At 40.6% G+C, this 144,179-nt stretch overlaps 1 protein-coding gene across 1 annotated transcript; it reads left to right on the forward strand.

Annotated features, from left to right (window-relative positions):
* Positions 1–15,324: 15,324 nt before the first annotated feature.
* On the forward strand, positions 15,325–115,668 carry LOC124606416 (ATP-binding cassette sub-family D member 3). Its single transcript, XM_047138401.1, has 15 exons — positions 15,325–15,570; positions 23,721–23,760; positions 35,478–35,665; positions 36,637–36,706; positions 55,994–56,020; positions 56,279–56,349; positions 59,936–60,116; positions 74,539–74,751; positions 75,021–75,090; positions 81,547–81,644; positions 85,678–85,891; positions 94,384–94,598; positions 101,207–101,482; positions 109,472–109,633; positions 113,167–115,668. The coding sequence occupies exons 1-15, from the start codon at positions 15,458–15,460 to the stop codon at positions 113,242–113,244; spliced, it is 2,016 nt and encodes a 671-aa protein (XP_046994357.1). The 5' UTR covers positions 15,325–15,457; the 3' UTR covers positions 113,245–115,668.
* Positions 115,669–144,179: the final 28,511 nt, after the last annotated feature.

The following is a 144,179-nucleotide window of genomic DNA, read 5'->3' on the forward strand; positions in this document are numbered from 1 at the left end:
ACTTTCGAATTCACTGAATGCTTCATGCATAGCCCTCCTTACGCTAACTTTGACATCGTTTACCTTCTGTTTGTCTGAGAGGTTTTGGCTGCGTTTAAACTTGCAGTGAAGCTCTCTTTGCTTTCGCAGTAGTTTCCTAACTTTGTTGTTGAACCACGGTGGGTTTCTCCCGTCCCTCACAGTTTTACTCGGCACGTACCTGTCTAAAACGCATTTTACGATTGCCTAGAACTTTTTCCATAAACACTCAACATTGTCAGTGTCGGGACAGAAATTTTCGTTTTGATCTGTTAGGTAGTCTGGAATCTGCCTTCTATTATTCTCGCTAAACAGATAAATCTTCCTCCCTTTTTTTATATTCCTATTTACTTCCATATTCAGGGATGCTGCAACGGCCTTATGATCACTGATTCCCTGTTCTGTACATACAGAGTCGAAAAGTTCGGGTCTGTGTGTTATCAGTAGGTCCAAGATGTTATCTCCACGAGTCGGTTCTCTGTTTAATTGCTCGAGGTAATTTTCGGATAGTGCACTCAGTATAATGTCACTCGATGCTCTGTCCCTACCACCCGACCTAAACATCTGAGTGTCCCAGTCTATATCTGTAAATTGAAATCTCCACCTAAGACTATAACATGCTGAGAAAATTTATGTGAAATGTATTCCAGATTTTCTCTCAGTTGTTCTGCCACTAACGCTGCTGAGTCGGGAGGTCGGTAAAAGGAGCCAATTATTAACCTAGCTCGGTTGTTGAGTATAATCTCCACCCATAATAATTCGCAGGAACTATCCACTTCTATTTCACTACAGGATAAACTACTACTAACAGCGACAAACGCACCACCACCGGCTGCATGTAATCTATCCTTTCTAAACACCGTCTGTGCCTTTGTAAAAATTTCGGCAGAATTTATCTCTGGCTTCAGTCAGCTTTCCGTACCTATAACGATTTCAGCTTCAGTGCTTTCTATCAGCGCTTGAAGTTCCGGTACTTTACCAATGCAGCTTCGACAGTTTACAATTACAACACCGATTGCTGCTTGGCCCCGCATATCCTGACTTTGCCCCGCACCCTTTGGGGCTGTTGCCCTTTCTGTACTTGCCCGAGGCCATCTAACCTAAAAAACCGCCCAGTCCACGCCACACAACCCCTCCTACCCGTGATGCCGCCTGCTGTGTGTAGTGGACTCCTGGCCTATCCAGCGGAACCCGAAACCCCACCACCCTATGGCGCAAGTCGAGGAATCTGCAGCCCACACGGTCGCAGAACCGTCTCAGCCTCTGATTCAGACCCTCCACTCGGCTCTGTACCGAAGGTCCGCAGTCAGTCCTGTCGACGATGCTGCAGATGGTGAGCTCTGCTTTCATCCCACTAGCGAGACTGCCAGTCTTCACCAAATCAGATAGCCGCCGGAGGCCAGTGAGGATTTCCTCCGATCCATAGGGACACACATCATTGGTACCGACATGAGCGACCACCTGCAGATGGGTGCACACTGTACCCTGCATGGCATACGGAAGGACCCTTTCCACATCTGGATTGACTCCCCCCGGTATGCACACGGCTTGCGTATTGGTTTTCTTCCCCTCTCTTGCTGCCATATCCCTAAGGGGCCCCATTATGCACCTGATGTTGGAGCTCCCAACTACTGGTAAGCCCACCCTCTGCGACCGCCCGGATCTTGCAGACTGAGGGGCAACCTCTGGAACAGGACAAGCAGCCATGTCCGGCCAAAGATCAGTATCAGCCGGAGACAGAGCCTGAAACCAGTTCGTCAGAGAAACTAGAGAGGCCTTCCGTTCAGCCCTCCAGAATGCCTTTCGCCCCCTGCCACACCTCGAGACGACCTCCCTCTCTACCATGGGTGAGGTGTCAGCCTCAATGTGGGCAGTATCCCGGGCAGCCACAGCCTTAGTCCGATTGGGGGATGCGTGGGACGAGCTGGCCGTCCCTGACAAACCCCCATCCGGATCCCCACAGTGATGCCCATTGGCAACAGCCTCAAGCTGTGTGAATGAAGCCAACACTGCCTGAAGCTGGGAGCCAAGGGATGCCAACTCAGCCCGCATCCGAACACAGCAGTCACAGTCCCTATCCATGCTAAAAAAAACTGTTGTGCAAAGAACGTCTGAACTAATCTACAGAGAGCACAACAATTCGATACAAAATTTAAACGGTTATTAAAATACAAGATTGCCTAGTAAATGCAGTAATGCTGCTACTTGTGCACTTCTGACACACTGCTCGGCGGCAGAAGGAGACTACGCGATTTTACACTGTTCAGGTACTAAAGCGAGATGCTACAACTCTCAAATACTATAATACGCCCGAAATTTATGAATTAAACAATGCAAGTACCAAAAACACGCAAAAGAAATTAAGAATTAAACTATGTAACAAATAAGTGAGCTAAGAGTATACGACTTGCTGCTGACAGCTGCTTATCCAACGGCGGGGAGCACACTGGCTGGCGCTGACCTTCAGTGTCAAAAGTGCGTTAGCCTGGTTATGGTATCGACTTCGCAGTTGCAACCTAATGTCCATGAGAAATATGAATGTTGTAATCGGACTGTTCCATAGAGACCTCCGCCGTCATGTTCTCGACGATTTATAAGGCGTAGCTGACCCATTTTCTTGACAATCTTCTACTTCCTTTATAAAAAAAAGTCTCCAACATGGCGATCAGTCGACAATGTAAAGGCCATTATTAGTAGGCACTAATAAGGTTTGTCACCGTTCGACTTTGTGAAAGCTTTAACTCTCCTGGGAAGACTTTCAGTGAGGTTTCTGAACGTCTGCGGAGGAATGGCACCCCATTCTTCCACAAGACAATACTTCTGGAACTCAAATGGGAATCGTGGTCTATTGAGAAGATGTAGAGAATCGGCATTTGAAGGCGACTACCGTACGATTCTACTGCCGCCGACATATACTGCGAGAACAACCATGAAGATAAAGTAGAAAAGTCCCTGATGGGATTGTTTATTTAGGTGTCATGCCATGACCCACGTCTTAGTCCCTGAGCTCTCCCGTCGGCCCCATTCTCCTGTTACCACTTCTCTGCTGACGACACAATACTCGCCGCCTCCTTTTTATGACGGCGGGTCCGTCTCTCGTGACATTTAGTGGTCAGTTGCGCATTACATTTGGTTGTCCGGCTACTTTTGACCAGATAGTATAAATACGTATGAGCTAGAAGGCACACGGAACGCCTAAGTGCTTAATGAAAGTGATTGGCCCAGCCTTAAGGGGGTAGGACGTCAAACGGGCCGACAAGGAGCAAGAGATGCACCACAGGACATTTTAATTTCCACATTCATAAAACTTTGTCAGGATGAGCAAGAAGCATTCAGGATCTATTAAAAACTGTGGTAAAAACTGAAATAATTAACTGTAAAATTTGAGATTTTGCTAAATATGAAGTTCAAAATGTAACAGCTCATTCATTTTTTCATAAACTAAATAGATTCTAGAGTTTCATACACCTGTAAGTATGGTTTGTATCCTGTACAAAATTCATAGAAGAATCTCTCTTACTTATGAAGAAAAGTGTACCTGTAGCAACAAATGCAGCCAATAGTAAGTGAAAAAATGATGAAATTTCACATGTAAAAAAAAAATATTTTGTTATGTTTATGAACTTCCACTGTTATGAATGTGAATCCTGAATCCTTCCTGGTCATACTGACAAAGTTTTATGAATTTAGTATAGACATCGGAAATTAAAATGCCCTATTGTGCCTCTCCTGCTCCAAGTCGGCCCGTTTGACGTCCTAACCCTCTTAAAACACCCCGGTCTGTAAACTGCAGGGTGCTTCAAAAAGATTCATCTGACTTCGCGAGACTCTTTTGCTCGAATGAAGACAGAAACTTGTGAACATTTTGATTTGCGCGTATGATACGAAGTTTTCGTTTTCAAAATAATTGCCCGATTTCTCAAGTATCTACCTTTCAAATACACGCACATACAGCCTGAGGGTACTTTCTACGATTACGCCTAGGATCAAAAGCTTTAATTACCTTTGCGACTATTTCTGGAGTTGCTGCATAGCATCGCAGTTCGCTCATAGTTGTTCGAAGAGAACGCAAGTAGATACAGTCTTTCACAAACCCCACGAAAGAAAAAAAAATCACGTACAATGAGGTCAGGCGACCGCAGAAGCCAATGGCGGGATGCGAGATCCGTACGCCCCCATTGAGCCCCCCACTCACAGGTCTTGAAAACGCACGTGGACGAGGAACAGGTGACGTCACAGCATGGAAATCTACTTTCCACTAAACTGTGATGCCTCAAATAAAGACTCTGGAATGTCAGATTTTCGACTCTTTTATAGGAACGTGACCAACAAAGACTAAGGCATGTCAGATTTTTACCTCTTGGGGAGGAACGTGGCCAATAAGATCGACATCGTTTTTACATTACAAGTATACTGAAGAAACGCCATATTGTGTTCAGTAAAGATTCGTATTTGGTGGGTTTTCTTTAGCTCAGAGATAAGTAGTTTGAAAGCATCAACAACATTTTACTTACGATTTTGTTTATATAATAAAATGACAGGAAACTACATATCGATAATTAAAGGCTTTCTGTATTTGCTGTTTTTAATGTGTTGTGTGCAACGAAAGTATATCGTTTTAACACACGTTGAAACGCGAGCACACAACACACACTGGAAGTTTTTACTATTATGAAACTTTGTGTAAAATACCTATCTCTTGATCTGACTGACTGCTTCAAGTGTCTTACCGGCAAATATCTTTTTCAATGACGGTCAACAGCTTCGAAATGTCTCCTCTTCCATTCAGATGAAATTACGAAATGAATCTCGATCTTGAAATCTATGTGATGCAGTACGTTATATCAGAGTGGTGGTAGTCAATGCAACATCAATAATATGGATATTACGCACTCGCAGACTGACATTAGACTCTATACTTTAACTATATTCAATTTAAAATCGAAAGTGGGATGAACATTCAATTGAGTTAATGAATAACTTCTGCTAGTATGTATCTCAGATCGTTGTTCAGCATTACGAAGTGTTCCTTTGCCAGCAATCCGCTGTTGAAGCCAACGACAAGCGCAAAATCTTCGCGATTTTCTCCGCCCTTCTTCGGTTGTCGCTGACTAAACTAACGGAGCTGTTGTGTGTGTGTGTTGGGGTTTATGGGCGCTCAACATCGAGGTCATCAGCGCCCTGACACACAGTAAAAGGAACGAATGTGGAAAGACCTAATAAAACTGAAAAACACACTCAAAGCAGGAAAAGAGGGAAAATACGACCTGAGAAGGTAAAACCTAAGGTAAGGGATAACATAGCGACAAAAATGACATAGGAAACCGTCAGTGTCTGGCCACTTACATAAAATATGGGCGAGCTTGTCACACAGGAAACAAGTTAAAATCCCCTCCCTAAAATCTTTGTAAAAACATTCGACATGGCACAGAACTTTAAAACTTTAACCACATTCGTCCGAGTGTTGCCTAAAAGAGTTGGCAGGTCCGCTGGCAAGGCAGCCGCGGCCCGCTGGTCAGAAAATAAAACGCAATCCAATAAAACGTGGCGCACAGTGACCTGGACGCCACAAGCACCACACATTGGAGGGTCCTCTCGCCGGAGCAGGAAGCCATGCGTCATAGGGCTGTGGCCTATTCGAAGCCGAGTGAGGAGAACCTCGTCCCGTCGATGGGGCTGAAAGGAAGTACACCACACACGCGTTGTGGGCTTGACTAGACGGAGCTTATTGTCAGTCACGTCCAGCCACTCGTCCTCCCACCGACACATGACTCGGGAGCTCAACAGCGAGGTGAGTGCGTGCAAGGGGATAGCACACTGAGATACGTGTGGATCAAGACACGCTTCCTTGGCTGCGAGATCTGCCCCTTCATTCCCAGCAATGCCAACATGCCCCGGAACCCAGCAGAAAGCTACAACCTTCCCCAGTCGCTGTAGTCGGAGGAGGGCATCCTGGATGGTCTGGACTACTGTAACTGCCGGATACAAATGGTGCAATGATTGAAGGGCACTGAGGGAATCGGAACAGACAAGAAATTTAGGAGAGGAAGAATGTCTCATCTCCTCCAGCGCCCGCAAGATCGCAGACAATTCTGCATCAAAGACCGTGAAAGGCGGAGGCAGTCGGACCTTAAGGACACGATCCGGAAAAACAACGGAGCAGCCAACGGAATCCCCTTGTTTCGACCCATCCGTAAAAACCGCTACATAGTCGTGGTGCTCAGATAAAACAGCAGAAAATGCTGCATGAAAAACGGTGGCAGGAGTGCAACCCCTCTTGTACTGCAATAAATCTAAAATCACTCTGGGCCTCTTCAGTAACCAGGGTGGCAGGTGGTTAAAACCCTGGATTTGGGGTTGTACAGACTCCACACCGAGCGACTCTAGAACACATTGCACACGGATCCCAAATGGCAACGTAGCCCGGGGACGGTGGGAAAAAAGGCGGTCCAGAGGTGGATGGGCAACAAGGCGGTGAGCAGGCGAGCTGGGAGCCGCAAGAAACTTACAAGCCTGGCGCACCAGAAGGAGCTGCCGCCGGATGGTAAGTGGCGGTTCGCCAGCCTCAGCACAGAGACTTGGTATGGGACTGGTCCGATAAGCACCCGTGGCCAGTCGAATCCCAGCATGGTGGACAGTGTCAAGGATCCGCAAATAAGACGGCCTCGCTGACCCATATACTGTGCACCCATAGTCCAGCCGCGAACGCACAAAAGCCCGATAAAACTGAAGGAGACGCGCCCTGTCCGCGCCCCAAGACCTGTGGCTGAGGCACTTGAGGATGTTGAGTGCCTTCAGGGATCTGGCTTTCAAGTCACGTAGGTGTGGCAGCCATGACAACCTGGAGTCAAAAATTAGTCCCAGAAACCGCACTGCGTCTCTAAAATGTAGGACAGCATCCCCCATATGCAAGGCAGGCAAAGTAAAAAGACGACGAGAACGATTAAAAGGAACACAAACACACTTATCGGCAGAAAACCGAAAACCTGTCTTTGCAGCCCACTCCTCTAACCGCCGCACTGTTAGCTGCAACTGACGGCTCACGGTTGCAACACTGGAGGAGGAACAGAAAACAGCAAAGTCGTCCACAAACAAGGAGCACTGTACTGGACTCCTCACTGTAGACGTTATACTGTTTATGGCTATGGCAAAGAGGGTAACGCTTAAAACACTGCCCTGGGGGACACCGTTCTCCTGCTGAAAGCGATCAGACAGTGTGTTACCAACGCGGGTCCGAAAAAACCGCTGAGACAGGAAAGACCGAATGAAAATGGGGAGGCGGCCACGAAAGCCCCATTGATGCAGTTGTGCAAGAATACAGTGTCTCCAAGTAGTATCATATGCCTTGCTGATATCAAAGAAAATACCGATACAGTGATGCTGACGGAGGAAAGCCTGCTGAATAGCCGCCTCGAGGAGTGTCAGGTTGTCGACTGTGGACCGAAATTTTCGGAATCCACACTGAAAGCGGCTAAGGAGCTGCCTGGTCTCTAGCAGCCAGACCAGACGACGGTTAACCATTCGTTCCAGGGTCTTTCCGACACAGCTTGTCAAGGCAATACTACGATAACTACTGGGACATGTGCGGTCCTTGCCTGGTTTGAGGAGAGGGATGAGGATTGCCTCCCTCCACGAGGTGGGGAAAACTCCCGTCCGCCATATGAGATTAAAACATTCGAGGAGGATTTCCTTTGACGCCGCTGGCAGATGGCGAAGCATGGAGTACCGGATGCGGTCGTAACCTGGTGCGGTGTCAGAAGCCGCAGTAAGTGCCGATTCAAGTTCCCACATGGAGAAAGGGGAGTTGTAGGCCTCAGAACTGTTCGACCGAAAGTCCAGCTTCGCTCGTTCGACAGTCGCACGGTAGCGACGAAATGCTGGATCCTGGGTTGCAGTGGCAGTACTTTGCGCAAAATGCTCTGCCAGCGTCTGAGCAATGGCTCTGGGTGTTGTTTGGAGGCATCCCTGGTTCAGGACTGCAGCTATTGGTAGACGGCTGCGTTTACCGGAAATCCTCCGGATGGCTTCCCATACTTTTGTGGAACAAGTGGAACGGTTGATGGAGTCCAGGAACTCCTGCCATGACCTTTTCTTGCTCTCTTTAATGACACGGCGTGCCCTGGCTCTCGCGATTCGAAAGGCGGTAAGATTGACCGCTGATGGACGGCATTTAAATCGGCGAAGAGCCGCACGCCTGTCCCGGATGGCTGAACGGCACTCATCCGTCCACCAAGGCACAAGGCGCCGCTTAGGAGGGCCAGAAGACTGTGGCATGGACAGGTCAGCAGCATGATGGATCACAAGTGTGATGTGATCCACCCATTCCTGTACGCTGTTGTGGCGTTCAAAGACAGCCAATCGAGTGAACAGAGGCCAGTTAGCCCTGCCAACCATCCACGATGGCGGCCTCTGCTCCAGCAATACACCATCCAGGAGATGAATGAGGATGGGGAAGTGATCGCTGGAATGAAGGTCGTCAATGACCTCCCAGTGAACAGAGTCGGTGAGGGTTGGAGAGCAGAAAGATAGGTCAATGGCTGAGAATGACCCTGTAGCAGTAGAGAAATGAGTCGGAGTACCTGTGTTGAGGATGCACATGGCGGCCTCTGCTCCAGCAATACACCATCCAGGAGATGAATGAGGATGGGGAAGTGATCGCTGGAATGAAGGTCGTCAATGACCTCCCAGTGAACAGAGTCGGTGAGGGTTGGAGAGCAGAAAGATAGGTCAATGGCTGAGAATGACCCTGTAGCAGTAGAGAAATGAGTCGGAGTACCTGTGTTGAGGATGCACAACACTTGAGATGTGAGGAGGCTCTCCAAAATTCGACCTCGAGCGCAAAGAGAAGTGGAGCCCCACAGGACATGATGGGCATTGAAGTCTCCCAGGAGGAGAAAGGGGCGCGGGAGTTGGTCGATAAGATCTGTGAGAGCGTCTAAGGTCATTGCATCCAGAGGGGGTAAATAAAGGGAGCAAACAGTAAGCCTTCGACGGGAATGAATTGCAACTGCAACTGCTTGCAGGTCAGTATCCAGGGGGAGAGCAGAGGAGTGGTGGTCATTAGTGACAAACACGGCGACTCCGCCTTTGGCTCTGTCTCCAGTCAGGTCATCTTTGCGATACAACGTATAGCCCCTGAGTACAGGAGCATCAGAGGGTTTTAGATGTGTTTCCTGTAAACACAAGCACAGGGGGCGTTGCCGTGCTAGGAGGTGCAGTTCCTCCACATGTGCCCGGAATCCATTCATGTTCCACTGTATAATGGGAGCCATTGATCAGGGTGGGAGGACCTTCAGTCGCACTTTCTGTCGGGGAGGAGAGGCCACAACAGGTGGAGGCTCAGTTTTGGGGCGAGATGATTGCCCCAGTCTGACATCAACCTCCATCGCCTCTGAAGAGGAGTCGAGAGAGACGTCAGAAAGAACGACATCAACATCAGCAGACTGTAGAACTTCAGTCTCCTTGAGCGGTCGAGTCTTCACCTTTGGTTTGGGCTTCGATTTTCTGGCCAGAGGTGGCAGTGGAGCCAAAACCTCAGAAGCAGTAGGGGGTGTAGCAGCGCTGGGCATTGCACAAGACTGGACCTGGGAAGGGGCAGGAGGTTCCATGACGTCAGCGACCACGGCCCGGTCAGAAGGCCGGGGAGGAGCAGCAGGCTTCACAGGAACAGCAGCAGCACACGTACATTGACAAACGCAGGTGCTAGTGCTGACAGTAGCAACCTCCGTTTGTGTAGCAGCATCAGTTTTCAAGACTGGCTGTTTCAGAACGGAAGAAAAGGAAGCAGCGAACGTGGGCGGCTGCAGGGACTTGTAAATTTTCTTTGCCTCACCGTACGGGATGCGTTTGGTGGTTTTAAGTTCCTGGATCTTCCGTTCCTCAAGGAAAACTCTACATTCCCTACTCCACACAGGGTGATCCCCAGAGCAGTTGACACACTTGGGAGGAGAGGAGCAACCAACTCCCTCATGGGTGGCTTTACCACACTTCCCGCAAGTGGCTTCCCCTTTACAGCCGAGAGTAGTGTGTCCAAAGCGTTGGCACTTAAAACACCGCATGGGGTTGGGGTAATAAGGCCGTACACTGAGACGTAGGAAACCTGCCTTCACATACTCGGGCAATTTGGTGCTGTTAAACGTAAGGATGAACGAGTCAGATTTCAGGAGAGCACCATCCACCCGTTTCATAACGTGTTGCACGTCGACAATTCCTTCCCGGGACCATTCAGCCTTCAGTTCGTCTAGGGGAATATCAACGAGATCTCGGCAAGTCACAACACCCTTGCTGTAGTTCAAGGTGTTGTGAAATTCAGTCTCAATCGCAAACTCCCCAAGAAATTGTGCCTTCTGAAGGTTCTGGACTTGCTGGAAGCTAGATGTTTCAACCAACAAGGTGCCATTTCGCAAGCGCTTTACAGATTTTAATGTACCAGCAATACCTTCTAAGCCTTTCTGGATGTAAAATGGCGAAACTTTGTCGAAACTCCCATCTTTTCTTTTAATTATAAGAAACACATTCTGCGAAGCAGCATGCGTTCTGTTACTACTACTACCTGAATCAGGAGGACTGGCTACACGAGCCCTCTTGTGAGATTGGGTGTTAGAACCTACCAGCGGCCCACCCTTTCCGCTGGGGGGAGAAGAAGAAAAGTTCGAGGGTTCCATCTCGGTCCCATGAGCAGCTAGGGAACTAGGAGTCCACCTAGACAGAGCCCCGCATGCCTAGGTAAGCCTTATACAACTGAGGTGCGGCAGACTCCCCAGAGGTCGCCCGCTAACGACTGTTCCACCTCAACAGCCATGCATCTCATCGGCGCGCAGCACACCTTGAGATTGAGGGGTTTTTTATAGAGGTGTATTCCATCCTCGCGACCCGGGCGGTCAAGCCAAGATCCCCATTCCCTGAGACACACAACATTCCACCGCCGCGCCGCACGGTGGTCGTTGAAGTGTGCTTAGAGGTTACGGTGACAGGGGACTGGCGGCGCTTACCAGTCCCCAGCTCAGGAACCCCGGGGTCGCCAAGCCCGTACCCAGCAAACGAATGCTGAGCCCCTGGGGGCGGAGCTGTTGTATGTGCGTGAATTCTCATAAAGAAACTGTATGGTTTACGCGCGAAATGCAGCCGGAAATTGCCGCTGGAGAACGCTGAGGTCGCAAATCAAGATGAGGAGCACGGAGCACGTTCCGTGAGATATAGCAGGTCACAGGGTGCAGCAACTACGATGGACACCACGTATGGCGTGCTTCGCGGTGAGAAACACGTCCCATGTGAGGACGACTTTACGTCCAATCCACCCTTGGGGCGGCTCGGTAGTTACGGGGTCAGCGTAACTGGATGCCGGGTTCGATTCCCGGCTGGGTCGGGGATTTTTGTCCGCTCGGGGACTGGGTGTTGGGTTGCCTTCATCAGCGACATGCCAGTCGCCTAAATGGCGTCAGGTAAAACACATGCACACGGCGGAGTAGCCACCACACCAGAGAGAGAAAGAGGGGAGGGGGGGGGGAAGATTGCTCAGAAACGCTCTTTTCTCTCATGCTGAGGTCAGTGTGATTGTGCTCTGTTCTTTTTATAACGAACATTTCGGTATGTTCTCGCAATTGTGAAAAAACGGAGCACAACGGGCAATAAACGAACGAGCAAGTCAGCTGCTCCAGGGAACACCCACAGTTCCTATGACCTGCCGACTTCCAACTGTCACGTGGCAAACTTTTGATTCAGATTCCTAAGTTAAAAATTACCTAAAGCTGCTATCTTCATTCATATAGAAGATATAATTTTGTGAAATCAGATTACTCTTTCTGGAACACCCTGTACTTGAAACTTTCTGGCAGATTAAAACTGTGTGCTAGACTGGCACTCGAACCTGGGACCATTGCCTTGTACTTGCCAGAAATGTTTCACATGGATGCGTGCAATAGAGTGTAAACAGCAGTGCTTTTGGTTGCGTAAATGAGGCTGATCGAAGAAGAACAGAACGGCGAAGGGTTAAATGGTTCAAATGGCTCTGAGCACTATGGGACTTAACTTTTGAAGTCATTAGTCCCCTAGAACTTAGAACTACTTAAACCTAATTAACCTAAGGACATCACACACATCCATGCCCGAGGCAGGATTCGAACCTGCGACCGTAGTGTTCGCGCGGTTCCAGACTGTAGCACCTAGAACCGCTCGGCCGCTCCGGCGGCGGCGAAGAGTTAAACCCCGAGGCTTACGAATAACGTTGACAAAATATTTTTCACCACTGCTGAATTTTGCTACAGAAATAAGCAGTTAGCTACAAACTTTAAATTGCCTGTATGTAATCAGATAAATGTAGTATATTTATTCAAGAAGCTTTCGATTTTGTTCAGTTGACACTTTACACATAATGCGATATGATGTAGAGAACACATTATAAATAAAAATATTCCTCTCGCAAATTTACTGAGGAAAAATACAAGTTAAGTATCTTCATCGGACGGACTTACCACGGTTAGCAATTGGAATTTGGTTTAGGGCATTTATTTCTTTATTTATTTAGTTAGTTAGTTATCCATTCATTTTTTGGTCGCTGTTTAGATCAATGCTGGATACATAAGTGTACATTTACAATTACAGCAACAAAAAATCTAGCACGTATATTATTTTAATGAAAACACAGGCAAAACAAAAGAGTTTACTTTTCGTTGTCATACTACGAGTATATAGGGCTCATTTCCCAGGATACTGCTTCAGTAATGCAAATTCTTTCTCTTTCTTTTGGATAAGTCTGAAAATGTTCCTTTACTCTGTACAAATTATTGTTAAGTACTTTCTTAGTTTTCTTTTGAAAAACGGTAGTGCTTTTATATTTTCTAAACCGTTTGCTTTCCCCTTTACTCATCTTGTAGATAAGAATGGCTATTGCTCGCCACACTGGATTTTTATTTTTATCTGCTCGATAGCTGCACTGGAAATACGATCGCAAATAAAACAATAAGATTACCGTACTGAAACGATTAAATGTTAGCGTACGTTTCACAGAAGAGAACATTTAATATTTATCCGTAACATCGGTCTGTGCAAAATTATTTATATATAGACTATCTTGAAATACATTTTTTTCTATAGACCGCGTTACTGTCTTTATGATTCATGATACATTATGGCAGTTTAAAACATCATGTGTTCAGCCAACTTTCCTTTTAAAAAGATGTCGCATTATTTACAGCATTTAGCGACTACATTTCTGAAAGCACGGGATGAACTAAGATACTTTTACAGCGTAAAATAAATGAGAAAGTGTAACATGTGACTATTTTCGACTATGTGATTTTGCAGGAACCTAACAGTATAGCTTAATTATTACGAGTGAAACCAACATTGATCGTTCTGATTGTCCCTGCTAGCTATAGTTGCTTCACTGTTTTCTGAAAACGTATGACGATTTCCCCGTTTGTGGTTAGGCAGCAACTTAATACGCCAACTTAAATTACTACTAATGAAACGAACAACAACCGTATTTGTCTGAATGACCACTTACAGTCGTCGATGCAACTACCTGTCACGAGTATATTGCTGAAAGCGCAGACAGAACACAGATTTGTTTATAGCGGGAATCTGGCCATCTTCATTTCCAATGATTCATTGTGACGGTTATCAACATGTACACGTTTCGCAAACAACCACCGACACTATAACTGCACTTTAACCGTGATTTTATTGTTAAAAAAAAAGGAGCGCAGAACTAAACAAAATACAATACGGCTGCGCTGACTCTGTGTCAGAGCAATGCTTTCAACGCAGAAACTCGCTGCTCTCCGAAGCAGGATAGATTTCTCTTTATATTTGGCACCACTTCATAGCGCAAAAACTTATATCGCAAAGAATCCAGATTCCGGACTGTCTCCCTCAATTTTGCAGGTACCTGAGATGCAGGAAGTTCGTCAGACCAACTACCGTTTCTCTCTCCAAACACTAACCACATAGATTTTGGAGAAGGTTATGCCTCATGCAAACATAATTTTCTTCTTTTTCATCGTTACGTGATGAGAGTATTGAAAACAAACAAGAACGAAAAGTGAGCTATAACATCAAAGTGATTTAACCGTTTATTCGAGACAACCGTGCAATTGCATTGGTCAGATGATAGTAAATTATTCACCGATGCGCCGAAAATAATTGATCGACCATATGAGGTTAGCACCTTATTTTGTCCTGATTCGTAAGTAGACAGTCATACTCCCTCTCGCAAAACATCGCAGAAGCTGTGACCATCATACAAGCTTTGAGGCCGAGCGAGGTGGCACAGTGGTTAACACACTAGACTCGCATTCGAGAGGGCGACGATTCAAATCCGCGTTCGGTCATCTTAATTTAGGTTTCCCGTGATTTCCCTAAATCACTCCAGGTAAATGCTTGGATGGTTCCTTTGAAAGGGCACGGCCGACTTTCTTCCCCATCCCTTCCTAACTCTATGGGACCGATGACCTTGCTGTTTGGTCCCTTCCCCCAAACCACCCAACCAACCAAGCTTTGAGTCAATCTGAGTGGACTGAGCATGAGACTGATCATATCTTAGGCTTTACGTGCGGTGACAGCATTCAACATCCCATCAATACTGTGCTGCAAACATTCTATGGATTCCATCGCATCAGTATCTCCAGTAAAATGCGAATTCACGCAAACGAAGTTGACACTCGGCTCGGTTGCTGATGGGAGCGACCGTAAAGGCATTTCTCATTTACAGTCGCTCCCATCAACCACCGCGCCTAGTGTCAACTTCGTATGCGCGTTTAATACGTGGTCTACCTGGCAAAGGACCAAACAAACAACTGGCACTTGTTTATTTCCGATTTCAACGCATACGATCACATCGCCGAACTTAAAGCGAGTGCATGTAGCACACGGTAAGAAAGGTAGAAAGAGACAAAATGGCAGAGCGAAAATCAAGATCGAGCTTTCACATCAACTACCATGAATTCGATCAAAAGAAAGTCGCTCTAATAGTAAAGCTAGATCAAACACAGAAAGCTATCCCGACGTCACTGTGTGTAAGAATTTAAACTGCATTTCACTACTACAGCGTCTCAGATATGATTTAATGTAACAGACTGTTTTCAAACTGAGCTGATTGGCGGGAAACACAGATATCAACTTATTTCTTCTCCTGTATCTGGCAAAGATTTCTGTAAAGTGAAAAAAATTCACTTGCATTGCCGAGAAAATATCGAAATCGTCCGCCATACTGTACTTGCGAGTAGTGTCGACTATCGATGTTACTCTGCTCGACGCCTCTATCGATTGCGTGATAAACTTCAGAACCGGAGTCCAGACATTGGCTGCGTCAGTATCAGTAGGATTCGGCAGCGGTCGGAGATGTGTGGCAGATGACAGTGTGTTTGCAAAGTTGTGTGTGTGGTATTTTGTGCAACATCGTATGATATCTTACTGACCTGTGCTGCTTCCGTTGTTCGCAATGGCTCCGACGATGAGTAAATTCGTATCGAAGAATGCCGCAGTAGGAATTGCTTCTGCCTCAGTCATCATTTGGTTAATCCGAACAAGGAATAAAAATCTAAGAGCGCAAAGGTAATATTGTTGTATCCCAGCAGCATCACATGTCATAAAATGTTATTACAATTTCTATCAGTGCAGCTGTCACTACATGCTTTACTGCTTTTGTTTCACAATAGTACATCGTCTCAGACAAGACAATGTTATACATTGCGGTGATGTCTCGGGCGAACTATTTAGAGAGCGCATTACGGCATCTCGCGATGCATCTGTAGCGCCGTGATATTTATTACGTATCGCAGTGGTCAAGCGTAGAGGACGCGAAATGCTTAGTTTTTGAAGTACGGCAGCGGCTCAGCGATGACAGCCGGGAAACACAAAAAGTAGCAGTGTACAGAGTTTTGCCAGGATGTGCCAGTTTACATTTTACACACGTCGTTCATTATTTACTGTGTAGTTCAGTTGAAATTTATTACTGTTTTGACATTTCTGCTACGTGCGCGAATACATGGGTACCACTGTTATGTGAAGACACGCCAAGTTATTGCAGTACTAGTTCCGAAGACGCCTTTCTCATTTTCCGACAGTATTTTAATTTTTTTTTATAATTGCTCATTAAATTATTCCAGATTACTATGTAAGAACGTAAATCGGTAAATTAGTAAGATCATTCAATTGAAAGATTTGTAAAGAATCTCTAAGGTGACTTATTCTTGTGCATGTAGGCCAGACTGGGGGAAACCTTTTTTCCCCTTCGCATTGTACTGACACATTCTCATCGTTCGTAGTGTCTTTTAGAGTGACTGATTTTGGTATGACACTTACGCTTCACTATTGTCAGGAAGGTTAGGTGACATGTTTTCTTTGTCCATGAAAAAAATTGCATTTATTTATCCCGCTGTTAATCAGTGATCGACCGTACACTGCAAGATAATTAATGCAATTTTCAAAAGCTCAGGTGCCTTGCTATGCATCACTTGGCTGTCACGAAATTTACATGAATAGTGTGTAATGCGTCACTTTTGTTTTGCCCTTTCATATTGCAATATCAACCATTCACCATGCAAGACTGGAAAGACTGAGAGAGGATTATTATATAAACAAGAGCAATGATACAATAAAGACGAGGATACCGTAATAGCTTCAATAAGACATGATGCTGCTATTGTGTATTGACACTGAATCATGTCTTAGGTAGATTCGAATTTTCAATCAATGACAAATATCTTCTTTTAGCCAACAGTGGTAATAGGAAGTTCCCAGGAACATAAAAAAGGCATGTTTTTTATGGAAAAACGTAAACTGTAGTTATTTTGTATACACAAGCATACATGAGACATTTTTTATGTGTCATGACTGAAGAGTTGCCGCCAATGACTTGTGGACTCCAATAAAAATCTTTCCATTCTGCTTTTTCGTTTCTTTCTGCATTTTGTATTTATTTTTTGTTTGGTCCAGTAAATAATTTTTTAGTATATTGTGTCTACATGCAATATACAACAAATTGGGGGTAACACAATTAATTTATAATTACAGGAGTCCATCGTGGTATTTTCCATTAAACTAATTTCATATTCAGACACAAAACTTCGACACGACCTCACATTAACAAATATTATTGTGTTCTTAATACTGTCATGTGGGCCTTGAATTTTGACTGTGTAGTGCTTTTATGATTGGTGTCCTACAATTGCCATCTCTTTCCCCCTTATTTTCTGCAATATCTATTTCCTAGTTTTTTTTTCTGTTGTCACCAGTTAGTCTCCCTTCACTGTGCAAGAGATACCCAAGTTCACTAGCAAAGAATGTAACTGTTCAAATCTTCATTGATCACACACACAGGTTCTAGACAAACAATGACACCATGTGCATCAGTAGTTATTTGCAGTGTATATTCCTGCCTCCCCCCTCTCTCTGTCTCTGAGACCAACTAAGGACCATCTTTTTCATTCATTCTTCTCCAAAACTCTTTATTATTTTCTCAGAATGAGATCATTTCGCCTCAATTGATCATATGACTCAGTTGTTCTCCTGTTTGTTTTATCTTCCTAAAAACTCTGAATTTCTGGACCTCTGGTCTGTTATTTCCTTTCTGCTTTCCTGGATGAGGTATTTGTGAATAATATACAAATACAAGTCTCACTCCCAAACAATGTACTGCCCACCCTATATAGCTCATAAAAATAAAAAATAAAACTGCAACAGCAAGAAGGTTCAGTATACACAACAGAGCTGAATCTTTCTATATAATCAAACAGAAATGTGGAAGAGGTTGTGTGAATTGATGGCTTCAACAGACAGTTTGAGAATTTCTTTAGCATCTTCAGTGATTACTTTGAAACTGCTTTGCTTCTCAAAGCACAACTAATAAGAAGCACAACTCCAAAATCTAACAGATACCTAACTATTATCAAAATCTCAAGTGCAAGAAAATATATTGCTCAAATACAGAGAAACAATAATATATCCTCCCCCTGAACAGTTACATTCAGATTTACGGAAGGTTGATATGCCAGACCAAAAAAGGGTTCTATGGTAATTTCATAAGAGTCGCCAAATAAAAGCCAAGCAGTATGGGAAGTAATGAAGAAGGAAGCAAATAAAGTATCCCCTATAATGGAAAATATCACACTCAATCATGAGAACAAGACTGTTATTGGGCCTCAACATAATGAAAATCTGTTCAGTTGTTACTATGCAGATATCACAAACAATGGAAAATCCAGGATGGAATGTAACAATACCAGAGAAGGAAAATTGCTACTCCCATACAGCGGAGATGCTGAGTCGCGATAGGCACAACAAAAAGATTCACACAATTGTAACTTTCGGCCATTAAGGCCTTTGTCAGCAGTAGACACACATACACACACCCACGCAAATGCAACTTGCACACATATGTCTGCAGTCCCAGAGAACTGAAACCACAAGCGTGCAAGTTGCGTTTGCGTGAGTGTTTGTGTATGTGTGTCTACTGCTGACAAAGGCCTTGATGGCAGATAGCTACAATTGTGCAAATCTTTTTGTTGTGCCTATCGCGACTCAGCATCTCTACTATATGGTGAGTAGCAACTTTCCTTCTCTAGTATTGTTACAAACAATATTCCGTGACACGAGATGATAGAAGCCAACAGAAAGACAAATGGCTCTCTTTTTTTTTCCTCTTCAATCTGTATTTGCAGAACAATTTGGGATGAAATCATCCATGTTGCATCAACATTTTAAGAAAATATCATCAGAAATTGGTGGTATTCAGATAACATCATTTACTCACCAAGTGACAGCAGGGGAAAACATGCATGCACACAAAAGGATTTAATTTTTATAGGCTTTTGGAGCCTTTGGCTCATTCTTCTGGGAGAAGAGTTGAGGGGGATGGAATAGGAGTAAATAAAAAGGACTGGAGAAATTTAGGGAAAGGGATGCAGTTCAGAAAAGTCCCCCAGAACCCCAGGTCCGGGAGACTTACCGGATGGGATGAGAAGGAAAGACTCGCGTTATGTGTGTTCCCCTTCTGCCACGTAGTGCACAAATTTTTCTGTCTATCTGATTATATCAATAATTGATGATTTGCATTGTTATAGATAACATCATTTGTAAGGCAGCGTGTTACAGACATTTCAATGCCACTTCCAGATATAGTCAATTCATCTTTTCTGACACGCTTTTCTGATCTGTCTAAAAAATCTCTAAAATGTACCCTGTTCATGAGAAAGGAGACAAATCAAAGAGAGAGAACTACATACCAGATGCTTCATTATCAGAATTTTGAAAGTCATAGAAAAAGTAATGTTTAATGGGTTAATGAAATTTTTAGACAAAACTAAATTCTCAGTGATACTTAGCATGCATTCAGGAGAGATAAGTCAACATCTAGTGCCACATATGATTTTATGCTAAATGCCCTAGAAATAGCAGACAAAACAAAGTACCACTGTCATTTTTTTAAACTCAAGTAACGCCATTGACATTCTGAAGTGCAACACAGTTGAAGCTCCAAGTATTTGCCATTACATGCAGTGCTAAAATGGTTCACATCATACTTCACAAAAAGGAAACACACAAAAACCTAAACTAAAGGAAAATACTAAGACGACGTTTCTCAGATGCAGAAATTATATATGAGAGAGAGAGAGAGAGAGAGAGAGAGAGAGAGAGAGAGAGAGAGAGAGAGAAGGGGGCTGGGGGGGGGTATGTTCAAGAGTCCATTCTGAAACCAATCCTCATATATAACCTAGGCAGACAGTAAAAGCATTCTTACTATATAAAACACCCAAGACAACTGCGAGTAGCTGTAAATAAAACTTCAACGCAACTAAATGGATGGTTGAAGGAGGATAAGCTACTAAAAGACATCAAGAAAATATCATTCCTAATTTGTGTTTAAAAGTTGATGTATGCAACACTAATGTGATATTAAATGCCAACAAAATGTCATCTCTGAAAACAAAGTTTCAGTGTGTATGGTTTCAAAATGACTTCAAATGTTATGTGCATGTAAGCAAAGAAGCTGGATAAAATATGTTGTAGTCTATATTTAATATCTGTTAAAGCAAGTTTTGCATCTGTACCAACTGTCTACTGTGCCCAATTCCGCAGCATCATACTGTACAGTATTATTTCCTGGGGTAATATTCCATGCAGTTTCCTTTCCTTAATTCAGAACAGAACTGTAAAAGCAATGCACCATGCTTGACAAACAGATTCTTGCAAACCCATTTTTCAGAAGTTCTCAATCTTCCTATTTTCCTGTATGTATAGATTAAAAGTTAGTAAATATGTTAGAAGGAATTAAAAAGACCAAAATAAAAACTTCAGTATCCATGAGGGTGATAAAAGGTACAAGGGAGAGTTTCATGTCAGTCAGTAAGGACATCAGCTTTCAAAACTTCCACTAAAATTAGTGTTATACAAATTTACAGTAGCATCCATATAAATTAAAATTCATATAATAATTCTCACTTTATTGTAAAACCTTAAGAGCATTTTTACTGGAGCATTTGTTCTGTTCAGTACAGTGTGCAATTTGCAGGGGGGGGTGGGGGGGATTTCCTCCTCCTCCCCTCCCCCCCCCCCCCCCCTGCATCAGACCATCCCCTCCTCTGGTTTTAGTTTATGCATCCCAACCTGGGATGCACTGGAGTAAAACTTTACATATAATTTAAATTTGTGGAGCCGAACACTGAAAGTTTTTAATAAGTCTTACTATTAATATGTTTCAGTTTTCTGTCATCAGAATAAGTACAACTTTCCACAAATGTGCCTCTACTTTTGAATTCCCCTCATATATCTGTACCCGTATGTAGATGATTTTGTAAATAAGCTTTACCTATAATGTACTTTTAAAGGTATAACAAGGGATGGCTTTTCTGATAGTGCATACGCGTCAGTAGTGAGTTTCGGCATTAACATCTATTTATAAATAGCTGTTTAACCATGCGTAACGCCATGGTCCAAGCTAGTAACATATGTAATTCTATTAACCCCCTAAGACATCCCCCCACTGGTAAAAGCACAAATCGCACCCTGGTTCAGTAGCAGAATTCATAGGACCTGTGACATAAAGAGTCTTGATACAAGGCATCCAGCAGCCTTTTTTAAAGCAAGTTACCTCCATTGGTCATTTAGTCTGTCTACAGATGATGTTTGTAGATCAGACTTCTCAGTTGTTTTCTTCAGAAGTTTGTCTTCTTTTTTCTTAAAAGAAGAAGAAGAAGGGGGGGGGGGGGGCGAAGAGAGAGAGAGAGAGAGAGAGAGAGAGAGAGAGAGAGAGAGAGAGAGAGAGAGAGAGATTACATTATCAGCAAAAGTCAAAGAATTAATTGCTTCTTTCAGTCTACCCAGCTTTATACAGTTATTAAAAATTTGTTTTTCTTTCTCTAGTGACCAGCTGAATGACGAAGGGGACAGACTGTCTCCTTGCCTGACTCCTAATATAATTTGGAAGGGACTAGAAGTTGTTCCAAGAAATTTAACTTTAGATATTGTGTTTGTAAAAATTTGTGTAGTTATTTCAGGAGTTTTCCTCTTTACTGCAATTTCCTTCAGTGTTGTGAAGAGGGAGTTTGTCCATTGAATCATACACCTTTCTGAAAAACAACAATTATAAGTGCAATCTTTATTAGATATTGTCATATGTGTAATTATTTGTTAAAGGTTCAGAACTTGCTCTGGACAGGATCTGTTACTCCTGAATCCATTTAGTATTTTAGTATATAGAAATCACTGTGTTGCTTAATGTGCGTGCTGTTTTAATGCTGGAGCAGTTATTTTGATGAGAACATTTCATTCATGACTAAAAAAGTTCTTGTAGAATGTAAATACTGTAGGATTAAAGGATACCACTCGCCAAAAAGCAGAAGCATTGAGTTGTGAATAGGCACACACAAAAAAAGAAAAGCTTGCTAGCTTTCAGACTCTGTGTCTGCCAGTGGCGTGTGCTTGTAATTTTCAGTGAGTGGTCTCCTTTAATCTTAAAGTATTTGCATTCATGAGTAAAGATTTTTGAGTGTTCAAGGACTTGGAGAGATATTTATCATGTGTATAGATCAGAGTGTGCTGTAAAAATGAATGAAAAGAGAACCAAACAATAAATATCATTAGAATAAAATATTCAAACAAAATATTTCACTAGCTAAATTGATTTTGACTATCAGCCGTATTCAATAGTGTACGAATGATTCTTTGCACTTAGCAGCCTTATGCCAAGAATTGTTTGTGGGCTATTGAAAATCATGTAAGTCAAAACCAGTTTAACGACTCAAATATTTTATGTTAGTCTTTGACTGCAATTAAAACTTTTAGGTAAAAGAAATACAGTTGGTGCCGTTCCCCACAAGTAACTTGACAGATACGAATAAGCACTTGGTACTTTATGTGTAAATGATGCGGGGTTGATTTTAGCCTACCATCTGTGCTAGTGTGGTTTTCAGGATTCTGGCAATTTATTTACTTATTGCTTATTTAGCCTAAAGAAAGGTATGTTATGAATTGTGCCTGAATATTTTGTAGAATATACTAATACTGCCTTATACGTATGTGAAGGAGATTGTATTTATCTTCGCTTATTTGTCATGCACGCTTTCTTGCAATCTTACACCTGTTCTGCTTTTTAAAATTAATCATGATCATGACAGGAGAATTGTAGTTTAGTTGGAATAATGTTTGTTTACTGCTGTTTGATTGTGACCACGGTTACTCTTTAATGCATCTTACACTTTACTTGCAATCCTGAATAAGTATTTGATCAGCTCTTCAGTTTTCAGAACTAGCATTATTTTCCTACAAATGCCAGATTACAAATCCAGATATTTGGGTTTCAGTATTCAGCTGGTCACAGGTTATGTCACTTGCCACCTCGGGCAATTATTATTGTACATGAAAAATGCGAAGTTGAATTTTTTGAGTCCTTAGTAAACTGCTTGGGGATAACCCCTTCAGAGGTTGATGGTAGGCAAGGGCATACCACTGTCAGTAGGACCATGCCTTGTAAAGCAATTGACATGTACAGATCAACCATTGGGTTGTGGACAGCTTCTGCTTTCCTTCAGTAACTGAAAACAAAGTTAAAGGTGTTGATCAGTAGTTTGCCATTTTTATTAGGCCACTACTCCAATAAATAGCTTACCAGACTGACTATATTCTTTTTTCAAAAGATAAAAATTTATTGACCACATGGTGTATTTGACATTAGGACTCACTTTTGAATTTACTTAATACTGTCTCTTGAAATAGTATAGGTCTACTGCAGTGTTATCTTGTCATGCTGTTTTGTGATGAACTTTCATAATTTTGTTATGTAAAACTACTCTTTGTGTTTCACAAGTTGAAGACTTCACGAACTATTTAGAAAATTTACTTCAGCAAAGTCATAGTTACGTGGTCTTGTCCCTCCTCCGCTTCAATATTCTATTTTTAATTTTCAACACGTGTGCTCAATCTTAACATTGCATTTCTCAAACCAAAACAAACTTTTTTTAAAGCAGTATTGTTCAGTTTTAGTGATGAATTAGATTATACAAATTTGAACTTGCCCTGAAAATTGGGTTCACATGTAGCATGGTGTTATGTCCCTTCAGGAAACATGGTACTGCAAAGAGCTGTAAATAGAAATAATAATAATGATGTACCCTTTAGGATTATGGAGATTCCAGATACCTCACTTTAAAGAACTGTACTGTGTTTTGTGTACCATTAAGCAAAGCCTTGCTTTCTTTTTGTTTCAGAAACACACAGCAAGCTCAAATTCAATACTTTGTCGGAGAGGTGAGTAAAAGCTTTGTGGGTTTACAAGTTTTTTGATGATAATATTATTGTCATTTTTGTGATAGTGATTTAAAGGAAGAAACTAATCTTGGTGTTGGAGATAACCAAAACAATATCCCCTCTAAGGATACAATTACTGATTATCAATAATTCTTGTTTGACAAGGCAAACCTACAATAAATGGTTGTATAATATTGTTTGTTCTCTTGTCACTTGCCCCTCTGGAACTTCTAAATTTGTTTGTTATTACTGAAAGACACTCAAGTCTGTTACATCCACCATTCAGATTAAATAAAATGGGACTACACTACACATGGCCTTCACCTGAATAGGGCGGGGAAAAATAAGTTAGCTTCTCTATTAACAGAAACTGTAAGGGGGTCCACAGTCACACACAGGGATCACCCCTGTGGTTAATGGATACAGGCAGACAGGTTTTTTAGGTTAAAGTCGAAGTCCAGATAGATGACAATCAAGATAAATAGAATAAAAGAAACTTCATGTACAGTAAATAGAGGTAAAGCTAAGGTCAGTATCAACTTACTTCATCAAAATATCAGGAGAATAAAAAATAAAGTAGATGAGCTGTTAGTGTGTTTAGATGATCTCAAAAATAAGAGTGAGATTGATATATTCTATCTGTCTGAACACCATGTAACTGCGGGCATGGATAGTGTCACTATAAGTGGGTATAATTTAGCATCTTACACTTGTAGATCTAGGATGGATAAAAGAGGAGTTTCCATTTTCATAAAACAAGGGTATAAATGCAAAACTGTAGAAGTAAGCAAATTTTGTGTTGATCAGCACTTTGAGGTTTGTGTGTGTGAACTTCAGATAGATAATGTAGTATGGATAGTAGCAACAGTGTACAGGACCCCATTAGGAAACTGGGAGCTGTTCATAAAAAAGTTTGACTCCCCATTATGCTGTCTGTCAGACAAAAAGATGAAGTTATCTGCGGTGATTTCAATGTAAACTTTATAAGTAATTCTGATAGGAAAAGTGAACTAGAAATGTTATTAAAAACATATAACTTAGAATCAGTGATCAATTTTCCTACACGTATAGCTCAAGACAGTAGCACGCTAATAGCTAATGTATTTGTACAGAAAGAGGATGTAAAACAAACACTTGCTTTCCCTGTGGTAAATGGATTGTCAGACCATGATGCACAACTGATTAACTTACAAAACCTAACCGAGTGTACAGTTCGGAAACCATTAAATAGAAGTGCGAGGTCGCTCAACTCGGTACCTATAGAGCATTTCAGAGAAAGCTTAAGAAATGTTAATTGGGGAGACGTATACAATGAGCCAAATGCTAATGGTAAATGAAACATATTACTTTATAAATTTATATCCCTTTTTGAACATTGTTTCCCAAAGAAAATTACTAAATTTAACACCACACACTTTTCAAAGAAACGTTGGATTACTACAGGTATTAAAGTGTCTTCAGAAATCAATAAATATAGTATATGCATATTGTGCCATTTAAGGAATGGGTTAAATAATAGAAATATTTATCTTTAACTCCGTATTTCTTATGCACTGGACACGTTCCACATCGTAACTGCTACTGTATCATGCGATTGATCAATGGAACACGCAACCATCTATCTATCTCTGTCTGTCACACTGATACTTTCTTCAGCCATTGCATGACCCCTCTTCTTATTAATAGTGTCAGAGACAGATGAAGTGTTTCTTGTAACAATCTTGTGATTGTCTTTCCATTAATTAGCAACTGATGTCATCATTAGGTTGAAGTATCATAGCTTGTTCTTTGTAAACTTGCAACTGTGGAGTCTGTGAGTTGACAACTGTGATACTGTAAATTCTTAATGACCAATAGGTCTAGCTATTGTGGCTAGTACTTGGTAGTCATGACTGCCATTTTGATGACACTGTGACTCACTACAAAAACTGAACCAGAAACTTTTCCATTTGAAAAGGAAAGTTGCCTTTGTTTCTTGTGCTTAGTTATCTGTGTGTTTGGTCATAGTAGTTAGTTTGCAGTATGTAGTGTGATTATTTATAAAATATATAATAAAATAAGATTTCAAACAATGGAAAATCCAGGATGGTACGTAACAATATTGTGAGAAGGAAAGTAGCTACTCACCATATAGTTGAGACGCTGAGTCGCAGATAGGCACAACGAAAGACTCATAATTAAAGCATTCAGCCATTGGCTTCCGTCAACATCTCTCTCTCTCTCTCTCTCTCTCTCTCTCTCTCTCTCTGTGTGTGTGTGTGTGTGTGTGTGTGTGTGTGTGTGTGTGTGTGTGTGTGTGTGTGTGTGTGTGTGAGGGGGGGAGAGAGAGAGAGAGAGAGAGAGAGAGAGAGAGAGATTTCTTTGAACACATCTTCATCCAAGCACCACAATACTGATTTTGCTCCCTGTGCAAGTCCCCCCTGTGGGTCCGGGGGTTAGAATAGGCCCGAGGTATTCCTGCATGTTGTGCGAGGTAACTAAAAGGAGTTTCACATGTTTTGGCCTTTATGTGATGGACCCTTGTAGGGTTTGACCTCCCTTCTTCAAAATTTTCTCTAAGAGCGAGCCAGTTGGGGAAGGGTGCCTTACAAGGTGCATCGTGTCCATCGTGCATTGAGATCTTTAGCCCACTTTCTCATCGTTACATTACAATCCTGCCCATTCTCCATCTTTTGGGCAAGGATACTTTCTTGGGTGCATTTTCCACCACGCACTACGCAGTGTCGATTTCTGTGACGACGATGACCACGGACTTCTTTGCACCTGATATCCAGCACGGTAGCCAGTCCGTTGTTGTGGGGCTGCCATGTACCCTGTTGGTTGTAGCCCCCTGACCACACAGGGATCGCTCTACTGATGCCTGCGTTGTTAACTCCCCACTTATGCCAAGGGGTAGATGCCCATCCCCTTGGGGCATCGGGACTCCCGGCAATGGTCATCCTGCCAGGTGGCCTTTGCTGCAGATGGGTGGCGCCCATGGAGAGGGCCCCTGCTCGGAGTGGGTGGCATCATGGCGGATGACACGTGATGAAGCGTAGGCCATCATCTCGTGGTGGTGGTGAAACACCAGCAGTCTCTAAGCGATCACGAGCTCAATTCAATGCACAGAAGTATGACCCCAAATCATTTCCCTCCCTGGCCACACCACAGGAGGAACGTCAGGCTAAAGATGGCAGCAGATCTTATTTTCCCTGGCACCTTGTATGTTTGAGAGCTGACGGGGAATCTTTCATGACGATGAAGCCTCAGTTTTTTGTTGAGCATTTAGAGGACAAGTTCGGGGAGGTGGAGGGCTTGTCCAAAATGAGATCTGGATCAGTCTTGATCAAAACAGCAACCTCTGGCCAGTCACGGGAGTTACTCACTTGTGACAAGCTGGGGGATGTTTCTGTAATCATCACACCCAATAAGAGCTTAAATATGGTCCAGGGTATCATATTTCACAGAGACCTTCTTTTACAGTCCTATGATGAGCTGCGCGCCAATTAGAGTGGTGAGATGTAAATTTCGTCCGGCATGTCCACCAGGGTCTGAAGGATAATCGGGTTGCCACTGGTGCCTTCACCTTTGTCTTTGAGGGTGATACATTGCCCAAGAAGGTCAAGTTGATGGTCTACCGGTGTGATGTAAAGCCCTATATCCCTGCCCCGATGCAGTGCTTTTAGTGCTGGTAGTTCGGCCAGATGTCTTCACGCTGTTCCTCCAGTGTCGCAAGCAGGGATTGCGGATGCCCATCACATCCCAATTCTCCGTGTGCCCTGCCTCCCATCTGCGTCAACTGCGGAGAGCACCATTTGCGTTGCTCGCCTGACTCTAGGATTCGCCAGAAAGAAAGGAAAATCATGGAGTACAAGACTCTGGACAGACTGACCTGCACTGAGGCTAAGAGAAAATTTGAACGCCTGCATCCTGTGCGTACGACATCGTCTTGCGCCGCCGCTATGACAGTTCTGCCACCATCAGCTCTGCCAACCCAGGTCACCTCTCAGAGCTGGAAGTCTACACCTGGCCCGTTGATGGTGGAGGGTATTTCCCTCCCTGTTGCTGCTGCACCACTTGCTTTGGGAGCAAACACTCCCCCCCCCCTCCCCCAAACATCAGGGACGTCTCTCCCCCACCTTCAAAGCTGGAGAAGTGTAAGTCTTCTTTGGCTTCTCTCACTAGGAAGGGTTCCCTTGGGTCACTCCCTTCCCAGGTTTCTTCTAGTGGGAAAGAAGACACCCGCCAGTGGCTGAAGAGCCCAAAAGCAGCTGGTTGTAGGCCCTCACACTCACCCTCAGTCCCAGAGACCGAGCCAGTGAAGTCCTCCCAGCCAGGGAAACCCAAGGAGCAGCGAGAGAAATACAAGAAGGAAACCCCTAAGACCAAGGAAATTGCAATGGCACCCACACCACCGCCACCTAAAAGCTCTGCAGCTGAGAATGGGGTGGAGATTTTGGCATCCGCTGAGGACCTAGATCTTGCCAGACCCTCAGACACAATGGATATAGACTGCTTAGGCGATAAATCAGTAGCAGCAGGTGACTCTGAGGTGTAAACTGCCTCATTGAATGAATGTTCCATGCCTTCCCAGTCTCACGATGTCATCCTCCAGTGGAATTGTGGCGTTTTCTTACCACTGCCTGGCTGAGCTACGGAAACTGTAAAGTTTTACACCTGCAATCTGCATTGCCCTCCAGGAAAACTGGTTCCCAGCAATGCAGACCCCTGCCCTCCATGCCTATAAGGGATATTACAGGAACCGTAGCGACTATAATCAAGAGTCAGGTGGAGTTTGCGTTTATGTCCTAAACTCTGCCTGTAGTAAAAATGTGCCCCTTCAAACCCCTCTTGAAGCTGTTCCTGTCAGAATAAGGACGACGCAGGAAATAACTGTCTGCAGTGTTATTATCCTGCAGATGGTGCAGTACCCGTGAATATAACCCCTTGTGGGGTAGTACCATGCTTACTGGCTGAGGCAGAGATGTCGAAACTTTACTTTCACAATTTGACCTCTGCCTCTTAAATACTGGAGCCACCATACATTTCAGTGTGGCTCATTGTAGTTACTCAGCCATTGATTTATCAATTCACAGCCCAGGACTTCTCCCATCTATCCACTGGAGACCACATGACAACCTGTGTGGTAGTGACTACTTCCCCATCTTCCTGTCACTGACCCAGCATCAGGTGCACTGACGCCTCCCCAGATGGGCTTTGAACAAGGTGGACAGGGGAACTTTCACCTCTGCTGTTAGTGCTGACTCTCCCCCACACGGTAACATTGATGTGATGGTTGAGCAGGTGACAAGCACAATTGTTTCTGCAGCAGAAAATGCGATTCCTTGCTCTTTATGGTGCCTGAGGTGTAAGGCAGTCCCTTGGTGGTTGCCGGAAGTCGCTGAAGCAATTAAGGAGTGTCAGTGAGCTCTACAGTGGCATAAGCGGCACCCTTCCCTTGAGCTGCTCATAGCCTTTAAATGGCTCCATGCCCATGTTCGCTACCTTATCAAACAACGGAAGGAGGAGTGTTGGGAGAGATACGTCTCCATCATGGCTTCCCAAGTCTGGGCAAAGATCAAATGTCTTTTCGGGTACCAGGCCCCAACAGCTGTCCCCGGTGTTACCATAAGTGACGAGTTATGTACCAACGCAAACGCGATTGCTGAGCACTTTGCTCGAGCCTCTGCATCGGAGAATTACCCCCCAGCCTTTCGCCCACTCAAATGGCAGCTGGAAGGGAATGTCCTCTCATTCACCACACGCTGCAGTGAATCCGATAACACCCCATTTGCAGAGTGGGAGCTCCCCAGTGTCCTTCCACATTGCCCCAACACAGCTCCTGGGCCTGATTGCATCCACAGCCAGATGATAAACATCTCTCATCTGACTACAAGTGACATCATCTCATTATCTTCAACTGGATCTGGCGCAATGGCATCTTTCCATCGCAGTGGTGGGAGAGCATCATCATTCCGGTGCTCAAACCCGGTAAAAACCCGCTTGACGTGGATAGCTATCGACCCATCAGCCTCACCAACGTTCTTTGTAAGCTGCTGGAACGTATGGTATGTCGGCGGTTGGGTTGGGTCCTGGAGTCACGTGGCTTGCTGGCTCCATGTCAGGGTGGCTTCCGCCAGGGTCGCACTGATAATCTTGTGTCCATCGAGCCTGACATCCGAACAACTTTTCCCAGACGCAACACCCGATTGCCCTCTTTTTTGTCCAAGTTGGTGACTCTCATAGTTCCATCCATATCCAGGAGAATGGAGTCCCGCAGGGCTCTGTATTGAGTGTGTCTCTATTTTTAGTGCCCATTAATGGTCTAGCAGCAGCTGTCGAGCCCAATGTCTCACCTTCTCTGTATGCAGACGACTTCTGCCTTTTGTACTGCTGCTCGAGTACTGTTGTTGCTGAGCGGCACCTCCAGGGAGCTGTCCACAAGGTGCAGTCATGGGCTCTAGCCCACGGCTTCCAGTTTTCAGCTGGAAAGTCGTGTGTCATGCACTTCTGTCGGCATCGTACTGTTCATCCGGAACCCGCACTTTACGTTACTGATGATCCACTCACTGCAGTGGAGACATATCAATTCCTAGGACTGATTTTCGATGCTCGATTGACTTGACTCCCTCATCTTCTTCAGCTTAAGCAGAAGTGCTGGCAGAACCTCAATGCTTTCCGTTGCCTGAGCAACACCAATTGGGGTGCAGATTGCTCTACGCTGATGTAGCTCTTCAGAGCCCTTGTTCAATCCGGAATTGACTATGGGAGTGTGGTTTATGGTTCGTCAGCACCTTCAGCATTGCTGTTACTCGACCCTGTGCACCACTGTGGGGTTAGGTTAGCGACAGGAGCTTTTAGGACGAGTCCGGTGACCATCGTACTGGTGGAGGCTGGTGTCCCTCCACTGCAGATCAGATGTGCGCAACTGCTCGCCAGTTACTCAGCACACATTCATAGTTCCCCTGAGCATCGGAATTACCGTCTCCTTTTCCCACCCGCGGCAGTCCATCTCCCGCATCGGCTGCCCAGATCGGGGCTGACAATTGCAGTTCGCATGCGGTCCCTTCTCTCCGAAGTGGAGTCCTTACCTTTACCTCCTCTACTTGCGGCCCGTTCACTTTTGCCTCCATGGTGTACGCCTTGGCCGCAGCTTCGTCTGGACCTTTTGCATGACCCTAAGGACTCCATTAACCCCGCCACTCTCCGCTGTCACTTCCCCTCGATTCTTGACGTGTTCCAGGGCTCTGAAGCGGTATACACTGACGGCTCAATGGCTGATGGTCACGTAGGCTTCGCATATGTTCATGGAGGACATATTGAACAGCACTCTTTGCCAGTTGGCTGCAGTGTTTTCACTGCAGAGCTGGCGGCCATATTTCGTGCTCTTGAGTACATCCACTTATGCCCTGGCAAGTCATTTCTCCTATGTACTGACTCATTGAGCAGCCTACAACCTATCGACCAGTGCTATCCTCGCCACCCTCTGGTAGCGTCCATTCAGGAGTCCATTTTTGCCCTGGAACAGTCCCGCCATAGGCATCTCCGAAGCTGACCTGTGTTCTGTCTTACACCGCAGGGTTTTCCGGCTTTGGGAGATGGAATGGCATAACAGCATGCACAACAAACTGTGTGTCATTAAGGAGACTATAAGTGTGTGGAAGTCTTCCATACAGGCCTCTTGCAGGGAATCGGTTGTCCTCAGCCATCTCCGCATTGGCCATACGTGGCTAACGCATGGTTACGTACTCTGTCATGAGGACCCGCTTCAGTGTCGCTGTGGCTCCCAAATGACAGTCGTCCACCTCTTGCTGGACTGTCCACTTTTAGCCGCTCTGCGGCAGGCTTTTAACTTTAACTTTAACTTTAACCTTCGGTGTTGGGTGACAATGCCTCCACAGCAGCTTTAGTTTTACGTTTTATCCGTGAGAGTGGGTTTTATACTTCTATCTAGGTTTTGGCGCATATCCTTTGTCTCTCTGTGTCTTCCACCCTAGTGCTTTTAGGGTGGAGGTTTTAATGTATTGCAGAGTGGCTGGCTTTCCCTTTTTATTCTCGTGGTTGGCCAGTCACTGTAATCTGCTTTCATGTTTTACTCTCATCTGTTTCTAGTGCCTCTGTTGTTTTCTTGTCCTCATTTGTTCTTTTTAGTGTTCGTTGCCTTCCCTTCATTCTTGTGGCTTTTCCTTTCTTTCTGTTTTGTGTTATACGTTTCGTCCGTTTTATTCTCACACTTGTGGAATTGTTTTATTAGGAACAAGGGACCGATGACCTCATAGTTTGATCCCTTCTCCCACCTTTAAACCAACCAACCAACCAACCCTGTGCAAGTTATTATGTGTGGGGTTATATTCAAGGGGAGCAGGCAGTCAAAGACTTGAAAGAATAATCCACACAGAAGTTTTTTTAATCCTTTCCTTGACATCTTGGCCAGAAGTTGGTAGATATCAGCCTCACCAACATTCTTTGTAAGCTGCTGGAACGTATGGTAGGTCGGTGGTTGGGTTGGGTCCTGGAGTCACGTGCCTTGCTGGACTGCCCACTTTTAGTCAGTAGATATTGCACTCTGTCCCATTTGGTGGATTTCTGGCTCCAGGAGTAAGGTATTCATCAAGTGGGCACAATGTGCTCTTGGATTATTATCATGAAAGACATAGCCATTGGCAAAATTGTTAACTGTAGGCCTGGACAATCACAATACTATACTGTCCTCACATGAACTTTGATAGTTGCGTGAACCTTTGTCTGTGTGCCTTAGATGAGAGTCCGTGACCTCTTTCACACCCTTGTACAATGGGTGTTGAATTTCAGATAGATCCTGCACTTGTTTGTGAAGAGAAATGGACACCATAGAATCAGGTTCTGTTCCAGCTTTTTCCTAGGCCATCTTCTTCATATATTCTGGTATGCTGAAAGGTTTGTACCATTGTTTGTAATGGACAGCTGGAATGAAATTCATTGTGTGACTGCTGTTGTGCCTAAAGTTATAGTGTCAACTGAACCTACCAATGTCAGATTTCAGCTTCTTTCTGTAATATAATGATGTTACATGTTGCACCATATGTGTTCAAACAGAAAGATAATGGCCCACTGACAATATTTCTTCTGCAGCTACATTGGTTTTCGGAATGTAGGTTGTGGTGACTAACTGATCAGTAGTGTAGCACAAGGTCTAGGGTAGACCGGAAAGTGGAAGTTCAGTTATGAGTAAGCAAAACCAATCAGTATGAATACAAAACCTTAGATAGGGTGACATATTCATTTGTAGTGTTGGCAGATGTCTATGTTAGGTGGAAAGGTTGTGAGTTTATGAAGTGGTATTGAACTTTCCAGTTAATCCATGTCTTCTACCCAACCTGATCTCAGGTCTTTTAACTTGGAATAGCACATTGCACACAATCATTGCTGCCTTGTCAATGTTGTTTTAAAGCTGATTTTGGTTGAATTTTGAGTTATAAAACTGAATAAGTTCAAAAGTTTCTTTGTTTGGGGCTTCTCTATTTTTAACGTCTCAATCGCTGCTTTCACAACCTTCTCAATACTTCAACTTAGTCCTCCACATTGTTTTAATCCTAATTATACCGGGTGATCAAAAAGTCAGTACAAATTTGAAAACTTAATCAACCACGGAATAATGTAGATAGTCTCGCGTCCGTTGGCCGTCGTAATTTAATATATTACTATTATTATGTTGATTGTTGCCAGCTTACTTGGTGGGCCTTAATAAAAATGATATTTTATTTTGATTTACAATTAAATGCTTTTGTGAAGTTCTTCCCTTTTTTTTTAACAATGTTAATCTTCAGTATAAATTATTTTTTACGTTTATGAATGTTAGACTCACTGAATCTTAAAGCATGAACATATAAGTTGAACAATGGAATAAACTTTTCATATTAATTTCCTCGGCTAGTCAGTTCACTTTAAAGCAAAAAATCTGTAGTTATTAATTACAATTGCGACCCACACAGACGCGAGAGTATTCCTTCTTACCTCTGTTAACCATTGCATTGTAGTCGGAGTCCTGGCTCTGGCTCTCAGCTGTTGTACTGAAAATAAGAATCTTAAAGCTACGTATTTTCTGCAGCGTCGGGCAGCTGTGGTGAAAAATGTATATTATGTTAATAGAGGGCGAGTTTTTCGCTTCCACTAATTTTTTTATAAGTTAATATCGCCACGTAATGCCATCGTTGGCTGCATCGGCCGCTGCGATTGTTGAACTGTAAATTACTTGAATGCAGGTTAATTCAAAGGAAGGCGGACATGAAATCGGGATCACCTCTTACAAATTAAAAGTGAACAATAATATTAAATCAATATAATATTTGCTTAATTAGTACAAATATGCTTACATTTGCCAGCACTCTCAAGATGTCTGTCTACACGCAACCAAGACAAGAGAAGAAGTGAAGACGACTAAAAAATTAACAAAAGAGTGTATCTTGTCGTCTCTTTAGATCATTTTGTTATATTTCTTTGCCCTCGAAACTTACACAGAGAAATTATTGTAATACGGGTACATGAGAAAAAGTATATTATTTAATTTTTAATTGTCTCTTCTTTATAAATACTGTTTTTTAAGTCTTTTCATATTATTTCACTGGGGACGCAATAAGAGGTAAAATTTGACACACATGCTTGGAATGACCTGGGGTTTTATTACGGGGAAAAAAAACAAAGTTAACAAAATGTCCAAAGATGGTGCTGGACAGCAAAACTGCTACTGTGACGGGTGAGAGGTACACCAATATGTTACAGAATCGCATCATCCCCAGCCTGGCTAATAAACACCTGCTGCAACGTACGATGTTTATGCAGGATGGCGCTCCACCCCATATTTCTAGACGCGTGAAAGATCTCTTGCTCGTTTCGTTTGCTGATCATCGTGTGCTCAGTCGCCACTTTTGTCATGCTTGGCCTCCCAGGTCCCCAGACCTCAGTCAGTGCGATTATTGACTTTGGGGTTACCTGAAGGCGCAAGTGTATCGTGATCGACCGACATCTCTAGGGATGCTGAAAGACAACATCTGACGCCAGTGCCTCACCATAACTCCAGACATGTTTTACAGTGCTGTTCACAACATTATTCCTCGACTACAGCTATTGTTGAGAAATGATAGTGGACATATTGAGCATTTCATGTAAAGAACATCAGATTTGCTTTGTCTTACGTTGTTATGCTAATTATTGCTATTCTGATCAAATGAAGCGCCATCTGTCGGACATTTTTGAACTTTTGTATTTTTTTGGTTCTAATAAAATCTCGTGTCATTCCAAGCATGTGTGTCAATTTGTACTTCTCTATCTACATTATTCTGTAATTTATTCTGTTTTCAAATTGATACTGACTTTTGATCACCCGGTATATGCATCAACTGAAAAGTAAATGTTGAATGGCCAAAAAAGAAGAAAAATAATCTGGAAAATGAACAAAACACTTGAATTACATATTGATAAAAGTGTGCAAAGAATTGCAATGAATTTAATGTGGAATGCTCGAAACATAGATAACATATTTACAACTTGGTGCGTGAACATTATCTGCTACAATGTAAAGAGAAGAAAAACAACATTCCAAGTATAGTGAGTCTCACATATCATCTTATTCCTATAAACAGTCCAAAATGAAATAAGACCTTCAACTATAATGCTGCTAATTAATTTGTATGATGTTTAACAAATCCTTATTTATAAATTTGATCTGAAGAACAATACTAACATAATGCTTTTATTTGCAGAAGTCAAAAAACACTGTCAAAGCCCACGTCAATGCCGCTTTTTTTCGCCAGCTTCGTGAGATTTTAGGAATAGTTGTACCAGGTGTATTTAGCACAGAATTTGGTTTCCTACTGCTTGTAGCTGCCTCATTAATTGCAAGAACTTATTGTGACTTATGGATGATACAGAATGGAACCTTCATTGAAAGGTACGTTTAACCTAACATTATGACTGTAGATTTTATTGTTAACTGTTTTATAAGAGTCACATAAAGGTTACCTGGTAACAACACATTGTTGATGGCAATGATTAAAGTAGTCACCATAAATATACAGTAAGAAATACATTGTTTTAATGTATCATTTCCCCTTCCTCTTCTGAATATGATGTTCAGAGTGCATTTGCGCTTGTGCGTTATATCATTGGGTAAGAATATAATAGAGGGAAACATTCCACGTGGGAAAAATATATATAAAAACAAAGATGATGTGACTTACCAAATGAAAGTGCTGGCAGGTCGACAGACACACAAACAAACACAAACATACACACAAAATTCAAGCTTTCACAACAAACTGTTGCCTCATCAGGAAAGAAGGAAGGAGAGGGAAAGACGAAAGGATGTGGGTTTTAAGGGAGAGGGTAAGGAGTCATTCCAATCCCGGGAGCGGAAAGACTTACCTTAGGGGGGAAAAAAGGACGGGTATACGCTCGCGCGCGCGCGCGCTTGCACACACACACACATCCATCCACACATACACAGACACAAGCAGACATATTTAAATATGTCTGCTTGTGTCTGTATATGTGCGTGTGCGTGTGCGCATGTGCGAGTGTATACCCGTCCTTTTTTCCCCCTAAGGTAAGTCTTTCCGCTCCCGGGATTGGAAGGACTCCTTACCCTCTCCCTTAAAACCCACATCCTTTCGTCTTTCCCTCTCCTTCCTTCTTTCCTGATGAGGCAACAGTTTGTTGCGAAAGCTTGAATTTTGTGTGTATGTTTGTGTGTCTGTTGACCTGCCAGCACTTTCATTTGGTAAGTCACATCATCTTTGTTTTTTATATATATATATCATTGGGTAAGTTTCACAAGAAAAACATTGCATCCATCAGTTGTTTTTTGTATTATTATCAGAAATAAGTATTTCTCATGTGGCACTTTTTTTTCTCATTTTCCAGTGCTATTATTAACATGGATAAGAAGAAATTCATTCAGAGGCTCTTAAAATATGTTGCAGCCATACCTCTGGTAAGTATCATTAGAGCTGCTGCTGTTTATTTTTGGTACAGAGTGCATGTATGGTTGTGAGAGACTGGAAGGGGGGGGGGGGGCAAGAGAGAGCGAGACAGAGAATTATTTAGAAGATCTTTAGTTTCAGTTGTCAATCTAGTGAAAATTTCAAATGAAACTGTCAGGCATTTAAGCAGAAAACTTGTCACCTAGTAAAAGCATAAAATTACAGCATGTAATTAGATGAAATGGGAAATTAGGTAAGAATTACACGCAGACCAGGAACTTGTTTTTTAACAAAATAGCAAAAATTCGCAGGACAAATAGTAGGGATGAATACTTCTCCCTGTTGCTCTTGGATGGAGAGTGCTGCTAGTCATGCAGACTTTGAGTATTTCATAATATGCCAATACAAGAAATTTCGAGAACCTTGTAGAAATGATATTTATTGAATAATAAATATTAACTGGTGACCCACGGCACATTAGACAATGACTGCTATTCCCAATTGCATTGCTCTGTCCCCTGGAAAACAGCGGCCCTCTGTTTCAGAAGTCTCATTTGACTGACTGCAGCATCATAGATCTACATTACAGGAGAAAAAAATGCAACACTAAGGAGAGGGCAGCATAAACAAAAGTTGGTAGTTGTGTTTCTATATCTGAAAGATGATATCTATTTAAATTTCATGACAGCTGCAGAAGTTTGCTGCTAGTAGAGCTCATTGGAGGGCAGGGTGGAGGTCTGTTTTGTTTTCTGGTGATAGCTGGTTCACCCTCAGTGCCGGTGATGGTCGTGTGTTGTTAGGAGGACACCAGTTGAGACCCTGCAGCCACTCTGTCTGCATACTAGACACGTTGTTGAACCTACACTTGCAATTGTGGTCTGGTATGCGATTTTGTTTGACAACAGAAGCACTCTCCTGATTATCCCAGGTCAGTCTGATGATTCAACCATTTGTGCTGCTATTCATAATCATCATTCCACGTGGTGTTTTCCAACAGGATAACACTCACCCACATACAGCTGTTGTGACCCAGCATGCTCTACAGTGTGTCGACATGTTACCTTGGCCTGCTAAGTCATGATATGTCTCCAATCTAGCACATATGGGACAAGGGAAACTACAGCCTTAACTTTTCCCGAGGGCATGCAGCTTTACTGTATGGTTAAATGATGATGGCGTCCTCTTGGGTAAAATATTCCGGAGGTAAAATAGTCCCCCATTCGGATCTCCGGGCGGGGACTACTCAGGAGGACGTTGTTATCAGGAGAAAGAAAACGCGTTCTACGGATCGGAGCTTGGAATGTCAGATCCCTTAATCGGGCTGGTAGGTTAGAAAATTTAAAAAGGGAAATGGATAGGTTAAAGTTAGATATAGTGGGAATTAGTGAAGTTCGGTGGCAGGAGGAACAAGACTTTTGGTCAGGTGAATACAAGGTTATAAATACAACTTCAATTAGGGGTAATGCAGGAGTAGGTTTAATAATGAATAAAAAAATAGGAGTATGGGTAAGCTACTACAAACAGCATAGTGAACGCATTATTGTGGCCAAGATAGACACGAAGCCCATGCCTACTACAGTAGTAAAAGTTTATATGCCAACTAGCTCTGCAGATGATGAAGAAATTGATGAAATGTATGATGAGATAAAAGAAATTATTCAGGTAGCCAAGGGAGACAAAAATTTAATAGTCATGGGTGACTGGAATTCGAGAGTAGGAAAAGGGAGAGAAGGAAACATAATGGGTGAAAATGGATTGGGGGAGAGACATGAAAGAGGAAGCCGCCTTGTAGAATTTTGCACAGAGTATAACTTAATCATAGCTAACACTAGGTTCAAGAATCATAAAAGAAGGTTGTAACCCTGGAAGAATCCTGGAGATACTAGAAGGTATCAGATAGATTATATAATGGTAAGACAGAGATTTAGGAACCAGGTTTTAAATGGTAACACATTTCCAGGGGCAGATGTGGACTCTGACCACAATCTATTGGTTATGAACTGTAGATTAAAACTGAAGAAACTGCAAAAAGGAGGGAAATTAAGGAGATGGGACCTAAATAAACTGAAAGAACCAGAGGTTGTACAGAGTTTCGTGGAGAGTGTAAGGGAACAATTGACAGGAATTGGGGAAAGAAATACAGTAGAAGAAGAATGGGTAGCTCTGAGGGGTGAAATAGTGAAGGCAGCAGAGGATCAAGTAGGTAAAAAGACAAGGGCTAGTAGAAATCCTTGGGTAACAGAAGAAATATTGAATTTAATTGATGAAAGGAGAAAATATAAAAACACAGTAAATGAAGCAGGCAAAAGGGAATACATAGGTATCAAAATTGAGATCAAGAGGAAGTGCAAAATGGCTAGAGGACAAATGTAAGGATGTAGAGGCTTATCTCACTAGGGGTAAGATAGATACAGCCTACAGGAAAATTAAAGAGACCTTTGGAGAAAAGAGATCCACTTGTATGAATATCAAGAGCTCAGATGGAAACCCAGTTCTAAGCAAAGAAGGGAAAGCAGAAAGGTGGAATGAGTATATAGAGGGTCTATACAAGTGCGATGTACTTGAGGACAATATTATGGAAATGGAAGAGGATGTAGATGAAGATGAAATGGGACATATGATGCTGTGTGAAGAGTTTGACAGAGCACTGAAATACCTGAGTCGAAACAAGGCCCCCGGAGTAGACAACATTCCATTAGAACTACTGACAGCCTTGGGAGAGGCAGTCCTGACAAAACTCTACCATCTGGTGAGCAAGATGTATGAGACAGGCGAAATACCCTCAGACTTCAAGAAGAATACAATAATTCCAATCCCAAAGAAAGCAGGTGTTGACAGATGTGAAAATTACCGAACTATCAGTTTAATAAGTCACAGCGGCAAAATACTAACGCATATTCTCTACAGACGAATGGAAAAACTTGTCGAAGCCGACCTCGGCGAAGATCAGTTCGGATTCCGTAGAAATGTTGGAACACGTGAGGCAATACTGACCTTACGACTTATCTTAGAAAATAGATTAAGGAAAGGCAAACCTACATTTCTAGCATTTGTAGACTTAGAGAAAGCTTTTGACAATGTTGACTGGAATACTCTCTTTCAAATTCTGAAGGTGGCAGCGGTAAAATATAGGGAGCGAAAGGCTATTTACAATTTGTACAGAAACCAGATAGCAGTTATAAGAGTCTAGGGGCATGAAAGGGAAGCAGCGGTTGGGAAGGGAATGAGGCAGGGTTGTAGCCTCTCCCCAATGTTATTCAATCTGTGTATTGAGCAAGCATTAAAGGAAACAAAAGAAAAATTCGGAGTAGGTATTAAAATCCAGGAAGAAGAAATAAAAACTTTGAGGTTCGCTGATGACATTGTAATTCTGTCAGAGACACCAAAGGACTTGGAAGAGCAGTTGAACGGAATGGACAGTGTCTTGAAAGGAGGGTATAAGATGAACATCAACAAAAGCAAAATGAGGATAATGGAATGTAGTTGGATTAAGTTGGGTGATGCTGAGGGAATTAGATTAGGAAATGAGACGCTTAAAGTAGTAAAGGAGTTTTGCTATTTGGGAAGCAAAATAACTGATGATGGTCGAAGTAGAGAAGATATAAAATGTAGACTTGCAATGGCAAGGAAAGCGTTTCTGAAGAAGAGAAATTTGTTAACATCGAGTATAGATTTAAGTGTCAGGAAGTCATTCCTGAAAGTATTTGTATGGCATGTAGCCATGTATGGAAGTGAAACATGGACAATAAATAGTTTGGACAAGAAGAGAATAGAAGCTTTCGAAATGTGGTGCTACAGAAGAATGCTGAAGATTAGATGGGTAGATCACATAACTAATGAGGAGGTATTGAATAGAATTGGGGAGAAGAGGAGTTTGTGGCACAACTTGACAAGAAGGGACTGGTTGGTAGGACATGTTCTGAGGCATCAAGGGATCACAAATTTAGCATTGGAGGGCAGCGTGGAGGGTAAAAATCGTAGAGGGAGACCAAGAGATGAATACACTAAGCAGATTCAGAAGGGTGTAGGTTGCAGTAAGTACTGGGAGATGAAAGAGCTTGCACAGGATAGAGTAACATGGAGAGCTGCATCAAACCAGTCTCAGGACTGAAGACAACAACAATGGCATCATCCACATCCAGCATTAACTGTTCCTGTATTGACATATCAAGTGCATCAGGCATGAAACTCCATCCCACGAACTGACATCGGGCATCTGTACAACACATAGCATGCACATCTGCATGCTCGCATTCAACATTCCGGTAGTTACACTGGGTTATTAACATACCAGCATTTCACATTTGCAATGGATTATCTTACACTTAAATTAACCTGTGTTCCTGCAGTGTTAATCATTTAAATATGTTACCTAGACAAATGTATTGCCGAAATTTCATTACTGTGCACTAATTATTTTTTGGTGTTGTTGGTGGATCCTCACATTCTGCTCATGTTGTCACGTACTATTCACCATGATGAGCATCAGGTGTAACCACTCCCATTGAAGCTTCGTGATCATCAAGCGAGCCTCCAGTTTTCTTGGATGAGAAGCCCCCATCGTCGATCTGTCTCATGACTGAAGTATGTCTTCATGTGGAGGACATGGACAACATCTCAATGCCTATAATAAGTGATAAAGGGTAAGATAGGGCCCAAAATAGTGCTTTAGTAACTTTTCCAGTTACCACACTTATTATCTCACAGTTGTAAAAGTCCATACCAAGTCTTCATTGGCCAGAGCTTAGTGTTGCAATACTCTGTACTTCTCTTGGACGCCTAAGGACTGCATGCGAGCCTGCTGTTGTCTCTCATCTTTGTTCCTTGAGATGGGCTGTTTCACGTAGTTATCCTGAGTGTCATCCAGTTGAAATGGAAATAGTGTATAAATTGTTGTTTCATCCTCACAATTTTGTAGTAGATAAAAATTGTAAAACCTGTAGTCTCTTGCTTTGTATTGCAGTTGCATTATGCAACATGAGCATATCTACAAATGTCTTATTGAAGCATCCTATGAGGCTATTTGTGTGCAGAGCTCATATGGAAGTTATCATCCTGTGGGTGACATTGCAGTGTGAATTACCTCTACTTCTAATTTTGACTGTGCTTCAAAACTGTCTTCTGCAAAGGACCTTGCAAGTTCTGGAGCTTCAGCTATCACCACAGCTTCGGTTCCAACATAGCAGGTGACGTAGTCAGTGCAGACTGTTATCCACTGATTACCATTTGTAGGCTTTGGAAATCTCCTCAAGAGCTAGACACCAGCCTGGTGCAATGGTGCTGCTCCAGGGGGAATTTGTGTTTGGTGCTTGGGAGGTAATTGGGGCACTTTCTTCAGTCAGTGAAATTCCTGACAATGGATCACACAGTGTCTATGGTCTGACAGGAAACTAGGCCACTGACACTGCTGCCAAGGCTGCAGTCCTCATACCTCAGCCTGCTAGTTTTACATTCCCTCTGATGATCTCCGTGTAGCTGTTTGTCAGCAGGTGGTGTCACTTTGGCATCACCACTAGCCCTCCCTTCATGAGAACAAACTCGAGTTATTGAGCCTCTCTGATGCTTGGATGACCTCCTCTCAGCCCTGTCGCTATGAGGAGAATATTTTAGCTAGGCTGCGTATCAGGCACTGTGTTTTTGCCATTGCCATTTGTTAAGTGCTGCTCACCCACCACTTTGTGCTCATTGTGCCCAACCTTTGACGGTCCGCCCTTTTTTTTAACCACTTGCATTCTCATTTGTGTTTGCCATCTGAGTTATCAGCCAATTTAGTGAATGACGTGCGGGCAGTTGACTGCATTTTACCTTTTATCTGTCACAGCAGTATGGCAAAGGCCATTTAATTTTTAGTTCAGGACCTCCATTTCTCTATGGCGTATTTTATAGACCTTTCTCCACGTCCCTGTTTTTAGCTGTCTCTTGATGTTCTGCTGTTCCGACATGGGCACATATGATCCTAGTTGTTTTTGTGCCCTACAACAAAACAAAACAAGACAAAAATATGTCATCTAACAGATCAGTAGAGGTTCATCTGGTGATACCTGGGTGTTGCTCTGTGTAGTGTTTGTGGATCCCAGCTGATCTGAGGTTGGATGTTCATGGAAATACTTCAGGATAGCTGCCTGTAAATGAGCTGGGATGATGAGCAACTATTTCCACTGCATTGGACCATAGTTCCTCTTATTCAGTGTTCCATTTACTAATTGGAATTCTTTTGGTTAGTTCTTCCTTCTTCAAGGATTCTATAGAGTTTTATGCAGTATTGGATTTCTCAGTCTTCAGCACGTGATGAAGCAAGCTGAGGCCTCTTTACTTCCTCTCCTGTTTTGCCATCTGCATCCTTAAATTAATTAATTTATTTTTTACTAATTACAATTAACATACATTAGTATAATCTACATTTTCATAAAAGTGAAAGGTTGGTCCTCTGTCTTAAGAAATATAGCACCAGATCTAATTTTGTGCTTAGCTTTGTGTCTGTAATTAATTTCCTGATTTATTTTGACTATTCCTAGTTAATATCTTTTGTCATATGGTGAAACCAGTAATTGTTTCATGACTTAAATTCTGTAGTTGCCTTACAAACAAATATGAATTCTGTAATAATTATAAATATTTGGAAGAAGAACTATTAGGATTCTTAAAGTATTTATTTGGCTCTATTCGAAAACATATAGCAAAGCCAGCCCTTAATTAATTCCAAAATAATTATCAGATTTCTCAAAAGCATTGTTTGCATAACTATATCTGTTAATTTCATTATTTAAACAAATAATTCAGCCTAACCTTTATGGTAGAAGATAATGTTAAAAAGAACCAATTTTTCAATGTATTCAGTTAATTGAATGAGTTATGTGTTAATTGTAATTTCTGTAACTTAAACATCAAACCAAGTATAGTTTCAGTACCTATTATTGTGAGGATATATAAAGGCCCGATTTTTGGTCCCAAGGCAGTCAGTCCACAGCTGATTTTCATATGGGAAGTCTGTATCAGTTAGAGTAATACGTCAACTGAACAGTGGAATTAGTGTAACACAAATAGGTCGTGTGTTAATACAATGACAGCGTCTGTTCAATTTTTTTGAGAAAGTGTCACACATACAGTATTATTCTGGAAGAGATGTGAACTGTGTGGTTAGGTTTTTACTGCTCGTCGATATTCAACAGCAAAGTATTGTAGCAGTATGCTGATGTTTGCCTGCAGTCTATTAATGAGACTTATCAACAAATTACCTATAGTGAACTGGTCATATAACTGTGTAATATTGGGTGGTTGTGAACAGTGAAAATAAAGAACTGAAACATAACTGAGTTACTGTTGGCTATGTCATTTACAGTACTAAGTGTGGAACTTCCACACCCCATTTTTCAGCAATTATAACAATACAGTATGTCAACACAAAGGACTATCAACAAATAAACAAATTAGGTGAATGTCACAAGGAACAGTATCATTTAATTCAGTAATGACAGAGATTTCCTCCACACTGCTGTGTTCTGCTAAAGGATTCCTTGAAAGGCAGTCAGTGCTCTTCTGTTTGTGTCTGTTTTTTATATCATTGTGATATTGTATTCCTGGAGCCTCAGTGCCCATCTCACCATTCGAACCAAAGTGTTTTTCAGGCTAGTCAGCCAGCAAAGAGAATTGTTGTATATCACAATGGAGAGTGGTTTGCCAAATAAAGAAGGCCAGAACTTGTTTATGCCTTAGGCAACTACAAGGCATTCTTTCTTGGGTGTGGAGTAGTCCATCTCTGACTTGGAGATTATTCTGGACATACAAGCTATTGCTTTCTCAGCCCTGCCTGGGATAAGTGCCCTAGAACTGCAACTGTCTTGTAACTGCTAGCATCAGTCTGCTGTCACAGCCTTTTCACAGTAGAAAGTTAGGACTGAAGATGATTAGAGTGCCTCCTTAAGAGAAGGAAGGATCTTTCTTGCATCTTGTACCAGAACATTTGGCATCTCCCTGCAATAGTTTTTGCAAGGAATCTGCTTTGGTACAGAGGCCCTTTATGACTCACCGGTAAGACGAGCACAATCTGAGAAAGCTTCTCACGTCACTAATCTGCCGGTGCATTGGAAAATTTGTAACTGTCCTTGGTTTTTCTCTGGATCATGACAGTCATCACCATTAACTAGTTGCCTCAAGATTTTTATTTCTTGGTTGACAAAAAGGCACTTTTACAGATTCAGGTGAATGCCTTTGGTCTGAATATAATTCAACATAGTTTTCAGGCAACTTAGATGTTCTACAAATTTCTTAAAAATAAAAAAATAAGTGTCATCCAGATAGCAGAGACATGTCGTCCATTTAAGGTAACAAAGCTGTTTGTCCATCATACTTTTGAAGATGGTTGGAACATCGCACAGTCAAGAGAGCAAAACTTTAATCTCATAGAGGCCAGCAGAAGTTATGCAGGCAATGTTTTTCCAGTCGACCTGGTCAGTGTTGATTTGTCAGTAACTGTCCATACTTGAGAAACACTTTGCCGACATCTTTTTTGTGATTTTGTTTAGTAATCAGTAGTCTACACAGTAACACCATCTGCCATCCTCCTGCACAAGGACCACAGGAGAGGACAGAGTTTAATGACATTCTCTTGCAAAATCTTTTCTACTTCCTCCCAAATTATTCATCATTCAGCTAGTGACACGGTGTAAGAGTCCTGGCTAAATCATGAATTATCCCCAGTGTTGATACAGTGTTTTGCACTCAGCTGCTTGTGGTCTGTCTTTCCTGTGCTTCAAGTTTGAAAGCATCCAAAAATTGGCGCAATATTTCTAACACTCACTGATGTTGCTCAGTCTGACAATATTCTATTGACAGTTCAGTAGTAGCTTCCTTCACTGTATTATCCATAATGCTAACAGAGCACAACTCTTCATCGATGGCAGTGAGCGGCCCATCTTGGATTAGCTCCGCTACTCATACACATATGTGAGGTGTGATAAAAGAAAAAAGATGGGAATTTTTTAATTTTGCAGTCTTTGTAAATTCAGTTTTCAAAATTTTCTTTATCTTGTTGATAAATTTCTTCCTGATGTATGTTTGCATCTTCAGCTGTTTGATATTTAATTTACAGTTGACAGAAAAGTTTGTATATATTTTCGAGTGCATGGCACATTTTCACTTTCAAAAAGGGTGCATAAAACATTTTGCTTCAAAAATGGAATGAAGTGCAGCACCGCATTAGATATGTTGAAAGTGGCTTTTCTTGAATCCACTAAAAGTAAAAGAGTTTACGAGTGGTACAAACATTTCAAAGAGGGTCGAGAAGACGTTTAAGGCGACCACTGCCCTGGATGCCATAGCACATTAATTACTGATGACAATGTGCAAGAAGTAAAGAAAATGGTTCTGGAATATCACCAAATCACTAAAAGAGAGGTTGTTGATGATATCAGTATATCTTTTGGCTCATACCAAGCAATATTTTTGGATGTTTTGGGCATGAAACATGTAGCAGCAAACGATGTCACATAGGCATTGCTCAGGAATTGCTGAGTAAAGTCGACAATGATCCAGAAATAAAAGGTGTTGAAACGTTGGACTACAGGTATGACATCAAAACCAAGGCCCAGCTGTCCAAATGGAAACTGCCTGAATAGCCAAAGCCAAAGAAAATTTGACAAGTTTGATCACATATGAAGATTTTTCTCACTGTTTTCTTAGATTACAATGGGATAGTGCATCATGAGTTCCTGCCTTTTGGTCGTAAGTTCAATAAAGAGTAGTACTGGGAAGTTCTGTGTTATTTGTGTGAAGCAGTTAATTGTAATTTCTGTAAAGTAAACTTAGAACAGTGCGTAGTTTCAGTACCTATTATTGTGAGGATATATAAGGGCCCAGTTTCTGGACACGAGACAGTCAGTCCACGGCAGTGTTTCAGATGAGGAACCTGTGTAGGTTATAACGACGGTAACACATCAACTTAACAGTGAAATAAGTGTGACACCAAACTGTGCATCTGTCAGCTACATCATTTAAAGTAGTCTGTGTTTGACTTCCACACCCCATTTTTCAGCCAGTACGTCGACACCGAGGACAATCGACAAAGAAATAAAAGAAGGCAAGTACGTTGACACCGAGGACAATCGACAAAGAAATAAAAGAAGGCAAATGTCGTCACACCCTTAGTACCGGTAGTCATTTCAATTGCTGTTTCACTCACAAATAGAGTGAGGGCATAGTTACTTCCTATACAACTCCAAAGAAGCTCTAATTTCTCTTATCTTGTCTATGCAGTCCACAAACAAAGTGTATGTTGGTGGTGGTAGAATCGTTTTGCAGCCATCTGCAAATACTAGTTCTGTAAATTTTCTCAGTAGAATTTCACAAAAAGAATGTTGTTTCCCTCCAGAGATTCCCATTTGTGTTCATGACACTTCTTTGGAACACTTACCTTTGATCAGATCTATCAGTAAAAAAAATTAAGCAGCACGCCTCTGAATTACTTTGATGTCTTTCACCTGCCGGGGATCCCAAGCACTCAAGCAGTGCTCAAGAATTGGCCGCACTGGCATTCTGTACACAGTCTTCTTTACAGGAAGTATTTCGCCGAAGTGTAACTCACCTTTAAACAGAAGTTCCCCAGGAAAAAGATTAGTCATCCCTGCACAGCACAGTATCGATAACTGCGTGAGGAAAGGAATTCCCTTTGGTTTTCTTACATAGGCAAGAACCATCAACGGAATGTAGTCAGACTTCAAAAGAGAGTTGATGAGTTGATTCATAAATTAAAAAAGCAATTGTGGCCTGCACAAAATCAGGTAGGTTCACAAAAGTGCTATATGAAGAATTTCCCATATGTGATATAAGGAAAATTTCTTTACATTTTACATATGTGAGGAGGACAGACTAATCAGAGACTTTAAGATAAAATATTTGTAGATGAAACAAAAGCATGCACCTTCAGGTCTAAAAATTCTCTCACCCAAATGTGTTCCACTTTGCCTTCCCTGTGATGATTATTTTTACAGGTAGTTAAAATTTTGATGAAAAAAGAAAATAAAAATTCCTAGAGACTAATAAAGAAATAGCTTTGAGGGCAGATTCCATGAAAAACATTCTTTAATTCTGATTCAATTTTTGCACCTGTTTTCACAGGAATGATCAAATACCCATGGTCTGCATCAAACTTGATCAAATAAACAGCAGTCTTTTAGGATTAAAAAAAAAACTGTTTTCCAGTACCAATTCTGAAAAACCTGTGTGTTGCAAGGCACTAGATTTCATTAAATGTGCATAATGCTCTATGAAATTGTGTTTCAGTTACTTCTACAACAAATACATCCGGAATTCTGTTCTAGCATGGCAATTGATGTTAATGATACAAAACAAGAGGTTTCTGCAATTTGAAGAAAGTGGACTGTAATGATTGATTTAATGACTATCTTTGAATGAATTTGCATGGCATACACTATTTAATGATATTCTATGTGGTAAAATTTTTAAAAAATACAAGTACACAGGCAGGATTGGAACTTGTCCTGTCGGCATACTGGTGTCAACCTTACCCACTGCACTACACTCGGTTGGTCAAGATATTATTAACATTATGGGTATATGAGACATGAATAAAACTTTCTTGGAAACAGGGTGCTACACATGAAACGCTGCTAGCCAGGCACACAGGGCAGGTCCCTCTACAACAGTGGTTCCCAACCTTTCTTAGACACTGCTGTCTGTTGGACCCTCCCCCCCCCCCCCCCTCCCCCCCCCCCCCACACACACATATATGCACATGCACACATATGCACATGCGTGCCGCGCGCACGCCCACACACACACACACACACACACACACACACACACACACACACAGAGTCACCAATCTTAGCAACTAAATAAATTACAGAATGAAAGACTTTTCTTGGAACAGTTTTATTTTTAAAGCGATAAAAGAACATGAACCGTGGACCTTGCCATTAGGGGGGAGGCTTGCATGCCTCAGCAATACAGAGAGCCGTATTTTAGGTGCAACCACAACAGAAGGGTATCTTTTGAGAGGCCAGACAAACATGTGGTTCCTGTATGATTGAATGATCTGGTCTTGCAACATCAACCAAAAAAGCCTTGCTGTGCTTTTACTGCAAATGGCCAAAAGCAAGGTGAAATTACAGCTGTAATTTTTCCCAAGGGAGTGCAGCTCTACTATATGATGATGGCATTCTCTTGGGTAAAATATTCTGGTGGTAAAATAATCCCCCATTTGGATCTCCGGGCGGGGCCTACTCAGGAGGATGTCATTATCAGGAGAGCCAAAGCTGGCATTCTACAAATCGTAGCATGGAAAGTCAGATCCCTTAATCAGGCATGTATGTTAGAAAATTTAAAAAGTTAGATGTAGTGGGAATTAGTGGAGTTCGGTGCCAGGAGGAACTGGACTTCTGGTCAAGTGAAACTGTTTTATAAACAAATAGAGGTAATGCAGGAGTAGGGTTAATAATGAATAAAACAATAGGAATGCGGATAAGCTACTATGAACAACATAGTGAATGCATTATTCTAGCCAAGGTAGACACGAGGGCCACACCCACAACAGTAGTAAAAGTTTATATGCCAATTAGCCCCCTAGCTCTGCAGATGAGGTCGATATTGGAAAAATGTATAATGAGATAAAAGAAATTATTTGGGTAGTTAAGGGAGACAAAGATTTAAGTCATGGGGACTGGAATACGATAGTAGAAAAATGTAGAGAAGGAAAAATAGTAGGTTAATATGGATTTAGGGAAAGGAATGAAAGAGGAAGCCACCTGGTAGAATTTTGCACAGAGCATAACTTAATCATAGCTAACACTTGGTTTAAGAATCACGAAAGAAGGTTGTATATGTGGAAGAGACCTGGACACAGCGGAAGGTTTCAGGTTGATTGTATAATGGTAAGACATAGATTTTGGAACCAGGTTTTGAATTGTAAGACATTTCCAGGGGCAGATGTGGACTCTGACCACAATTAATTGGTTATGAATTGCAGATTCAAACTGAATAAACTGCAAAAAGGCAGATTCTTAAGGAGAAGTGTGACCTGGACAAACTAAAAGAACCGGAGGTTGTAGAGAGTTTCAGAGGGAGCATTAGGGAACAATAGACAAAGACAGGGGAATGGAATACAGTAGAAGAAGAATGGGTAGCTTTGAGAGATGAATTAGTGAAAGCAGCAGAGGATCAAGTAGGGAAAAGATGAGGGCTAGTAGGAATCCTTGGGTAACACAACAGGTACTGAATTTAGTTGATGAAGGGAGAAAACATAAAAATGCAGTAAATGAAACAGGTGAACGGCAATACAAAAATCTAAAAAAAATGTCTAAACAGGAATGGCTAGAGGACAGATGTAAGGATGTAGAAGCGTATATCACTAGGGGGACAAGATAGATGCTACCTACAGAAAAATTAGAGAGACCTTTGGGGAAAAGAGAACCACCTGCATGAATATAAAGAGCTCAGATAGAAAACCAGTTCTAAGCAAAGAAGGGAAAGCAGAAAGGTGGAAGGAGTATATGAGGGGGGTCTATGCAAGGGCAGTGTACTTGAGGGCAGTACAGTATTATGGTAATGGAAGAGGACGTAGATGAAGATGAAATGGGAGATATGGTACTGTGTGAAGCATTTGACAGAGCACTGAAAGATCTAAGTTGAAATAAGGCCCAGGAAGTAGACAACATTCCATTGGAACTACTGATAGCCTTGGGAGAGCCATCCCTGACAAAACTCTGTCATCTGGTGAGAGAGATGTATGAGACAGGCGAAATACCCTCAGACTTCAAGAAGAATATAACAACTCCAATGCCAAAGAAAGCATGTGTCAATATGTGTGAAAATTACCGAACTAGCAGTTTAATAAGTCACGGCTGCAAAATATTGACACACATTCTTTATAGACGAATGGAAAAACTGATAGAAGCCAGCCTCGGGGAAGATCAGTTTGGATTCCGTGGAAATGTTCGAACATGTGAGGCAATACTGACCCTTCGACTTATCTTAGAAGAAAGATTAAGGAAAGGCAAACCTACTTTTCTAATATTTGTAGACTTCGAGAAAGCTTTTTACAATGTTCACTGCAATACTCTTTCAAATTCTGAAGGTGGCAGGGGCCAAATATAGGGAGCAAAAGGCTATTTACAATTTGTACAGAAACCAGATGGCAATGATGAGTTGAGAGCAGTGGTTGGGAAGGGAGTGAGACAGGGTTGTAACCTATCCCTGATGTTATTCAATCTGTATATTGAGCAAGCAGTAAAGGAAACAAAAGAAAAATTTGGAGTAGGAATTAAAGCCCAGGGAGAAGAAATAAAATCTTTGTTTGCCAATGATACTGTAATTCTGTTAGAGACAGAGCAGTTGATTGGAATGGACAGTGTCTGGAAAAGAGGACATAAGATGAACATCAAGAGCAAAATGAGGATAATGGAGTGTAGTCGATCTAAGTCAGGTGATGCTGAGGGAATTGTATTAGGAAATGAGGTACTTAAAGTAGTATAAGAGTTTTGCTATTCGGGCAGCAAAATAACTGTAGATGGTCAAAGTAGAGAGTATGTAAAATGTAGATTGGCAATGGGAAGAAAAGCATTTCTGAAGAAGAGAAATCTATTAACATCGGGTATAGATTTAAGTCTTCTGAAAGTATTTGTACGGAGTGTTGCCATACATGTAAGTGAAACATGGATAATAAACAGTTTAGACTAAAACAGACTAGAAACTTTTGAAATGTGGTGCTACAGAAGAATGCTGAAGATTAGATGGGTAGATCATGTAACTAATGATGATGATGATGATGATGATGATGATGATGATGATGATGAATGGTATTTAGAGTGTGTGTGTGTGTGTGTGTGTGTGTGTGTGTGTGTGTGTTTTCTCAGATAAGAAAGTTGACTATACACAGTGAAGATAGACATTAGCTACAAAATATACTTTCCCTGCATGACTCCTCCATTGTGGGGCACTTGCTTGACCTGCACACTTAAACCCCATTGAAACTCAAACAAGTTCAGATGTGTTCATTAGACTTACTGTTTGTAAATCACTCAATTACTGTACGCCTTACTTCTGAACTGGCAGAAATTGGATACTGTGTACAGCATTATTGTAGCCCTTATGTAGCTACTGCTATGTCGTGCTGTAAATTTTTTTTTTTTTTTTATATATAATGAAGCAATTTCTGTACTACTGAAGGTATTATCTACAACCGGGAGAAGACATTTTCTTGAGAGATTGAGCATTTGTTTCTTGTGTGTGTGTGTGTGTGTGTGTGTGTGTGTGTGTGTGTGGACTTTTATCATTAGTAATTATGGGACAAAGCACAACATGTGTGTGTTGTGGGAGGACTTCCACCGTATTAATGCTACTAATTGAAAAAAAGTAATTATTGATAACTTATATGATCAATATTAGAATCTTACAAAATTGTGATAACAGTAATGATCGTTTGAAAATATTTTAGTTTTGAGACTGAAACAGAATCAAATTGTTTAAGGTTTTACCAATCAGAAAATTTCATTTTACCCCTCGGAAGCTAATTACCCTCAGGTTAGGAACCACTGCTCTACAATATAACTCAGTCTAGGCAAGTGCCTCATGAAAAATGTTAGCTAAGTAAGGCACCAATGCCTGTGAAACCAAAGTTGGAGTCCACCCAAACCTGGTGACTTGTTTTCAACTCATTCAGTTGCTTCTGCACCACAGGGATGCCTATTACTATGTTCTACATACAGGAATCTGTGCAATAATCAAACGATTACATGTTGTACGATCCTCCTTCATCCATGATTTCCTGAACACAACATTTAACACTTCGATTTTCCTTTTGCTTCCTTCTGTTGCCACACCAGACTGACCGATGAGTGACTAGATAGAAGCCATTGATCCTCTTAATGATTTTACATAGAATGAGAATTCTCTAAGCTTCTCAGGTAGATCATTTGCTAAGGTAACAGTAACTTCAGGAACTTAGTTATGAAAGCTTCTGCAATTTGCTGTTAAAATTCTGTCAGTCAAAGTGGCTTAGCTTTGCACTAGATATAATATCACTCCCAGTGTTTTTCAACTGGTGAGCATTTATAAAAGGACCTAAAATTATCACCTGCCCTGAAAAACCTCCAGATGCACTCCAAAGGTAGTCTGCTATGAGAATAGCTGCTTGCTGTGTGTAGTGCACCTCTGACTTAAGAGGAGTCGTACAGTTCTCTCCGCACAGCATGGAGAGGGGTAGTAGAAAATCACATGAAATCAACAGAAGGAATCACTCTTGACTTCCAAAGAACCAACGGACTCTCTGCTTGAGACCCTCAACTTGATTCCAAACAAAATAACCATTATCAATTCTGGGTACAAAGCTGCAAATTGTGAGCTCTGTTCTGCCAGCAGCCTTAACAACTTCCACCAGCCACCCATATGAACTGGCAGCAACCGTGTCAACTGCTAATGTGACTGTGAAGTGGAAATACAAAGGAGCAACCACAGGTAAACCAATACCAGGTAGGCTTCATGGATAGGGTCTACACTCCGCACAGCATGGAGAGGGGTTGTAGAAAATCATATGAAATCAACAGAAGGAATCACTCTTGACTTCCAAAGTACTACCAGCAGTCCAGCTAGCACGACATCTGGGCATTGGGAGTTCAAAGAATGGGATACAATGGTCAAGCAGTTCCTTGTTTCTGTAGTTGGTGGCAAGCAACACTTGATGTGGTGCAGAGGGACCACCACTGGACAGTGGATGACTGGGAATGAGAGATTTGGAGTGATTCCCTGTATCAGTCCGATGGAAGGGTTTGGGTTTGGTGAATGCCTGGAGAGTATTACCTGCCATCGTTTGTAGTGCCACCATTGAGGTAGGGAGGATGTGGTGTTATGGTATGAGGATGCTTTTCTTGGTTAGGATGTGCTTTCCTTATTGTGCATAAGAGAAAGGTAAATGCAAAAGGATATAAACACATGTTACTACATTATGTACTGTGCACCATATTCTTGAAATTTAATGGCCTGCTTGGAGTCTCAACCTGAACTCAATGGAATACCTTTGGAATGAATTAGAATGTCAACTTCACTCCAGACCCTGGCATCTGACCTTCTCTGATTTTGACTCTTGAGAAAGAGTTTAAGCCATTGTAAATGTAAGGAATGAACACACCCCTTACTGAAGTCCACAAATAGGTTTTTGGATACTTTTGATGAGATTGTGAAATATTTATTCTATATATACACTTTCATTTAACAATCTATCAATTTTCATTTAACTATTTTTTAATGACATAGTTTCATATCAGTGTGTACTTGTCTCGAGTTCTCATGAAAAACTGCCTTTCTTTATTTTATTTATTTTTAGTTGTTTATTTCATGTTCCAATGGTCCATGCTGTAAATATCTCGCAGGATATGGAACATCTCAGTCTTAGAAGTTTGTGGAGAATACATTATATAGTGTTATGTGAGAATTACTTAACTGTTTCATATTAAGGTGTCTACAACTTCAGTTCTATTATAGAAAAATAAAATATTTACCCATGTTTACAATAATAAATAAATGTATTGTCTGTTTTCGTTTTTTTATATGCAGTAGACAGCTATGTAAAATATGAGGACTTAATCTTTCGCAGTGTAAATAATTTAGGAGTAAAGGAAACCATTCATTGAATAGCTGAAGTATTGAGAAAAGAAACTTGCTAGCTTTTGGAATCAGTCCTTTCACGAGCTAGTACACACATGCACATGTGCGTGCGCTTGCGCGTGCTCGCGCCCACGTTTATCTGTTCCTCTACATGGTGTCTTCTGGCAGTGAGTCTGTTGGTTAATGGAGACTGAGACCAGGAGGATTAAGGGAGCAAAGGATGTGTTGCAAGGATGACTCACATCTCCATAGTTCAGAAAAGCTGGTGGGGGAGGGAAGGATCCATATGGTCCAGATTGTGAAACAACCTTTGAACTCGAGGATGTTGTGATAAGCTGCATGTTGTGCTTGCCACAGTTTGACAGTCGCCATTTAGTCTGGTGGACAGTGGGTTGCTAGTCATAGGAATAGAAAAAGCTTTGCAGTGATTGCAGTGGAATTGTTATATGACATGGCTGCTTTAAGAAGTTGCCCTGTCTCTGATGGGGCAGGATAAGCCTGTGACTGGATTGGGGTAGGAAGTGCTGGGTGGTTGCATCAGGCAGGTCTTCCACAGGGATGAGGCAGTGGTTGGGAGTGGCATAGGGGTGGACTAGGATGTTGTATAGGGTGAGTGAGTACACGATGCAATAGAACTTTAGGAGAGAAATATCTTGGGCAGAATGTCCCTCATTTCAGGGCATGATGATAAATAGTCAAAGCCCTGATGAAGGATGTGGTTGACTTGTTGCAGTCCACAGGTTATTGGGTCATGAGAGGGGCACTGCTTTGAAGCTGATTCCGGGAAGTGCTGGGAGGATTAAGGGTGTTTGAGGTTTGGCATGGGAAGTCGTTCTGCAGCTAGGTTGGAAGGGGGAGGGGGGGAGAGGGAATGGGGTTAGTGCCTGTCTGTGAAGGCCCTTGTGAGACCTTTGGAATACTAGGCATTAGAGATCCTGTCTCTGCACATATGCATTCCACAGGTGGCCAGGCCATATGGGAGGATTTTTTTGTGTGGAAAAGATGACAACTGTTGAAACAGAGGTATTTTTGATGGTTATTGGGTTTCACATGGACAGAGGTGTGGATGAAGACGTCAGGGAGGTAGAGGTCAATGTCCAGGAAGGCAGCACATCGGGTTGAGGAGCACAAAGTGAAGCAGATGGGAGAGAAGGTGTTGAAGTTGTGGAGGACAGGACTGTCTCTCAGTCCCGAGCGCAGATCATGATATCATCTATGAACATGAACATGAACCAGGTAAGGGGTTAGGAGTTTTGGGTTCTACGAAGGGGCACAGGCCTGTTTTTTCTGTGTGTACTCTAGCCTGAGAAAAGATTAATTCCAGAAGATAGCAAGATTTTTTTCTCTTTTGTGTTTGCTTGTCAGCTTCTTAGCACTTCTGCTGTTTGGTGAGTGGTCTCCATTACTCCTAAATTATTTACATGCTATTATAAGTTCCCTATTAGTATTAATCTTTCAGGTGTATTTGTATTTGTTGTTCCAATTAACTTTGTGTATTCCTTCTTCAAAGTGTGTGTGTGTGTGTGTGTGTGTGTGTGTGTGTGTGTGTGTGTGTGTGTGTGTGTTCTTTAGTTCCCATCCAACTTGTATTCTTTTGTCAAGTTAAATGTTACATGTTTATATTTTCAATCACATCTTGAAGGGCCAGAACATTTAAGCAGTTCTAATAAATGTTTCTTTTTCAGATATCCGTTGTCAACAACATTCTTAAGGTATGTGTACTGGCTTCAGTGCCTATGAAATTTTTTTATATGAAATAGGATACAAAAAGTTCTGTAATAAGTTTTAATTCCTGCAATACATGCAGCCACTCATCCTCAGGTGAACTGAAACAATAACTGTTTATTAACCATTTGTGAAAAACTTGAAGATTCTTTAACAGTGAGGTTTTCATTAAATTTTTTTTAATAATGTGCTGATATACTTTGTAAATGTAAAATCTTTCTTGATTAAAATGTATTCCATTGCAGTACGGAATTGGAGAGCTGAAGCTGCGTTTAAGAACACGGCTAACACATCACCTGTATGATCAGTACCTCAGGTATGTTAATTTGTGATCTCTATACTGTTAGACAATTTCAGTGTCATATTCTATTCACTATTACATCAATATGTAATGCAGACAGAAAAGTCGCAATTTTTATGTAGAGTATTCACAACTAAGGTCATGTATTTGTAGATACCTGCCAGTGTGAATTGATTTTTTTCTGCACCACAATTTGTGAAAAGGGCACACTCGGAAAGAATGGCCTGGATTGCTTGAAACTTAGCGGCTTTGTGGATAAGCAGTAAGTGATTCAGATCATAGAGTGATGGCACGCACGTAACACTGGCAGCACTTTAACTTGTTTGACTATAAAGATCAGTGTTATGTCAAGTTAAACTAGTGAAAAGCCAAGATATCCATTAAAATGTGAGAGCAAGTGCCAGTATGCCTCTTCAGTGAGTAATGGTGCTCTGTCAGTGTATGAGTGAGTTCAAACCAAACAATGATTGGTGGGTAGGAAGTAAGTTTTCATACTATGAGATTTCTGCTCATACAGGGCATGTAAGCGCATTTGCTGCAACAGTGGATCACAAGAGAGGCGCAAAAATGATAATCAGATTCTGGACTGCACGTAATCAACAGATGACTTCTACGTCAATTTTCTGTTTTGTCTGCATTGCTTTGATCAACACTACAGACTCAACAATGTTGGCTTGATCGCTATAGGACTGCAATGGGTGTGATCCAGTCTGTTTAGCAGTATGTTGCAAGGTTTACTGACGGCCTGCATGCTGTTATGTCAGTTTTGATAGATCGAAAATCCTGAGATAAAAATGAGCATATTAATGCCGCTCAGCTCTTGGCACGCTGAATGACAGAATGGAATGTTTTTGTCTCTCTTCCATTTCAAACTGACATAGTGTGATGTCCATGTACTGCTGTCCTATTTTTAATTCTACATCAGTTGATGTATTATTCAGTTAAGGTTTTTGTGAATATGCAAGCCAAGTAATTGCTTCTTAGTGTCAGATAACTTTAATTAGTTTTTTTATGCATCTATTCCCACCATCCTATTTTCTCATTCTGACTCAACATGTATCATACATACCAGATGGAATAATTTAGTCATGGTTGGCCCTCCCAAGGGACTCAATAATTCTGAGAGAATATCTACTCCAGGGGCACTGCGTCAACTTAGATGTTTCAGAGCACTGTCAAATTCTTCTCACTGTGCAATGTCACTCAGTTCATCTTTGTTTACTTCCTCTTTATCCTACTATGATATTATGTTAAAGTTCATTTCTCTTGTATAGCCTTCCTGTATATTCCTTCCATCTTACAGACTTTGCTTAGCACTGGCTTCCTATCGGAGCATTTGATATTCATACAGTTACTTATCTTTTCTCCAGAGGTCTCTTTTAATTTTATTGTAGGCATTTATCTTTCCTCCAGTTATGCATGCTTCTACAGCCTTTCATTCATCTTTGACATTCCTGCTTGGTCATTTTGCACTTTCTGTCAATCTCATTTTTAAACACATATATTCTCTTTTCCCTGCTTCATTTGTTGAATTTTTTTATATTTTCTCTTTTCATAAACTAAATTCAGTAACTTCTGTGCCACCTAAGGATTTCTACTACACCTTGTATTTTTATCTATTTGGGCCTCTGTTGGCTTCATTATTTTATCTAACAAAGCTACCCATTCCTCTTTTATTCTATTTTATCCCCATTGCAGTTAATTAGTGCTTAATGCTACCTCTGAAACTCAGAAGAACCTCTGCATTTCTATCTCCTTATTAATTCCTGCATTACCCTTATTTTTATATTAAATCCCTGTACTCCCCTGACCTGAAGTTGTGTTCTTCCTGTAATTGCACTTCACTATTCCCCGAAATATCTCACTTCAACCTAGCCATTTACCTTTTTAAATTTTCTAACCTACCTACTCTATTAAAGGATCTAACATTCCACACTCAGATCCCTAGGATGCATGCAGTTTTCGTGGGTGACAACATCCCCCCATGTAGTCACTGTCTGGAGATCTGAAATGTGGACTATTTTATCTCAAGAATATATTACCAGAGAGGATCCTGTTATCATTAAACCGTACAGTAAAGCTACATACCCTCAGCAATATAATAGTTGTAGTCTTGCTTTGCATTGAGTCCACAGTACCAGATAACAAGGCGTTGTTGACTAATGGTGCAAGGCCAGATCAGTTGATCAGACAGTTGCCCCTGCAACTACTGAAAAGGCTACTGCCCCTTTTTAGAAACCATGGGTTAGTCTGACCTCACTGACACCTCTCTGTTATAGTTGCGCATACAGTACAACTATCTGTATTGTTGAGGCACGAAAGCCACGCCACCTCAGTGGGATCCATAGTTTGTGGGAAATGGGGGGGGGGGGGGGGGGGGGTGCCTCTACTGAAAAAACACAAGGATACAGTAATTCTTGTAAAGCAGAATTTGAATCACCAACTGCAACATTGCTTGTTTACATTTTAGCCCGTTGAGTAACCCACTGCTACATGAAGACATTATACTGATCTCACTAACATCAAGGTATTTCTTGGTAGTGTTCCATTTTTTGCAACCAATTTACCACATCAAGTAGCTTAGAACTGAGTGCCAGGAAGTGAACTTTTTTCAGTAACAAAATTTTGAGTGTTCTTTACTTTTTTAGGCAGTCTTTTGCAATCTGTAATGCAATTGGCTTCTATGTAACATTACAGGCAGCTTGAATTTCAATTTCTACCCTATTTTCAGCTATCAGGCACACCTAATTTCTGATGTTAAGTTAATTTTAGTCTGTGTTGCAGTTTTCATAAACATGGAAGTGTGATTATTGCTGAGATAGCCTACTTTTGATGTGGGTGATGGTCATAATACATTTCTTTTCTTTACCTAAAGTCCTATCTACATTGGTCTATTATAATTATTATTGCAAGCATAGCTCTGCTTAAGATCTTCAAAGTATAGCTACTGCAGTACATTTTTTTACCTCAGTTTTAATCTGTTTGCCAATTGCTCTTGTTCCACATTTTTCTTTCTTTCCCCTACTCTTCCTGCAACCCCTCCTCCTCCCCCACCCACCCAGAAAAAAATAAAAGAAATTACTCAGCATGTATATTTGATGTTGATGATGCCTCACATATATTAACAACACTGGTGAGAATTTGCTGTAAAGACCTACCTGTTTCTATTATGTTACGATCATAAGGATGAGGAACTTCATTGAAATGGAAACATTAATTGTTAACCTGTACTTTGCATGTGACTTGAAGGAAAGAGGGTAAATGTAGCTTCGGATTTGGAATTACTGGTTTGTTCCACGAATGGCAGTTGTTCTATCAGTGTAATTTGAAACATTATTTGGTAGAAAAGGAAGGAAGAAAGGAAATTACTAATGATCCAGAGTTTGTACACAATATAGGTCATCAGCCTCTTGAAGTGTACAAGATACCCAAAAGGAAAACAGATGAAAGTTCTCTACTCAACCTGACAGTGAACTAAAAAATAGAACTGAAAAACACACTTTTAGCTCTAAATTTCCTCTTATCTGCATTTATATAACATTTTGGTTACGTGTCATGTAATTATTCAAACAGTTTCTTTATTTTTGTTTTCTTCATACAGGGGCTTTACATATTACAAAATGAGTAACCTGGATAATCGTATTGCAAATGCAGATCAGCTCCTAACAACAGATGTGGACAAGTTCTGTGATACATTTACGGACTTGTATTCAAATACATGCAAACCCATGCTGGACATATTTATATATGTATATCGTCTGACAGTGTCATTGGGGCCACAGGTATGTGACATTCACATATTTGAATATCTCTCTCTCTCTCTCTCTCTCTCTCTCTCTTCCTCTCTCCTCTCTCCATCTTCCTCTCCTCTCTCCTCTCTCCCCTCCCCCCTCCCCTCCCTCCCATCGTCACACCCCCATCTGATTCCTAGATAATTATTAAGGTAGCTAAAAATGGACAACTCTTTGTCACTCAGTGCCATTCCAGGCTTCACCAGCTCTTTCATGTCCTCTTCCTTTTGTCAGTATGAGAAATATTTCGAAGATTCTCCAGTTCACAAAGCACTATTCCAGTGCTCAACCAAACTGTATAATGCCTTTTGCCCTTACTGTGTCCCTGCTCACAATTACCTGCCACTTAGTTTCTTAGTCACACGCACATACTATCTGCATATGCGCTACCTTCTACTCCTGTACTGTAACATACACCTCTTACTTCACTTATTTTTGTTCAAGGTTTTTTTATGAATAAAATTTGCTTGATTGATCTGCTTCTTTCAGAAATATTGACAGTTGAGTGTTGATAAAATTATAATTAGAGCACATACATGTATTGTTGCACAACTTGATAATTATTATTGGTGTAGAATTAGGGTTTAAAGTAGTCATAAAAAATCATTTAGATTTAAAGTTTACACGTCACCTTAATTCATCTACATCTAAATACATATTCTGCAAGCCACCATATAATCAATATCCAAATACATATTCTGCAAGCCACCATTTGTGCTTGGTAGAGGGTACACTGTACCACTACTAATCGTTTACTTTCCTGTATCACTTGCAAATACAGCAAGGCAAAAACAACTGTCTATATGCCAACATATAGGCCGTAATTTCTTTTATCTTCATGGTCCTTATGTGAAATATACATTGTCGGCAGTAGAATCTTTCTGCAATCGGCTTCAAATGCCAGTTCTCCACATTCTCTCAATAGCATTCCTTAGAAAAGACGTCACCTTACACCAAGGATTTCCATTTAAGCTCCTGAAGCATGTCTGCAATACACAAATGTTTTTCAAACCTACCGGTAACAAATTGGGCAGCCTGCCTCTGAACTGCTTTGATGTCTTCCTTTAATCAGACCTGTAGGGGTACCAGACACTCAAGCAGTACTCTAGAATGGCTCACACTAGTATATTGTATGCTGTCTCCTTTAAGGTAAAGCAGACTTTTATAAAATTCTTCCAATAAACTGAAATCGATCATTCGCCTTCCCTACTGCAACCCTTACATGCTTGTTCCATTTCATATCATTCTGAAGTGTTATGTCTACATATTTAATCTATATATAAAAATCAAAGATGCTCTGACTTACCAAACAAGAAAGCGCTGGTAGATACACAATAAAAAACACACACCCAAATTTCTAGCTTTCGCAACCAAAGGTTGCTTCATCAGGAAAGAGGGAAGGAGAGGGAAAGACGAAAGAATGTGGGTTTCAAGAGAGAGGGTAAGGAGCCATTCCAATCCCGGGAACGGAAAGACTTACCTTTGGGGGGAAAAAGGGACAGGTATACACTCGCGCGCCCAAAAAGAGGACAGGTATACATTCGCACACGTGCAAAAGCGCGCGCACACACACACACACACACACACACACACACACACACACACACACACACACATATATACAGACACAGGCAGACATAGCTTGTCTGCCTGTGTCTGTATATGTGCGGATGGATATGTGTGTGTGTGTGCGCGCGCGCAAGTGTATACCTGTCCTGTTTTCCCCCCTAAGGTAAGTCTTACCGCTCCCGAGATTGGAATGACTCCGTACTCTCTCCCTTAAAACCCACATCCTTTCTTCTTTCCCTCTCCTTCCCTTTTTCCTGATGAAGCAACCTTGGGTTACGAAAGCTAGAAATTCGTGTGTGTGTTTGTGTGTTTTTTATTGTGTCTATCTACCAGCGCTTTCTACTTCGGTAAGTCACAGCATCTTTCTTTTTATATATATGTTGTTCCCCATGTGGAATGTTTCTTTCTATTATATAGATATTTAATCTTTGTGACTGTGCCAATCACACTACCAATGCCGATTTGAACATTATAGGTTTGTTTTTCCTAATCATCTGCATCTGTCTGTGTTTAGAGCTAGCTACTATTCATCACACCAACTAGAAATTTTGTCTAAGTCATCATGTATCCTCCTTCAGTCAGTCACTGATGACACCTTCCTGTACACCATGTGACCGTACAAGCTGTGGGGTCGAGATTAGAGCGGCAGTTTCCTGCCGCAGAGTATGTGGCCGGCAGTTGCTACGGGGCCGTGGTGAGCGGCTAGCGTTTATGCGGCCTTGGAAAAACCCGAGCGCTTGTCAGAGGTGCATATGGCCAAGTCAGCGCACTTGGAGATATTTATATGCCAGAGAAAAGTTGATAAAAAAACTAAGTGACACGGAGGTGCGAGTTGGCACACGTGGACAGAAAAAAATATGTAAAGCTAAAGTATCTAGACGCGCCACAAAAATATATAATAGTTTAAAAGTTATTGTTGTCTTAAAAATTGTAAATTTATGAAAGTTCAGAAGCTAATATCTCGCAATACTTTGGCCGATAAATATACACAATTTGTCTACGGATGCGGCGAGAAGAGCTGCATCGAGCAATTGCCGATTTAGCATAATCTGTACCATTTTTGAATGAGAGGGCAGAATATGGGATCCAACTGAGAGAAACCGTGTTTTTGGTAATAAATAAATTTAAAGAGACGAAATTAGCTGCAGCATTCTAAAGTTTATAGGGGTAGGTGAGTAATTATGTATTTTTATTTATTTATGTTTAGTATAAAAAATCTGGAAAAAGCAATATCATGTCACAAGAACATTATTTGTGAAAAAAAACAGTGGCAGATACAGAAAATTGGACCTTAAATTGTTGTTGCATGGAAATTTTCCATATTTTTCAGTGTATCATGTTTGTTTTTGTGTTTAGTTTTAGAATATTCGTAATTCTTTTTGTCAAACATTGCTTTGAGTTAGACAGTCATTTTAAGTGTGAATAGAGCGGCCATCTTTGATGACAGGGGAGTTGGTTCTGAGTGACGCTAAGAGCCGGACGTGCCGCTCATCTGGGGGTAGCAGTGTGTTGGTAGCCACATTCGGGGACAAGTATTTACGTAACGATGTTCAAAAGCGATAAAGTGGAGCGCAATATAGTGGATTAGGACAGCAGACAACAATGTATTTTGTGAACTGTGAACAGACTGTCGAGTGTCGTGTTCGCGACAAATGAATTTTATAGTGAACTGTTGTAGCACCAGTTATTAACATCCACCTTTATGTAAAAGTCCCTCAGACTGCATTTTAAGTGTTTACCCAATATATTGAAGAAAAATAAAACTACCTGTTCAAATTATAAATCAACATAGGTGACTCAATATTTTAAATTTCACTGGAATACCTGCCTGCATTGTTACATTTTATTTCAGCTTTAAAATTGAGTTTACGACAGGTGTGAGCTGGCACTCTGTGACAAAAAATGTTGACAAACATTGAGACCAGCCACATTTCTGGCCACTCAATTAAGCTGAGTGTAACAAAATATATTTTTTCGTGCCATAGCATGCGGGGACTCAACCCAAACTATTCAAACTTCAATGTGTAGTGCCCAGTACAGTAATAACCACAGCATCATCAGCAAACAGCTACAGATTTTGCTCCACATTCTGCCAGATGTATTAAAAAAAATAGCAACAGTCCTATCAAACTTCCCTAGGGCACTCTTGGCAATACTCTTATTTCCAATTAACATTTGCCATTGAGGACAGTGTGCTGGGTTCCATTATTTAAGAAGTTTCTGAACCTGGGAATGTATTCCATATGCTTGTACCTTCATTAAGTTTTTAGTGGGGCACCATGTCAAATGCTTTTCAGAAATCAAGTAATATGGATTCTTCCTGTTGCCCTTTATCAATGCTTCACACGATATCGTGCAAGAAACAGGCATCAAAGTTTCGCATCAGTGATACTTTTTAGAACCGTGCTTATTTTTGGACGGGAACTTTTACATCTCAAGGAAATGTGTTAAATTCAAACTGAGAACATGTTCAAGAATTCTATAGCAAACCGATGTTATGGATTTTGGTCTGTAAGTATCTGGGTCCATTCTTTTACCCTTCTCATATATGGAAATCATGAGCACTTTTTTCTAGGCTCTTCGGACTTTGCGTCAACGCCATAGACTACTCTTTGTTAAACCCAATTGGGATTCTGTATGGGCCTGCCAACTCGATCGTTTTCCACTCTCAGTTGTTTCTCTATTCCATGGATCCATATTACAATGTCCTCCATACAGGAGTCTGTGACTGCATGTAATATGATTTTTACACATGAACAATTTCTTAAATGTGAAATTTAAACCTTTAGCTTACCTTTTTGTCTTCTCCTGCCACACCAAACTGGTCAAAGACTGACGGGATAGAAGCCTTAGACCTGCTTAGTCAATTTATGTAGGACCAGAATTTCCTCGGCTTCTCACCAAGATCTTTCATTAAAGTATGACGGTGGTAGTTGCTGTATGTTTCAGGCATTGATCTTTTTACAGACGGACGTATGTCTACTAACTTATGTTCATCGTCATTTGCATGTTCTGTTTTGACAGAGTCTTTGCCTCCTCAGCATTTTTCAGATTTCATTGTTAAGCCATGATGGATCTTTTCCATTCTTAACCCACATACCTGGCACTTAATTCTCCAGAGCACAATTTACAATCCATTTAAACTTTGACCGTAATTCCTCACTGTCCATCATACTGGAACTAAATGATGTCCATCCATTGTCTAAATGGGATTCTAGCAACTGCTTATCTGCTTTTTCTGGCAGATATAATCTCCTAGCCTTCTTGACTGATCTATTAAGTTTAGTAACAATACTCACTATGGTATCATTGTCACTAGTCCCAGTCTGTACCCTGATGCTATAGATAAGGTCAAGCCTATTTACAGCTACAGGATCTAAAATATTTCCATTGTATGTGGGATGTCAAACCAGCTCCTGAAGACAGTCTTCGGGAAATGTATTCAAAAGTACTTCACAACACTGTCTGCCTGTACCCCCTGCAATGAATCCTTAGACATCACAGTCAATACCCTGTAGGTTAAAGTTGCCTCCAAATAGTATTGTGATCTAAATATTTACACAGTACTGACTGTTGACTTTCTTTGGATGACTCTAGAACTATCAGAATGGAACAGGGTGGCCAGTAAAACATCTAACAGTTTAACTTGGTTGTACCTACAGGAGACCTTGGTAGAAGTGACCAGATAACTTCATTATCGTGCTCTAATTCGGCCTCAGTACACAATATTTTTGCCAACTGCAATGAACAGTTCCCCTCTCATGGAGTCTAATCTCTCGTATGTTCCGTTAATTGCTAAATATCTTGGAGCTTTCTACTTCGGCTTTAAGGCAACTAAAATTTTAATGGTGAATTTTGTCTGATTTCACTACCTGCATGTCATCCGGTGACTGTTCATGCTGCCTAGCCTAAAAAATGCCAATGTGCATTAAGTCCCATTAAAGAAAGTACTAGATTCTGTATTTCTGCACTAATGATACTTCAGTAATTTTCACAGTACTGTTAACACTAAAAGAAACAATACATAAGACTAAAACATTTTAGTGACATTTCACTGGCACTGATACTTCACTGTTTTTTGCCATATGAAAGATAATAAAATAAATATTGAATTAAGATGAAAATATGAAGTCCCACCTCATTTGATCTTACGACAAATATATTTGACCATTATGAATATTAATTTGCAAAGCCTTCATTTGAAGACCTATTTTTTTAGCATACTTAAAACTTCACACAGTTTAGGGTCTACTTTGGTGTAAATTGTTTTGCAAGCTTTTGCCATTGGTAAAGTCCTTTCCCAGCTCAGCACTTAAATCATTATTGTTGCATTGAAATACCATATACTATGGTATCATGACAGCACAACGTATGCATTTGTAATGAAAAAACTAGTTTTAGCCAAGTATAATGGGTTTGGGGGATTCTGGTTAAAGAGGAAACATATAATCCTGACTTCAACCCTCACTAATAACGAGTATGACTGTTGCATAGTCCACATTATTTCTTATTAGGTGATGGACTCCTGCATTATTTGCTTCTCCCATGTTTATTGCATTCCTTGGTTATTCATTTGTGCAACTCCTGCTAGTGTTGATATTATTTTTAGCAGAAGTAGCCTCAACTTTTTGTGTCCACTTATGGAGCATCAGACATCACTCCCTGCTTGGGTATTTGTTGGTCAGTTGGATACAATCCAATAACCAGAACAATTGCTTTGATTGGCACAGTTCTGTAGGATGCCATAATCATGTGCATAACTCCCTGCTGCATTTTGCACAAGTCTCGTACTGATTACAGGTTGTTCCTGCTAGAACTTAATGTTCATGTGTTGGTGCCAAAGGAAATTGTTCTCATAAGAAGGGCCCTAATGGTGTAGGCATAGTACATCATGAGAAAGACTGAAGTTAACAGTGACTATTGTGGCATTATATTTATAGTTTTATGTTACATGTACATATGTTGTTGATCCAGATTTTAGTAAGATCCACATCCCCCCCTCTCTCTGCCTATGCCTATATAATGGGTTAGCATTGGGTGGTTTTAAATGTATGTAGTGTCAAGAATTATTTACTCTGGGCACAGTATATGTTCCAGTGAATGTACGTGTTAAGCTACACCAGCCTTCTAACCAGGATCACTGGCTTTCACCAGCAATGTGCTACAAATTGAACCATCCCAGTAAGACTCGAATATCAAATCAAAATATTGACTTGTCACAGTTTATGTCAGGTTGTACACTCCTTTTCTTTCAGGCATTGAATTCATTCTCAACAATCCTGAGACTGTTGAGTCAAATTCTATTCTTTTGTGAGGCTTTTTCATATTGGATTATTTGTACAATTTAATCACTTATTCTGTCTGACAAAATCATACCCTTTATCAACCTGCATATGGTAGGAATGGAAGGTATTTTCAATTTTTAATGAAAAACTGCTCCACTTGCTGTTGAAAACAGAGTTCACTACCAGTTCAGCCCTTTAGGTCAGTTTCAAGTGGTTCTGAATACTTCTAGAAATGTGAGTGTGTGTGTGTGTGTGTGTGTGTGTGTGTGTGTGTGTGTGTGTGTGTATATATATAAAGAGGGAAACGTTTCACGTGGGAAAAATATATCTAAAAATAAAGATGCTGTTACTTACCAAACGAAAGCGTTGGTATGTTGATAGGAGACAATAAAAAACACACAAACAAACACACACACAAATTTCAAGCTTTCGCAACCCAAGGTTGCTTCGTCAGGAAAGAGGGAAGGAGAGGGAAAGACGAAAGGATGTGGGTTTCAAGAGAGAGGGTAAGGAGCCATTCCAATCCCGGGAGCGGAAAGACTTACCTTAGGGGGAAAAAAGGACTGGTATACACTCGCGCACACATACACGTATCCATCCGCACATACACAGACACAAGCAGACATTTGTAAAGGCAAAGAGTTTGGGCAGAGATGTCAGTAGAGGCAGAGATGTCAGTAGAGGCAGAAGTACAGAGGCAAAGATGTTGTTGAAAGACAGGTGAGGTATGAGCGGCGGCAAATTGAAATTAGCGGAGATTGAGGCCTGGCGGATAACGAGAAGAGAGGATATACTGAAGGGCTAGTTCCCATCTCCGGAGTTCTGACAGGTTGGTGTTAGTGGAAGTATCCAGATAACCCGGACAGTGTAACACTGTGCCAAGATGTGCTGGCTGTGCACCAAGGCATGTTTAGCCACAGGGTGATCCTCATTACCAACAAACACTGTCTGCGTGGTGTCCATTCATGCGAATGGACAGTTTGTTGCTGGTCATTCCCACATAGAAAGCTTCACAGTGTAGCCAGGTCAGTTGGTAAATCACGTGGGTGCTTTAACACATGGCTCTGCCTTTGATCATGTACACCTTCCGGGTTACAGGACTGGAGTAGGTGGTGGTGGGAGGGTGCATGGGACAGGTTTTACACCGGGGGCAATTACAAGGGTAGGAGCCAGAGGGTAGGGAAGGTGGTTTGGGGATTTCATAGGGATGAACTAAGAGGTTATGAAGGTTAGGTGGATGGCGGAAAGACACTCTTGGTGGAGCGGAGAGGATTTCATGAAGCATGGATCTCATTTCAGGGCAGGATTTGAGGAAGTCGTCTCCCTGCTGGAGAGCCACATTCAGAGTCTTATCCAGTCCCGGAAAGTATCCTGTCACAAGTGGGGCACTTTCGGGGTTCTTCTGTGCGAGGTTCTGGGTTTGAGGAGACGAGGAAGTGGCTCTGGTTATTTGCTTCTGCACCAGGTCGGGAGGGTAGTTGCGGGATGCGAAAGCTGTTTTCAGGTTGTTGGTGTAATGGCTCAGGGATTCCAGACTGGAGCAGATTCGTTTGCCATGAAGACCTAGGCTGTAGGGAAGGAACCGTTTGATGTGGCATGGGTGGCAGCTGTCATAATGGAGGTACTGTTGCTTGTTGGTGGGTTTGATGTGGACGGACGTGTGAAGCTGGCCATTGGACAGGTGGAGGTCAACATCAAGGAAACTGGCATGGGATTTGGAGTAGGACCAGGTGAATCTGATGGAACCAAAGGAGTTGAGGTTGGAGAGGAAATTCTGGAGTTTTTCTTCACTGAGAGTCCAGATCATGAAGATGTCATCAATAAATCTGTACCAAACTTTGGGTTGGCAGGCCTGGGTAACCAAGAAGGCTTCCTCTAAGCGACCCATGAATAGGTTGGCGTACGAGGGGACCATCCTGGTACCCATGGCTGTTCCCTTTAATTGTTGGTATGTCTGGCCTTCGAAAGTGAAGAAGTTGTGGGTCAGGATGAAGCTGGCTAAGGTAATGAGGAAAGAGGTTTTAGGTAGGGTGGCTGGTGATCGGCATGAAAGGAAGTGCTCCATCGCAGCGAGGCCCTGGACGTGCGGAATATTTGTGTGCAAGGAAGTGGCATCAATGGTTACAAGGATGGTTTCCGGGGGTAACAGACTGGGTAAGGATTCCATGCGTTCGAGAAAGTGGTTGGTGTCTTTGATGAAGGATGGGAGACTGCATGTAATGGGTTGAAGGTGTTGATCTACGTAGGCAGAGATACGTTCTGTGGGGGCTTGGTAACCAGCTACAGTGGGGCGGCCAGGATGATTGGGTTTGTGAATTTTAGGAAGAAAGTAGAAGGTAGGGGTGCGGGGTGTTGGTGGGGTCAGGAGGTTGATGGAGTCAGGTGAAAGGTTTTGTAGGGGCTAAGGTTCTGAGGATTCCTTGAGGCTCCACCTGGACATCAGGAATGGGATTACGTTGACAAACTTTGTATGTAGTGTTGTCTGAAAGCTGACGCAGTCCCTCAGCCACATACTCCCGACGATCAAGTACCACGGTCGTGGAACCCTTGTCCGCCGGAAGAATGACGATGGATCGGTCAGCCTTCAGATCACGGAGAGCCTGGGCTTCAGCAGTGGTGATGTTGGGAGTAGGATTAAGGTTTTTTAAGAAGGATTGAGAGGCAAGGCTGGAAGTCAGAAATTCCTGGAAGGTTTGGAGAGGGTGATTTTGAGGAAGAGGAGGTGGGTCCCGCTGTGACGGAGGACGGAACTGTTCCAGGCAGGGTTCAATTTGGATAGTGTCTTGGGGAGTTGGATCATTAGGAGTAGGATTAGCATCATTTTTCTTCGCGGCAAAGTGATATTTCCAGCAGAGAGTACGGGTGTAGGACAGTAAATCTTTGACAAGGGCTTTTTTATTGAATCTGGGAGTGGGGCTGAAGGTGAGGCCTTTGGATAGGACAGAGGCTTCGGATTGGGAGAGAGGTTTGGAGGAAAGGTTAACTACTGAATTAGGGTGTTGTGGTTCCAGATTGTGTTGTTTGGAATTTTGAGGTTTAGGGGGAGTGGAGCTGGAAGTGGGAGATTGAGTAGATGGGAGTAACTGGGTCTGTGTGCAATGAGAGGAGGTTGAGGTTTGCTGGAAAGGTTGTGAAGGGTGAGTGAGTTGCCTTTCCAGAGGTGGGAAACCAGGAGGTTGGATAGTTTTTTGAGGTGGAGGGTGGCATGCTGTTCTAATTTGTGGTTGGCTTGTAGGAGGATGCTCTGAACAGCTGGTGTGGATGTGGGAGAGGAAAGATTTAGGACATTTATTAAGGATAGGCTGAGTTGATGTGTAGGTGAAGGATTAGATGGGTGAGGGCAATGGATTGTTCAGTTTGGAACTGGTATAGGGACTGATGGAAAGAAGGGTTACAGCCAGAGATGGGAACTTTAAGTGTGAGGCCTTTGGGGGTAATGCCAAATGTCAGACAGGCCTGGGAAAATAAAATATGGGAGCGTAATCTGGCTAGGGCGAAGGCATGTTCGCAGAGGGAATGTAAATAAAACTTAATGGGGTCGTTGTGGGGATGTTGTGAGGGTGACATGGTATTAGAAGGTGGAAAGTGTAACATGAGGGTGAAATGAAAATAAAAATATATGGGGAGAGTTAAAGGCGAACTAGAAAGCAACTGGAGATCTGGTGTGAAAAAAGGCGAAAAAGTGTTGGTTAAAGCTGGGCTATGTTGATCCTGTGGTGAACTTAGGTTGGTAGACAATGATGTGCACAAAGGTTAGGTGGTTGTGTTGCCGCCAAAACACGTTAAAGGGTGGAGCAATTCGAGAAAATTTCGAAAAAACTGCATGTAAATGTATTAAAAGGAGTGGTTTTGTGGTGTCAGATTGTGAAAATGAGGCTAACAATTGTCTGACGAAAAAATAAAAAATAATGACGTTAAAACCTGTTGGGAAGCGGCTAAAAATTATCAGTGATGTGGGGAAAAACGGAAATTGAACAAAAAGCAAAAGTTATTAGAACTAGACGAAATGGCTGTTTAATAGGTGAAAGGAACTGTTTGTGAACTGGGAACGATGGATTTTATAGCAGCGGTAGTGTTGAAAGCGGAAAAAAATTTTTTGGTTATGGTTTGGAAGTGGTTTACATATTATTGAGTATATATAGGCGAGATAAAATTGTATGGTAGATTCGGTAAAAAGGAAAAGGTGAATACAAAGTGAAACTACTTGCAAAAACAGAAAGAGAAAATAAGATGACAGAAAAGATTTCAAAATGCAACAGTGACAATAACAAACGTAATTGTTGGGTTCAAATTAATGATATGAATATAATAGAGGGAAACATTCCACATGGAAAAAATATATCTAAAAACAAAGATGATGTGACTTACCAAACAAAAGTGCTGACAGGTCGATAGACACACAAACATACACACAAAATTCAAGCTTTTGCAACAAACGGTTGCTTCATCAGGAAAGAGGGAAGGAGAGGGAAAGACGAAAGGATGTGGGTTTTAAGGGAAAGGGTAAGGAGTCATTCCAATCCTGGGAGCGGAAAGACTTACCTTAGGGGGGGAAAAAGGACAGGTATACAGTCGCGCGCACACACACACACATCCATCCGCACATACACAGACACAAGCAGACATTTGTAAAGGCAAAGAGTTTGGGCAGAGATGTCAGTCGAGGTGGAAGTACAGAGGCAAAGATGTTGTTGAAAGACAGGTGAGGTATGAGCGGCGGCAAATTGAAATTAGCGGAGGTTGAGGCCTGCTGGATAACGAGAAGAGAGTATATACTGAAGGGCAAGTTCCCATTTCCGGAGTTCTGATAGGTTGGTGTTAGTGGGAAGTATCCAGATAACCCGGACGGTGTAACACTCTGCCTAGATGTGCTGGCCGTGCACCAAGGCATGTTTAGCCACAGGGTGAGCCTCATTACCAACAAACACTGTCTGCCTGTGTCCGTTCATGCAAATGGACAGTTTGTTGCTGGTCATTCCCACATAGAAAGCTTCACAGTGTCGGCAGGTCAGTTGGTAAATCATGCGGTTGCTTTCACACGTGGCTCTGCCTTTGATCGTGTACACCCTCCGGGTTACAGGACTGGTGTAGGTGGTGGTGGAAGGGTGCATGGGACAGGTTTTACACCGGGGGCGGTTACAAGGGTAGGAGCCAGAGGGTAGGGAAGGTGGTTTGAGGATTTCATAGGGGTGAACCAAGAGGTTATGAAGGTTAGGTGGACGGTGGAAAGAACCCCAAAAGTGCCCCACTTGTGACAGGATGCTTTCCAGGACTGGATCAGACTCTGAATGTGGCTCTCCAGCAGGGATAAAACTTCCTCAAATCCTGCCCTGAAATGAGATCCATCCTTCATGAAATCCTCCCCACTCCACCAAGATTGTCTTTCCACCATCCACCTAACCTTCATAACCTCTTGGTTCACCCCTATGAAATCCCCAAACCACCTTCCCTGGCTCCTACCCTTGTAACCGCCCGCGCACACTGATATCCATCCGCACATATACAGACATATCTTGTCTGCCTGTGTCTGTATATGTGCGGATGGATGTGTGTGTGTGTGTGTGTGTGTGTGTGTGTGTGGGGAGGGGGGGGGGTGTATACCTGTCCCTTTTCCCCCCTAAGGTAAGTCGTTCCGCTCTCGGGATTGGAATGACTCCTTACCCTCTCCCTTAAAACCCACATCCTTTAGTCTTTCCCTCTCCTTCCCTCTTTCCTGATGAAGCAACCGTGGGTTGCGAAAGCTTGATATTTGTGTGTATGGTTTTTATTGTGTCTATCTACCAGCGCCCTCCCGTTTGGTAAGTCACAGCATCTTTTTTTAATATATTTTTCCCATGTCCATACCTCCTTTGGTAAAAATGCAACCTTTTGTGGAAGTTAGAAACTATATTTAATTGGGGGTGGGGGGAGATGAAGTGGATACGCAGTTAAAAGGAAAAGGCTGTCAAGTTGTTACAAGAAGTAGTTGTCACTAATCAGCGGAACCTGAGAAGAGAAAGTTGACAAGAAATTGATTTGTTGAGAAGTTCAACTGAAGTACATTGGGAGTACTTTAACACCAGAACACTTGGACAGAATTGTGTACCACACTTTATGCATACTAGTTTTTGCACCTACAAATGTGAAAAAAAGCAGATACACAATACTACCAGCTGAGATACAATTATTCTTGAGTGTGTCATGGAAGGTTTGTGATGCTGCATTGTTGTGAAATGTTCAATCTCAGATCATATATATAACAACAAAAAAAGTCATTATTGATAATATAATGAAATAGACAGATAAAAAAAATCTACTCACCAAGTGGCGGCAGGGGAACACACACACACACACACACACACACACACACACACACACAAAAGGATTTAACTTTCACAAGCTTTCGGAGCCCCAGTGGCTCCTTCTTCTGGCAGAAGAGTTGAAGGAGAAGGACTGGAGAGGTTTAGGGAAAGGGGTACCGTTTAGAAAAGTCACTCAGGACTCCAGGTCAGGGGAGACATACCAGATGGGATGATAAGGAAAAACTGACTGATGGGGACTGCACCGGATGAGATTTGAAAACCTGAGAGCTTAAAGGTGGAAGACAGGGTAATATGCAAGACAGAGATTACTACTGAAGCATCATGCATGAGTTAATAAGAGTGAAACGCCAAGTGCATTGTATGTAACAGAGGTGGGAGGGGAGATAGCGAAAAATAGACAAGTCAGAAAATGAAAGGTGTAGAAAACTGAAATTGAGTGAAGAAAGGAGTAGTTACTGTTAATATATGCTGAGACAGAAGGAATTAATGTAAATTAAGGTCAGGTGGATGGTGAGAACCAAGGATATGTTGTATTGCTAGTTCCCACCTGCGGAGTTCTGAGAAACTGGTGTCTGGGGGGAAATGACACACGTCATATACCAGCTGTTACACAAACACCGTTCAGCCTTTTACATTGGCGTGACTACCACCCAGTTGTCAGTCAGGGTAAATGGGCATAGGCAGAGGGTGTATACAGGCAACACACAATATCCTGTTGTAGGTCATGCTATACAACGTGACCATCATGAACTTGGTGCTGTTTCACCACATATGCCATCTGGATTCTTTCTCCATGATAGGTTAAGTATTTCTCATTTACATGTCTAGATTATTTAGCAGTAGAAATTATATCTTTAAAAAGACATTTCATGTTGACCTCTAAAGAATGCAAAAATTACAAAGTAATAACAGTGAGGGGGATTGAAAGCATGTTTGAATGAGAAAAATGTTTGTAAATGAGCATTTGATTGGTTAACTTCAGTTACAACTTACACATCAGTCCCCTAAAATGATTCAGCAGTCTTAAGACAACAGAATTTGTGAAACATCCTTTGATGGTCGTACGTTTATTACTTAACTATTGTTTCGTGTGCAATAAATGCTCTATGTTTGCTTTTAGGAGCCTTGCAAGGGCACTTTGTCAGTGTGCTATTCAATATGTTACATAATATTGCAATTAATAGCAAGAGCATTGGAGACAATGTTTCAGAATGTCATAAGCATGTTTTTATTGTACATATGTCTCTGCTTTTCCAGACTCCAGTGATGCTAATTGCTTACCTAGTTGTATCGGGCTTCATTCTCACACACCTTAGGCGACCAATGGGCCGCATGACAGTTACTGAACAGAAGCTTGAAGGTGAATTCAGATATATCAACTCAAGACTAATTACAAATTCTGAAGAAGTAGCTTTCTATCAAGGCAATAGTCGTGAGAAGCTTACTTTATTGGCGTCATTCCAAAAATTGGTAAGTTAATGGGTCAGTAATTGACTCTTTATTTTGTCTTGTGATTCTAATTACAGTGATTGACTACATTCTTGAGTGCTGTAGCTACATTTCATGATATCAGTGGTTGTTGTTTTCTTTGACTATATGCTGCACTACTTTTTTACGTTGATTGCAAATAAAGTGAACTAATTGGAAGAAACAAACCAAGTTGGATTGATTTTTTTGTTAAAATTTGATGAAATAGTTTTTAATATACTAACAGCAAAATGGATGATTGTTCATTTCAGGTTAATCATATGAGGAAGTTCTTGGAGTTCAGAGTGCTGATGGGAACCATTGACAATCTTGTTGCAAAATGTATGTGATTCTTTTTACAGTTTGTTTTAAATCTTTGTAACATAAGCTTTCAATCATAGCTGAAACAATTTCACTTTTATGATTGGCTTAAAAAAGTACTGATACAATTTCTGAGTGAAGGTCGCTGTAGTGTAGCTAAACAAAGTTCAGTGCTAACGAAGAATGTGGCAGGAAAGTAAGAAAACAAGTGAAGGATCAGGTAACATATGAGTGGGAAGAGAGAGCCAAAAAGGTGTGTATTACAGGAATCTCAGGAAAATGAGAATAAAGTCAATATTGTGCTGCCAGTGTTTGGGTCAGTTCGAAAATAGTAAAGAGAAGTATTTAAGCTATCAATACTCAGGTGACAGTACGTTGAAAAGTAAAATCAACAGATAAAACGTTATGGAAGTAGGGCACAATTGAAGACATGAGTAAATTGTGTCTTAAGGAGTGTGATCATTAACAGAAACTGATACCCTGTTGACAGTTAGACTGTATATGTTCATTTTGGGAGCTTTGTCTATGTCACAGGCAACTGTAAAATATAATACTTGTTACGCCAGCTATGAGTACAACCATTAATGTAGTAATATCATTAATCTTTTTTTCTTAACTGTAGTATTTTGTACCCTTACAAAATAGTAGTAGTGCTAGACACCATTTAACTCAAGGTAATCTCACACTTTGAATTCTGCTTTCACTGTCACCTAGTTGGTGACATTTGGAGTGAAAAAAATATTCTTGATGTATTGGTATAATTTTTGAGAGAGAATGGGTATTTTCCTTTTAGTATCCGATATTTTAGGTTTTTCAGAAGTTCGGATTTTTCAGCAATTCAGTGTATAGCTCTAAGAGTTGAGCAGTCTTAGACACTTCTTGTCAGTCTTCTTAAATACATTGGATGTCCTCTTTCTTGAAGCTTCTCATCCAAGTACTGTGAACAAAATGCACTTCAGATATATTTCTGTGTATTATTATTGAAGAAACAATACCACGCAACTGACTTTCCATTATTTTTTCAGTCGACTCTGAGTGCACCCGCTGCTGCCATGAAAATAACGAATTTTCAATTCTTTCCAATTAAAATCAAGCAGGTAGAATATTGGATAATTCAAACAAGATTAAAAAGTGTAGACTTTGTATAGTTACAGAAGAATAAAATATCACATAACTAATGTTAGAAGCACCATGAGCCTGTACATGGATGATGCTATTGTCTAGAGGGAGGCTGCAATGCCAGAAGCCTGTAGCAAAATGCAGGAAGACTTGTAGAGGATCAGTGATTGGTGTAGTTGTTGACACTTGGCAATCAGTGTTAGAAACAAATCTCCACTTTTGTATGCTGCTTCAGTAAAGATTTATTTCACGATGAAAATATCATCTTAGGAAATATTGTTAATTTTCGTCATCTAAAGCTTTGGCTGAAGAACTGTTTATCAACAGGAAGAGACGTAACTAGCAAAAACAGTGTGCTATGGCTGCATTCATTTTTGCATTTACATGCCAAATACACAGTTTATGTGATATTCCTCTTTCGTGTAAATTATTTCTGTTGTAATTCACAGGATCTATAATCAAATATTCATATTTTTAAAACATATAGTGCATGGTTTTGCATTTTTTTATGTTTGCAGCCAGCTGTCAGCACCTTCTAAATTATTCAAACTGAATATTTACAATAATTTACAAATCTTTTGTAGATTTACACTATTGTTCTATACATCCCAATATTTATTATTTGTCCAGTTATCATAAAGTTGTAATAGGATAATGTACTTATGAAAAGAGTAATTCGGAGAACAGTATGGCTCTCATGTTTCTGAAAACTGGTAAACACTATGAAGATTTTTAATCAGTTGAATAAAAGTTAATGATGATAAGGGTGTTTCGCATGTCAGTCTTGTAACACCAGCTGCGTGACAAATGAAGTACCCTTTAAATTATTTTGTATTAAAGTCCTTCTATGGACACCTAGATGGCTCATTCAACATGGATGTAGCCAATTTTTTATCCCCACCGAGCAAGTGCTTACTCTCCCAGGAGATCGATATCAATGGAATATCTAACATTAACACTCATTCTTACATGTTCTGTTGGCTTTTATAATATTGTTTATTGATTTACGTAATGAATATACTTGACTAAAATCTTTTCGTCAGGAACGGATCGTACTGTCTTTACTGTTTTCGTTTGATACTACTTTACGATTTTTGTGTTAAAAATGGTTGTTGAGGTGGATAGCTTTTGTCTGTATCATCTTAAGCAATTTCTGCAATTGTAAAAGAAAATTTTTGTTTTTTATCAATGTTTTTGAAAATGTATTACAAATTTTTATAAACTGGTGGGCCAAAACTATATGACCAACTTAATAGCTTGTCTGTCTGTCTTTGGAACGAAATACAGCACTGATTCTACATATCAGCAATTCCAACAGTTCGTTGTTAGCTGGAAATGCATGGCATTAGATGTCTTTGCAAAGTTCTTGGTCTGCTGCAGAGCCCCGTGTCCAATGATGTATGATGAACAGTGTGCTCCAAAACACTTCTGTGTCCACCAGCATTCTGCTCTTTCGGCAGAGGTACCAAAGATCACCATCTATCCTACTTTACAGAGCAGAAGGCCTCCGTACCCAACTTTCTGTGAAGAGTCATGGAAATTAAAACATTTAGCACCTAATGGTAGTTTCACTGTCCTACCTCTTTCCATAGATGCTCACAACAGGAGCACATGAACATTCAACCAGCTTCACTGTTTTTGAGATATTTGTTCACAGGCTGTGCATAATAATAATCTGCCCTTTGTCAGTAACTTATCTCCATGGATTTCCCCATTACAGCCCTGTCTTCGCTAGGGTGATCCCTCATCCATGTCTACTCTGCTTACATACTTTCGTTACCGCGCCACATACCCGCAACACCATCAGGCAGCATCCAGTATCACGGTGGGCAGTGGTCATAATGCTTTGGCTATCAATGTACCTGTCATTGGATACAAAAATTTTACCTCATAACTCTTTAGAAAATACCTCTGTGAATACAGGGTAAAGTTTTATAAGTGTCCCATTTCAGACATACAGTAGACTTGTCACTATGTACTAGCTTTGTACCCACACAGTACGTCTTCATATGTTGCAGAGATCATCGTACCTGAAAATAATGTGATATTTCATCTGCTACTCACATTGGTGTGTTCTTGTTAAATAGCTTACTAAATTACTCATTTTTCTGATGCTTTACCTCTAATAGAAGTAAGGTAAAATCATGAAACTTACTACAGTTGGTGGAGTAGTTAGGTGCACTGAGTACTGTGGCTCTCGGAGATAGTTGTGCACCACCATAACCACGTTTTTCCTTAAAGTGCATGTCTGCAGCATAGTCTCTGAAATTACAGTAGATGTAGATCAATTCAAAAATTGATGTGGGAAATACAAGAGATCATCTTATTAAAACAAAAGATTATGATGTTAAATTAAAGTTGAGCTTAATTACATATTCCTTTGAAACAAATGAACTTGATCGACAGAGCAGGTACACTGCAAATGGGCATTAAGCAAGCTGTTGTACCGTGTAACACAGATCACTCCACAAGCCATTAATAATTCTCTAGTGATGTTAAATAGCTCTATCTTCTGTTCAGTTCTAGAGCAACTGATCTGGCACCCAAGCTACTGTTAAACGTGGATAATGCTATATGAAACTCCATCACTTCCACCAAACCAAACCACCAACTGTTCTTATCACATGACAGAACACCACCATTCTCCCACGCTAATTGCAACACTGGCAATCACTACCATATTTTACTGACTGTAAGACGCCCTTTTTTGTGTGAAAAATTGCCTCCAAGATCCAGGTGCATCTTATATTTGAAATTAATATAAAAATGTCCAGTGTTTGATTTAAAATTCCCGCTAGTCATAAAAATGCCCGTATATTTAATGCCACAGGAAATCTATCTCCATCTGGCAACATTGGATCCATCTAGCAACAGCAATGCACTGATGTGACGAACATCAGTTGTGGGGATTCACAAGCTTGCTAACACTGTCTTCCTCCTGCCCCACCATCACAAGCACAAAACACTGTCTAGCCTATGATGCTTCAGTGCAGTCTGCAGTGCCAGTGAACTTGAATTGAAAGTGACTTGTGTCAACAGTACAATATTTTTCTTAGTAGGCTACTTTAGTAATGGAAAAAATGAAAGGTATTCATATGATGTGAGCTGTAAATTGAAAGTAATAGCAAATGCATAACAACATGGAAACACAGCAGCTGAGTGGTGTTTTAGTCTTCCGACGACAGAAAAACTGGTGGACTCGTAAAGATGAACTGTAAAAAATAATGAAGACTAAATATGCAAGTAGATAACTGAATGCAAGATGACCAGAACTAGAAGATGATGTATTGAAATGGATTCAAGGTCACCATCAAAATGACATTGGAATTAATACAAAAATGATGTAATTACATGCTTGTAAGCTAGCGCTTCAATGGAACCTGACAGACTTTGAGGATGGAATTGTTTGGTGCTACAGGTTTATGAAGCATCATGGACTTAGCATGCAAACCAAAACCAAAATATCTCAGAAAACATCACAAGAGTATAAAGAAGAGATATTATCTTTCCATTGCTTTATTATTCAAAATTGAAAGAAAACCAATGTGGAACTGAGCCAAACAGCGAATATGGACAGAGCTCCTCTGACATTTGATTTGGCAAGTAACAGAACTGTTTCCATGAAAGATGCTAAAATTGTAACTATAAAAACAAGTGGGCATGGAAAAAATGCACTACACTGTTATCCTTTCATGTTGTGCTGATGGCACTAACCTTAATCCAACTATCATTTTCAATAGCAAAACAATACCAAAACTTTCTGAAGTACAGCAAAGTGTTGTTGTTCACATACGTGACGGGGTTGCCTGGTTGAGGCTGGTACGAAATTATAGATTAACAATGTGTGGGAGAGAAGAAAAGGTGCTTTATTGAAGAAGAGTTCTCTTCTTATGCTAGATCAATTTAGTGGTCATTTGAGGTTGCTAGTATTCCAGAAGGACTTATTTCACAATTACAACCTCCTGATGTCTCAATAAATAAACCACTTAAAGTGTATATGAGAGAGGAATGGAACAAATTGATGATGGGTGAAACTCGACATGAATTCACGCCAAAGGGAGCTTTAAAATGACCTATGATCAAACAAGTGTGTCAGTGGATAACACAGTCTTGGTCTAGAGTGAGAGAAGACGTTATTGTTAAATATTTCAAGAAGTGTGGCATAAGTAATGGTCTTGATGGCAGGGAAGACAGTCTTATATATGAAGAGGACAACAATCATTATTATTATTATTATTTATTATTTCATGATATGTCTGTATTAGCCATACGCTAAATAAATATTTATTATTATTATTATTATTATTATTATTATTATCAGGGATTTTAAACATCAGTTCAGTTTTATAAACTAGATTTTGTAAAATCCGGTTTTCAATCTACTAAAAATTCTTATTTTTTAAGAAAATTACCTAAAAATTAAGATTTCTTTTATGGTCGGTAAAATACAATACCTGCATACCTGGCTTCCTGTTCTTCTGCAGACTTGTTTTCCTGGCCTCTGATGCCACAAATCGACCTCAGAAAGTCTCTCACAAGTACAATGTAAATTATTGAAATTATTTAGAACTCATTACTATAATATATGCCATCACGTGTGCAAATGAAACAAGAAAAGGAAGCTAAAGTGGTAGATTCTGTGTTGATTTGTACCCAAGACATACGCTATTAAATATTGTTCTTAGACTGCGTAATTTATAGTACAATGGGATGTATGTAAATAACAAAATGCTTCAAAAATGTTGGGTTGTGGTTTGAAAGGAAATTATCTCCTCTTTCTCATTATGTATTCAGAAGTAACAAAAGCTAATCAATGACGTTGTCTGTCACAATCTGATCAATATTAATGAAGATATAAATTTTATAAGTGCCAGCACACTTCATATGGCGTATCTTCTAAAACAGTTGTTCCAAAGTACAGGTATTGTTATTAGTAATTCCTTCATTTTGTGCCCCGTGTTGGTACTTGCCTACTATTTATTTTCTATGTGTCACCTTTAATTACATAGTCCCTCAGTATGAATATTCTCCATCATAATCAGCCAGCTCAGAACAGAAGCCACTTCCCGCCTCCAGAATACTGGTCTCCAAATTTTTTTTCCCAGAGGTAAATCCTGTTGTCTGCAAGTGGTACCTGCCTTTGGCCAACAGCCGCACACTGTCTACTGGGCCCTCATGCCAGTTTCCCAGCTTACTAGAATTCATCATCTGTGTACAGAAACAGACCATGTCAAAATCTATTAGCTTATAACAAGTTTTTTTTTCTTTTTTTTTTTTCACAGTCCACATACCAAATCTGCATAACCTATGTTGATATTGTGCAGCAATCCATCGCATGTACTGTTCGTTCTGTTTCAGACTGTGCCACAGTAGTTGGCTTTTTTGCAGTGAGCCTGCCATTTTTGGACCGTAATCATCCAGAGCTCGCTATCTGTGGAGAGCAAGAAAGATTTAGAGTGAGTAATACACAATACTGTCATTGGCACATTTAATTGTGTAATTTTTACTTTTCAGGGAGATGGGTGGTTACTTCCATGCTCACTAGCCATTATGCATGCCCCTGTAGGAGGCATGCAGTATTGTAAAGTGAGCTGAGTAAGTCAGAATAAATCATTGGAAAATCCAGGCTGGAATATAATTATGAATATGATGACAGATCACTACTAGTCACATCAAAGAGGCTGTGAGCAGCAGCCAGCCATGTAGAAAATTAGCTGCAATAGGTGATAGGCATACGAAAGTAGCATGGAGGGGGGACAGGGGGTGGATACTATACTAGAAATAGAGGTAAAGTGTCCATGCTGGTGTAGTAAAATAAGAGGATGGTAGAGAGATGACTGGAATCTACACTCCAGAAAAGTAGTACATTTTTTTAGGTCGAAAGTGCTTTCTCAAAGAATTCAGTGAGCTTTTTCTGGAAGCAGTAGGCAGCCACAGTGTTATATTCTCAAGACAGTCCGAAACAACAACATAACTGAGATGCTCTGTTTCTCCTTTGTAGGTCACAACAAATTGATGAACAGTGGCTTCCTGACTTGTCCAGTGATAGCTTTGGACCTCATTCTGCATCAAAAATGAGCAGTTCTCTAAAAAATCACAGTATACAGCAAACTGTGAATCTTGCAGGCTTTCTCTAATGTGTTTCATAAATGAATTTTGTTGTTTTGCAATAAAGTCGTGATGGACCAAGATAGACAGCAAAATAAATTAATGAACTCTTTCATTGATTTTTGCAATGTTCCTCATTTACACCTGTCAACAGAAATCCACTGTTGGAAGGTGACATTGTCCATCAGCTTTTCTTCGAATACCTTCTGAAGTATGGTGTTGATTTCCTTATTCCCGGGCATGAATTACAGTCTCCCAAATGACTATCTATTGATATTGGATTGCACAGAACCTTCGCAAGACAATGTTTATATGTCTACATTTCTCCACTTGTTACAAAGTTCAGCCTAGCATTTTCAATAATAAATTTCAAATTTTGGTGAATGGCACATACACACACTGTGTGTGTACCACAGGGGCCTGCTGGAATACAATTTTTAGGCCACACCTTCATAAATTTGGAAAAAACCTTTTTAAATTACAAAGAACAAGTCTCTTTGAAGCATTAATTTTCTGACCGCCACTGTCCTTCATTGAAACACAATCCTTTATTCCAGGCATGGCCCTGCTTATGTTGTTGCTCTCATAAAATGACCGAATGGTGTGGACAGTTTATACTCGCAGACTTTTCCCTGGTCTTTGATCTGGATTTTCCAAAATGCTTCTGCTCTGTAATAGCTGCTTTGCTTGCCGAACCATGTAGTTTGGGGCTTTGAATTCCTATGTTATCTTCCCTACACTATGTGATTCAGGCAGGAATGTTAAAATCATGATTTTTGTTTCTTTCTGCTGCTTAAATTTATGAAGTTGGTCTTCAGATTGTTTAAAACTGTATTTTCTGATACTTCAGTATCACTTTCAGAAGACTCTGTGTTGACACAAAAATTCCTGTTCATAAAACAATCGATTCTTTTTCTCTTTCCTGCAGAATATTTGTGTTTACAGGAGGATCTCCTAACTCTTGAAGACAAGTGTTAAGGGACTGCCAAATCTGTGCCTGAGAAGTAAAAATCGGACTTTGATTGGAGTCTGACCCCATTTTGTTGTCAGCATCTATTTCAGCCTCCTGCTCTTTCCAAAGTATATCAAGTTTTTTCCTACAGCTGTCACAAATTTTTGTAGTTTTTGGCATTCCAGGAAAAAGTGCACATATCCATTCTGAGAGAATTCTCAGTCCTTTTGTTTGCCAACTATGGTTCGCTCTTCCTAAAGGATTGAAGCAATGTAAAATTACACGTCACTTTTCGCCAGCTTGTTATCTTAATGTCTTGAATCAGCAACACCTGGAATTTGGAGAAGAAATTAAATCACTGCAGTGGACGTTGGATTTTATGTTCCCTGATTTTACATTTTTCTGATTCTACAAGAGGACAACAGTTCAAACCCGCGTCTGGCCATCCCGATTTAGGTTTTCCGTGATTTCCCTAAATCTCTCCAGGCAAATGCCAGGATGGTTCCTTTGAAAGGGCCTTCCCCGTCCTTCCCTAATCCGATGAGACCGATGACCTCGCTGTCTGGTCTCCTCCCCCAAACAACCCAACCCCATGTTTCTATGCCATAATCCATAAGATTAATGCTAAAAATTCCCTCAATTTGTTTCTTCCTAGCAAGGCTTACCTTGATTCTACATTATTGAGATTGTTCTCGCTGTGGGTGGTGATGCAGTTAACTTAGGCTGTTGTGGAGAGGGGAGATGTTAAGAGGAAATGCCAATGTAATCCACAATCGGTGTTGCCAACACAACTTGCAACATTTATCTTCACCACACAATTATGGTACAATAAGTGCTAGGTTATTGGCTTTGGCAGAAATAAAAAAAGAGGACAGTCGACACAAAGTATTCCAAACAAAGCCAATATGTGACGAAACTGAACTAGGGGACCAGCCATGCGTTAAGTTTACTTTGTCAAGCAGGGTGATTTTGGGCACTGCAGTGATGTCATGTAGTATGATCTATTGGCTTTTTCCCGCTGCTTTGCAATGAATTGCCGCTAATTTTCACCTCCACGTCCCAATTATTTTAAGCATGAGGTTGTGTTTGCTGCATTCAGAGACTTTTATTCGGTGTTGAATGTTTACCTTGGAAAATACCCGAGGAACAGCCTCTGTGTTGAAAGTTCATGCAGTATTATCAAGTAGAAACTTTCTGTTGTTGCGACCAGTGGAAAAGTATTGTAACTGCAGTTATCAACAAGGTCAGTAGCCTATAGCAATGAGACAATCACTGTACAAGTTTGTTGAGGTTTTTGTGTAAAGTTATAAAATAACAATGGTTTTTACAAAAATGTGTACTTTGTTGGTTGATTCAGACATTGCCGAAAATGTATAAAAGAGAGAAAAGTGCTCAAGTGTGATGTAATTATGACCTAGAACTTTTAGATAGAGCTGTTTGTGAGGTTAAGAGAGAAAAGTGCTCAAGTGTGATGTAATTATGACCTAGAACTTTTAGATAGAGCTGTTTGTGAGGTTAATTGAGGCAAATTATTGTATATAGAAAAGTGAGCGATTTCTATGGTAGATCGACACATCTGTGTTTCTATCATGTTTACTTGTGCCGTTCTGCCGATCCTCTTTCTGCTGCGGATGACCTACTGTTAGATCTAGCTGAATAAAAATTTTCGGGTATTTATCATACAATATGTGTCTCTCTTTGTGTGCTATCATTTGCAAAAAAACTCGTTTCAGTGTCTTGAACTATTTATGAAATATGACGATTTTGATGATCACATGATTCCCGATCCACACCACGCATTACTGTCTGTCAAATATAAAAACCAGAACCTTGAGAATGAAGCAAGGTATCATTCTGCTCTAAATTTTAAATAAATTTTTATATCTTGTCTAGATCTTATTTGCTGCATTGTATTAGCTAAAATCTACCATACACACACTCTATGCAGGGTGGTTTTACCTCTGCAAAATAATTTTCATTTTTAAACACCATTTTGCATACCAGATGAAAGCCCGTCTAAAGAGCTTTAAAATGACTCATTTTGCAGGTCTGTATCTCATCTGGTTCTTGAGAAAATGGCAATTTACTACTCCGGGGTGTAGCAATTTTTAATGAACATTTGAAAATTCAAGTCTTAATTAATTTTTAATTAAATACCAAACAATTTAGAGTTTTCATTCACAACTATGTAGGGACACTAAGTACACCAAATTTCATGGAAATCTAAGAGGTTAAGGTAAATTTTCATTCAAAATAGTGCTGATTTGACATAGAATGATCCTGAAGTAGGTCCTGATTATCTAATTGGTTTTTCAGCTAAGGATCCAAATGTTTATTAAAGATTGTATCTGTATAATAAATATGTGTTTTAAGGAGTACAGCTTGAAAACTGTAAAGATTTATTCTGACTAGATAATTTTTCTCAACAGCTGTACTACACTTACGGGCGGATGCTTGTAAAACTTGCTGAAGCCATTGGACGTCTGGTTCTGGCTGGCAGAGAAATGACAAGGTTAGCAGGCTTCACAGCAAGAGTTACAGAAATCATGAGTGTACTTAAAGACCTGAACCAAGGACATTATGAGCGTACAATGGTCTCAGACTCTCGCAAGACTCCAGAAAGGGATGACAATGGTCTCATTAGTAAGTTCATTGACATTATGTGTGTGTGTGTGTGTGTGTGTGTGTGTGTGTGTGTGTGTGTGTGTGTGTGTGTGTGTGTAATGCTATTGACTGCAGGGACAACAGGAACTCTGCACAGGTGTGGTGCTCTCACTCACATGTCTTTCTTAACTGACAGCACACTTCCCCTATTACCTTGTATCACTTTTAGTGAATACGCCATGTTAGATGGCAGTGCAGTCGCACAAGGATAATCGAATGACTTGCATGGAGCTTGGTTTTGTGTTAGGCTATATCAGGAAATTTGAAGCTCTGTACAGCACATAATAAGAGCAGTATTTGACTGTTACTGATATGAGAGGATACACCTACAAAAATTAAGGTAGTTTTGCAGCTACGTTACACCAGCAATATTGTTACACCTCATTGTTCCCTGTAAAATTCTTACTTTATTCAAGCTTTGATATAGAAACAGAGGCAAAAACAACTGGTTTATAGCACATTGTTAGGGATGGAATAAGTGATTGTAACTACATTGTAAAGAAATAAATTTTAGTATCTGGAACTATTCTACAAACATTGCAGTGGCTACATTTCTGGATAGCATGGATGACAAACGGTACAAATTTTCATCATTATGTTGTTATTTTTGGTTCACTGAAGTTATAACAAAGTTTGTGCCAGACTGTCAGCACAAGGACAAACACACAATTCTGTAAATTTTCATCAGTTGGGTTGCCATGCAATCATGACTTACTTAGTTTCATAATTGAAAAAAGCATTTTGCACACACATATAGGGCTGTAAACATTGAAATGACTTTTGGAACCACATTATAGAGACAGGGAAACTCTTCCAGAGGGAAACCTTATAGAACTCCTACACAGGTGAAACATGTAGGAACTGGTCTTTCAAATGGGATAAGTTCCATAAGCAAATACAGAAGGGTGCTTTCAACTACAACAGCACACACATTCAAAAAGAGGTAAAAATGAATGTGAGGGTGCCAGTGTCCTAAAAACAGTTCAGAAAACTGTTCTTCTATATTTCTTCCAACACCACAATGAATTCTCCAAACTTCACACTAGAGAGCTTAGAGAAATGGTTGGTGCTGTATGTCAGAAGTTATCTTCCCCCACAGTGCATTTTCTTTTTAAGTGCTTTCACTTTTCCCATCAGAACACAAATAGTTGCTTCTCATCTTGCAGCATTGTACTAAGAGTGTGTTAAAGTGTGCAGTCATGTCCACTAAACACACATTATCTGCAATCCATTCCTAATCTGATAATATTGGTTCCTACTTTCCTTTTTCCTTCAGAAACTGAACAACAGTGGGGCTTAAATTGAAAAATCGTTCCCAACATGTCCCTCAAATTAACCAACATATTTCACAGTAAGTGATAACATCTCCATACTCTTCATTTAATTCCATTAAAAACTGTAGAAACAGAAGATGTAAGAACCCATGTGATGTGAGAAAATTTATTATTCGTACTACCAATTTCATCATGTGCTCCTGCTTGCAAATTTAGCAGAAAGTGCATTCTGTGAGTTATTTGAATGTGTGTACAAAATTCCATTTTCTCTTTGATAAGCTCACTATTGCTGAACAGTTTATTTGGTCTGGCAATTTGGAACACTATGTTGCATCTTACTTTCAAAGACAGGCCACTATAGCTGGTTGCTGGCTAAAAAGAGGAAACAGTACAATGGAGTACAGTGGATTTCTACAAGCAAATACATACACGAGTTGCAAAATAGTCACAGCAGAAAACCAGTGACCCAGGAAGGCATTTATTTATTTATTCCAGTTATTAATCAAAAAATTTTATACCAGGTTATTAATTTTGGTCAGTAATGACCACTTCAGATCTGAGTACACACAATTTTCTGATCACACTGACTGTACTACATTTAAATATGTTGGCTCAATATGATTAGAAATCTGTTGGTGCTCAGGTCTGTAGATCATCATTACTAACTGAAATTAATAACATAGTATAAAATTTTGTGGTCTGCAATTGAAGTAAATATACAAATATATACAAATGCAAACAGTGCAAATGAAATGAATTGTATAGGGTACTCATGTTGGAATCAGCTCACTGGACAGCACTGCATCTTTTTAGGTTCACCAGCTTGCCTGCTCTTCCATCAACAAATAAATGTGTAACTTCTCTGTGCATCGTGTTGTAGTGCCATTCTATAGCAAATTTACTGTGCCTGGTGATTATGTGACAGCTTAAAGGACTTGATAATTCTCTTCAAAAAAGAACTGTGATTCCCACAGTTTTTAAAAGCTTGTGATGATGGGTTAATAGATTGCCTTTTTTGAGTGTATGTTCCATAGCAACAGTCACTGTACTATTAAAATTCCTTTATGCCACAAGGAAGTAGCAAAGGTTAAACAGCTTAACTATGATGACACGAAGATGGCTGGGCTGGCTGAAAAATGCCATGCCAAACGAAACAGTGTGACATTGAACTTTTAAACAAAATATCGTTCCACGTTGAATAGTTCCAAGAAGAATGAAGTAAAGCATTGGAGGACCTAACAAAGCAGAGACAGTTAGTAGTGTCAAGACAGGCTGAGCTTCCAACAGCACGTGTGAAGTTCACATACCATGGTAAACCCTTTTTTATGGGTATCTCTTTTATCAGTTTACCACACTGGTATTCATTGATGCATTTCGATCTTTCAGAGGATCGCAGGCATTACAGTCTTTACAGAATGAAGGCTTTCACAACTGGATGATACAGCTGCGGGTAAACCTTTGGGGATGTGAGGTCATGGTCAAAGACACTCCTCCATTCCTGACGTTTCATCCAGGACTGCGCTTCACATCTTCAGAGGTGCTCCTACACTGGGTCTTGCCAGGTCAGCAAGACCCAGCGGAGGAGTGCCTCTGAAGATGTCCAGCACAGTCGTGGTTGAAACGTCAGGAACGGAAGAGTTTCTTGGACCACGACCTCACATCACGAAAGGTTTACCAGCAGCTATTAGTCATTAGTCATGAGGGAGTTAAACCAGCTGTGTAATTTATGTATAAATTTCTTCAAAACTGTTCTATGAGTGTGTCCACTTTTTTGTCTTCAGTTACTTTAACCAGCAATTCTAATTAATAGTCTTACTCTACTGGCTTAATCGATTTACTACCGGTGTTATGCTAACAGAATATTGAGATTTTGACCATCCAAATTCAGTGCATCATTGTTGAAGAGGATATAACATGATGGTGTCATTTTAGAGTATCTTATTGACACTACACACAAATTGGCAGCCACCTAAGATCATTCATGGATTTCATTGTCCTCTTCCCCCCCCCCCCCCCCCCCCAGGGAAATGATATAAAATCTAAGAATGATTACAAATAGTTGATACATCATGTAGCAACATGTGACACAGCAACCATAAATGAATATAAAAAATACAAGTACATAGGTAAGGAAACCTAATGTCAGTCGAGCATAGCATCAGCAGTAAATCAGTTGCGAAAGTACAAAAAGTGTAATGTATTAGAATCACAGATCAGAATGACTGAACATAAATGACATATACTTTGTTCAGCAAAGTGTGGGCACCTTGCAATTTTCCAGTTTACAAAAATTGATTTTTGCGGTATATACAGGGTGGTCCATCTGAAGTTGCGGATGAGATTATCTCAAAAACTATACATTGGGTAAAAATAGTGGGTAAGACAAGTTTGTAAGTTCAAAGAGGGACATCAAATGATACTACACATGACCGTAGCCCCCACCCCCATGGGTGGGGCGGGGGGCAATATCTAAATCTTAAATGGAAACCCCCATTTTTTATTTCAGATTTGGATTCTCCAGAAAAAAGTAATCAAGTTTTTTCTGAAACATTTTTTAAACCATTGACAGATAGCGCTGAAATCGAGAAGAATTAAAATTGGGGAAGTACTCCGATTTATTTAAAATGATCGGAGAAGGACGCATCAAATTGATACAAAATGTGCAGCAATTCTTTCATTATGCCCAATTAAGCTTTTTTATATTTCTTTATTACAAAATGTATCCTACCCACCACAGTTTTTGACAGAGGGAGGCGGAATGGTATTAAAATCTCGTTAGGGAACTCTTCACAATTGCATTACTCATCTGACTGTGGCGCTACCATGGCCAAACTGCGAACTATGGCTCAGTATAAAGGTCGGTGCCATGTGATCAGATGTCACTTCACTTTCAGATTGTGAACCGTAAACATCAACTGATCAAAGTAAATTATTCTTTAGTGAAACAGGGCTCACTATCCTCCTCCAGAGATTGTTGCTATGATGTTAATATTAGGTGAATGCCATATCAATTACCCTGCAACTGCGCATTTGTATGCAGATCGTTTCCCAAACAGACGACATCCAAGCGAAAACATTATTTGAAATTGCACTCGATGAGCTCGAAATGGATACATGCACCATCCACCATGTCATCGTAAATACAATGAAAATGATGCTCGTACTGTTACCATTCTCGCCTGTGTGTAGTTGTGCGATTCAGAGACAAACTGGAATACCGAAATCAGCTGTTTTGAGGATTTTGAAGACACACAAATCTCACCGTATCGTATCACACTGACACAGGCATTAATGCTGAAAGATATGCAAATACGTGTGCATTTCTGGCAATGGGCCTTGAAAATGATAAGAGGTGACTATTTTTTTTTTTAGATACATGATGAAGCCACATTCAAAAACAATTGCGAATTAAATGGCCATGATTGTCATTATTGGTCCCCTGTCAATCCACACTGGCACAGACCCATTGACAATCAACACAAATGCTCGTTAATGGTCTGGTGTGGAATATTAAACAGTTGCTTGATAGGACTGTATTTTTTGACCGAAATGTTATTGGGAATCTTATTTACAACTTCCCCGTGATTATTTGTTGAGCTAATGGAAGATGTTGATTTAGAAACTAGCCAACGAATGTGGTTCCAATAGGACAGAGCATCTCCCCATTATGCTACAAATATGCAGTGTGTTTTAAATTTACAGTACCCTGGTTGGTGGATAGGACGCGGCAGACCAATTCAGTGGTCTCCACGTTCACCAGACCTAACATCTCCTGATTGTTTTACTTGTGGGGTTATTTAACAAATATTGTTTGTGAAAGACAGCCCACAACCTGAAATGATATGGAGCAACGCATTCGAAGAGCATGCGCAGCCATACCACGGGATGTGCTGCTTGAAACTGTGGACAACTTTAGCAGATCATTAACTTTATGCATTGAAGCAAATGGGGATAATTTTGAACAATTTCTTCATGGCTAATTTCATTAATTAAGCACCCCAAAATGTGAGAGGCAAGGGGACTCTCACTAATTAAGGACCCCATGGGAACATCATTCTACTACTTCCATGTCGTTGTTCTGGGTAATGCTAAAAGTAGTATACAGTACATTTTGTACAAAAATAGCTTAATTTGGGGTAGTGAAAGAATTGGTGCACATTTTTTATTGATTTGATGAGTCTTTCTCAGATAATTCTAAATAAATCAGAGTTCTTCCCCAATTTCACTTTTTTCTTAATTTCAGTGCCATATGTCAATGGTTTAAAAATGTTTCACACAAAACTTGATTACTTTTTCTGGAGAATCCAAATCTGAAATAAAAAATGGGGGTTTCCATTTAAGATTTAGAAGTTGCCCCCGCCCCACCCGAGGTGGTGGGGGCTACGGTTCACGTGTAGTATCATTTGATGTCCTCCTTTAAGCTTACAAACTTGTCTTACCCGCTATTTTTACCCGATGTATAGTTTTCGAGATAATCTCATCCGCAACTTCAGATGGACCACCCTGTATATACTGCAAAAATCAATTTTTATAAACTGGAAAAGAGGGCGGAGGCTGGAGGTCACATGTATCATTTGATGTCCCCCTTTGAGCTTACAAACTTGTCTTACATGATGCATACAATATAAAACTGTGTCATGCACATGACCAAAGACAGCGGAAAATGTTAGTAAGTTATGAAAAGATCCCACAAAAGCATGAACAAACTGCAGTACTCTCACGTAATTGCATTGTGCATGCACCAAGCTAGCTGTGAAAATTAGATCAGTGAAACAAAACTTTGGTGAAGGGCAAATGATTTCAAACTCGCCAAGTCTTGTTGGATGCAAATACGATCCATGCTTACCACTAATGTTGTATGAGAGCACAAGACAGCTGCAGTAGCAGGTGAGAATTCTAGCTGTAGCATCTGAGTTCTGCTTTAAGTTGTAGACATCCTGCTCCGCTCCTCTAGGACCAAGCACACTGCCTCAAGATCCGCAGAGAGGTGTCTTCTACAATGTTCCTGAAGCAAGTGTGTTTTTACCCTCCTCTACATACGTTCACTGGTTTTGCCAGTGTTTGGTTCTCAATACCCAATTGCAGCAGTCCTTGCGACTTCAGACCAATGATAATTTAATAAACGTGATAAAGAATTCCCTACTCTTATTGATTTTGCTATGGTTAAAAATGATGTATGATGCAGCCTTGGTGCACGGAAGAAGGCAGAAATCTCTCCCACTACATAACGGTGTTCAGTTTACCCACCATTTTTACCCAATATATAGTTTTCGAGATAATCTCATCTGAAACTTCAGATGGATCACCCTGTATATTAACCTCAGTGTTGGTGAAAGTCTAAATTCTGTTGTAACTTTGAGACTGTTACCAGTGTTTTGCCACTCAAAAGAAGTCATTTAAATCTGAAAAACATGTTCATAATTTTATTGAAAAGCAAAAGGTCTCAAATAAGAGAATACACTCAAATAATTAAAATTTTGAAATTCCTTGATTTTAGTTGAACAGAACTCTCAACAAACTTTGTGCCTTGCCAAGAAAACTTCATTCATTTCATATGATTGTCTAACTGATGTTAATTAGCAATTAGTAAACATGACATTACATCATATACATGTGATTGCTCATAAGTGCATCTTCATAAGTGTATGATTGCTCATTGTGTGAGAGTATCATCCCATTGTTCAGAATGAAGGAGTAGGACAGAGCTTCACAGCAAGGCCTATGCCTTCCACAAGTAAGGCATAGGCCTGCAAGCAGTGAACACTGTACCCCTCTCCCAATATCACAGAGATGTGTGTAAACAAGGAAGTCAAATCTGAGTGAAATGCCTGGAGAAATCTAGAAAGTCTATATTCTGTCACACTGCTGATCAATTACTTCAAGCTGCAGGTCAATGCATATTGGGCACTGGAAGCTTTTTCATTTCCCCATTTTGTTGCACTATGGATTGTGAGTTATTTCCCAAAATGATTGGTGCTCCATCATTAAACATGTTACATGCAGCTATGTACCAGTGATATCCACACTTTCAAAGAGTGTTAATGATTATGCAACAAACTCATTACAAATATTTTGCAATGTGACTCGGAACATCATCTGCCATAACCTGTATGGGACAAAAGAGTGACATGTTTTATGATGATATAGATGTTCAGTTGCTACTACCAAGCATTCTTTTATTAAATTACCACCCATGAAAGGGTGCAAGGACTTTGCTAAAAGTAGTACAGTTTTCTTGCTCATCTGAATGGCACACTCACATCATTTTTCTCCCTCTTTTTCTTCCCCTTTAGAGAGCTTCGTTTTTAGTTTTAAAAGTTCTTGTTCATGCTCAGGGCCTTCACATTTTCCATTTTCATATTCTTCAATGCGGTAAGATATAATATAAACTGAACCTCCTGAAGGTACTCATTGCTTTATGATGAACCAAATATTTTGCAAACCCATCTTTTTGTGTAACAAGATGAGATTCCTGGCACATCAAAATTGACCCTCTCGAGTTTGAGTTGGCACTTCTCTCATGTTGTCACAACTACATGATACGCGTGAATTCCCTTCACTTCCCACCACACAACTGTTTTGCTTGTGAGCAAGAACCTAAGCATGTGCAAGTGCTCTCACTCAAAATCGGTGAGTTGTGAAGCCCTGGAGTAATGGGGTGTAATGTTTTGCGGGCACGTGACCAATACTTATCAAATTTTACTGGCGATAAAAGCATGCCCTGTCTGGTTTTTTATATTAATATTTGGGATTTTCACTCTTTTCTATCCGTTTTACAGTACAAGGAAAACCATGAAAGTGTATATAAAAGATAGGCTTTCATATACTGAGCAAGAGGAATATAATAGACTGTGGGTGACTAACTTGCAACACCAATGTAGTATTGAAGAATTAAGATTATGTATATGGCTCATATGTACTACCTATTATTTGTCAGAGTAGAGATGATTAGTTGTGAAGTCACTGTTTTCTTTTCATTTGTCTGTGTTATCTTGACATATGTCAGCTTCCATTTACATTTGTTCTATTAGATCTAAAGCTCGCATGAAGATTGCTTGCTAAGGTAGATGTTTCACACACATGAACAATTTGCTTCATAAGTCTCAAATATAAGCAGGAATTTGACGTGTTTTGTCATATGCAGTGTATTCTAAACATTTGATGTACTTGAGTAATAATAACTTTTCTATATTCCAGAGAATGTAATGAAGCCTAAGATGCCACTTATACCAGGATCAGGAAGAATAATTTTCCAGGACAATATTATAAGATTTGATCGAGTGCCTTTAGTTACACCCAATGGAGACATGCTTGTTGAAGAGTTAACCTTTGAAGTACGATCAGGCATGAATGTTTTAGTGTGTGGTCCAAATGGCTGTGGCAAGAGCTCACTATTTAGGGTACTTGGTGAGGTAAGTGCTTTTCTCATCAACATTGTTCACACATGAAGGAAACAGGGATGACAGCAGATTATTTTCATTGGACATAAAAAGAAATTGCCCTCTATGGAGACTTGGTAGAACATTACACAAGGGAAAGCTTCAGTGAAACACCAGACACAGATGATAGATTTCTGAGAATTTAAGAAGTGACAGAAAAAATGGCTTGTAAGCTAGATTTAAGAGAGAACAGATAAAGTAGAATACGTTTGCATAGAAAATGCAAGTGAGATAGGACAAACCATGAAGAAACACTACAAGAGAAGTACCAAACTATAAACGAAAGATGGAAAAGGAAAATAAAAACCTGACTGGATGTGAAGATAGTGGGAGGAAAAAACTAGTGAGTGTGGAGATTATTTAAAATGGCTCACTTAAAAAGAAAGAGAGATTATCCAAAAATGTTGTTAACCCATTAACTTCTTCTTTTTTTTTTTTAATACAAATTATGTTCTCAAAAATGTTTTATTCATTTCAATTTCCTTTAATGAAGGAAATTACATATAGACATATAAATATAGCTGTTAAAGCTCAAACAATGAGCTACAAATTTTTGAAGGTTAATAAAATTCTGAGTATGCTCGAGTGCTGGACTTCAACTAAAGTATCCTGAAACTTCGTTATTTTTAGTTTCTGTGTAGGTATTAAGTCACACCATGTATTTCACAGTTCCCTGTGAACAGAAATCGTGGAGGAGTTGGCTGGAGCACAGTGGATATATTTATCTGATACCACTTGCGAGCACTTGTCGATCATCTGACAAATTGTCATCACTTTCAGTCAATGAAGTAACAATTCTTCACTTTCTGAGCCACTAAATACAATCTCAAACTGGGAATCCATTTTTGGAACTACTGCCTAAAGAACAATACAGGCCAGAGGCAGAAAGTGTGTGTTTTGTTAAGTACTGAAAGCCCCAGAGACTAAAGGTGACATTAAATGGCAACGTCATCAACCAAAACATGACTGCCAGTCTACAAATGTAGGAGCAGATGCTCTTTAGTGGCCGATCACTTACTGCGGCACTGAAACTCACATATGCAGGGTTTCATTTTTTCCATGCTCTGTTTCTAAGTTGCCCTAATGTATTCAGGATTTTAAATTTCTGTCAAAATAATAAAAAGAGAGAACTCGGGACTTTATGTGAAGAAGTTAATTGTATCAACAGAAAAATATGCGCGGGACTATCATGATCTTATTTTTGGATGTTTTCACTCTTCCTTTTCCAGAAATTCTTCATTCTCTCAGAATATTCTGTCTTCTGTTCGTCTGTCCACTTTTTACTGGATTGTTGCGTTGTTCTTTGCTCGAACTTCACATTCATGATTTTACTCTGGCATTCATTGTGGTCTTGGAGATTTACTATGTTGAACTGTTGCATGTCCCTCTGGGCCTCCTTTAGTCACTCCGTGCTACATTTACTCTTCATTATGATGTTGAGTAGTTTCTTTTCTGTTCTGGTGTTATCTATCCTATAGATGTGTATACGTGGTGTTACAAAAAGGTACGGCCAAACTTTCAGGGAACATTCCTCACACACAAAGAAAGAAAATATGTTATGTGGACATGTGTCTGGAAACGCTTACTTTCCATGATAGAGCTCATTTTATTACTTCTCTTCAAATCACATTAATCGTGGAATGGAAACACACAGCAACAGAATGTACCAGCATGACTTCAAACACTTTGTTACAGGAAATGTTCAAAATGTCCTCCGTTAGCGAGGATACATGCATCCACCCTCCGTCACATGGAATCGCTGAAGCAGCCCTGGAGAATGGTGTATTCTATCACAGTCGTCCACAATACGAGCACGAAGAGTCTCTTCATTTGGTACCGGGATTGCGTAGACAAGAGCTTTCAAATGCCCCCATAAATGAAAGTCAAGAGGGATGAGGTCAGGAGAGCCTCTACCAATCCATCGGTCACCGAATCTGTTGTTGAGAACCGTACGAACATTTAGACTGAAATGTGCAGGAGCTCCGTCGTGCATGAACCACATGTTGTGTTGTACTTGTAATGCACATGTACTAGCAGCACAGGTAGAGTATCCCATGTGAAATCATGATAACGTGCTCCATTGAGCGTAGGTGGAAGAACATGGGGCCCAATCAAGACATCACCAACAATGCCTGCCCAAACGTTCAAAGAAAATCTGTGTTGATGACGTGATTGCACAATTGCGTGAGGATTTTCGTCAGCCCACACATGTTGATTGTGAAAATTTACAATTTGATCACATTGGACTGAAGCCTCATCCGTAAAGAGAACATTTGCACTGAAATGAGGATTGACACATTGTTGGATGAACCATTCGCATTAGTGTACCCCGTGGAGGCCAATCAGCTGTTGATAGTGCCTGCACATGCTGTACATGGTACGTAAACAACTGGTTCTCCCGTAGCACTCTCCATACAGTGACGTGGTCAACGTTACCTTGTACAGTAGCAACTTCTCTGACGCTGACATTAGGGTTATCGTCAACTGCACGAAGAATTGCCTCGTCTATTGCAGGTTTCCTCGTCGTTCTAGGTCTTCCCCAGTCGCGAGTCATAGGCTGGAATGTTCCGTGCTCCCTAAGACGCCGATCAATTGCTTCGAACGTCTTCCTGTCGGGACAGCTTCGTTCTGGAAATCGGTCTCGATACAAACGTACCGCGCCACGGCTATTGCCCCGTGCTAATCCACACATCAAATGGGCATCTGCCAACTCCGCATTTGTAAGCATTGCACTGACTGCAAAACCACGTTCGTGATGAACACTGACCTGTTGATGCTACATACTGATGTGCTTGATGCTAGTACTGTAGAGCAATGAGTCGCATGTCAACACAAGCACCGAAGTCAACATTACCTTCCTTCAATTGGGCCAACTGGTGGTGAATCAAGGAAGTACAGTACATACTGATGAAACTAAAATGGAAATCAAGCATTTCCGGACACATGTCCACATAACATCTTTTCTTTATTTGTGTGTGAGGAATGTTTCCTGAAAGTTTGGTCGTACCTTTTTGTGACACCCTGTATAGATCTTTGCTTGCCGTTTCCTGATTTCTTCAATTATTGTTGGGCTTTTGATAGTTCATTGTGAGGTATCTTCATCCAAATACCGTTTTTGTTGACTGCTTCATAAACGTTCCTAAGAATTTTTCATTCCTGTTTCTCTAATTTTGGAGTGACACCAATCACAATTGTTTCATCTGTGTATGTTGCTTTTGGAAGAATCACAGTTTTGTAGTGTGTCAGTTTTGCATCTGTTGAAATGCGTTTCTTGTTATAGTAGGGCCATGTTACTTTATATGCCTTTTACAGCTTGCTGATCCTTTGTTCATTGGTAATTCTGTTTAATCCTGGTGACTGTTTAGTTTCACCAAGATATTTAAAGTGGCTGACTTGTGTGATGTTACTTGTTTCGTGATTAACGGGGACTTATTTTTTGGCTGTCTTGCTATATACTAGGTTTTTTTTTCATATGAAATATGCAGTCCAGTTATCTGTAAAATTTCATGTATTTTTTCAACTGTGTGAATCACTTCTGTCCTGTTTGTGATAATCGCAATATCATCCGCAAAGGCAAGGCATTTTACCCTAGAATGATATTGAAAAGAATCGGGGATAGTCGGTCTCCGTGCTGTACTCCTGTTCTAATTTCAAAGGGTTCCGATATCTCGCCCCTGAATTTCACTTTGGAAGATGTTCTTGTAAGTGTGTGTTATATGACTTTCCGGGTATTTCGGTAGATCCCAAATTCTTCCATGGTTTCAAAGAGAGTTTTGTGGTCTGAGTCATAAGCTTTCCTATAATCGATGAATGTAATTACTGTATGCCTGCGTTTTCTCATTTGTAGTATTGCCTTTAGGCTCCAGATCTGTTCCGCACATGATCGCCCTATTCAGAATCCGGCCTGGTAATCACCAAGTAGTGGAATCGCCTTGGGTTCTATTGTGTTTAGAAGTGCTTCGGAGAGGAATTTGCATGCCACCGGGAGCAGGTAGATTCCTCTGTAGTCGTCGTCACCCTTTTTATGTAATGGGTGGATCAGAGCACATTTCCAGTCTACTGGTATTTCCTCCATCTCCCTTATATCTGAGATTAGGTGATGAAGTTTCTGTGTCAGTGTAGAATCATTCAGTTTGCAGAGTTCTGTGACACACACACACACACACACACACACACACACACAGGTGGGTTCCTCTCATCCTGGGGTCCAAGGGATACAACCTGCTTGCTAACTTTCTTCAGCATATCCCTCTTGCCACCCTAAGAAATAAACTAATACTTTTGAAAGCTATGATAATTTCTAGTACTTTCGTGTATCTGGTGGAGTACTAACAATTTCCCTACCTGAAGGTGGCCAGCCATTTGCTGTGTTAATTTGATAGCTGTCCGCCTCAGCCCCACCCTCCCACCGCTGCCCACTCACTGGGTACACATCCGCATGGATCCCACAAAAAGGTGACTTTCAGGATAGTACCTCCAAAAAAGACTACACTGGTTTCGTTTCCATCCTTGTCCACTCTGAGCTAGTGCTCATGACATCATCACTGGCATTGTGTTAAACAATAAACCCAAGTTTCTTCTTCCATGGCAGTGTTAATTTGGCAGTGTGCAGGATGATCCCACATTCTATCAGTTAGATTTCTTGAGTGGCCAGTCTGTATATATCTTCCTTCCTGTTCCCTTTAATCATACTGTCCAGGATTTTCAACAGACATTTTAAAATATTGTTGTTTTTACAATCCAAACTCAAGCAAAAAATTAAATTCTGCATAAAGAAGTAGAGCAAACTAACAAATACTTCATACCCAAACATGGTTTTATATCAAATATTCATTACCATTGTAACTGCACTGTGGTCTCAAACCTAATAGTTTGTGTGCTGTTACTAGCAGATTGGGGCTGCTAATATTTCAGTACATTGGACAACATAAAATGATGAAACTAAAAATTCCACTTCAGCAAACAATATGAATGAAATAAAGTAACAACTAAAATTGTCATGCTATATCACTAAAATGTGAAATGCATTATCTGTTAGTTATTCGGCTTGTGATAAACAGTAACTGTAATCTACTACAGATTCCTTGTCAAATCTACTACAGATTCCTTGTCAGAGCATACCAGGGTCAATGAGCAAGGAGATGATAGTGACAGTTAGCTAGAATGACACAGGCGTAACTGAACTGGCAGGAGAGGTTTAACTGCACTGAGCTTTCTTTGCAAGTTGAAGTTAATGTAATTGTGTCTGCTCAAAGTAGTAGAAAAGCACTATAAAATAATTCTAATGTTTTCAGACTTTGGAGTCTTTCACTAACTCTTAATGGATCACTGAAGTGTAGGGGAGACTGAAGTTCCAGAAGAAAATGTTTACCTCTCACACAAGATTCCATAGACGTTAGCTAACACTTTCCAAAACAGTTTTTAAAATACATACCCTTTGAATCATTAGTAGCAATGATAGAGTAGTTGGCACATATGTTGGTGAATTAACCTGCAGTACTAATTTTGCATGTGAAGAGCTATGTAGAAAAAAATTGTCTACGGTAAGTTTACTGGCATAGAAAAAAACTTTTAATGTCATAGTAGTAGATACAAATAAGGACAAATGACAGATTCATCAGATAGAGAGCAGTTATTCAGCTGACACACATTTTTCCCGTAATACTGTCATATCCGTTTCTATAAATAGTAGTAGAGTGTGTGTAAAATCTGCGTAGCATTGGAATATAAGTAAGGTTTCATTTGATTACACTTTGTTAGTTGTTACATGCAATTTCTGTTGGTCAGCAATCATGTATTATTAATGCAACAGAACTAGTACAGTCATAATATTTTTTTTTTTTTAAATTTGCAATGAAGCGACTGCATGTGAAACCATTTAATTACAAAATTGAGACAGAATTGCTAGCAAGTACTTATTTATCATCAGTATGTGAAGCATGTAGTATTGTCGATACACGCCCATAGAAGCACTCAGTACTATGCTAGCTTCTGCAAATATTGGTTCCTTCTTCAGTGATGAGAAAGGGATTAGTGAAAAAAGGAGGGCAGGTCACTCAGAACCTTGGATCACAGGGACTCACCTGTTGCTCTAGTATCACTTGAAGAAGTTTGGGCAACTAGTACAGATTTGTATGCTGAACCATGACATTCTCAACCTTACAAGGAACTCAGTGGGTAAACACAAGATATGTGGGATCTTTCCCTTCAGCAGTACACATGCTTGCTTACTGTTCGTCAGAGCAAATGATTTTGTGAGGAGTCTAGAATAGCCCTTCCAAAGTCACCTTAAACCACAGCTCTGGCCACACTTGATTTTCTTATCTTCCCAAACAAAAACAGAAACTATCTGTTGGCATTGTTTGAATGCGCTTGAAGGGTGCTCCAACAAGAAGAGGTGCAGCTAGTGTTTTTGGGGAATTAGGGATTTGCTTTACGCTTTCTTTCTTTCCTTCTTTCCTTCTTTTCTTCCTTTACTCTTTTTGCAAAATTTCAAAGTGACCATCATATTGTAAATTTAAATCTTATGTGTATTGTTTGTGATAATGATATTGTATTGTTTTTTCTAAAATATTTGGCAGCTTTGGCCACTGTTTGGAGGAACACTGACAAAGCCACCACGTGGAAAGCTCTTCTACATTCCTCAACGGCCGTACATGACACTGGGAACGCTAAGAGATCAAGTGATATACCCACACACACAAGAGGAGATGCGGCGGAGAGGTAAAACAGATGCTGACCTAGAACGCCATCTGGAACGTGTCCAGCTTTCATACCTGCTCACTCGTGAGGGTGGGTGGGATGCTATTGCTGACTGGATTGATGTGCTCTCGGGAGGAGAGAAGCAGAGAATTGCGGTAATTATGTTAATTTTTCTTTATTTATTACAGTAATTAAAGTTCTAGGTCTAAGGGTAAATAAAAACGATATAACTGGTGGTGCGCACGCGCGTGCTCCCCCACACACTCGCACTCACACTCACACTCTTCATAATCTCATTTCTGTATAATCCTCAAAACTGAGTAGTACAAATTGTATTCCAATTCTTAAGAACTACACTGATGGAAAAAAATTGTAACACCAAAATGTAATTAATGTAGATAAATGAAACTTTGGGAATACATTTGCCTAGGTAACGTATGTAAGTGATTAACATTGTAAGATCAAAGGTTAATGTAAGCATGGTATATGCCATTGCAAATGTAAAATGCTACTACATTAATAAACTGTGTAACTGCTAGAATGTTGAATGCAAGCATGCAAACGTGCATGCATTGTGTCTTATATGTTCTGGGGGTCAGTTTGTTGGATGGAGTTCCATGCCAGTTTCACTTGCTGGTTGTCAATGATGCTGGACTTAGCATCAGATGTGCTCAATTGGAGACAGATCTGGTGATTTGAGCAGACCAAGGCAACATGTTGACGCACTATAGAGCCTGTTTGGTTCAGTGGCAGCATGTAGGCAAGCAATTTGCTGTTGGAAAATACCCCTTGGAATGCTGTTCATGAATGGCAGCACAGTAGGTCAAATCACCAGACTGATGTACAAATTTGTAGTCTAGATTTGTGAGATAAAAATGAGAGCACCCTTGCTGCCATATAAAACGACATCTCAGATCAAAAGTCCAGATTTATGTCCAGTGCGTCTAGCATGCAGACAGTTTAGTTGCAGACCCTCAACTGGCCTCCTCCTAACCAACAAATGACCATCACTGGCATCAAGATAGAGCCAACTTTCATCAGAAAAAACAACAGACCTCCAACCTGCCCTCCAATGAGCTATTGGTTCACACTACTGAAGACATAAATGGTGATGGTTTGGAGTCATGAATGCACACTACAAGGTGTCTGACACAGAGCTGTCCTTGAAGTAACTGCTTTGTAACAGTTCGTTGTGTCACTGTAGTGCCTACTATTGCACAAATTGCTGCTGCAGATGTAGTATGATGCGCCAGAGCCCCATGTTGAACGCAGTGGTATTCCTTCTGGGTAGTGCCACATGGCCATCCAGAGCCTGTTCTTCTTGCAACCATACATTCTCGTGACCACAAATGCCAGCAGTCATGTACAGGGCTACATTCCTGCCACTTATTTCAGCAGTAGCGCAGAAGGAACATCCATCATCTCGTAGCACTATTACACGACCTCGTTCAAACTCAGCACTGTGTTGATAATGGTGTATTTGCCACCTTAAAGAAGTTCTTGACTAACACCAACTCGACGCATCCAAAAAAAGGTAACTAATGCTCATGATCGTTACAGTGCGCATGTAAAACAAATCTGATTTGCATCCTCATAGTGGTACTACTACGGCCACTCTTATGCAGCGCTGGTGTGAAATTTGAATATACATCACCTTTCAGATGTAAAAACATTCGTTTTTGTTGCACAACTCCTCCTTGGTGTTGCACAACTCCTCCTTGGTGTTGCAACCCTTCCACTTCCCCGCCCCTGCCCTCTTCCAGTTTATATTCATCAGCTGCATAAAATGTCTATGTGCATCAAGCATCAATAGTGCACATGAACTGAAGGATGGTGGTAATTGGAAAGTGATCACTTGATGCAGAATTAAACAGTGGAAACTCCTGATGGGAATCACAATGTAGGAACAGATATATTGCTGCTTACCATAAAGATGACGTATTAAGGACAGGCACAGTTAAAAGGCACTTACACGTAAGCATTTCAGCCACAGCCTTTGTCAGAAAAAGAGGAACACACACCACTCAGTCACGCGAGGAAGCACACCTTGCACAAACATGACTGCCAACTCCAGCCGCTTGGGCCAGAGCTTCCGGAGTTGGCAGTTGTGTGTGTGAGGTGTGATTCCTTGTGGAAATGAATGGTGTGTGTTTCTCTTTTTATGATGAAGGCTTTGGCTAAGTGCCTTTTAATTTTCCTGTTTGCAACTTGGTAAGTAGCAATCTGTATCTTCCTAAAATAGTGTCATGCAAAGACTTAAGTTGTAATCCACCCAATCGAAGGCTCTGCGAGGTCACAGAATATACCAACAAGATATATTTTTCTTGTTTAGCTCTGCTAGCAGTATATGGAGAGACCTTTACACAACACAAACTGAGAGCAGTTGACAAGATTTAATCAGTTAAATTAAGTCATTATTCTATTGTCAGCCATTTTCTTGAAAAGATTGGAGGCATTGCTCTTAATGTTGTGTGTCATTGGGAGACCTAGTGGCAGAAAATGATTTGTAACAAACTGCAGTCAGTCACATCAACAACATACCCAAAACAAAGTTCTCTCCAGTCAAAGAGATGTAATGAAGTAACTGTCACCCACCGTCCGAATAGGTCACTGTCTATTGACATGGGTTAAACCACCAGAGGCCTCTTCAATATGCAATGCTGACAGCTACATCTGCATATACATTACATACATACATACATACTTGACAAGTGCCATATGGTGCACGGCAGAGGGTACCTTGCACCACTACTAGTCCTTACCTTTCCTGTTCCACTTGCTAATAGAGTGAGGGAAAAACTACTACCTATAAGGGGCAGACAGGTGAACTCGAGACAGGTGGAAGACTGCTTATTATTTCAAAAATAATCACCATAACTGTTAATTCATTTATCCCACTGCAAGGCAAGATGGTCGGTACCTTCATGGAAAAATGTTTGCTGTTGCCTATAGTACCTTGATTGTACCCAGACTTGCACCTCTTCATCTGAAACAAATTGCTGGCCATCGAAGTTTTTCTTCAGGGCTCCAAAAATATGGAAATGGGGAGGAATTGGAACTGTATGGAGGATGTGTAAGGGCTTCCCAGCGAAACATCTGCAGCGTACTCTAAACAATCTTGGCAACATGTGGTTTGCAGGCAACCGCAATTTTTTCTTTACCAGGAAGGCACTGACCATCTTGTCTCCCAGTGGGGATAAATATACTAACAGTTATGGCGATTATTTTTGAAGTATTAAAAAATTACTTTTTTTTCCATCTGTCTCAATTTCATTCGACTGCCTTGTTTTATCTTCATGGTCCTTACTCGAAATGTACATTGGCGGCAGTAGACTCATTCTCCAAACAACTTCAAATTCCAGTTCTCTAAATTTTCTCAGTTTTGTTTCACAAAAAGAATTTCTTCCCTCCAGAGATTCCCATTTGAGTTCACGAAGCATCTTCCTAATACTCACATGTTGACCAGACCTACAAGTAACAAATCTAGCAGCCCACCTCTGAATGGCTTAGATGTTTTCCTTTCCTAACAGAATACCATTCCTAGTGTACCAAATTTTAGTTCACTGTACTTCGTGTGTTGACAAGAGGACATCTCTACAATTAGCTAAGGTCTTGCCCTCTATCAGGTTGAGGGCAACAGTGCTTAAAATCACAGTATGACCATCAAGATTAGGATTTTCTGTGCTTTCTCTAAATTGCTTAAAGCATGTGCCACGATGGTTACTTTGAAAGTCACAGTTGAGTTTACTTCCCCAATTTGAGCTTGTGCTGCTTCCCTGATGGCTCATTGTCCTCAGGACATTAAACACTAGCCTTCCTTCCTCCGTACATCCTTCCCTTCCTTCCTACCTTACTTCCATTGCAGATGGTGATAGGATGAGTGTTGCAAGAGTTTTTTTTAAAAAAGAGATGGTTGGCCTTTATTCATTATTTATGTCTGTGCTCAGCTAGCAATTTGGCAGTGCACTTTATGTATGAAGCAGCTGTTAGTCCAGGGTGCCTTTCAAAATCAGTATTTAATCACAGTTACATTCACTGCATCAACATAATCTGCCAATTTTGTATTATCAGCTCGTAGGTGCAGATGCCCGTGGGTGATGCTGAGCAATAGTTGTTTGCTCATTTAATGCTGTAAGGCTAGTAGCTGAATAGCTCCTATCTAACATTTTGGTGCACCTTTGTATAAGCTGAGTCATAAACAGGGAAAAACATTAAGTGTACTAAGCACAATAACTCATAAACTGTTATTTTTTCCTCATGAATTTATTGCTTACGAAATAAAGTACCAGTAAGTTAGTCAACAATGTAGTACTGAAGTCGCTGAAATTTGGATATGTACGCATCACGTTTCTTACTTTTATTAAATTTAGTTACATTTCATTTCTTGATGTATGAGCAAGCAAAAACAATTTTTTGTCTGGCTCAATGTGTGGCATTATACGTGAAATGTTTTCTGTGAATTATGACTCAATGTGTTTACGCCACCAGTTCACAATGTAAAACAGAGAGATGTTTCACACAAGGACTGTTGATAGTTTTAAAAATATCAGGAATACGATGTATCGATATGTTTGTAGATCATCGCTGCCAGTTATGTAAAGACCTCGTTGCTACTGCTGTGGAGGCCGAGTGGCCACTGTTGTTAAGGTAGGCAGAGTTTGTGAGTCTGTGAAATGGCTTCTGGTGCAGCACACCATTAAGACAATTTCTCCCTGCCACTATTACACAGCTATGCCCCAGGGTCAGGTAATAGGATAGGAGAACAAAGGTTCTACAACACTCCAGCAAATTAGTAACAGTCATACGAATTAGTTTAAAAGGTTTGCTTATTTTGTGACTAGTTGAAGGATTAAGTCTGCAGCATCGCTTGTACAATAACACAAAAGGGAAGGCCCTCAATGGCTAAGTGCAAATAATCATAGGCAGACTTCACAGTACATACCAAATACAATTTACAACTACTGTCTGTTCACTTCTAAGAGGTCACTAAATGACATTACCTGTCTAAATCAGCCCTGGACAATGGTCTATAACAACGTGGGCAAGAGCTGCTCTGCTATCTTCTGAGTAGGCTTCTGTCCATTGTCGTCCAGTCATTAGCGGATTGTACACGGCTGGCAATTGGCCGAGGCAAAGCTCGCATCTTTGTGCCTGTGATGCTTTTGCCCTGGCTGTGTCTTGTTCAGATGACACAGCAGATACATCAAGAAAAGTATCGATATTGCGGCAGAAAAAATATCTATGTACCGGCCTATAAATAGATCGGCTGCACATTGTAAATATACTGCCATTTTTAGAGCTGTATGTTTAAGTTTTGATTTATTGTTAGATATTCTGTACATCAAGCAGCTAGCAGCTTGCTTACCCCTTTAGAGCAAGAATAGAAAGGAAATCAATGCTTGTTTGCACTTGGCGATAACCACGTTCCTAACTATGCTAACTGCGTGTAAGTGGCATAATAAACAGTGTCCAATGGGTCTGTTGTTCAGTTGTCACATATTGGATTTGTCCAAAACACTTCAGCAACTTCCATGTTTTTTCATTTCTGCAAATGTCAGCGACCTAGCAGTTGTAATGTCAAAATTGTGTGGTGAAATAAAATGTTGCAGTTCCTGTTGAGGTAGCACTGATTACGTCATCACTTCCTCTCACATATCTCCACCCACCGCAGAGACTAATCTTGTCATTTAGATTTTTGTTCAATATTTTCAGCAGCTGTTTTTGAAGAATGCTGATATGAATAAACGGCAAACTGGTGTGCTATTTCTTCACATCGGAAATCTTGTTCCATTCACGCCAACCACCCCACAACCCCCGGTGCAATCAGACTTATTCTTTGTGCCACCTATACTTGGTTCACATAGTCAAAGAAAGAGATTGGACACGATGAAAGCTCAAAAAGTAGTAAGGCACCTTCTCACAGTGAAAGTAGAATTATGTTCTACTACACTTGCAAAAGAACTACTACAAATATTCACCAAAAAAAAAGTAAGATAAAAATATCAGCACTCGATATTACCATTTCAATATTGATATATCAGGGAAAAAAAACCTCAATATATATTGATATTTTGTGGAAAAAATATCGATATTTTATCAACAGGCCTATTTCACATGCAGTTTGTTTGTTTGTTTGTTTGTATTACAGTTTGGGCTCTATGAAATTTTGCAATTGTCACAGCCATGTATCATTATAGCACAACTTTAATAATGTAAATTTCTACAAGATGTAGTGAATCTGACATCATGCAGCATTGCATTTTTATAGCAGTTGGGTTTTCTTAAATTTTTCAGTGGGAGAAATTCTGCTATGCCTCCGGTTACTGCTTTAAGCCAAAAAATCACATGGTTCACAATGGCTCCAAGCTTATTTTTTGGAAGCAAGTGCATGTAATAAATTTAAGCATTTGTGGGATAAACTCCGGTGAGAAGAGCAATGTAGTATCCCTGTGCATGGAGAGAGCTGCCATTTACAAAAGACATTTTGCCAGGCTGTGTAGAAGAGTTACATTTTCATTTTATTCACATACATAACAATACAGTTCCTTGTTGTGAAAATATTATCTCTGTAGGAAGGGAGGGAGCTGTGAATAATAAGTGCATGTCCTCACCAAAGAATATTATGTAGGAGTCTTTGTCAGAAGTTTCTTGTTTTCTGTGATGAGGGATGGCTTGGAACTTTGCTTATCTAAGTGAAATGTACAAAAAAAAAAAAAAAATTGTATATGATCATTGACAATTTAGCGAATGAATAAACCGGCAAGAGTGCAAACGATCCAGAAGTTATAACAATGAAATTTTTTTACTGTGTTGGTAGGTTAGTAAGCAACGATGAGGCCAGGTTGTTTCTAGGATATGTAAATGGGGAAAACATATCTGCTATTCAAATGGAAATCCTTAAAGGCTACATAAGAGGTCATTACAGTCAGTAATTGGTGACATGCTTGCCTTATCATCTGGAATTACTGAGAGTTATTGAAAGCATTTTGCAAAGTTCTCATCACAAATAAAGAATATTGTGCTCAGATATTACAGAATTCCCTAGTAGTGCAATTAGGTAATACATTTTTCAGCAAGGCACACCATACGTCTCAATCTTCCATAGTTGTGCTCATGGTTGGTTCAAATCCAAGATCAAATTGCAACAGTCTTGCTCTATCACAAGTTGTTAAGAATTAAATGTATGAGTAAGCCAATCAGATTTGTGTTAATCCTGAAAAATGTGATGTCCAGCCGTATCAAAGATGTCAAAAGTTCATTTTTGCTGTTTGGGACAGGCAAGTGGTATGAATTTCTCCAAATAATTGTATGCTCAGTTCCCTGTCCCCTAAGCATTTATCACAAAAATGCAAATTGTTTACTTCAATATTTATTTGCCTTCATTCCCACAATTAAATTTGTATATGCAGCAACGTTTCACTTTTACGTCCTGTGAAGAAGAAGAAAATTTTTGCATTTTCCATTCACTATTGCCAGATTTTTAGATTGTGATCTGTTTGTTTATATTCTTTCCCCCTATATTTTATCAACCTTTTTGCACCATTAATTTCCTTGTGAAGGTATTTTCTTTCTTTTTATGTTCTGGATCTTAATTTTGTTTGCTTGACAATAATTTACTATTCCCCTTTGCATGCATCTTTGTCTAATCCAGACTTAAATTTCCCTGGTTGTGCACCATGCATAGATACCCTTTTTTTTCAGACTGTGTATTTTTGTTAATAAAATATATTATTTTCAAGGCATGTGATGGAATTTATTTAATATTTCACCAAATGTTTTTTTACTGTAATGTTGGAGAAATGCTGACTGATAACATAAAGCAAAACAAAACATGCATGATTCTCAAAAAACTAAAAACTCCATTACACTTTTTCTCGAACTATGATTTTCTGTGAACTTTGTGTTTACATTCTTCATTGACAGCTTTCATTGTGTCAGCATTTCCTGTAACTCTAGAAAACAAAATTGTGGTATCAAAAGCTGGAAATCTTTTGAAGTAATTTGTGTTATTTGTCCACACTCATGTTATTTGTACTAAGCACAGGTATTTCAACAGTACTTCCTTTCTTACTTGGTAAATTATGTAACTGAGTGATATATATTTTACAGATTCATGTTTCACAGTTTTTGTATTGTTATTTCAGATGGCTCGTCTTTTCTATCATGCTCCCCAATTTGCCATACTGGATGAGTGCACATCAGCAGTCAGTGTGGATGTTGAAGGATCTATGTACCGGTATTGCAGAGAAACTGGCATCACACTGTTTACTGTTAGCCACAGGAAATCGCTCTGGCAGCACCATGAGGTATATCTACTGATCATATCAGTCTATCAGAGTTCTGATGTATATAGATGACAGTGACTATTTAAAACAAAATCTCCCACGTAACTGGTAAAAGAACCATAAACACTATACATTACTGGAAAGTAAGTACCATTTCACTCTACCCCCCGCCCCCTCCACTCCAAAGCATCATTGTTGCAGCTCCATGCATTCACACTCATCTCTCTGGTTCATTGTCTTACCACTGATGCCATTACAGCTGGTTGTTGTGTTTACATTTGTTAGTGACCGTTCCAAATGTTTGAAGATAATCTCTGAGCCTGTTGACTGTGAAGTACATTCTGTAATACAGTTTTTGAATACAAAGACTGTTGAGCCACCTGAAATTCATTGTCAGCTTGTAAAGATTTTTGGTGAAAATGTGATGACTGATGGAATGGTGAGAAAGGGGGTGATACAATTCAATGATGGACAAATCAATGTTCATGATGAAGCACAGAGTGGGCTGCCTTCTGTTCCCCATGATTTTTTGGCTGAGAAACTGAATGAGAAGATTCATGAAAACAAGCAGTTGACAATAAGAATGCTTTATGGTGAGTTTTCAAAAATTTCAAAAACTGTTTTGCATGAGATTATCACAAATCACTTAAATTTTCGCATATTGTTTCCCCATTACATTTCAAAAATTCTTAAAAGTTGTCCACAAAATGAAGTGACTTCTCAGTGCTTTTACATTACTTACCCAATACAGTGATGAGAGAGATGAATCCTTAAACAGAATTTCGACCGGTCATGTCACTCCAGAATCAAAACAGTCGGTGAAGTGGAGGCACTCCCCAGAAAAAACAAAAATTCTTGACAGTGTTATCAGCAAAAAAGTTATGTGCATTGTGTTCTGTGACAGACAGGGCATTCTGCTTGTTGAATTCCTTCCCAAAGATGAAAACATCAATGTTGTATGATACTATGAAATGTTAAGAAAATTTTGGCACATGATTCAAAACAAAAGGCACAGAATACTCAATCAAGGCATTGTGTTGCTTCATGACTATGTATCCCCATTCTGCTGCTGTCACTCAAAACCTTAAACAGTTCGGTTGGGAGCAGATTCATCACCCAACATACAGTCCCAATCTTGCACCTTGTGACTTCCACTTGTTCTTGAACTTGGACTGTTATTTTGGAGGAAGGCACTTTTGAGAGTCCTGACAACACAAAAACATTGTTGAGCAGTGGCTTCACTAGCGGGCGGGCCTGGTCAGCAGCGGCGACCTAAATACATGGTGTCAAGAGGGCGTTGGGGGCCTGTTGCTTGTGGGTGTCTCTCTGGTCTCCCTCGTGATAGGCACACTTGATCCAGCACCTTCTAATCAATCTTCTGCCTTCTTGTTTGCCAACTAGTGTGTTGGCGACAGCTTACACCAGATACATTGTTGCAACACAGTGCCAAATGTTGAAATCACTTTTTCCCCTGTCAGTTCTTAAGCAGCAAGTGTAAGCATTTTCACAGATTATATCTTGTTAGTTCACAATGAAGCCAACTAAAAATTCCTTAAACTATTTCTTGTCCTGAGGAAGGCAATCGACTTCTTACACTAGCACATGTAGTGATGTTTTGAGTTTATCATCATTTTTCTATGACTTATTTGTCTTACACTGCTTTGTAATTTAAAAATACCTTAGATATGTGCATGGCTCATGCCTATAATTGAATTTAATACCAATCTGTGCATGGACCTATGTGGTGAAATTTGTAACAAGGCTCTGATTAAGATGCTTCCCCCTTTTTACAAAAATTTGTTGGCTTAAAAATCCCTATACAAGCGGGTTTTTTTTTTTCCATCATTTGTTTTAAGAGGTGGAAGCAAATTCTAGGATGATTTCTTATCTATGTCATGATTAAGTCTTTCCCTCGTTCTAGTCCATAGATAGTTGTACTGTGATTCTAATAACTTTGAGGTAGTTATTTAACTTTGATTAAAGAAAAGAGTCATATATACATTGAGTATTATTACAGCTGCACACACTGACTCATTTTTTTATGATTTATGGGTTTGTGAGACCTTCATATCTCAAAATGCCGGCTATGATTGACCAAGAGGGCATTAGGCTTATCACCCAAGTCCAGTTCCTAGCTTGTGGTAGATGCTGGTGAATGTCCATTTTCCATTCAGACATCTTCTCTTTGTGCTACATAAAGCATACAGGGCTCTGTCTGGTCTCCACCTCCAATCCAGCCACCACAAGAATGTCTGTTCTGCAACCTTCGGTGGGCAACATGGTCATTGGGATCCATGTGAGGAAGAGTCTTCAGTCATTAGAGGTGGAGGACATTACGGTCCAAAGTGAGGGGTGGAGTAGGGGATCTCCATGAGTACTAACGAGGCTGGAGTTACTTTTTGTACAAAAGAGTTGTACACCAGATTATATTTGTAAATTTAAATCTTTTGAGATTTTAAATCACCTTCTGGATTTATTAGTCTGAACAAAGATTGGTATTATGTCAGCAGCTCCATCCTGTTACCTGACTTTGCCCTTAGAGTAAGATTCCCAGAGCAGTTACCAATTATGTGGAGTTGTTTGCTATCCTGAGGGTACTGGAGCAAGATTCCAAATGTGTTGTTCTTGCTATTAGTCAGAGGCACGAAGCCAGTAGAAAAGGATAAGAAGTGCAGGGTGCTCTCCTTCACTTGCAAAGGCAGGAAAGTTTGCTGGGTTCCAGGCCACTAATGCGCTGCCAAGACGACTTGCTCCCTTCCACCTCCTGATCTTTGTTCAGTCGTCCTGCAAGGCTGTCACCACGTAATACCATGTGTTGATGGGAGGCTCAATCACTGGAAGTGAGGAGTAATGAGCTGCTATTTGTGAAACCTTCAGTGTGACCATGCATTACCTGCTTCTGATCATGACTAAGTGAAGTAGAGGTCCTTAAAAGATTGATACATTGCCCACTGACACACACCTTTCTCCTCTGTCACAAAGAGCTACCAATGTGGCAACAATGTGGAACATGGGTGTCTGCACAACGTATTTTAATTGTGTGTGTTTTATATGATGGCTTGAGAATAGACTGTGGCCTTCCATGGGACCTGCCCTGTATATTAACTTGTAGTCAGAAGAGTGTGGTTTGTGTTTTAATGTTTTGTATGTCATCAGGACTCATTCCCAAAATATGTTGCAGAGTGGCTTGGTCACCCATTAGGCCATTATTTTTAAGTAGTCGCCTAGCCACAGTAATCTGTCCCCTTTTTAACTCTGTCTGAACTGTTATTTTATCCTTGATCTTATCTAGTTACTTTGTTGTGTTTTATCAAAATTATATGGATAATCTTGAATGAATCCTTGTTTGTTGTTACAGCTGGGTTTTAAAAATGTTTTTTGTGATGGATTTTCATCACACTTGTCAATTTTTTCATTCAAGGATACTGATGTCATTTAATGCTCCAAAACAACAACAGTAATAATAATTACCAGCTTTCCTTATTCAGATTTCACTTATGTGTCTAATGTGAATGGAATAAAATTGCTGTTCATTTGCCATTTTAAATTTTCAGTATTACTTACACATGGATGGCAGAGGATCATTTGAATTTAAGCCAATTGAAGAGGATACACAAGAATTTGGATCATGAAAGGATGAACCAAACTGGTGATGAAACGTTTTGGCCTGGTTTGGCTGTGTAACTTTGTATACAGAGAGTGCCAATAGGAAACTACACAAAGGAAAAACTCTGTTACAGAAATTACTTAATTGTGTCTACTTCACTTTCATCTGTTGGAGAACTGAACCTGATAAAAATAAAAAAAAATAGCTTGGGTAAAATAACTCTCAACAGCTGTTTAACTGTTGGCTTCTATATCAGTCTTCATTCAGCAGTATGTTGGATAGTTGTTTTGCCTGGAAGAACTGGCATAATTGTGAGTCCCTTTAATGATAGAATCATTGTGCTATAAATTCATTGTTAATGAGGAAACATAATAAGTATTATGGAGTGACAGGTTTCATTCAGCTGACTAATGACACTAAAACAAAGATAGTGCAACATATTTACAATATGGAACAAATGTTTCTAAACTTTTAGAATGTACAAGAAAAAATTCTTGAGGAACAAGAAGTGAGCTCATTATGTATGTTGTTGGGACAGTATACTTTTGAACATGGGCATGCAGATGGACAGAAAGGTATCAACAGGATCAGCTCTTCTCATTTGTAACTGTAGCCATCTTTCTTGCCATAATTTTTTTTTAAAGGGGAAGAAAAAGGAAAAGGATACTTTAAGAGTGAAAATGCGTTTTCAGTGCTCAGTTCAGTTTTAATACACATTATATAACTGAAGCTCTCCTCTTTCTGATTTCCTGTTCTATTTGTAACATTGCTACAGTATTTTCCTGTTGTGCTAATTGAACTTGAAGCATATTCTCCTTGGCAGAAGGATGGTGATAGGGGAATGTCAAGTTTTAGTAAATAGACGAGAACAGCAGCTGTATGAGTTTACCTTTGAAGCACTTAATGATTGGTAAAATAAGTTGTATTAACTATCACAATTGGGAAACATTACCTACTGTGTTACATTCATTCCTCAAGGTTTATTTTGTAATATATAAATTGGGTCTTATTTTATTGTATAAAATCTTGAATCTGTTTAAAAATTAAACAGACATTGTATCTCAGTCAATTGTCTTCAAAAGATTATACATAGAATTTCAGTGGGCTATCAGCCACACTCAGTTGTTATCTAAAGAGAGAATGGAGATTTTGTTAAAGTAAGAGTATTTGCACCACTGATTCGGAGCATTTTCTTGCCACAAGGAATCAATTTATTGTTAGATATATTGCACAGGGTAAACTTTTTTATTGGTTTGCAGTTGCTACACTTTATAATAGGACTTCCTTTCTGGTTTTTTATTTATTTTTTTATTAAAAAATTGGCTAGAGATTGTATAGCTACCCAGCTCACAATGCAGGCTAGGTGTGCCAATTTGCTCATTAGTTATACTGACAGACCATCTTATTTTACTTTCATACTCATTGTGTAAAAACATTTGCTTGTTTTAAATGAACAGTGAAAGGATGCATTGTATGTTTTAGGACAAACAAAACTAGATAGTTTAGTGCTGTCTGAAGGGCATGAGCTTTTAAAACTTAAAAGTATTCTTGGCACAACTTCAGTTTTTATTCAGTTACAAAGTTGGAACTTACTTTTATTTTTACCGCAGTTGCTGCCTGGAATGAAACTATGACAAACGTCTTACCATGACTACCTGACATTGTTGATTTAAAAAATAAAACAAAAAAGAAACACCACTTACACTGACCAGTATCATTTTTAGTGAAATGGGCAGCATATATTTTATAAGGGCAAGTTTGATCATTGGCAGAAATCTTATTTTTATGTGGCTCATAATGTTGTGATGTCATCTAATTTTAATATGACGGATTTTATCCAGAATGGTACTTATTAACACAAATGTCATTGATATATTTGCTGTTAGTATGATTATGTACACTGAAATCTGGATTTTTTTTTTCATCAGAGAAATACTGCATAGTGATAACCATAATCAGATTGTGTGCCTTGTTTGATTTTTTTTTCCTGTCATTCAGATGACTGGGGTATTTCTGATATGTCTTTAGTGCTTTTTATACAGCAGAACAAAGTTTAATGTGATGTATTTGATGCTGTGATCCTTATTGTTTTAGTCAAACAGTTGTTGTGTATTTTCTCATTGATAAGTGAACTATGTAAATTATCATGATTCTGTTGACATTTATTATTTTTGTTAATTTTATGCAATATCTTTGTACAGATATATTTTATTTATAAAAATTGTTTTGTTTCCAACATTTGATTAATTTTATGGAAATCAGCGTCATGTAATATATAAATTGCAAATTGTGATACATCAAATTGATGTTGGAAATATCATTTCACTGCACTGTTGTCTCTTGAAGACAGCATAATTTTTTTCATAGTATTCCATTTTATATAAAGAGAATATTATATGTGTGGCTGTGTTTATATGTATGCTACAAATAAAAAATATTTTATTTTTTATGTAAGTGTGATTGCCAGTTTCTAAATCGATAATTTGCGTCCTGTTCTTTACATTTGACATAAATCAAAGATGCCAAAAGGACTTTAAATCTTATTATAATTTTGATACAGATTTTGCGTTGGTGGTGGTTAACAAAACTTACATAATCAACAACAATACTACTACAAGCAAGCAGAAGGTGGGTAATTCTATTCTTTTGGGATACTTTTATGTTGGAAAACTGCTGTTTGGAAGTTAGATAATACGGTCATTCAGTACCTATGTGAAGATACATCTCTACTGACGAAATATAGGAGCCATTGTACATCAGACTGGCAGCTAGGGAAAGAAAGAAAGCAAATAGAATAGACAATACAAAGTATAAACATTTTTCCACATGCCTGTCTGCTACTCAGTACCTTTGCTAATAAATGAGTAGTGATCTGCCCTACTATACATTTAAATATTAAAGTTCTGAATGTCCTATTATTGTAATGATACACTCGCTCTGTAGGCCCGAAGTCAGATTAGGATTCGAAAGGTTAGTGGGATCAGTTTACAATGATCATGGAGTATTTTTCCAGTCCTTCATGTGACTGTCATCAGCCACTTGTATCACTTGAGCCTTAAACTGGCTCTGCCTAAGAGGCCACACTGGTTGGTTTCGACTACTGTAGTTTGTGAAGAACTGGTACCAGGTCGTCATGTGAGCCTTGGCAGTTGACTTGAGCCATAACATTGAAGTGAAGTGATGAGTATGCTTATGTTCCTGATTTCATGGACACACTGGCACCTTATTGTATTACAACTAGCCTGCTAAATCAGGTTTCCTTAATCCCACAAAAATGTCTGGGAGATTTAGATTAGTGGGTGAAACATAGAATAAACAACCTCACAATTTGGAGCTGTGTGGATCTAATTAGATGAGTGACTTCGGCTGGACAAGGCATGTCTGAAGGAGCTTCTCAATTCTCTTCTTTGCCAAAAAAAAAAGGCCGTTATCGTCACTATAAACGGTGCTGTACAGCTTTAGTGGGATGCCTCCGGGAAGTGACTAATTTTTTGCCTAGTGTGATTCTTTGCTTTCTACTGAATTTATATATTTACAGTCCACATTGATGTTTGTGTTCTTTTATATCTCGGAAGTGAAATGTGGCTATTTACTGTCATTAAGTACAATTCAGTGAGTGTAAGGGAACTGATTGGGGTTCATCCCACTATCCAATCCAGAAATTAACATTGGAAAGCTGTTCTTGAACAAACAGTAACCATCTTGAGGTATAGCCTTGTGGAGAACATACAAGGATGGGTTCCTCACCAAACCACACTAGACACAGATGCATTGTGTGTCGCACACATGCTGATTGACTGGTAAATGATCATATTGTTGGCATCTGATCAGCTTGTGAACTGGTAGGTGTTGACCCCAGGATCAGAGGATTTGGAAATACTCAGGCCTAGGCTTAAACTGCTGTGAGTAAATCTGTTGTAGCTTAGCTCTGGTCACTTTTGTTTTCAAAGTTTTGGGCTCTGTCGGGTTATTGTACTATGGTTAAGATTGTCAGAGGTCTTACTACCATTTCTGAGTTATTAGAACCAGGCATTCTGGCCATGCTGAAAAATATAGAAAACATTGGACTAATGGAACCCAGGCTACAAGGTACTGTTACTTCTGCACCCGCACCATTCTACATCAAGTTTGGTTAAATAGACACTAACATGGACTCCAGAAGCTCAACTACTATTATTTATTTAGGAAGTTGCAGGACGTTAGGATCACAAGATACTTTGTGGTGTCGAAATAAAAAGTAAATTATATCTAACGTGATATAGTAGGAATATTAGCAGTGCAGAAAAAATAAAGAGCAAATAGAATTTTAATCAGGTCTGCTATACAGATAGAGGGTTGAATGCAAATTCAAGTGTAGACTTTACTGTATGAGTAAATAAGAAAATAAAACAATACTACATATATTGGAGAGATCTCAAATGCCAAAACTTGTTTAAAAAAAAAAGGGGGGGGGGGGTGGTAATCATTCAAGTCCGCACACCAACATACATTCTGAAGAGGAGGTTGAAGAGCTGTACAAATTGTACAGTCTGTCAAATGAAAGAACGATATGATAATGGAAGATTTGCACAGAAAAGAACAAAGAATGATATTTCAGTCAAACGGTGTGTAAGCCTGTATGAGAACAAAAATGAGATATTAATGGAATCTGCTGAGAATAACATAGTCTTTCAGAAGAAACCACATAAAAAATGGACTTTGCAAGGGTAAATTAAATGCATTGTTGCAATGTAGAACTAGGAGAATCACTCAGGAGAGACGTGTTTATACATGAGTGTGACTGATGCATTGCCACACATTCGGCTGCACCACTGAGACACATTTTACAACTGAATACTTCTGTCAAGACACTACTACCACAACAAATTAGCAGAAGCATCTAGTCCCATCACTTCTGTGATTTCCAATGCGTTTCCTGGAACTTCTTTTTAGGATCGATTAGTCCAAAAGACAGAACTGCAGAATAAATCTAGTTACATTTGAAATAGCTACTAGCAAAATAAAATACTACAGCTTGGAGAAAGTCATGGTTCTTAAAGTATTTTCATTTAGTATCATTCCTCAAGAACCCTCGTAACTAAAAAGGCTGATGTTCTTACCCATGCAGGTGGAATGTCAGCAGATGATGTGCTTACCAGAACATCACTAATATCAGATACATCTTGACAGGGAGAAGCTAGTATCATACTTCCATAGAATCAGTAAGAGGAAAGGGAGTGTTGCTGTATGTACAAAAAATGTAGACATGTCACAGGCCCTTCAGGTTAGTGAATATTGTGTTGAACAGCTAAGCAGTGCCACAACAGTTGGTCATGACAGATAATAGAACTTACAGTTTCTAGTCCATCAGAAGGAAATATCTCAATCTTCATAAAGTAGATGTAGACTGTTTTGATAAGCACATAATGCAACACATACCAATGATATAGTGTTTTTTAAATCCTGCTACATTTAGTGATTCAGATGTTGTAGCAGTAGTCAGCAGTTCAGCAATGAAATATGGTGACCAGTTAGATGCAGAGCATAGAAGAAAAGTGCTGTGTCACAGATCATAAACAGGGAGCTTGTCTGCATGCTAACTTTATTTCTGCTGCTTGATTGTACTTGATTTCCACTCCAAAGTGTTGGGAGCTGCATCGGGGCACTTGTCTGTATGTTGAGTTGATACCTGCTGCTGCCGAACAACATACATTTAGATGGATGACTGGTTTAATACTGATAATCTTGTATGCAAGTCAGATGATGAATACAAACTCATAGCAGAGACTTCATTCTTGATGGGTTGTAAGCCTGGATGCTACAGGTGAGTAGTGGATAGAAATCTATAGTCATTCAATTGTGGTGATCCAGTGTGACTTGTACTCTGCAATATGGATCACTATGAAGAGATTATTTATGGCGGACATATCTTAATTAGCAACAGTATAACCATACTGATCAAAATGACCTCATCATTTTGAGAAAACTGGGGAAACATGTTTGGGTTTTGGTTTAATCCTCAATGAAATGTTGACTAATATGTTAGAAAAAATTTTAAAAAAATGTTTTATTCAAGTCTTTTTATTATTTTAATTGTCTCCATATCCAGAGAGTAGCACATTTTCATTGTCCTAGGCCTCATTGTCACTTTTTCATCTGAGTACACATGAACTGATAGGTAGAATGGATGATGAACTGGTGAACAAACTTAAGAACGTTTTGTTATATCTTACATCTTTTTGTATGGTATTGGCTTTGCTGCCCTAGCCTGTGCAGACATGCAATTTTGAAGGCTTGGCAGAAATTTCTGCAAATCTGCTTCATAAGGTTTGAAGTCAATCACTTTGTACTTTTCTGTATAGTCATCACTGTAATGCTTAAAGATTGAGCCCTTGAAGAATTTCATTTTTTGTGTTTATGATACCTTTGCACCATCTCTAAAAACAGTTTGGTAATCTTTGTCATGATCTGACAGGCTTTCAGAATCCAGGAACTTGCCAGTCACGTCTTGAAACATGAAAGATTTACACATCTGACATGAGGTCCATACCTGAGGTGTGAAGATGTCTGTCCACTTGTTTTGCACCTGTTTTAATTTTAATATAAAAGGCTATGAACACTCCAAACTATAAATTCAATTGTAATAATATTTTGCACTTGGATCACTTAAGCTTTCACACTAAATCAGAGCCATAGCTTGGAGGCATAACTATTCAAGTGTGGTTTCTCATTTGGATCAGTGTGACAGAGTGTATTATTCAAGGAAGATCAATTCCAAGGTGGGAGATTGAGGTATTCTTACAGAAGACAGTGGTTTTTGCATGTGGATCAATATGGCTACAAAATTTATATTTTCTCCCATTCAGCCTTGCAAAAAGCTCCGATAAAGAAAAATCACTTAGATCAGTACGGTTCTACAGTTCCCATGTGCTCTTTGCTTTTGTTGTCAAATATTTATTGGAACACAAAGTTAGCAGAACTATGCCTGTTCTGCAAATTTGAAGTTATAGCAGAAATTTAAAATGTACCATGCAAGGTATCGCCAAGTTGGTGCGCACAACTGAAGGTCTATATCACTAGTCAGCAGCTTAGTTTTGGCAAACGTACTAAAGCATTTCTGAGACAGAGTAACAACCACATGTATCCCATCCCTTCAACCTATCAAGAGCTTGTTCAATCCATGTAACACAGAATCTCAACAGTGAAAAGTGGTGGACCATGCTGTGTGCCCTTCCATGCAAATTTAGTGTGAATTTTACAGGCGTAGTATATCAGTCTATTTATTTGGTCTTTGAACTGCTGCACAAGAATCCACCATGCTAGAGGATAAATGTGCATCTCTTAATTTTCAGTTTCCAAGCAGGACATATGTGTGGGTTATTTAGATTACATTTGGCTGTGGATGTACTGATGTCATAAATGTTACACAAGCAGTATAGGAATGATGTACCCCTCTGGAACCTATAAAATGGTCTGTGTCAGACTGAATCGGCATTTTATTTGATGTACAAAGTAGTAGTTTCATCCTCTAAAAGTTGGCGAACATCATGGTTGGAGCTCTATAATCACATTGTTATCCCCGCAAATTCATCTGGAGAGGGAGAGTTTGCCCTTGTGTGGGTGCAACTTTTGATCATTTTCGGTACTACACATGACGCTTTCAAAAAATTGTTTTTAGTTTGTTTGTAACTGAGACAGCGAGGTGAGGCCTGTTGGTACAACATTTATTGTAGCATGCATAATATCACACCTGGAAAGTGAGTGTACATTTATTTAGATACAGTAATGATACTTTAGTGAGATCTCCATATGCATTAAAGGGAAATGTGTCAGTGCCAACAGGAACATTATCTTCTTGTGTAGCACAGCATCAATGCTGTAATGTATACCAGCACGTAAAATTCGGCTGGCTGTGGTCAGCTACCAGTTTTTGATAGATTTGGGTACAGTAGTGGTGCTGGCCATTCAGCATTTCTGTTTGCAGGCCTCAATCACTGGCACACCAAAGTGCATGATCCATAAGTATTTACAGAGTGCTCCTGCTTTCACCACATGGTCCCTGTTAGGTTTCTGACAGCGCTCTTTGAGTTATTGTGTTCATATTCCCTCCTGTACATGGAGCTAGCAACATGTGCCGTACACTAATGATAGCTCCAGTCACCAATGATCAGCTGGTGCTGCACTTTGTTGGTCACGGCAGTTCAATTTTTCATCTGGAAGTGCTATGTACGAATATGGGGTAGTCCGTTACTTTCATAAAAAATATACTTTCCCTGCACATAAGTGTCTACAATCAGGAGGATAAATGTACATCTCTTGGCTTTTCAATTTACATCCAGAAGGAGTAAGTACGTTCCGAAGGTACGAGATTTTTCCAGATATTTTGTAGTCATAGTTTGAAATAAATAATTGCATTGAGTGGAAGTGAAGTCTCTTACTAATTTTGAGTATAAATGAAGAAGCGTTTTCATAGTATTACAGGCATTCAGAGTAAGAGGATTTATTAGGGGACAAGTCCTGTTTTGTGTGTTTTATTATTTGCATGAGGTACCTGCCTTAGCATTGTGCTGTTCCAATAGAGTTGAAGATGTGCTTGGAGTCTTCACAGGTAAAGTCTTCTGTGCCAACCACTCTGTCAAGAAATACCAATGACCAGAAGTTAATATCAATAATGTGTACATGTATGTATTGAAAAAAATACTTGTTATTCATTACCTACAAGGTCTCCTGTAACAAGATACTTATTATCTTACACATGTTGTGTTCAAAGGTGCAATGAAAGCCTTAAAAGATCAGAGTTGAAAACTCGTGGTTCTTAGTAAAAAAAAAAAAGTTATTCTACTGATAACAAGTATATTTAACAAGTCAGGGGCTCACAGTCTACTCTGTGCTTAAGATGAAAATGAAGTAATTTAAAATATACATGAACCTTTGCATGTGTGGGTTATAGATTATTGGTGCTCCCCACTAGTGCCCCAGCATTCCTCTTACATCCCCTATTGAGTAGACTTGATTGGGGCGACTCTGGTGCTTCCCAGTGGAAGTATTCCTCTCTCACTTCCTACTGAGTAGACTTGACTGGAGCAACTCTCTGGTGTTTCTGATGGTAACTATCCTGACACTTTCTATACCGAGTAGACTTGGTTGGAGCAACTATCTGGTGCTTCTCAATAGTAACTGTCCTGACACATTCCCTATTGAGTAAACTTGGCTGGAGCAACTCTCTGGCACTTCTCAATTCCAGTGTTCCCTATGCTCTGTGGTAAGGTATTTGTTTAAATCCCTCCTGGTGTGGAGAGATCGAAACAGGCAAAACAATAAGCAGTGATCTCTGAGTGAACAGTAGCCTGGTAAAACTTGTTGCAGGGTTAGACGTGCGCAAACATTCTTCACCTCAGATGTCATAGTGACATTATTCCAGAACTAGGATTGTGGTGTCATAGAACCTATCCCAGTAATTCAGCTCTGGGCCAGTATGCAACAATTCCACACTATTATAAACAGCACAGCAGGTCTGATTGGATGTCATAGAACCAGCACCAGTATTCCAACTCTGTGCCAGTATGCTCCAGTCACTATATAGTGTTTCAAGTCAGCTGTCTTGCTTCTGACATCATAGTTCGGCTAGTGCTCATATTCCAAGTACTGAAATCATAGAGCATGTCCCAATATTTCAGTTCAGCCAGCATGACACTGTACCATTTTAAATTTCCTGCCAATTCATACTTAGGACAACCGTTCTATTCCCACATGAAACACACTAGCAGAATTGGACTGTTTTTTGTATTTCCCACTAATATTTTGAATTTCCTGTTAAAGTTTGGATTGCCGCCAGTCAATACAAAGGACAATCCGCCTTTTTCAGATGGCTATAGGTAAAACCCATTATGTCATTGATGATGTCACGGGGGTGGGGGGTATCTTTTGTTGTCTGTGAACTGACCTCCAATACCTACTATAGGAGAGGGAATGTTCATTGCAGTCAACAAAAATATTGTGTCTATTGAGGTCAAAATTGTCTGTGACTGAAGTTATCTGGACATGAGTAGCAGGCCTAAATGAACTCAAGTTAATTATTGGATGTTTTTACCAGCCATCTGATTCTGCCATAACAGTTGTATAATCATTCAAGGAAAGTCTACACTCAGTAGCTTGGAAATACCCAGATCATGCAGCATTAGTTGGAGCCAACTTCAATCTGTCCAGTATAGACCAGAACTTCTGTGGATTCACTGCAGGTTGTACAGACAGACAGCCCGGTGAAGTCCTTCTGAACACATTTTTTGAAAATTGCCATGAACAACTACTTAGACAACCCATAAACAATGGAAATATCTTCGATGTTGTAGCTACCAACAGGCTTGACCTCATCGACAGTGCCAGTGTGGAGATGGGTACTGATCGTGATTTCATAGCAACAATGGTTACTGAAGTAAATAAATTTGTCAAGAAGGCTGGATGAGTATTTTTGCTAGATAAAACAGATAAGTAATTGTTAGTATCTCACTTAGACAATGAACTGACATCATTTAGCTCCAATATATTATACGTAGAGGAATTATGAGCAAAGTTGAATGTAAATTGTGCTCTGGAGACCTATGCACCAAGTAAGTGAAGGATGGAGAGGACCCTCTGCAGTTTAATAACCAAATTTGCCAAATGCTGAGGAAACATAGATTGTTCCACTCTCAGTTCAAAATAGAACACACAAATGTTGACAGACAAAAGTTAGTATAAATTTTTGCCTCCATAAGATCAAGGGTACGTATGTAAAATCATTAAGCGGATTGAAGACTTATATCCCATCACTCGTCAATCAGTCTGGGGTGGCAATAGAGGACAGCAAAAGGAAAGCTGAAAAACATTCATGCAAGAGCAGCATACAGACATAAATTTGACTGTCGTACAGATTCCCGCATGGAGGACATACAAATATGCATCCGTGGTGTAGAGAAGCAGCTTTCAGTGTTGGGTGGGGGGGGGGGGAAGGTCACCAGGTCTAGATGGAATCCCAATTCAGTTTCACAGACAGTACTCTGTGGCATTGGCCCCTTGCTTAGCTTGCATGTAATGCAAATCTCTAGCCCAGTCAAAGTCCCATGCAACTGGAAAAATGCACAGGTGATTCTTAAACATAAGAAAGGCAAAAGTATAGACCCACAAAATTACAGACCAATATCCTTAACATCTCTGTGCCTGCAGAATTCTTGAACACATTCTGAATTCGAATATAATAAATTTCCTTGGAATAGTAAAGCTACTATCCACAAATAAACACAGATTAACAAAGCAGCACTCATGTGAAACTGTTTGCTCATTTTTTATGTGATATCCTACGAACCATGGATTGAGGGCAGCAGACAGAACGTTTGACATAGTGCTCCATTGCAGACTGTTGGCGAAGGTCCAAGCATATGGTTTAGGTTCCCAGGTAAGTGACAGGCTTGAAGACTTCTTAAATAATAGTATCCAGTACATTGTCCTGTACGACAAGTGTTCATCAAAGACATGTGTATCATCAGGAGTGCCCCAGGCACGTGTGATAGGACAGTAGTAGGGTAAGGCCAATACATCTGCATTTTATATCAAATTAATAATGCAGATTAATTAATTGATCAGTTAATTACCCCCTTCCCTAGATGACATCATGGGTTTTCCTCAGCCGGCAGGTGTCCCCTTTCCCCACCACTCCTCTGGGAAACCCACCACCCCTCTGGGAAGTTGCTGCCCCACCCCTCCCCCTCCTTTACTCTGTTGTTCAGGTCTGGCACACTTTTCCCCTCCCCCTCTTGGTGTTCTGTCATTAAACACGAGCTGTTTCTGGTCAGGCCACATAAGTCCCCCACTCTATTAAACTGAGTGACTAATCAATTAAATCAAGATCCTCTTCCTTGCATCCTATTGGTAAATACTGCCCCTTCTGGAAATATTGATTGATTGATAGACTCAACTGGCCATTTGGTGGGAAACTGATTGCAATGTATGGAATATTGTGCAAACAATTTCAGGTAGACATAGTGATGTGTGGAATATTGTTTATTTTTTAATTTAAACAATTTGAGGGATACAAGGGAGTGTGTAGAATATTGTTTAAACAATTTGTGGATACGAGGCATTATGTGGAATATTTAAACAATTTGTGATGCTTTTTTCCGATTGCACAAGGAATACCATCATGAAACACTCACGGATCACTTAAACATATCCAGCGAAAAAAACTCCCAATCACTTCTCCGCACCACTCGCGCCACCTTGGGCCAGCCATCAGTCGGGTGCGGAGCTTCTGGAGCCATATACTGGGCTTGTGCAACAAACCACCAGCCAGCAATCACCACAGACCAGAATCCCTTGAACAAAAATCAGCCAGACTCACTTCTTGTCATGCGCCATTGCTGGGTCCACATGTGCCACCAGTCACAGCTGGAATGGACTGCACTAATCCATAAACAGAGCAGTGGATATCTGCGAAATCCCCAGACATTCCCTTGCTGGACACTGGCACATGCCAGAAATCCCTTCAAGCCAACGTACTGGGATTCAATCCAGTAATACTGCTGAAGTCAATACAGTGACTGATTAATAAATTTCTGGTCACATGATCATGACAGCTCCGGATCTACATTATTTCTGAACTGGGGCAAAAGTGCTCTCGAGGTTTGAAATAGGGCGTAAATAATTCTTAAAAGAGAAAAACAATTTTTCAAATGTATGTTCGTTTCGCAGTTCACATCTTTCTGAAGAGATTTATATATAAAACATGAATGTTCGAGGAAATGTAAGACATGCTATTTGGTGTTAAGTGTGCCAAAGTGCAGTGCCACACCTCTTCACACACCATTCCTCTATTGTATGTCACTGTATTTCACTCTGTGGAATTCAAATCTATCTTCAAGACAGTGGAAATTAAAATGAATTCAAACATCTTTAGGACAGTGGAAATTAAAATGTTCTGTGGTTCCTCTCCTGCTCCCTGTCAGCCGTTTTGAAATGCTACCCCCATAAAAAAAACCTCACAATTAATACTGAGTGGCATTATTTGCGACCGGGAGAATAAGAACTCTGCAGAAAATATGCACTTTTTATTGCCTATTAACTAATAACTTTCTCTTCTGTATAACATAAAATTAAATATAGAAAACATAAAACAAGTAAAGACAAGAGACAAACAAGACAGTACACATTTCTTCTGTCCTCAGGCCCCATCATTTTTTCCCCACTAATCTTGCTACAGCTTTACACGGTGAGCTTACTTTTCTCTAAAGACTCTATTACCACATCAAAGTTTGTCAAATGTTTTGCTGCATGAAAAATTTAAATGTCATAGTCTAATACTGTAAAAGTTGTTAATACGAATAGTACACAGACTGGTGCAGTTTCTTGATTTCATTACGTCTATTCTGTCACTGCTAGATAAAACGAAATAGGTCTTTCTAATATTGCAGCAATTGTAACACATCCCAAATAAGCAAGACTGTTTTGGCACAAATGGTCATTTTTATGCACCTCACTTACATAAATACCACGACAGAATACAATTCGTGCAGTACTAGTATCAAATGCTTATTAGGACTACTACAAGCAAAATGTTTTATGTTGGGAAATAGTTTCACATTTCATTCACACTCCAGTTTACCAAGTATGAGATCAAAAAGTAGTGCTACAAAATTTTTATATAAACTTGAAATCATCATGTTCTTCCATATAATTTGTGTGATGTCCCTGTATCTTCTACTTCCTCATTCTAACAATCAATCTTGTCGTTACTTATTGTATAACTACTCCTGCCATTGTCAAAACTTATTCTCCAGTTAACTTCACTAACCCTGCGAGAATCACCGGTTCAGTTACCCTATGTTTATTCTCTGGTTAGGCATCATTACATGTTCATACAACGTGTTTCCACACTATTCCAAGAACAGAACTTATGCGGCTGCTAACTGGGGACTGTACAACTGGCGGATTATGGCCAAAATTTTCTGTAAAAATTTCACTATCCTGCATACACTGAGAATATAATATGTAATCTTTTATGCCTGTTATTCCTGTTAGTCATTTATTTCCACTCTAGTAGTCTGAATCTATGAATTTTGCTAGTAATTATAACATTGCTGAACATTTGCACACCCAATCAACCACATAAACAAACAGCGATTGGCGTTAACCCATTCGGATGATCATATAAAATTAACTGTTGGTAAGGTGGGTACCAGGTTGAGATTCATTGGGAGAGTCCTTAGAAAATGTAGTCCATCAACAAAGGAGGTGGCTTACAAAACACTCGTTCGACCTATACTTGAGTATTGCTCATCAGTGTGGGATCCGTACCAGATCGGGTTGACAGAGGAGATAGAGAAGATCCAAAGAAGAGCGGCGCGTTTCGTCACAGGGTTATTTGGTAACCATGATAGCGTTACGGAGATGTTTAACAAACTCAAATGGCAGACTCTGCAAGAGAGGCGCTCTGCATCGCGGTGTAGCTTGCTCGCCAGGTTTCGAGAGGGTGCGTTTCTGGATGAGGTATCGAATATATTGCTTCCCCCTACTTATACCTCCCGAGGAGATCACGAATGCAATATTAGAGAGATTAGAGCGCGCACTGAGGCTTTCAGACAGTCGTTCTTCCCGCGAACCATATGCGACTGGAACAGGAAAGGGAGGTAATGACAGTGTCACATAAAGTGCACTCCGCCACACATCGTTGGGTGGCTTGTGGAGTATAAATGTAGATGTAGATGTAGGTGTAGATATAAAAGCCTATTCACTCCTGCCAAAACTCACTTAATAATAAAAAAGCACTCTCTCTTTCTAAGCACAGATGAGTATGCATTTCGAACAAACAGACAAACATAATTCCACGCAGAAGTCATATATAAGATTAAAAACAAAAAAATGAGCTAAATTTAGGTTATCCGACATTTATGTAGATGTCCTTATAATACAGTCATAGATGAGTAGTGTCATCCACTCGCTCATTCCTTCAACACACGCTTTCACAGAACTTGTTCTACTTCTCTGCCACCCACCCTGTTATAATCATTTTTGTACAAGCATTTACACCCCCACAGTCAGTGCAGCGTGAATGACGTCGGGTTTGCTAGCTGTGGGGAAACACTGTTTGCATGTCCAGTTTGAGATGCAGGGGAGGATAGAGTTCTGCGCTATTCAGGAATCCATTTGTGCACTGTATGTTGTTAGACAATAGCTGGAGAGCAGGTACAGAGAGAGCCCACTTCCGCATGCTGGTCCTGGGGCTGAGTGGACGGCTGTTTAGATGGACAGATATGTGGCTTTGACATGCCGCCGCCGGCGCTCGGACGCTCGCTTTGTAAGGTGCAATGGGGTTAGTTTGAGCATTTAGTACTTGTTTTGGTGGTTATTGGATTAAGAACTGTAATATTGAAGGTCATGTCCTCAGGGGGAATGCTGTGTAATTGAGTAAGAGTGTTTACATATTTGAAGGTATGTTTCACGATTGGTGATGTTAAGGTGATGGCGCAATTTAGCTACCACTGTAAAAAATAGCTGTCTCCTGCTGAAAGAAAGAAAGAAAGAAAGAAAGGGATGAACGTGCAGCCAGACCTAATGGATGAGTTATTAGATAAGAGCAAGTGATAGTTGTTGAATGATGCTATGTGTTCGGATATAGGGGTCTTTAAACAGCGGTGCGAATGAATGTGTATGTTGAATGGATGAAGTGTATTGCAGGATGATAGGAGTAAGACATTAGAACATCGAGGAGACCGAATTCGCGGCTTTCCTTGTTGTTCAATGAAATGCGATGATGATTACAGTACACAAACCCACGTCGGCGAAGTCTTCACAGACCAGACGCACACTGGTCGGGTATTCATTATCGGGGATAGCGACTGAGGCGTGTCGCTGATAGAAGTTGTATAATGACTAGAGAAGATGAATTTGTATGCTATCGTGAGAGAGTGACGCTTGAGGACATAGATAATTGGACTAGATTTCCTTTATGTCGAAATTTATGCAATCTGTAGATAGTGATATTCAACCGCTAGTGACAACACTATTTTGCGAGCATGTCTGTGCACTGTGCTGTGCGTTATTTGGAGAGTTTAAGAGTACAGAGCTCGTCTCCGGATATTGTGTGCTGCGTTATTTAAGAGCAGTTTGCTATTGTGTGGTGAAATTAGGAGTTGTTTACGTGTTTGTGGGCTGTGTCACATGACCACCGCAGATCAGTGCGGGTGTTTTGTGACTAACATACTACATGCCTAAATAAAAGGGCTCAAAATAAATAGAGTGCAGTCCTTCCCTTCTTCCCCGAGCAGTATAGCGCAGTCTGAGTGGGTTTTACTCAAAAGCGCCAATCTGGTCAGACTGTAAGTGAGTCAACAAATAAATGGACAAATTTCTCTGTAGAGGAGTTACAGGCCTGGATTGGAGTGAATATCTTGATGGTTGTGGTTGTGTTGCCCAGTGTAGTGTACTACTGGAGTTCAGAACCTGCCTTAGGTCAGCCTTACATATCGAAACCTATGACATGAAAAGTTTCAAAAATATATGTGAAACTATTCATGTGTGTGTGTGTTTGAGGTTTACGGGCGCTAAACAGCGGGGTCAACAGCGCCCAGAAACTATTCACATACTCTGATGTAAGGGGGGGGGGGGCGGAGGGGGGGGGGGGTCCTGTGTCTATAGTTCTGTGTGCTAAGTCAGCTGGACCGTGGACTGAGTGGCGAATACAGATTGTGGTGGTGCTGTCTATCCCTAGTTGTAGAGAAATTAAGAGTAGTTCGGTTCTATGGTTGTAAATATTTTGAATTATTTAGGTGTGCGTTACATGTCTGTGGGCTGTGCTGTGAATTTTTTGATGGTTTACAATTAGCAAGCGTGTGTGTAGAGCCTTCTACATGAGTTATGTAGGAGTAGTTTGCTGTGGGGGCATGTCAGAGCATGTGTTCTGTGATACATATACTCCATCCCTAAATAAATTGTTCCCAAATAAATAAACTACACTCCCTCCATCAGCCTAGTGTGGGGACCGAGCGAGGTGGCACAGTGGTTAGCACACTGGACTCGCATTCGGGAGAACGACGGTTCAATCCCGCGTCCGGCCATCCTGATTTAGGTTTTCTGCGATTTCCCTAAATCACTTCAGGCAAATGCCGGGATGGTTCCTCTGAAGGGCACGGCCGACTTCCTTCCCCGTCCTTTCCTAATCCGATGAGACCGATGACCTCGCTGTCTGGTCTCCTTCCCCAAAACAATCCAAAAATCCTAGTGCGGGCTAAGTCCTTTTACCACTGGGCCCCTATGTGGGTGGTGGTACGCTTCGTTTTCAGCAATTTTCTTATGTTGGTAGCGGAGAAACAAGTGAGCTTTGTTTACTGGCTGATTTCACACTTGGCGCCTCATCCTAGAAGGAAGTGGTGGTCAGGTGGATGAGGTTAGTACAAGTGTCCTTTCTTTACGCGCAATTTTCTTAGGTTGGTAGCGAAAGTGCAAGTGAGGTTTCTTTACTGACAGAACTTAAACTCGGCGAGGGTTCCTAGGAAGAGGTGGTGGTCTGGTCCTCTAAAAGTAGTTGAAAGTAGGTAGTTGAACACCTTTATATATGTATATGAAATTGTAAATTGAATTATTTAATATGATTACAACTGAAATGGAATTAAGTACTTAGGGAATTGATAGGTTAGATGGGCGATGTGGGTATAGCATATTTACAGAAGAATATGACCATTGGGTGTGTTGAGGGGACGATGGAGGGTTTTTGACATAAGCGGTCGGACGTCCGCGGGGCGCATGTCCGGTTAGAACGCGCGCACGAGAGAGTCAGCTAACTTAGCAAGGGGTCTTGTGGCGACCAAACGTGCTCTTGTACAGTCATGACGGATTCAACTGTTGAGCAAACTTTGGCGCCAAAAGTCTAGCACGCCGTTCTCGGTCACATGATAATAATAATAACAATAATAAATGATATTGAATGATGATAAATGATAATGAGTTATAATGAATAATAATAATAAATGATAATGAATAATAATGAAAAATAATAAAGAATAGCTTTTAGTGGGTCACGTGATAGAACTTTGTAGCAAACATCTCGGACCATTGTGTGACATCAGGGAAGATCGCAGTATCCTGAAAAACAACTTTGGCGCGAAACGTGTTCTTATGTCCGCGATTGAGACAAGTGGTGGAACGGGGACCGATCGGCAGGTGTCTGACGTGAATATGGACCTGTTCTAACCTGTCCAGTAAAACAACTTTGCCGCTAAAAGTGCGAGAGTGCGTTCTCTTTCCATCGTGTGCTGGATCAAATGGCCGACCGTTGTGACATAGCCATTGATAGGTTCCATCCTGTCCAGCGTTAAGTGCTCGCCAAAACACCTCTACTTAAGGTGAGTAGTGTGGGGGCTCTGCGACGCCAGTAGCTGGGGGCTGGTCGCTGCCTACCTGGGGCCTAGGAGAAAGCGGAGCTACTCAGCTGGCCGTGCATACGTCAGCTGCAGTTTGTGGTGTGAGCATCTCGAGGATGTTTACTAAGTGAGTTGTTACACACCTGCATGACGGTAATGACTGAAATAAAGAGTCCTTTTCCCACCTTGTGACTTAGCGTAGTACAAATGACGAGATTTTAATAATTTAGCGGTGGAAGCATAAGTGACCACGAAAATTCAATGAGCTAACACAGTTGGACTGCATACACACGTGCATGATATAAATAATAATAAATGATTATGAATGTTAATAAATTATTACCAATAATAATGAATAATAATAAAGACAAGTATGGTTTTGTATGCATTATCTTGTTGGAATTTGAATTTGGCGCCAATTTCTTCTGGAGGGTTGGGTTAGTGGACGTAGCCCAGTTGACCTATTTCCCCTCCAAAATTCAAAATTCCCGCCATTTTTTCTGGGGGTTAGGTTAGTGGAGGTAGCCAAACTGGCCTATTGTCTCGCCAAAAGCCGCCATCTTGGATGACGTTATGCGCTGTTGCCAAGTCTACATACCGCCATCTTGGATGACGTCAGCGTCGCCATCTTGAATAAATTTGGCAGCAATGCAGTTTGTCATCGTATATACTTAGTCCCACTACTCATCGCCAGTGGTGTAAACTCGAATAAAGTCACCCTTATCACCAAATTTAGAAAGTTATTCGACTAAGGAATGTAGTATTAAACCCATATTTGCAACCCCCGTATGTCGCTTGTAGATATTAGCCAAGTTAACAAACGGTATTTGTAACGCACTCTGTCTCAATACTGTGCAGACAGTGTGTTTCTGTGAAATATCTACAGAGTTACATGTTTGAATGGTTCAAATGGCTCTGAGCAATATGGGACTTAACATCTGAGGTCATCAGTCCCCTAGAACTTAGAACTACTTAAACCTAACCAAACCTAACCAACACATCCATGCAGGATTCGAACCTGCAACCGTAGCAGTCACGCGGTTCCAGACTGAAGCGCCTAGAACCGCTCGGCCACAACAGCCGGCTAGAGTTACAGATGAGGGAGGATGATGGTTGACTGAGAATGAGCACATACAGCACTTGGTATGCAATGTGAGGGATCACTTGCAAAATGCAATGCTAGACTGAAGTTGTAAGAAATGTACAAAATCATATGACCAATACACTGGCTTTTAAGATCCATCGTGTTATGCTCTCTGGTGGAAATGTTGTCTGCAATTTGGAACCAAGAATCTCCATTCAAACACACATTTGCGTTGGGTCCTATAGAGATGTCTTCGAATGACTGCAGCCATTGATGAATCATATTTGTGGCACTCTCATATGTGGAAACGAGTCACCTTCTTCGAACCTATCTGCTAAGGACCCCACACAGCTAAACTCCAACATGGTTTTAGACAGTCCCTCTGCATTTCGTAAGTGTTCTTCAGTCTCTTCCCCACCCTCCCTGCGGCTTTCCCCATGTGATCGTACTGATATACTGGTACTGCTCCACTGGAGCAAGTGGCTACTAATCGAAATCACTTGCACAGACCTGTGTGATGTTTCATCACCTGTACTGTAGGGGGATCCCATCCCACAGACAAATCAATCACAAGAGAGGGTCCCTTTCATAAGCAGTTTGATACATTGTTTTTTGCTGTAACACATCCAAGCAGTGTATGACTAGATCTTTGTACACCACCATACACTTTGTTTTTCCACCATGACTTGGAGGTCTGCATCCAGTGCTAAACTGACACTAATGTGTTTTGATCCATTGGCTCGCACACAAAGCTGGACATTGCATGATGGAAATTATGTTGCTCCTAAAACGCACAGGATACTTGAAATAAAAGGTAGAGATGGTGTTTCTTATTGACAAAAATGTGAAAGACATTGTAGATTATGGAAATTGGAACGCTTGCGACATTGTGGAGCATTTCCAAACAGCTGCCTGGAAGTGATGATCTCTACATTTAATCTCATCTTTCACGGTGATGGGTTAGCAGACATCTAGATGTTCCACTTTGAAGAGACGAAGAGCATTGATTCCTTATATTCCAGCCATGTATGTGATCACTGTTTCGCTGCTGCCCATCCCTAGAATGCGTTGTTCCTGCCAAGGCTCTCTCCATGTCAGACAAGTGGTATCAGTCAGTCACTGTGTGGTAATGAAGATCGTGTGAGTGGACATATGAGGTGAAAAGGACACTGTCGACTGGGCTACTGTACTGTAATAAACACCACAGTTGATAGTGTGGTCAATTTTTCCAATTTTACCAGTTTTTTCGTAATTTCAATGCCGACCAATGACACAGCAGCATGCTTCCCATTGTCAGTATCATCACTAAACCACCCCTGCGCTACTTTGCATGCACCATATTTTATATTGTGAATTTAGATAGATGACTGTGCAGTATGTCCATTCATGGTTAATTCTCAAAACATATATAGCAAAGTATATTAGACAGCTTTCTATACTGATGCAGTTATGTTATTCACATATTTCTAGTACTTCAATCATAGTGTATAATTAATGATTATGACTGTCCATCTTTCGCTATGTGGACGGGAGTCACAAATCATTCTCGCATTCTTAGGATAAAGCTGGAGATTGAAAGATCACCCCGCACTATATTTGACAAACCCTCCCTACAGCACTGTCACTGATTTAATTTGCAATTCACCAGAAGTAGGAGGGTGCTATACCCACTACATTCCACATCTCATGAAGGAACACAGCATGCTGACTCCATAACCTGTTCAGCGAAGACTGTTCCACACCAATTTTACTCACAGCAACCATCCAAGTGCACAAGATCCCTCCAGATACGCGAATGTCTATAAGGTTAGCACCCTTTATCGATGTATAGGAGATAAGAGGGTGCTATGATGATATAACAGATGGTTAAGAAGAAACACGTGGTTTGTGCATGATGGGGCTACAGATGGATGGAGTTTGAAACATTTTATGTAAATCAACTGTGCTGTCAATTCTAAAGAAGTATTCTAGTGTCTTGGGTCAGTACCAAGAAGGTATTGGCAAGACAGAAATGATCATAGAACATAAACACTTGCACTCCTATGGCTACACAGTTCTGCACTTAAACACGCTATAATGTTAACGCCATATTAGACATGTGGAGTGCAATGCTCTTAATACTCCAATGCATGACATACATCCACCTTGCAAGTCTTCTATCCCACTCACTGCGGTGATAAACTTTAAGATGATATAACTACTTCCTTCTACACCAAAGAAAAAGATAAAGTCTTGGTGATACATGCACAATATAGCTTTCCGGAGGCGTATAGCACGCACTGTTCACATCCGTTTATGGTTCAGAAATTGTTCTATGGTTCATCAGTTGTATAAAATGATCATCAGCAGCAGAGAATGTCTCTTACAAGGAAACAGACAAAGGTACAGCAGCAGTGTTTGACATGTTAATTTCCACACCATGCTGCACTAATTCCTTAAACAGGATAACTGCCAAGCAAATGTATATGTACAATTTGCAGCACCTGACAAACAACTGTCACAAGCTTAGAATCACTGCAGTTATGAAACTGAAGACGTGATTTATGTCCAATGGGGTACTTCATATACATATTCATTCATCTAGAGAGGGTGTTGAAACGGGGTTTCCATCAATGGACATGATTCGTCACAAATGTGTTGGAAGCCCTCTGCTGACTGTGATAATGGAGACATTTGCTATTAATGATGGCAGGTAGATAGCACTCTAAGTCACACACATAACACACAGCTATATATAAGTCGATCTCAAGTTACATCACACACAACTGATGCACCCCTAGAGAACAGCGAAAAAAATGGCTAAATGCGTGATAAATGACCTGCAGCAACATCTACCCTCTCTCTAGACTGCATCATTAGTCTACCATTAAATCATACCTCATTACAAACCGTCTCAACCGATCACTTCATCCACTTTCTATCATCCTTTAACGCAGATCCATGTTATTTAGAGGCAAATTGTTCTGTTTTCCAGGAAAGTATCAAAGAAAGCAGTCAACTCGCATGTATCACCATTATGTAAGGGTCTACAGGTTGCACACGGCCATACAGTACGTCGTAACACGCGCTCGCCAGCCGACCTATCTCGAATGCTGACAATTTGCTTGGTCAGTACACATGAGTCTGGCTGCAGTGCGACCCAGGGAGTAAGCCACTGGCCGCCGTCTGCAGCGCGCTGTATTAACTAGCGTGGCCTCGGGCGCGAATATGTCTTTTTTTCTTAGCTCACCATGGAGCCTCTCGATACGACCCTGACTAGGATGTCAGATACAGTGATGATGGGTGCGCGTAGCGTGCATTTTTTATAATCACCCTTTGTTAATTTCTTTGTTAATAACATCTTTCACGGTGATGGGGTAGCAGATATCTGGATGTTCCACTTTGAAGAGACGAAGAGCATTGATTCCTTATATTGCAGCCATGTACGTGATCACTGTTTCGGTGCTCCCCATCCCTAGAATGCGTTGTTCCTGCCAAGGCTCTCTACATGTCAGACAAGTGGTATCAATCAGTCACTGTGTGGTAATGAAGATCGTATGAGTGGACATATGAGGTGAAAAGGACACTGTCGACTGGGCTACTGTACTGTAATAAACACCACAGACGAGACGGAGTGGCCGAGCGGTTCTAGACGCTACAGTCTGGAACCGCGCGACCGCTACGGTCGCAGGTTCGAACCCTGCCTCGGGCATGGATGTGTGTGATGTCCTTAGGTTAGTTAGGTTTAAGTAGTTCTAAGTTCTGGGGGACTGATGACCTCAGAAGTTAAGTCCCATAGTGCTCAGAGCCATTTTTGAAACTTACTTCTCGGTGTTCACGTATTGCCGTACCTCAAGGACCCACCGCTTACAAATCCTGGCAAATCTTTCGTCTAATTATCATCCGGGGCAACAACACAAACAACCCCCATACAGAAGTGGTGTCAGCATGGGGATAATTATGGAAAATCTACAGTCCTGAAGAGGTGCAGCACAACATGAATTTCGAGCAGCAGCAGCTGCGTGAACATCTTCCGACTATGCGGGTACATCAAACGCTGGAATTCAGGTTGGTCTACTCCAGTTTGGCTAGAGTACGAACGGCAATGAGTGACTCATTGGCGTTAAATTAGACGAAATGTTGCAATCCAGTCAGAGTAACGTTGTCAATCTATAAACTGCTATTAATGAACTGCAAGAAGAGATTCGGCAGTTAAAAGTGGAAAGAAACGAGCGTAACATTCCGAAAGACTTGTCAAATGATAGTTCATGCAGTACAGGTACAACTGCAATAAAGAATTTTTCATTATTGCCATCAGTACCACTGTTTAGCGGGAAATCCGAAGACGACGTGAAAGCGTTTTTTTAGTTAACTTGCAGGTGCCGCCTGTTAGGATCCTGGACAGATTTCGATAAGCTAGTGGTTGCCAAATTAAGAATTCAGGGAGCAGCACAAGATTTCATCAGCACGGACCCAACTTGCATGAAAACATAAGATTACAATGAGTTTAGAACGATTGTTGTTCAGATATTTAAACGTAAAAACGAGATCGGATTTTACAGAGAGCAGCTTCACAGTTTGCGAATGCGACGAGACGAATCTTTCGAGCAGTTTGCCGACAGAACTCGAAACATCAACGCATTCAACGCATTCAGTTGTTCGAAGCCGACCATAGAGCCTTGGACACAATCATTCATGGGTTGCGCGGAGGAGAAGTAAGCAAGGCTGTTAGATTGGCACGATGTAAAACGTTTCTGGAAGCAGTAGAAGCAGTTGTTGGTTTCGTTGAAGTACTAAGACGACAGAATGAGATGCAGAAACAACAGTACAGTGCTACAGATGCAGTAAGCTGGGTCACAAGCGTAAGGATTGTTAATAGAATCGAACCTGCTATCATTGCGGGATGCAGGGTCATGTTTCGAGAGATAGTCGCAACAAGACGAAAGGTAATGCGAACAACAGACAATCTGCCAGATCTTTAAACGAGTACGGGGACGTACGGGCCACCACTCCGTCTGCCCCTTGTCAGAGACAGTGATTCCTGTTAGTTTCAGTGAAAATCAGACCGGAAATGAATTCGTGGTAGGTGCTGTATATCGTGGGAGAAACATCAAACTACTTATTGACACAGGAGCACAGACCTCATTAATGTGGTGTCGCGTAGATAAACGGGATAAATTGAAACCGCCGCTATTAAAAGTGCGAGGGTGAAACGGAGGAAAGCTACGTCAACTATGGAGAAGTTGACGTAGAATTAATTCTTAGCCAAGGCCAAGATGAAGGTGAAAATAAGAATAAAGATAAATACACAGCAAGGTTGCAAGTAGTTTCAAATAACGAAACGCGTTATGACGGTGTACTTGGATTTGAATTCTTGTCCGCTAACGAGGCAGAGATATTTGTCGCAGAAAGAAAAATCAGGCTAGGCCGTAGCAACTAAAATCTGGAAAATCGTTCTTCAGATCGTACTCAAAGGAGCAGCAATACTGACGTCGTGGGAATGGACTGGCCAAACGATGGATCAGTTCAAACCGTCCGAGTCGATGTACAAATTGATCAGCCTCAGCAAATTCCCAAGGGAGCAGGAAAGACAATCTACGTTGAACTTAAGGCATCCCGATGCAAGGAAGGAACTTTGTTATTAATCGAGCGATCCGAGAAAAGCGAGTTCAAATGGCTCTGAGCACTATGGGACTTAACATGTGAGGTCATCAGTCCCCTAGAACTTATAACTACTTAAACCTAACTAACCTAAGGACATCACGCACATCCATGCCCAAGACAGGATTCGAACCTGCGCGGTTCCAGACTGAAGCGCCTAGAACCGCTCGGCCACAACGGCCAGCGAAAAGTGAGTTACTGGATTAATGCACTGTTATGTTGCTACGAGGGCAGTTCAATAAGTAATGCAACACATTTTTTTTTTTTCTGAAGCAGGGGTTGTTTTATTCAGCATTGAAATACACCAGGTTATTCCCCAATCTTTTAGCTACACAACACTATTTTTCAACGTAATCTCCATTCAATGCTACGGCCTTACGCCACCTTGAAATGAGGGCCTGTATGCCTGCACGGTACCATTCCACTGGTCGATGTCGGAGCCAACGTCGTACTGCATCAATAACTTCTTCATCATCCGCATAGTGCCTCCCACGGATTGCGTCCTTCATTGGGCCAAACATATGGAAATCCGACGGTGCGAGATCGGGGCTGTAGGGTGCATGAGGAAGAACAGTCCACTGAAGTTTTGTGAGCTCCTCTCGGGTGCGAAGACTTGTGTGAGGTCTTGCGTTGTCATGAAGAAGGAGAAGTTCGTTCAGATTTTTGTGCCTACAAACACGCTGAAGTCGTTTCTTCAATTTCTGAAGAGTAGCACAATACACTTCAGAGTTGATCGTTTGACCATGGGGAAGGAAATCGAACAGAATAACCCCTTCAGCGTCCCAGAAGACTGTAACCATGACTTTACCGGCTGAGTGTACGGCTTTAAACTTTTTCTTGGTAGGGGAGTGGGTGTGGCGCCACTCCATTGATTGCCGTTTTGTTTCAGGTTCGAAGTGATGAACCCATGTTTCATCGCCTGTAACAATCTTTGACAAGAAATTGTCACCCTCAGCCACATGACGAGCAAGCAATTCCGCACAGATGGTTCTCCTTTGCTTTTTATGGTGTTCGGTTAGACAACGAGGGACCCAGCAGGAACAAACCTTTGAATATCCCAACTGGTGAACAACTGTGACAGCACTACCAACAGAGATGTCAAGTTGAGCACTGAGTTGTTTGATGGTGATCCGTCGATCATCTCGAACGAGTGTGTTCGCACGCTCCGCCATTGCAGGAGTCACAGCTGTGCACGGCCGGCCCGCACGCGGGAGATCGGACAGTCTTGCTTGACCTTGCGGCGATGATGACACACGCTTTGCCCAACGACTCACCGTGCTTTTGTCCACTGCCAGATCACCGTAGACATTCTGCAAGCGCCTATGAATATCTGAGATGCCCTGGTTTTCCGCCAAAAGAAACTCGATCACTGCCCGTTGTTTGCAACGCACATCCGTTACAGACGCCATTTTAACAGCTCCGTACAGCGCTGCCACCTGTCGGAAGTCAATGAAACTATACGAGACGAAGCGGGAATGTTTGAAAATATTCCACAAGAAATTTCCGGTTTTTTCAACCAAAATTGGCCGAGAAAAAAAATGTGTTGCATTACTTATTGAACTGCCCTCGTAGAATTGTAGGTGTCTCTACAATGGCGAGACAGAATACTGCAAAAGTCCAGATTACAATAACGAATACGAGCAATGAGGATGTTGTTTTTCCACGAGGAACGAAAGTTGCTGAAGTGTCGAGTGTAAGTAAAAGTGACGTAATACAGATTCCAGATGAGGTAATAAAAGCTGCAGTTATAAACATAGATTTTTGTAACAGTACCGCAAAATTGCAACGAGGAGACGAATTTAATAATGAACTGAAGCGCACGATTTGGAAGAAGATAGAACATTTGGCAGCTGATAAACAAAAGATGTCAGCGCCTGTTTAGTTAAAGTGTACAGATTTATTCCGAGAACGTGCAAATTTACCTGTCATTCATTAGTTCAGCATCGTATTCATACAGGGAATGCTGCCCTAATCACACAGAAACCTTACCGAATACCATATAGTGAAAGAGAGTTGGTAGAAGACATGGTTAAAGAACAATTAGAAGCCGGAGTTATAAAACCAAGAGATCCTTCAGACCCGCCGTGATATTCGCCTGTTGTAATTGTAAAGAAGAAATCAATTTCTGGAGAACCACAGTTCTTGTGTTTATTACCGATCTTTGAATGCTGCAACCACACCCGACATTTACCCCATACCAAATTTAGTGGAAACCTTGGATTACTTGGGCACATGTCGAATTTTTTCAGTATGTGATTTAACAAGTGGTTATCACCAGTTAACAGTGCATCCAGATGATCAAGCAAAAACTTCGTTTGTAACAGCAACAGAAGTATACAAGTATCTTCGTATGCCGTTTGGACTACGTAATGCTCCAGCTACATTCCAACGCAAGATGGATTAAGTTTTACGGTCATCCTAACACAAGCAGTTGTTTACCTTGATGATGTAATAATTTTTGGTGAAAACGTGAAGCAGCACACTGAGAGACTACAAGCTGCTTCTGAGCATATAAGAAGAGCAAACCTGTCTTTATCAATAGGTAAATGTCATTTTCCACCAAGTAAAGTTAACTATCTTGATCATGCTATAATCAGTGAAGGTGTTCGACCTGATCCAAAATTAACTGAAGATGCAAAGAATTTTCCTGAACCACAGAGTTTGAAAGAACTACAATCATTCTTGGGATCGTCAAATTTCTACAGATAATTTATAGCCGGTTATGCGAATGTAGCATGTCCAATGACACAGCTACTGAAGAAAGGAGCCACATTTAATTGGTCAACAGAGTGCAAAAAGGCAACGGAAGAACTTCAAACTGGTCTAACCACAGTTCCACTGTTAGCCTATCCGGATTTCAGTAAACCTTTTACTCTTTCAACGTCGCATCCAATTTTGCCATAGGTGCAATCTTGTCTCAAGAAGTTGATGGTCATGAACATCCAATCTCATTTGCTTCCAAGCAATTAAACAAAGCAGAATGTTATTATACTACCACTGAGAAGGAGCTTTGTGCTTTGGTTTTTGGTATAACACGTAACATATGTTTCTTAACAGGAAGAGAATTTACAGTTATTACAGATCAAGCCGCACTTAATGGTTATTGAGCTTAAATAATGCAAGTTCCAGATTACCAAGATTTATCAATTTAAGGTTATTCACCGATCTGGTAAACAACATGTGAATGCTGATGCAATGAGTCGAAACATCAATGTTAGTGTTACAATAAATCGAGAAGAAGAGTTAAAGGCAGCTCAAGAAGAAGATCCACAATGCAAATTATGAAAAAATTATCAACGTTTTGTCAAAATAGATGGATTATTGTACAAAATCACTAGTAAAGGAAACTGATTAATTATTCCAGAAAGCCTGAAAGAGCAAATCACGAGAGAACAACACGATTCTTTATTATCAGGACATTGCAGTAAAAAAGCACCAAACATTAAAACAGCCTAAATGTTTTGGTGAGTGAGCCGACCCTGTGTGGCCGAGCAGTTCTAGGCGCTTCAGTCTGGTACCGCGCAACTGTTACAGTCGCAGGTTCAAATCCTGCCTCGAGTATGGATGTGTGTGATGTCCTTAAGCTAGTTAGGTTTAAGTAGTTCTAAGTTCTAGGTGACTGATGACCTCAGATGTTGAGTTCCATAGTGCTCAGAGCCATTTGAACCATTTTGGCGGCCGAGCCGCAAAACTGAAGTTTTCGAGTTTGTTTCACAATGTGATTCCCGTAACAGACGGAATAACGTAGGAAAAAGTAGAGCACCATTGCAAGAACTGTCAGAGACAAGTGAACCATTTGAACGAGTAGGACTAGATGTCGTAGGACCATTGCCGAAGACTAAACATGTAAACAAATACATATTGACAACGTTAGATCATTTCTCTAGATACCTTCTCATGATACCAATACCTTGTTGGAGCGCTGAGACTATAGCTAAAGTTTTTGTAAAAGAATGAATTCTTAAGTTTGGATCACCCTGAAGGAAATGGAAGAGTCGAGCGAGTCCACAGAACAATTATTAAAATGGGTAGCCATTATGTGTGCAGCAAACACGACAATCGGGATGTCTGTTTACCATACTTGGTAAGTTGTTACAATGCCAAAATGCACAGCTCAACTGGTCTAAGTCCATATGAGATCATCTACGGAAAAAGAATGCATTCACCCTTGGACTTTGCACGATCGACTGCTGGAATCAGCAATGAACACATAAGGGATCTAGCACGCAAGCTAAAGGAAGCATGGAGGGGAGCGAAACAGTGGAATCATCACTCCTTTCTTCAGCAAGCAAGACAACACGATCGCCAAGCAGCAGTGCCACAGTATCGAGTTGGAGATCTTGTGTATCTGAGCAACGTGGTGTTAAAAAAGAGTAAAGTCAAAAAGTTTAAGAAGTTTTGGAAAGGACCATATCCAATCTTGGAGGTGTTGTCGTCAGTCACTCTTAAGCTCCAACTTCCCTTTCGTTCGATTGTCGTTCATGTCAATCGTGTAAAGCCATTTCTGGCTAGATTTCCTGTAGTTTCGCAAGACGACGAGGACCGACCGAGAGGCAGGCCTGCTGTTCTCAAACCCAGGAAGTGAAAATCGCGAGGTCGCAGTCCAGACTTCGAGGCTGAGGCATCGCCACTTTCCGAGCGATCCTGTTCCAGACACTCCTAAAATCTGTGTAGCGTGTGAGACTGCAATGTGTGTGTTTATTTCAGCCATGTGCTTATGTGGATGTGTTGTGAAAATTTAGTATTGAAGCTATTGCACAAGTGCACAAGTGAAACTAAACCTTTTATTCCACAGGTTACCTCAAGAAACTCATTTATTTTATGTTCATTGTTAACTCTAGTCTTTAGAATTAATTAACCATGTTCATTCTTATTCTAATGTTTGCTATGATAGCGAATTCTACTAATGCAGTAGTAATAGTACCACAGAGTACAGGTGTTTTTTTTGAACCACGATCAGACATTGTAGTTTCAACAAGTAATGCAAAACTTGTCCTCAAGTACAATCTGAGTGAAATTCAGCAGCAGTTCAATTCTGTAAAGAAGAAAATTGATCTTATTCGTTCTGTTAAGGGTAATGATACAATTTTGGAAACGGGTACATCTTGGTATAATAACTGGATCACAGCCAAAATGCAGGTAGAGTCTACATTTGCTAATTAAGAACAAGAGATTTACTGTTTTTTAAAGCTTTTGCCACATAAAACCTTAATTAGACATAAATGAGCCTGGTTTGATTTTGGAGGGAGTATCCTTCGTAATATACAGGGTGATTCAAAAAGAATACCACAACTTTAAAAATGTGTATTTAATGAAAGAAACATAATATAACCTTCTGTTATACATCATTACAAAGAGTATTTAAAGAGGTTTTTTTTTTCACTCAAAAACAAGTTCAGAGATGTTCAATATGGCCCCCTCCAGACACTCGAGCAATATCAACCCGATACTCCAACTCGTTCCACACTCTCTGTAGCATATCAGGCGTAACAGTTTGGATAGCTGCTGTTATTTCTCGTTTCAAATCATCAATGGTGGCTGGGAGAGGTGGCCGAAACACCATATCCTTAACATACCCCCATAGGAAAAAATCGCAGGGGGTATGATCAGGGCTTCTTGGAGGCCAGTGATAAAGTGCTCTGTCACGGGCTGCCTGGCGGCCGATCCATCGCCTCGGGTAGTTGACGTTCAGGTAGTTACGGACAGATATGTGCCAATGTGGTGGCGCTCCATCCTGCTGAAATATGAATTGTTGTGCTTCTTGTTCGAGCTGAGGGAACAGCCAATTCTCTAACATCTCCAGATACTGTAGTCCAGTTACAGTAGCACCTTCGAAGAAAAAGGGACCAAAAACTTTATTGGCTGAAATGG

This window comes from Schistocerca americana, chromosome 1 (genome assembly GCF_021461395.2).
Source record: "Schistocerca americana isolate TAMUIC-IGC-003095 chromosome 1, iqSchAmer2.1, whole genome shotgun sequence".
Taxonomy (NCBI): domain Eukaryota; kingdom Metazoa; phylum Arthropoda; class Insecta; order Orthoptera; family Acrididae; genus Schistocerca; species Schistocerca americana.

Bases quoted from the DNA above. Each gene is read 5' to 3' on its own strand.
- LOC124606416 (XM_047138401.1), top strand. From the start codon at position 15,458: ATGGCTCCGACGATGAGTAAATTCGTATCGAAGAATGCCGCAGTAGGA. The intron at 35,666-36,636 runs GTACGTTTAACC...CTCATTTTCCAG, and splicing joins AATGGAACCTTCATTGAAAG to TGCTATTATTAACATGGATA. The intron at 56,021-56,278 runs GTATGTGTACTG...ATTCCATTGCAG, and splicing joins TTGTCAACAACATTCTTAAG to TACGGAATTGGAGAGCTGAA.